The sequence below is a fragment of the Atheta coriaria genome, unplaced genomic scaffold, assembly GCF_025399875.1.
Source record: "Atheta coriaria isolate IRGN ID8LTWV9N9 unplaced genomic scaffold, Caltech_Dcor_3.1 hic_scaffold_39_pilon, whole genome shotgun sequence".
In the NCBI taxonomy this organism is placed as follows: domain Eukaryota; kingdom Metazoa; phylum Arthropoda; class Insecta; order Coleoptera; family Staphylinidae; genus Dalotia; species Dalotia coriaria.
Genome location: NW_027045481.1, coordinates 1 through 107607, shown reverse-complemented (window position 1 = coordinate 107607; position 107607 = coordinate 1). Strand labels below are relative to the sequence as shown.

The 107607-nt window shown below is 33.0% G+C and overlaps 11 protein-coding genes across 15 annotated transcripts; 5 read left to right on the top strand and 6 right to left on the bottom strand.

The window, feature by feature from the left end:
* Positions 1 to 4430: 4430 nt before the first annotated feature.
* On the top strand, positions 4431 to 11083 carry LOC135802563 (alpha-tocopherol transfer protein-like). Its single transcript, XM_065316152.1, has 5 exons — positions 4431 to 4580; positions 8761 to 8907; positions 9815 to 9974; positions 10033 to 10502; positions 10564 to 11083. The coding sequence occupies exons 2-5, from the start codon at positions 8769 to 8771 to the stop codon at positions 10713 to 10715; spliced, it is 921 nt and encodes a 306-aa protein (XP_065172224.1). The 5' UTR covers positions 4431 to 4580; positions 8761 to 8768; the 3' UTR covers positions 10716 to 11083.
* Positions 11084 to 18819: 7736 nt separating this feature from the next.
* On the top strand, positions 18820 to 31042 carry Gld (Glucose dehydrogenase). Its single transcript, XM_065316147.1, has 6 exons — positions 18820 to 19132; positions 28297 to 28963; positions 29022 to 29285; positions 29361 to 29591; positions 29655 to 29975; positions 30028 to 31042. The coding sequence occupies exons 2-6, from the start codon at positions 28297 to 28299 to the stop codon at positions 30426 to 30428; spliced, it is 1884 nt and encodes a 627-aa protein (XP_065172219.1). The 5' UTR covers positions 18820 to 19132; the 3' UTR covers positions 30429 to 31042.
* Positions 30651 to 32170, bottom strand: LOC135802560 (uncharacterized). The gene is made up of 3 exons (XM_065316148.1): positions 32004 to 32170; positions 31326 to 31541; positions 30651 to 31127 (listed from the first exon to the last, which is right to left on the bottom strand). The coding sequence occupies exons 1-3, from the start codon at positions 32043 to 32045 to the stop codon at positions 30804 to 30806; spliced, it is 582 nt and encodes a 193-aa protein (XP_065172220.1). The 5' UTR covers positions 32046 to 32170; the 3' UTR covers positions 30651 to 30803.
* A 2415-nt stretch (positions 32171 to 34585) lies between these two features.
* Positions 34586 to 37791, bottom strand: LOC135802558 (mucin-2-like). The gene is made up of 3 exons (XM_065316146.1): positions 37728 to 37791; positions 35026 to 37656; positions 34586 to 34941 (listed from the first exon to the last, which is right to left on the bottom strand). The coding sequence occupies exons 1-3, from the start codon at positions 37789 to 37791 to the stop codon at positions 34586 to 34588; spliced, it is 3051 nt and encodes a 1016-aa protein (XP_065172218.1).
* A 14-nt stretch (positions 37792 to 37805) lies between these two features.
* On the bottom strand, positions 37806 to 46294 carry LOC135802557 (mucin-2-like). The gene is made up of 4 exons (XM_065316145.1): positions 45606 to 46294; positions 44631 to 45501; positions 40525 to 42407; positions 37806 to 39379 (listed from the first exon to the last, which is right to left on the bottom strand). Exons 1-4 carry the CDS (start codon positions 46232 to 46234, stop codon positions 37885 to 37887), a joined length of 4878 nt encoding a protein of 1625 aa, XP_065172217.1. The 5' UTR covers positions 46235 to 46294; the 3' UTR covers positions 37806 to 37884.
* Positions 46295 to 51214: 4920 nt separating this feature from the next.
* Positions 51215 to 52491, bottom strand: Cp7Fa (Chorion protein a at 7F). Its single transcript, XM_065316153.1, has 2 exons — positions 52408 to 52491; positions 51215 to 52276 (listed from the first exon to the last, which is right to left on the bottom strand). The coding sequence occupies exons 1-2, from the start codon at positions 52456 to 52458 to the stop codon at positions 51215 to 51217; spliced, it is 1113 nt and encodes a 370-aa protein (XP_065172225.1). The 5' UTR covers positions 52459 to 52491.
* Positions 52492 to 53465: 974 nt separating this feature from the next.
* Zyx (lipoma-preferred partner zyxin) lies at positions 53466 to 56832 on the bottom strand. Of its 2 annotated transcripts, none has more exons than XM_065316143.1 (7): positions 56576 to 56832; positions 56348 to 56484; positions 55934 to 56291; positions 55290 to 55432; positions 54833 to 55231; positions 54421 to 54599; positions 53466 to 54366 (listed from the first exon to the last, which is right to left on the bottom strand). In XM_065316143.1, coding segments are annotated over exons 1-7 (1470 nt in total). In that variant the 5' UTR covers positions 56577 to 56832; the 3' UTR covers positions 53466 to 54113. The 2 variants fall into 2 exon arrangements, with proteins under 2 accessions (XP_065172215.1, XP_065172214.1); XM_065316142.1 differs by having other exon boundaries at positions 55290 to 55483; positions 56576 to 56831.
* A 750-nt stretch (positions 56833 to 57582) lies between these two features.
* LOC135802553 (CXXC-type zinc finger protein 1-like) lies at positions 57583 to 60201 on the top strand. 2 transcript variants are annotated; one of them, XM_065316141.1, is made up of 6 exons: positions 57583 to 57912; positions 58033 to 58084; positions 58165 to 58655; positions 58722 to 59487; positions 59613 to 59842; positions 59912 to 60201. In XM_065316141.1, exons 2-6 carry the CDS (start codon positions 58058 to 58060, stop codon positions 60126 to 60128), a joined length of 1731 nt encoding a protein of 576 aa, XP_065172213.1. In that variant the 5' UTR covers positions 57583 to 57912; positions 58033 to 58057; the 3' UTR covers positions 60129 to 60201. The 2 variants fall into 2 exon arrangements, with proteins under 2 accessions (XP_065172213.1, XP_065172212.1); XM_065316140.1 differs by lacking the exon at positions 57583 to 57912 and having other exon boundaries at positions 57919 to 58084.
* Positions 60202 to 60335: 134 nt separating this feature from the next.
* Positions 60336 to 63571, top strand: Nnp-1 (Ribosomal RNA processing protein 1 homolog Nnp-1). Its single transcript, XM_065316139.1, has 4 exons — positions 60336 to 60589; positions 60725 to 60804; positions 60864 to 61004; positions 61250 to 63571. Exons 1-4 carry the CDS (start codon positions 60421 to 60423, stop codon positions 63167 to 63169), a joined length of 2310 nt encoding a protein of 769 aa, XP_065172211.1. The 5' UTR covers positions 60336 to 60420; the 3' UTR covers positions 63170 to 63571.
* Positions 63442 to 78269, bottom strand: LOC135802556 (uncharacterized). Its single transcript, XM_065316144.1, has 7 exons — positions 77895 to 78269; positions 64872 to 65181; positions 64681 to 64807; positions 64477 to 64623; positions 64142 to 64412; positions 63886 to 64078; positions 63442 to 63828 (listed from the first exon to the last, which is right to left on the bottom strand). Exons 1-7 carry the CDS (start codon positions 77901 to 77903, stop codon positions 63590 to 63592), a joined length of 1296 nt encoding a protein of 431 aa, XP_065172216.1. The 5' UTR covers positions 77904 to 78269; the 3' UTR covers positions 63442 to 63589.
* A 5311-nt stretch (positions 78270 to 83580) lies between these two features.
* LOC135802562 (scavenger receptor class B member 1-like) lies at positions 83581 to 103622 on the top strand. Of its 3 annotated transcripts, none has more exons than XM_065316151.1 (9): positions 83581 to 83923; positions 98858 to 98949; positions 99068 to 99228; positions 99397 to 99541; positions 101342 to 101542; positions 101621 to 101845; positions 101908 to 102189; positions 102246 to 102371; positions 102439 to 103622. In XM_065316151.1, exons 1-9 carry the CDS (start codon positions 83854 to 83856, stop codon positions 102781 to 102783), a joined length of 1647 nt encoding a protein of 548 aa, XP_065172223.1. In that variant the 5' UTR covers positions 83581 to 83853; the 3' UTR covers positions 102784 to 103622. The 3 variants fall into 3 exon arrangements, with proteins under 3 accessions (XP_065172223.1, XP_065172222.1, XP_065172221.1); XM_065316150.1 differs by lacking the exon at positions 83581 to 83923 and adding an exon at positions 85098 to 85333; XM_065316149.1 differs by lacking the exon at positions 83581 to 83923 and adding an exon at positions 92564 to 93141.
* The last annotated feature ends 3985 nt before the right edge of the window (positions 103623 to 107607 follow it).

The following is a 107607-nucleotide window of genomic DNA, read 5'->3' as shown; positions in this document are numbered from 1 at the left end:
AGTCTGTATGTTGCACTAATGCTCAACTTAAGTAAGTTTCAGATTGTCGGAGATTGTCCGATCTTGATTGTGTCCGATTATTGCATTTGTTTGTTGCGTATTCACCTGTTCAAGAACGATGATTCATACATTTACTTGTTATAAATTTGTAATTTGCCAATTTGCCATAATGGCGAATGGCATCGTGAAGAAACGTGAATTACACGTGATAAAAAATGCATCTAAAGTTAAGCAATCCACTACTTACTCGTATATCTCTCGAAGTCGTGATATTAAATGGTAATTACTTTTTTCATTACATATTGCTTAAAACTTAAATTTTTTACGTTAAAAATTAACAACGTTTAAAGTAAAAGTTTTACCATTATTAAAGTTTTTAAGCTTATCTGGGCTATTAGTCTTTATTAACGTAATTACCTGTTTAATTGCCGATCAAATTTGTGGTTGTGTCCGAAATAAAAATCTTCCCATGCGACATTGATAACTTTGTTAATTTGATAGTTATTAGCGCTGAAGATGTGAGTGAGTGTGAGTTGATATTAGTGGAATCGATATTTAACTTAATTTCTAACTTCCCGTCACACACTCGCCGGCATTAAAAAAACAATTAATTATTTACGCTCAGTTCGCTTGGTAATAATTAACGATTCCAAGTCTACCGATTTGAATTCCCCACAGTTTTTTTATTTGATTGTACAAAACCGAAATGTAGGTATATATGTATTTCGAACATAAGAAAGTATAGAAGGACACTTACTTTTGTTGGTAATAAATTGTATTAAAAGTACATACGAGGGAATAAAAAAATAATTGAAAATTATTAGCAATTAACGCAGGACACATATTCTTCAAATTTTTCAAATCTTTGTAAAACGAACTAGAAGTTTATCAAACACTAAAATTCCAGTATAAATATATATTTAAACCATAAACATCTAAAATATTAAGTGAAAATCAGGTTAAACAACATTCTATATAAATATTTAATAAAAATTATTGTTTATTGATACAAATTAAGTAACAATTATTGTAATCATGGGCATCTTTTAATCAAGTTTCTGATATAACAAGTTGCCTAATGCAATATACAAAATGATTGAAAAGATATCTTTAAATAACAAACTTTATTTCTAACAATAAATAACACCTTCAATTATTTTTCAATTACAAAGCGCTAAACATAGAACGCAAAAATAATGAAAACGAGTTCGTGCACCTATTAAAAAGTAGAAAACACCGTTAATGAAAAATTGTGAAATTGTGAAACGCACCACGCGCAATCGAATCAGACTTTAATTTATAAGTTTAATGAATTTAATTCAATTGCGAGCACCGCCGAGTGCACTGTGTTACGAATCCGCTTCCGTAATTAATACAATAACGAATTAACACACTCGACCATTGGCGAAAGCATCAATACAAACGCAAGTACACTCTTGGCTAATTAGAGGTTTCACCGGCGCCGACATCGACCGTAATTATTTATTTTATATTTATCATTTGTTTATAATCACAATGCGACGCGACGTAACGGAACGCAACGATATTATCTCACCGTTGAGTTGCAGTTTAATGATGGATAACTCAAGAACAGTAATTAGTGCAATGTTTATATCTATTTATTTTTTGTTAAACGAATAGTGAAAAATTAAAAAAAAATCAAGTGTCAATCAATTCATCATGCGTGTAATTTAATAACAAATGAACTGATGAAATATCTATAGCAATATCTTTATTCATTTATTCATGAATTTCAAGTAAATTAAATTTCATTGGCAAAATGGTAAAAATAGGAATGCTGCGATGCGTAACTTTAGGATTCAATTCAGTCGTTAGATACATCGTTAAACAATTAAAATTCGACGCCATGCAAATGCACAATGCACGACTCACCACAAACTGCGAACATTTGTGCAATATTACTTAATGGTTTTTCATATGTCGAGTTGTTTTGTGTACTTCGAACGCGCAATATCTATCTGTGACATTAAAGTTGGCAAACTACAAGTATTGCATACAATACATCGATGTAATAAGTAAAAAGTGTAATTGTGTATTGAACAAAATGAAAAACAGAAAATTGCATTCGTTCTATTGTAGAAACTGAGTTAATTTATGAAAATCTTTTTAAATTACAAATTAAAAGCACTCAAAATTAAGCGATAAAGACACTATTAATCTTGTCAATTAATTTGTTTAATTTATAGCGAATTGGTTTACTTGTTTAATGAAATTTGCCAAAAAATTGTGTTTAAACTCGTAACTTCAAACCAATTGCCCGCCTAATTAAATTACCATTGCTACGTTCACAAAACCTGCAATTAGTGGATTAATCGTGTGTGCGTCTCATCCTCTCATCAACGCTTGCGGTACGATATTACGCGCTACAAATTAATTACCGCTACAATTTAACAAACGGGCAATGTCTACGCATACGAGTACAGGTAGTAACTTGTATTTTTTTACACTCAGCTGATTTATATACATATACCTTTGTTATTTTCTTCCATACAGGATGACATAATAATTTTTATACAATATAATAATTTTTCTAAAAAATAATTTATTTGATTAAATTGGTTAATTAATGTAATAATTTTGGTCAAACTCTTTTGAATTACAAGATGTTTTAATTCAATCATCCTGTATATAGTAATTATGTTGCAATTAATTATGTTGAGTTCCCAGAAATTTCGGAAATGCACTACACTTGAATTTGCTGCGTCGCTAGTTTCTTTTTTTATTTGCTTCAATTTTATTGTCACAATTAAACAATTTTGGAAAATTAATTAATCGTGACAAGCAAGTATAATTTACCAGTTACGAACAAGGCACATCACGAAAAACAATTTAGTTTCGGCGATCGTTAATCATACAAATACATATCACGAATAACATTTAGCTAGATATTAAACATAAATTTCGATCTACTTTAAGTATCAATTAAACGTAACAAATTTCATGCGTGTAGTGTTTATAAATTAATAAATATCTAAAGATATCTAAAATAGTAGATATTATAAATTCGGGTTGATTTATTAATTGTATTAATTATGAATATTAATGTCGCTTTAGTTTATTATAGTTTAGTTTATAAATTTATGTACGATTTAATTTGTTACAAAAAAAGAAAGTTTAATATTGTTGCGTTTAATTTGAACGTGTTGTTTATATTAATGCATCTACTGCTATTAGTGAAAATTTATAATTTAAAAAAATATGCATTATTAATTCGCCAGGTCGCCAGGTAAACAAAGTTATAGCAAAAGAATTGTATTTATATCCGTCTTTGAATACTTAATATTATTTTTTTAGTCACATCAGGTTTGACAAACACTTACATTGATTTGCAATGGTTTTAATAAAGTATCGTTTTCAGAACGATAACTTGTGAGGTATAGCTGCCGTAAAGTGTTTACTTTTTGCTTAGAATTAATATTTCCTCTATTTCCACGTTTAAGATTTTGTATTTTAAATTCCCGAAATTCTTTCGTACACTAGTGGCAAATATAAGGTTATAAATGTCTTGCCGCGCTGACACAAGAAGCGTCTGGTCTTATGCTGTACCGTGGGCAAATATGAGTAAAGTACTTTACTCACGGCTTGACCGTCCGTGGAAAACTGGCGATTTATAGATGGATGTAGAAAAACGCATTTATAACATGTTTTGAGCGAATTTTATACATTGGCATGCAAGCGATGCATGTTATAAATGCATGGTTTGCGTACGCACTCGAAATCACTTACGGCCAGACACACCGCGCCGCGCCGACACAAGCAGCAGCGCATGCCGCCCATAATATTGGTTTGACTGACGGCGCATGGCATTTCATATGGCTTCCTGCTGCACCGTAAGCAAATGCACATGGACAAGCTCCATCCCGTGACTAAAGCTCGTGCTTAAAGTACTTTAGACACGACATTGGCTGTCCGTGTTTAAAGTATCACTTTTTGTGTCACAAAACCGTGGAAAACTGGCGTTTTAAAGATCGAAGAATAGAAAATTACTTAAAAATTGAACAGATGTATCTGCACGCCAAAATAAACAAAAATAATTATCTTCTTCTTTAGTAATCCTTATAATAATTTAAGGCACAATATTAACCCTAATAAATTGTTTTATTAATGCCAAAGATTTCTTTTTTTATATTGCTAAACACCAATCTAGAGGTTTAATTGTATTTACTTGCATTAATTTTTTTATAAATGCTATGAATGTATAGATGTAACTCACGCATGTCCCAACTATACATGCGAATTGCATACGAGCAACCAATACCTTCACCGTCCTTTTCGCACACGTAAAAAACCTCAAGCTGCACGCTTCTCATGCTCTAGCAATTTTATTTGACGCCATGCATCGTCATCGAAAACTATCGTAGCGTAAACGGCCAACCGTATAAGACTTAAGTCGCCCGCGTTGAGCACGTCAGTTCGTCGGCGCGATTTCACCTGAGTCGTTCTTCCAATTTGGTGCGCTCTTCTGCTCTGTCGGCGTCTATCGGTGCGCGAATTCGCTCAAGTGTTTAATCCGACGCGTGGATTAACTTCGTAGTTACCAAAGAAAATAAGCTAATTGTGTGAGTATTACGTTTAAATCTTCCTAGCACTAAGATAATTTTATTTCTTAGTTCCTATGTGAATTGATATGCCTGAAGTCAAAAAGCATATATACGATCAGCACAATTATAATCTGGGATTTCGTGACTTAGGTCTTAATTGATTTACTTCCAGTTTGAGTATATCAGTGTCTAATTCACACGACATTTTTATATCACTCGAAGTTCAAGTTACAAGTTCAATTTCACATGACCATAACTCGCACTTGGTTTGTGGGAACTAGAGCGTTTTTTATGAGAACGGATTGAATATTAATTGGCTATTGCGCGATGTTAATTTGGGCGTTTATTTATAATATGAGAAGCGGTTAATGAGAGAAATATGAGAGAGAAATGCCCGGTAATAGATTGTTCCGCTTATAAATATCAATGTAAAAAATGACAATAAGACACATTTCTTTTCGCAAATATATTAATGCATAATTGTTTTGTTTACGCCATGATGAAATATTTGTTGCAAATGTACATTGCATTTGTTGGTATACAAAACAAATTTATATTTTTGCAAAATATAGCCATTAACGTTTCATACATAATAAAATATATTTCATAAAATATTTGAAGAAAGTTTTTAATGAGTAAAATTAAATTTAGTAAATTACAAATTAAAATCTAATTGTCTAAAATTAGAACAAAAATATGCGGAATAAATTAAATGTGATTTTATTTTAATAATAGTCATTAATAACATATAGTGCTTTAATTTGTATGTCAAATAAATTATTATCACTGAAATCTGTACACACGTCTGTACATATGATAACCTAAAACTTAATCATTTATTTATTATTATGAATTAGCTTTGAACTATTATAAACAGAAAAATGGCGTTTACTCCATAATTATTTGTTTGTCGTTCTTCAAGTTACGGAAACAATGTCTTAAATATTAATTACGAATATTTAAATTTTCTTAGTTAATGATACCTAATTTGTTTCTACTGTTAGCATATTCTTTTTGTTTGATATTTACCACAATTTTAAGCGTTTAATCTTTTTGAAACTTGCTATTACTGTGAATTCAAAAATGCGAAAATAATTTTTATATGGTTTTATAAACCATTGGGTGGTTATGAATTATTAAAGTGAATTCACAAAAGCGAGACACGTTATATATCCCATTAAAATTGCAAATGGTTTAGTTTCAAGCCGTAAAACCTAATTAAAGAAATTAATGATTCCAAAATTTCACGTTAAATTGTTTCAATTGTTAAATTAGCCATCAGCAGAACACGTTTTTACGCGCCGTGTGCAACCGTAATGAATTAATACAAAAATTTCAGCAAGGATAAAATAAACTAAATTAAACAAATACAAATATAATAAATCAAAAGAATAGTGTGGTGTAATAATTAGTGAATTACAAAAATAGAAATTTAGTTAGTGTGGATCGTAGAATTTTAAGTGCTCGACGTTTTGCACCGCGAGGCGTAGCTGAAGAGTGATTAAACGAATATTATTATTACGTTTCGTAATTAGAAAGTATACATAAACACTCGCACACATGCGTATATTCACATACTTATGAACAATAAATTACATTCTAACAGATTCTTGCGTATTCTTCCACATTATTTGTGCTGGTTGGATGAGCAGAACGTGACTTAAGGCCGCAAAAAATAGAATCAAATATTGTACAAAGAAAATTTAAGTTTCATAGAGTTTAACGTTTGTATTTTTGTAATATTTCATACCTACCTACGTAAGAAAGGAAAACCAAAACGAAATTAAAAAATCATTATGCGCAATTAGAAATGGCCGAAAGTCATTACAGAAAGTCATATTCCATACGCACATTTAACAGTTATAAGTATTTATAATAAGTTTCGTCCGAAATTCAAGACCGATACGCATCCGCATAATTACAGTCACGAATAACCGGCATAAACCCAGCAGTAATTGTAATGTGAACAAAAAAGTCTAAATAAATATCCACTCCAGTTGAAATTTTAAGTAGAAATTGGAGTGTAATTGCGATGTGGCGATGTGGATATTAGAGCGCGCTCGATGAGACGTGAAGCAAAGAGCTGTTAGTTGCTAGAAGACGGTTACGACACGCGCGAAAGAATGCACGAAAAAACCAAGTTGGATAACACACAACAGCCGGTGAAAACATGAATAAAACAAAACGAAAACGCAAAAAACAGCTCAAAACCGCGCGCAGGTCGGAGTGAAATAAAGAGACGAGCAAAGAGTCGAGGAGAACTTAAGATTTAGGAATTTGGAATAAATTTTCCGAAAGAGAGTTTGGTTGTTGCTTTTGTGAACTTTGAAATGTTTACGAAACTTCAACACAAGCAAATTTATCGTATTAAGAAAAGATTAAATTTCGTTTCTGTTGGCTTTGATTCCCTATTTCCAGATGGTAATCTGCCTAGTTTAATTTACGATTGAATCTGATAGCGAATATCTCACGCTGTGTTAATTATAACTCTCAAATTCAATGCACTCACAAAGAAGTAATTTTAATTTATAGTAGATTCAAAGCTTTAAAACAGCCAACGAACAGAAGGCAGATTAATTCTTGTTGTGAAAGAAATAATAAATGAATAACAAATCACAAATTGAATGTAAAATTAAATTTACATTTTACATTCTTCAAACTTTCATCCATGTTGATGTGAATTAATGCAAATTGAGCGAAACTAAAGCTGAAATTGAATTGAGTTAAAAAAAATCAGAATAAATAAGCATTAATAGATTTTTGGTGTTTGCACTTTAAATTTTCGTATTTCCAAACATTTGAATGAGCGAAAGAGCGGTTTGCGCATTGACCAAGTGAACCGCGCACGACAAAGTGAAAGTGAAAACCGACATTCACACACAATTTACAATTTACAGTTTAGCACACACTCGCACACATTCAACTCTTGACACAGAGCAGACTCAATTCAAACCTCAAGTATTTGAATACCAGTATGAGTTAGTGGCTGAGTGTGTTAGGATTTGTGCTTGCCAAGTGTTGTATGACGTACCACACAATTTGGCGCAATGTTTGCCTACTAAATTAACTTAGGTCACTAAAACTTAGATTATAAACTTAAATCTATATTAAATAAAACAAAAATAAATTAATATTTTATCAGATTATATGTAATAATTGTTTAGAATTTTAAATTTGTTTTAAAACATTAATATTGTATTGATATAAATTCCCAAATTATTATATGTTACCTTATATCTCCAATTGACAAAAAGAAAAGAAGTTAGCTTGTGTTTTCAGTTTTCTATTTTGATTTTGCAACCGAGCAATTCCACTTTAAGAAGTATGTCGCAATCAAACTGTTGCTTTTAACACGCAAATTATTTTTATTAAAGTCAAACTTGAACCAACCGAGCACAAAGCAAGCATGTTAGAAATTACCAGCAAAAAGTAAGTAACGGGCGAAAGAACTTTTACGAGTAAGAATGCTTGAACTACTTGAACGAATGCTGAGTGCGTTTGTTACACAAGTTGGAGCTCGGATTGCGCTGGTTTATTGCTTTCGTTATTGCAATACACCATTACCAATCAAAATTTCTATGAGTCATTGATATTATATAAACTTATTGTTAATTACATCCAAATCGCCAGACCTTAAATGTCACCAAATAGAATCGCTAACGTGAAAAACATAATTTACTACTGATGACGTTGACTTTTGCGAATAAGCGGTAAATGAGGAAGTAACACGTGTTTTTTTTGTGTGCCTCAATGCAAAATTGACGCAATGGTAAATAATTAGTGGACATTGATCGATCAATTTCTCACAAACCGCACAAACAACTACAAATTATCTTACGATGTAATTTATGATCTTATAGAAGATTCAATTGAATAATTATTAACCATTGTACGGCAATTTATGAGAGTCTGACCGAACTATCGGTTTCGGCCTAAAACAGGGTTTCACACCTGAACTAAAAACCGCTTTTTCCAGGAAGATCTGTGCGCATTTTTTAATTTTTATGCACCAAGGCCCAAGATTTTGTGAATTAAAATTAAGTCTTTTATTTTACAGCACTTAATAAATTCTAATTATGGCGACCTATTTATCTTTACCAAAAAATATTGCGTTTTATAAAAGTTTTGGTTTTTGACCGAAAAATTTAGAATTTATGTTTTAATTGTTGAATCTAACAATAAGTATTTCTTGTTCTAGGATTAATCATGACTTTGGTGCAACCTAATGCTGATATGCAGGTCCTCATCAGGAAGGAGCTCTGCGAGGATGTTAATACGCGGGACAGCGATCTTGCCCACATCAAGGAATGGTTGGCCAAACAACCTCATCTGCCTGATACTTGGGGTATTGTACAGTTTTTCAAATGAATAAATTATTCCGTACGACTCAATTACCTTTTAACGCCAACATTAAATATAAAACATATACTCGTATCCTTGCTCAATACTTGTGCCGCAACTAGTTCTTTTTACCTTAGAAACGTCAATATACTACTATTATTCATATTAGAGTACTTATTTATTTATTAAGTCAAAACAATAGACAAACAATCAATACTAAGCAAACTTGCTTCATTAGTTTCTCATTTCTATGCCATTATGAATGCGTTAGTGTGTGAGACTAAATAATTAAAGATGATGTGAATTTGAAACACATGTTTTCCATTCTCATTGTGTCACTTACTTCTATATTGCTTCGATTATACAGACGAACGATGTACAGTTAATGATTCAAGAAACGCTAAAAAATACTTTCACATTTGTACAAAGTTTATATCTGTTTCCTTCTATGGTGATCTACTAGCACTGAACTAATTAGTTAAAATGGTTATACTATTGCTTCAATGATGTGTTATTTGATTCGATCGCTTATGATTTAATTTTTTCATCTTTCCTTGAATTCACACGTTGGTCAAAGTCATGCTATGAATAAATAGTACCGGTTGTTAACGTGTACATCAATAATTCACTCATTTAATTTATCCAATAACACGCGCTTTGATCATTTTTGTTTTTGCATTTTTCTTGTTGATATCTTATTAGAATTGATTTTTTTACCTATTTCCAGGCGTTGTTAAACGCTAATAGTTTATAAAATGACTATTTTTTGCTGCTTTTACTGTTTTCACTTACAATTTGAAACGCGGCTACAAATTTCTACATTTTACTTTGTTCTTTTACTTGGCATTATTTATATGTATTAGGATCTTATTGATTGCTTCGGTAAATTTATACAAAATTATTTATTAAAGATGAGGACCGCATGATGACCTTTTTGCGAGGCTGCAAATTCTCGTTGGAGAAATGCAAAAAGAAGCTGGACATGTATTTCACCATGCGAACTGCCTGCCCAGAGCTGTTCACCAATCGCGACATCACCAGACCCGAACTTCAGGAGATCATCAAATACGTGTATGTAACATGCTTCTGTTTAAGAAAAATCTTCTAATTTTAAAATGTATTTTTTTAGAAACCTGCCTCCATTACCAGGTCTAACCTCAAATGGCCGTCGTGTGGTGGTATTGCGTGGCTTGGACAAAACCATCACTTCGCCATCGATTTTCGATGCGATGAAGATTGTTCTAATGATTGGTGATGTGCGTTTGGCGGCCGAGGAAACAGGCGTAGCCGGCGACGTTTATATTCTCGACGCAAGCATCATCACCCCGGCACATTTTGCCAAGATCACACCGGCGATTGCCAAGAAGTTCCTAGTTATTGTACAGGAAGCTTATCCCGTTAAACTAAAGGAGGTGCACGTGATCAATATCTCACCAATCATTGATACTATCATCAACTGGGCCAAACCGTTCCTCACCGAAAAGATCCGCAATCGTATCCATGTGCACTCTGACCTTGATTCACTGCACAAGATGGTACCAAAGGACATTCTTCCTGAAGAATACGGTGGTACTGCTGGACCTTGTCAAAAATTCCATGGTACGCATTTTTTTAAGTATGACAAATATTTTGGAACTAATATTTTGATTTCATTTTTAAGATGAGTGGATGAAGAAGTTGGAAGAAATGAATCCATGGTTCAAAGAGCAAGAAAGTATCAAGGCGGATGAATCGAAACGTCCTGGAAAGCCGACTAATTATGATGATCTATTTGGTTTGGACGGCAGTTTCAGACAGCTTGCCATCGACTGAGCTGCGTTCATGTCGTTTTTCTCTTCCACGGAAATCTAATCCGATTTGCACCCAATCATCACAAGCGTATTTGTTCACTTTCATCACAGATATTCACGTAATTACTCTTAAGTATACCGATTAATTTGCCACTAAGATTAATCACATCATTAGTTATCTATTATCTATTTTGTATTGTTTTCTTGTTACGCCTAAGCTTGTTTAGTCGTGCTTTAGAAGTTTCTAACAAGTTGTAAGGATCTTTGAAAACCACTTATCGCTACTATAGTATAGTTGTTTTTGTTTTGTTAAATTTTGTTTCTTACTTATCGAATTTTTAATATTGTCGAAATTTATACATAAAATTAATAAATGTTCTTATATTGAAACATTATGTTTTCGTTACTTAAATGTTTAAAGTTGGATACATTTCGTAAATCTACTATCCAATATTTATCAGGTAATATAGAATTCCTAACTCTTGAAATAGTACAATTTTTTTAAAGTCTGACCGAAGGCAGCTTGTTATTGATCCGCGGGTAATAGATATGTTCAAAGGGGGCAATTGGAAAAGCTCGTGGCTGATTGACAATGGCTGCGACAACTGGTTGAATTCTGCAAGCTAGAATATTCACCAGTATGCAGTTATATGCCAATTTAATTATTTTTGGTGCAACTTTTGCACGTATAACAAACTCATAGGTAGATAGATAGATACTTATAATCATCATTTAATATTTTCTCGTTCAAATATTGCTTTAAACAAAAATTTAGCTACCCGCTCCGGCTTTACACGACGTCATTCAGATAAGACTGAAATATGCTTTCTGCGCAGAAACAACAGTTTCACCGACTTTGCATTGTTCAATGTCGTATGCGCTTGCATCCTAGTCGATGAGTTCGCTTTGCGCGCGCCTTGGATCGTATGCTTTCTTTGTACCGCTTAATTTTCTTATTCGAAATCCATACGATTTGCCCTGTACATGATTTCTTATCATACTGCTTTTTAATTATCCTTGATGTATTTGTTGATTGAGTGTCCTATTGACTGGGTTATATTATTTATTTATTTTCGTTTCATTCGCAAACACGGAATGACATTGTTGAATAAATGGTGTCTTTATTGCTAGGAGCTGAGTATTACATCTACTTGGTTAATAATATGATACCGAAAATAGTGCAAAATCTAGACAGAGGACGAACAGTTTGAAAAACTGATAAATTCGAAGCTATTTTGCGTGCAATCTCTTTATTTACAGATGCATCGATAGAGGAAAAAAGAAAGAAAAAAAATCGATTTATTACAATCGATCAAAATTTGATAAAAAAGGACCAAATGAATTTTAAAATATCATTAATATTACACTGACAAATATGAAAGGCAATCACGAACTACCTGAACGATATTCTTACCTTAACTAGGGACCTGAATGATATACTAAACGGTTCAAATTAAAATTTTAAAGCAGACCTGACGTTGAAATTAACTAAATGTGAATATAAATTAAAGAAGAGGACTTATTAATTATCAACAGGTGGTTTGCGTTAAGCGAGGGTGCACCACGCAAGAAGACCGCCCTATTGTATTTCTCAATATACTTCGAAATCTATTTATTTAGAAATTTTGTATCCTCTATAAAGTCTATAAAATGGGAGTGCTCTTTTAATTAATATATAGGGATCATTGCTTTCCCCACGAATCTAGAGCAAAGATGTTTACAGACATTTGCCCATCAACTCTTGTAAGTCTCTTTTTGGATGAAAATTTATTATTACTTGCTATAATGACTCATAGATGCATTTTAAGTATGTGGATAAAAACAAACTTTAAAAAATTGACAAAATTATCACTAAACAGCAAATTTATAATATTTTACGCGTAAGTGCATAAATATTTGCCTAATATTAGGGCTTCACACAAAAGCGAGATTTATTTTCACTCTTCCGAGACGAAACGAGACGAGGCCTTTCCGAAAATATTATTAGCGATACCGATACTACATACAATACACCCCCGAGGGCGAGACGAGATTTATGATAATCTCGTTCACTCTCGTCTGGTATGCATCCTCCGAGCGCATATACCGTAATGTAGCTCAAATAGACGTAACATAAGTAAATATGGAGCAGAGATGTGCATTCAGATACAATCCTCGATGCACAATTCACTGACGCATAAATATTGGCTCAGAATTCACCTAAAATTCACTCCAGAAAATTGAAACTTCAAGCTATAGTGGGTGTGGTACGTAAGACAGCTTCAAGGGTTTTTACTGAACGACGAGTGTACTAATAATACTGACTTCTAATATATGGTAAATATAGAAAATCTGAAACTCGCAATTTAAGTTTAACACGAGATAAAGAAGAAGTGTTTCAGACTTGAAAACGGACAAAAATTAAGTACAAAATATAAAAATAATTATTTTCTTCTTGCCGGCAAAGTTTTCCTTTACCGTGCTTTCCGAGCATAAGTTAGATTTAAGTTAATTATATGAGGAGTCCCCATATTATTATCCTATCCAAATCCAAATGACAAGTGCGAATAAGGTAGTAAAACAGGAGCCAGCAAACGAGTTGACGTTCAAAAGAGTAAAATTAATTAGTACATAAGTAAAATTAAAGATTTCAAATAAACTCTAGTAAAGAAAAATTGTTTATTCATATGGAAATTTTTTTTCCAATTTGTACTTTACAATATCAAGTAATGTCTTCATAAAATGATTATTATGCTAGGTACATCCACATTGGTAATTACCACTTGGAATCAAATATCGATTAAGCCAAGTCAGTTCATCAAACACAAAAATGATCTAGAAATTGGGGTTAATTCGAAAAACAATTTGTTTTGAATATATAACCAGGTGTGCATTTAAAATGTATGCTATTTATTATTTAGTTATAAGCTTAAAACAACAATTAATAATTGAAACTGTGTCTATTTTAAAAAAGTGAAATTTTCTCAGTTAATTTTGTTGTTAATTAACAATATATTCAATTTGTTGTTCGTATGTGTAATGTAAGTTGCCTATATCAATTACAAGTTTTAATAGATTATTCTGCACGATTCCTAGTTTCCGTTCGAAAATATTTTAAATACTCGTTAGTTTACAAACTGGGTAAAATATGATATGTCGAGGTTGTACTGACATGTCAGTCAAGGTCCTTTCATCCATAACAGTTTTACTGCAGTACGAGTATTCGAGTACGTTACTAGGTTTTAACTTTCGAGCGTTGCACCGCATCAACACGTAACGAGGACATCATATTGAGTTGTGTTTATCTTCTTTACATATTAATTATTATTCCCAACAAGTCATAACACTTCATCCTCTCGTGTTATGACAATCTGCAGACATACAGATGCAAATCGTGCAATTAAAATTTAATTACAATCGTTTAAAGGTGAATTATCAAGTCAATTAGTCAAGACACATAACTTTTCATTCAATTTAAAACGATTTGCATCATACTGAGATAATAAAAACATTCAAATTATAAATAAATGCTAAAACAATTATTTATAATCATAAATCTAATATTTTTATAACTTTTGCAAAAGTTATTTTAAATTCCACTTTCTTCTTTCTAGTTACTTGCTACAATTACGTTTGTAATAAAAATAATAATAAATATATAAAAAAAAAACGGCAATTACGTAATGTCTGATCTGATTTCGAGTCAATCTTGATTTGGATCTGAATCTCGACGGTTAGCATTACAGCAAACAGAAATCCGCACGAATCGTAACATCCGCAATTTTATTCTCGGTTTACAATCCGAGACTTAACTGGAGAAGACGTGTAATTACTCGTTCAGTGCAGATCATATTTCACAACGTGCTTAAACCCAACCTACAAAAACTACGAATTAAAAATTAGAAATTTAAAAATTATATATCAAATACGACTATTAAATTTTTAGAACTATGTTGTTTTGCGCGTCTTATTTTAATTGCACTTAAATTTTTTTGCTACCAATTTATTTTAGCAATTTCCAGTGAAGAAAACTGGCAGCAAACGAAACGTAGATGTATGAATGTGAACATCTCAGTGATTATTATAATTTTAATAAATAAAAATCAAAAAAGAATAAAAACAGTAAAATTGTGAAAAATCTGAAGTTGTGATTACGTGATCAGCTAAATCTTATTCAAATTCAAATTAGTATTTCTGATTCATTTTATTTTTGAGCAACTTGAAACAAGAAAACATATAATAATATAATATCAACAATAAATTATACAACGTACGCGGGGAAACTGTAAACATGTGAACTTTAAATCCAAATTTTTACCTTGCCTTACTTCAATTTATACTTCAGTACTTTACTTTAGATTTTATTTCGTTACATTTTGCATTAGATTACATTCATGCGTTTGCATAATTCGTGCACCGTGCGCCGTTTACGTCTTCACTCTTTCTGCGCAATTGCATCAAACCGTCTACGTGTTGCTTATTATTATTTCTTACTTACTTAGTTGCTTGTACTTACACTACTTACGCGGACTAAAAGACTCGATGATTTGAGTCAGCTAGAAAATTCTTACATTAAATAAATTTGCAAATTCATTCTTTTCAACAGTAGTAGTTTGTTAAAATCAGTGCAATGTGAAGAATATCTTAAGTCAACTAACATCTTTAACCACAAGAAGAAAGAATAAGTAAAATTTCTAAACAGTTGTGAAATTGAGTGAACGCACATCAGTTGTTTTTATTTTTATTACTTTTTCTCAGATCATTGACTACTGAATAGAATCTTCGATCTTGGTGTGCAACTTTCTGCGTACTTCTAACGTTCAAAGAAATACATTTACGCTGACTTGCATCTTTGGATGTTTGGATAGTTGGTTCGCTGCATAGATGTGCATTTGTATCTATCATTGATTGCTTCATTGAGCATTACTGAATGTTTGACTGTTTGTCTACGCAACTGGATGCAACATCAGTACATTAAGTATTTGCTAATGTTTAATTTAATATAGTTTACTGGTTCATTGCATTCCATTTCGGTGCAATCTTAAGTGAAGTTAATTAATTGATAATTTCAGATTTTATGATTAATTAAATGCAGATTCTGTAATAACAATATTTTGGGAAATCATTTGTAGCAGAGAAAAATGAAAAGTTGTAGCAATGAAGTAACAGTACCTTTCGCATTGTTGATCATCTAATAACCAATAAAGCAATAAATTCTGTTGCCCTAATTTTTGAATTAAGACAGCATTGGCAAATATAATATATACTGCACTTAAAAATACCTTTCCCTTAAAATGGCATTACCGATTTAAAAATACAAACAAGTTAAAAATAAATATCTAATGCTACTCTGATAAATATTCAAATTTCTATTTCTGATCTTTCATATAAATTCTTAAAAATAAATGAGGCAAAATAATAAAATAACAAAACGAAACATGATACAAACAATAAAATAAGTAACAACACGATATTTGTAAAAATGAAAATAAAATAAAATTTCTAATTAAATTAAGACAAAACTGAATTGTAAACATGATAGGCGTAATTCTTTAAAATATTAATTTGTGGATGGAACAATTGTAAATTTGTAACCATTTGTTATGTAGAATTTGAGAAAAAAAAGTTTTGTTTCAGAATCAGTTAAGAAGACTATGGAAACTCTTAAATCTAGCGCTGAGAAACAGATGAACGGAAGTTACGAAATTTTTCCTACCTTAGAATTCCATTCTATCGAGTTAGAGGCTGCGTTTGTGCTAATGCAGTAACCTGCCAACTAAAACTTAAACAGCGAGTAAAAGCAGCAAGAGCAGAAAAGTTGTTCGTTGCTAAATTGTTTTTGCTCGTTAAACCTGTTAATCAGTTAGAAGCTAAAGTGTTACATATTTTATAGCAATTCCAGCCGTCACAATACTAAATATAATCCGAGCACCGTTTACTTTTATTTTAAAGTCATAACCACATCCATCATTAAGTATTATGGTCGATATCAATTTAAATTTATAAATGTATGACTGTTGTTACAAATAATAATTAAATAGACTTGGTAGTTTGGTATTAAAAATACACTAAACACGAACACAGGTAAAACACATAAAGATTGGCAAAAAAGTCAAAACATTACAAGTAGAATTTTAACACAACTAGCCCGACACCTTAAACTTTTAAAGAACAACTGTCTGAAAATTTGCGGTTGTCGCAATATCGCCCTACCATGACCATGAAATGTGCTGGTTCAGCTGAAACATTCTGGAGTGCTGGACGTTAATCTTATATAAATGAATTTTTTGTTTTCAGTATTCAGTACAACAAGCACATCGTTAAGGTAATATTAAAGTTTTATAGTGACATACCTTACAAGTGAAATGTGTGAAATAACTTGCCTACAATTAATTCAATAATACGAAAATACTAGAAGTGCAGCAAAAACCTATGCTGTTTATGATTCATTATTTGAGTGAAGTTTATTACGATTTATACCGTTTAAGTAATTTGATTACATTGTGCATGATCTCATTAAATATTCGTGTATGAACTTGTACTGTGCGTAAATTTGATTAGTTAACATTGTGCTACTATGTTATTACAGGTTAAGATAAAATAGAAAAAAAGTGACAACTGTATTTACCAAAATAGACGGCTAGATATTTTAGTGACCAACTAAACTTTGTTTACGTGGAATACCGGCTTCAATTTAATAATTTCATAAAGTTTATTACCTTTATTCATTTAGTTCGAAATTTCGAGATATGCATTGCATTTCTTCTTATTATAGGTTAGTGACCCTTCGTTTACCTACTTTTACTTAAACTATGAAGTATGCATTATGGGTACTATCCAAACTGCAAACTTTTCGAATTCGTTTGATTAAGTGCTGCTGGCCGAATTAATTAAGACAGACAAACTGATTAATGATGCAAAAATTTCATAAACCATGCTTTCTTACTTACAGTTTATATAATGAATACTTATAATTATAAATACATAAAAATTTGACCTTTAATTGTTTGACACTGATTATAATAGAGACGAGATAAGTCGAGACTGTCTGATTATGATTAACTGTTTATTGTTCTTCAAAAATAGTTTTGACCGACACTAAAATATTACATTCTTCTTTTATCGGTTAATGAAAATAGATACTGATATTCGAAAAAATTTTCTTCGGTGTTTTTAATACAATTTGGAGTCAAGACATTGTCATTAGTATTGTCAACGGACGCCATCTAGTTGACATAACGTAAATCAATTTACTTTCTCGCATTATATAAAGAATAATGAAAATAGTTTAAAATAAGTATTATAATAGTAACATAGTAAATGTCCAATAAAGGAGTAAGGACTATATAAATCAATGCACTCATTTCTAGCTCTGCAAATGTTATTGAATTGCTAGATATTGTTCGCTTCTAGCAAAGCTAGATTTTCGCTTGTAATTCTTCTCTGGGGATACTAAGTTGAATCGGTCGTAAACTAGTTATGTAATTACCAATTTATCCATCATACGGCCAATATAATCGAACGGCTGGGTACAATTTAAGCTAAAACTTACATATGTAGAGAACAGTAGCGCATTATTATTTTAATTATTTTATATAATAATATAAAATCACTATTGACTTTATACTGATTCATATTAGCATTTAAAATATTTTGCCTCTTAATAAGATTAACCCAATTTAAATGGTTTATCTTTCATATGTTAACAACATTAATTGGCAATTTAAAATTTCTGCAGTATTATTTTACTATCTATTATATCTATTATATTATTCAATATTGCATTATTAGTGTTTTATTAACCAGAATAGAAACTTAATATGTTTATACACGCTTTTCAAAAATAACTCGCATACAAAGTTTTAAATAATCAAACACAATATTTAATTACTTAAATAAATACTTACTAATAAGTATTCAAAGAATATATCGATTTACTGCAATTTTGCACAAAATATAAATGTTTTAGAATATGTTGATCAAAAATGGAAAAAGTGAGCGCGTCCGAAAGTAAAGTTTCTTAGTGTGTCGAGGACTCCTCCGCTGCCGAAGAAGTCGCACACCACAACTACCACACCGCCGCGCTGCACCACCTCCGAGTCCAATTCGCCGTCACCGTCGCATCGCGTTCCAACAACAAGTGGCGCGCAAAGAACTGAAGCGTACATTTCGGCCGAGAGTTAGAATCGCGCCGCACGCGAATCCAAATCTCATGCGAAACGAATTGCTAGTGCCAATTTCGAATTTTCTTTATATATTTCTTCAGTCAGTTAACGATTTCTTGATTAAGCCATCAACAAAATGTATTGCATTGATAAATTTAAAAGATGTGTGGCATAATGGACAACTGTTAAGTTATTTTTTGCGCAGTTAATCGTGATATTTAAAGTGCATTTTTATAGTGGACAATTTTAGTGAATTTAGTGTTTGGATCATCAAGTACCAAGACAAATTTACAAGGTATTTATTTTATTATTTTATTTTAATAATACATTTATAACATGTATTGTTTTATTGACTTGAGATAAGTATTAAAATTACTCTTTAAATATTTGAGGTAACTAATAAAACTATTTTTTTATTTCATAATACAAAATGTGTAATAAGTAAATTTTATACAATTCACGAACAAATTTACATACAATTACCTACACTATTTCTACTATAATATAAACATCAATTTTGAGTATTGACCATGGTAAATGAATACATAGTTAATCGTGCTGTTCCATTGATTTATCTGAATTGTTCACCATGCGAATACTGAGTGACTAACAACAAACCGCGTGAGCATAATAACTCGTTCGCTTTTTCGTTCGTTCGTTAGTATTATTCTATGCTTAAACTAATGAATGAAACTTTCGATTTCGGTTTCCGTTCTGCATTTAGTTACGTGTCGAGTTTTGTTTTATTTCGTTTCGAACTTGTTCTAATTTCATTATAGACCATACGTTTAATGAGATTGACAATAAAAAATGGTTCATGGCAGAATTTGAAACTATATCAAAGAATAAAAAGTGAAAGATTAAAGATATTTGAAACAAAAGTCAAAACGAGAATGACCTTCCTAATTTATGCTGTGTTTACTATTAATTTAAGGTAATTTTATGTTAATTATATTTAAATTTGATTAAATTACCCTAAATATATTTTAAATTTGTTTAAAGTTAAAAATTACGAAATTGTGGAAATTAGACATTTTTTATTGCGATTTTTAACATTGAATTATTTGTGTGTTTAATTTGCATTCTTTGTTGCGTGAAATTTGGCAAATTGCACTTTTTTTTACAATGATTAAACAAGAGTTACTATTGTTGCCACAAACGCTCTTTACATTACAATAAAATTGCAAACGCTTCAATAAATGTGTGTTTCACAATGTTGACACTGTTAAACGTTAACCAACGTGCAAATAGCCAAAAAGTGACAGACCGCATCGAGACTAGAATTAAAGCATAAAAAAATTAAATAAAAAGCAAAGATTTAATCGACGTGTTAAATCTAACATAGTTTCTGTCGATAATTTCCGGTCTATGAGAGAATGTTATTTAATATTACGAGGCAACTAATAATCATGACAGACGCCCACCAATGACTAATTAAAATTTGAAAAACGTACACAAATTTCTCTCATGATTTTAGCAATAGGAATTAAACCATTAAAACTGTAGTATATATTTTAGAGGTGGTCAAGTGACCTTTTATTGTTACTCAAGCAATATGTCAATATGTCGAATATTACTAATGTTACAGAAATTAGTCATATGCGAACAAAGTTAATGTTCTAGTATTACAAAAACTTTTGGGCTTGTCCCGTCATTAAAACACTTACATTTTGCACATTTGGACCAAGCGAAAGAGCAACTAATTTTGGAAATAAATTAGGAACATGAGAGAATATATTTCACATGATTTGGTTCGCCATTTCGTACTTTTTTATTTTGTTTTACATTTAATATTATTAGTGTTATAAATTAGAATATTATTAATGAACTATCAGAAAAATGAATTGTGAAGCAAAAGAGGTATATTGATTTGAAACTATGGTATCATACAGATGTGTTGTCAACATTTGGTTTATTAGAATGACTGGCTTGTGAAAGTAATACAAAATTAGTTAAATGTTTTAAAGAAACAGATGTTAAATTATCATATTCAATATTTTAACATGAGTGTAGGTAAATTTTGTGACAGCTGTTTGGGAATTAGATTAATCGATATTAATTTTTTGACTCTTCATTCAAAATTTAATGTTACAAACAGTTGACGTAGTGGAAGCATAATCAATTGTACACTTGAGTAACAGCTTTAGTCGGTTATACAACTATAATTATGATTGAGGTTCCATATTACACTTATTTTTATTTATAAGTTTAGTCGCAAAATTAATTTCTGAACGTTATCTGTTTTTCAGATAATATCCTGCATTCTGTTCATATTTTCTCAACATATGAGCCTTTGTTGGATTTCTACAAATATTTAAAATCCAAAATTTGTATCTACGTATATTGTTAAAGTTTTGAAGTTACTCAAATTCGTATGTGGTCTATGTGCATATTTTCTACACAATTAATACTAGATTAATGCTAGAAGTGTTATTTTAACATTTTATGTAATATACTCGTAGATACCTTTGATAGTGATAGCATATACTTTGTAGTACCTATTTTAATTGTAAAGAATATGAAACCACAACAAATCATTTAAGATTTGTGGTAAAACTATATAAACATGTTGTAACTTTATTTATTGATTTTAATATTCGATTCAGTCGTATACAACGTCAAAATTGCTTTTTGTTACATTCAAGTAATAAAATTGATCGATATTTTCAATAGCAAAAAAGTGTTGGTGTGGTTAATACGAGATACCAACAAATTACTTTTATGCACACATTAAAATACTAAAAATGTGAATATATTAATATAAATATTTTGAGTACAGATTATAATATATATTTTATCCAAATTATCGCAAAATTTATTGCATTACATTTTTAAATTAGAATAGAATAATTGGGTGCAAGAAAAAGCAATAACTGCAACTGTGTAACCTCGGTCTTAAAGCGCACGAAATAATCAACTAAATCCTCAGGCATACCAACAAAAAAAATAATTTATTGTTGACTAGAGGCTAGTTGTAAAATTTAACAATGGCAAGAATGAAGCAAATATAAATGAATTGTTGCAATTTTAATTTTTATTTTTTGTTATAATTGTGATCGAGATTTTTTTATGGTTCATTTTGTTTAAAGCAGTATTATTGAAACTTTGGCAAACTTTTTGCAACAGTAACTTTCTGTTTCATTTTTTTGTGCTTAAGTTTTCAGTTTTGCTTTTGAGTTCGTTCTGAATGCAACTCTTTGATATGAAATATTGCGAATTTAATACAAAACGTTTAAATGTAATAGTATTTGTAGATTGTCCATTTTTGAAACAACTACCAAAACACTTAATATATGAATTGCTTCTTTATAGAAATTGCTGGTGACAGATTTAAGAAATGTGAAAAGTGCAGTAATCGCAAATAAGAAATAATGTGTACATACTTTTTTAAATGTGTTTAAAGTGTCTGTTTTATTACAATAAAACATATTTTTTTCTGCAAAGCAAAACCAAGTAATTATAGTTGCAATAATTTGGTAATTTGTATTGCAAGGCTAGTTAAAATAATTAAATAATTGCAATAATTTTAACGACGGCATGCAATGCTAAGACATTATAACTAATTTGCGACGCTATTGAACGTACTGATTGCGCATATTGATATTGATATTAATGTGTACAGTATAATTAATTACTTTAATACAATTGAAACACAGCTATAATAATTACAAACAGTAAACACAGTCTGAGCAAAGTGTTAATAAATACAAAGTATTGTTTTCAACTATTTTTAGGCATTGTTTGTTGGTTTAATCTTCGGATTACTTTTTTCGGCCTATACAATTATTACTAGAGACCGACCGAAATTTCGGTTTCGGTTTCGGCCAGTTTCGGCCAAGAATTCGAGTATCGGCTTCAGTTTCGGTTTCGGCCAAAAATGGCCGAAACTTTCCGCCGTACCGAAGCTCACTTTTCGTGAATTGTCCTGCGTCCCTCGGCTAACTTCGCGACTAATGACGGTCGTTACTTGCCATCTTAGTTCGCTCATATTAATACTATATTAAGTATCATGACTAAAACGAGACTTTTACTCCCGAAATGGATTATGTATCTAAAAACGTGAAAACTGGCGATGTGTAGGTAAAAGTAGATAAATATGTTTGGTGTAAATTATCATTTTGGCCGAAACTGATTGCAGGGCCGAAATTCGGTTTGCCAAAATCCAGTTTCGGTCGGACTCTAATTATGACGAGATTCTAACAATCAATTTGGTTTTGCAAACCCACGCCATTCAAATCTAAAATACTTATCAGAGATTATTTAAAATAATAATTATTAAAAACTAAAATATTTTTCGGTATTATTCGGTAAACGCTAAAAATATCATGCCACAAACAACAAATAATTAGTAGTTAAATTAGGTAAGATTTTGAAATGTTGCAAGTATTGCAAATTTTATGCAAATAAAGGTTTTTGTGCCATATTACTATCAATTATAAAATAAATTTTCACTTTAATCCTTCTTTTCAAGTTATAGTTTTGCTTCTCCAAAGTCAAAAATTTTGCTTGACAGCGTCACACATTGGCAAACTTTTCAAATACCTAATTTGCACATTTTATCAGAACAATATACTAAACTAAATAAATATGTAGGACGATACTGCATAGATAAGGAAAAAGAACTAAAACGCATTTTAAAGTATTTGTCATATTTTCACATTATACAACGTATATTTTTCAAATTATACATAATTATTATTTTCTTTTCGTTTACTTGGAATTATCTTACATAATATTTACCTCAGTGAATAAAAAACATAATTAAAAATTGATGATTATTTTACGTGTGAATCCACAATGGGTTTTCATGATCATTTTAAAACCAGTCATAAATTATGATTTATATCTGTCTTTATAATTGTCATTAAAATTATTAAAAAACATAAATGGTTACATATGTTGCATTCTATCCAAAAATCTGTACAAATTTTCGGTTGCAGCACCAATTTTTTAAATATTTTTATGTTATATTATTAATTAAGAAACACCTCCATACCCTCACCGGATCCGAGTACATGTACTTACAATGTCCCAGTATACTTTAATAACTAAACTAATTTTAATAACCAATTAACATTTTAAAATTGCCTTATTGAACGATAAATCACATTTTGTATAAGATGGCAAGAAATTGCGTAATGCAAAATTATTTCCTTATAGCATTTCTAGCATTTTTACCGAATTGCGACTTTTCTTAACTAGTTCCATTTAGTGCCTAAGTTACTATATTTCAATTTTCTTTATATTTACTTAGTAGTGATTATTTCAGCCAATTTTGCTGTGAGTAACGATTCGGAATGTATGGTAAAGATTAAATATATTATAATTTTAACTACTTTAAGAAATCGCCGCCGGAATAATTCATAATGAATATTTCTATTGCGTTTTACAGTTCGTGCCTAATGGCAAAATTAGCTGTCGGCGGCTTGTGATTTCCATTTGATAAATATTTGCGCCAACAATTTGCTTAAAATATCAACATCATCAAATGTTTTATAAGTTCCTTAATGCTTAAATAACCCACCATAACATAACTTTAATTTTTGAATTAATTTCATTCCCTTAAATAGAATATTGTGCATTAGTGAATATCAATCTTTTGTCTTCATATTGTTACAATGGATTCGAATGAAATATTTCATTGTTGAATTAAATATACACATATGTATCCTGAAGTGATAGTTGGAACCGTATACAATAATTACAATTAATAGTCAAGAATTCAGGCCAAAAATAAAAAGTTTTTGTTTTTGTCTTGCGGCGCACGCTTAAAAATCAAGAATGAAGAAAACCGGCGACATTTTTTCGTATTGCATGACGATTGTAGATGGTAGATTGTACAATAATGACGATCTAAGCGTGCGTTTGCAATTGTTCGTGCTTATCGCACGCGTTTTTAATTTATTTACGCTTCGCAATCGCAATCAGCACTGTCTGCTACTGTCAGCGCCTAACAACATTCATTTAAACTACAGCGGTTTAAACGCAACTAATGTCACGCCAGCACTAAATTCTCCATCTTCTACTTTATTGCTATTACAAATTCTAGGTTTTACTTTTTTTGTCTTTTAATCATAACTATGCTATTAAGGTTAGTTTTTTCGTAGCTAACTTGACTCGAAACCAAGCATTTGTTATTATACCTACTCATAATAGCATATTCATTTTTTACATAACATTCGGTCGGCAACAAAGCTTTATTTTGTCGGGCAAATACTCTAAGTCTTTTCTTAGACCTATACATTTAACTGTTTCATTATAGAAGATATCAATAAATCTAGCAGCAAAATCGCAACATTAATATTTTCAAAATTTACATGTTTAATTGGAATTCATACAAGTAATTTATCAGAAAAGTGCAAAAATAAAATTATTTTTTAAATTAATGTTTGACATACCTACGTTCAATAGTTTACTGAACTGAAATTATTAATATCTTCGCCTAAGCCCATAAAATTGAACGTTTTTATAATCGTTTTCTCTTGCCAATAGATCGATTCAACTGAAACTTTCAGACGTGATTTGACATCAATTCAATGTCGTGAATAAATTGAATAAAATCTTGAAAGCGAATCGATGATTTATGAATTAAATATATTTTACTTATAGGAACATTAAAATGAAAAGGAAACTTCATTTATGTCGTTAAACACAACTTGCAACAATATATTATTAAGGTCCTTAAAAAGGTTTAAATAAACGTACACATCTTGCAAGATGCTACTAAGTCAGGGTTAAGTCAAATAATTGTTTATATTGTGATATTTATAAGCAGAATTAGTTTAGTTACTGCCTTTGCTAACCTCTCACAAACGTAATCATGATTTGCGGTCGTAACATTGCATGCTATTGTCGATTGTGACCATATTGTGGCACAAAGAGCGCGGCGCAAAACGAAAGAAACGAAAGGAGAAAGTGTGAATCGCGAGTGCGACCCGTCTTGATGAACGGGATCTATGCAGTCACAAAGGTAGACATCGCTTCATTTGCATGCCTTACTATGTGCAACATTTGCATCTTTTTGCTTTTTGTGTTATTGTAAACTATTGAAAATATAGATAATAATCATTTGTTGGTTAGACTTAATATGTTAAGAATGTTGAAATGTTTAGAAGCTTCACTCTCGTTTTAATTCAAGCATTCCAATCTTTAGAAGTTTAGAATACAGATGGCTGCTTAATAATTCCAGTCAAGAGTAACACATTCATTACTGCATTTATACAAAAATGCAATCGCCTATTATAATAAATAATAATAAAAACCAAACGTTTCACTTATAGTGCGAAACAAAAAGTGCCCATAAGTTTTTTGTTTTTGTTTTTTTTTTTAATTTACGAAGGGAAAAACATATTTTATTACAAAAAGACAATTAATTAATTATGTCCAATCAATTTATACACTAATATATAACATTCAATATCTCAATATAATTAAATTATCTAATAATCTTTATTAAATGATTCGCATATATTTTTTCTACCTACTTCCTGTTTTATGGATTTAGGAAGACTAGTGAAAAGTAAACCGAATCCAGTTTGACAACACTGCAATTACTAGTTTTATTTTAAGTCGTAATGTCCTAATGTCTATTCGATTTTAGCATTTTGGTCTTTTAGTATTTCCTCAATCGGATTAATCACCTCAATCTGTCATAGTATAAGAATTATCGATTATATAATCACCGTTTTGTTTCTCCTTCTTGCTTATTTGATGTCTATCCTTTCTTCTGGATGAAAGTTGAAGCACACTTGAAACATTTTGTACAAACTTGAATAGTTTAAATCACTTGAATCGGTTGTAAAAGTTGTAAAAAGTTGTAAAGTAAAGTCATGAACTCAGGATACGATTATATATTATCTAATACTCTCTTACGATGTAATGATATTTACCTATGTTGGTGTAGGTAATAAATATGTAAATGAATAATTTCTTTAGCGCTGGTCAGTGTTGCACGCTCCAGTGAGTCTCTCGCGCTTGACCTTTGCCACGCACAATTGAACGCGACGCATTTCGTTCGACGTGTGTTGCACACACACTGATATAAATGTATTAAATACTATTACACCTGAACTACCTACTAATTGTAAAATCCTAAACGCCAAATAGAAATATATTGCTTACTCGGCGGTATTTACATTGGCTTCACTTAAATATAGTCTAGGCATCCAAATTAAATGTGCCTCAAATTAAAAGTTTAACACATACTCATCAAATGTTTATAGAACTGGCTTACTAAATCCGTGAATGCTATTTTAGGACTTTTTTACTTCAATATGTTGTAATGACCATGGAAACAAAATTAAATCAAAGCAGCATGTTGTGGTGCCCAGACTATATCACGTGTAATTACTGATTGTTGCAGCATTGGCGTTAAGTTGCACAACTCGATCGAATTGTACTTGCGATGCATAATTCGAATGCACACACCGCATTGTTACACATAATTAATCGTATACAAACAACAAACAAGAGAACAATTGGCGGTATACGCATCATGTCGTGCAAAAATAGAAAGTATGTGACATTAAAATTTTGGCGATATTACCACGGTTTTGTAAACAATACATAAAATCAGTGAAAACAGGCGGAATTTCGGTAATTAACGAACTTACTAAATAACTGAAAATAATGTATATCTATAGATTAAGTAAAATAATTTTATTGCATATTATATTTACTGCAAAATAAAATCGATCTAATTATGTTGTATGCCAAAATTATTGAACAGAGTAAACAACAAAAAACCATAATAGATTGGTTTATTTGTGATGTATTTTGCAGCTAAAAATCGAAAACCGCCAATTCTTTTGTCCCCGACAAATTGCGTAATTATTCCATTATGTTTAAAATTAAATTTGAAACAAATTCGTATCGAAAATAGACAATTACGATTTATATATTACAAAGACCAAAAAGCGCAAAATTTGCTTCAATTTTCAATTAACTGCGCAAAATACAATCAAAGCGTGATCCAGGCTAATCTGAGCCGAAGAATAAGATTGCTCGCAATTTAGGTTTGTACTCGGATTGCGGTCGGAACATGAGAACCGACGAGATCGAAATGTAAAAACGCAGGAACGTAATAAATCAAATGCGTTAAACGCGAAGAGCGCACGAGTTCGCGCTAGGCGCACGAAAGTGAAAGCGATAAAAACCAGAACGAAACCGTGACTGGTTATAATGGAACAACGGCACGGTCGCGGGTTTGACGTTTGTGTTAGTTGGTCAGATGTCGAATGTGTCACAGACAGCAAACAATTTATTTACACTAAAATTTATTGTTGGATTTATTTTGAGCATATGGATTTAAAATGATATTTGTAGGCATGAGTAGAGTCGCTGATATTGACATTTATGATAGATATTGGTGGTTGTTTGTAGATCATAGCACAATTTCCTTATAAATAAACAACCTGAATTTCTGAATTTCATTATACAAATTTAAAACTATATTTTTAGATGTCGTGTAATTGTCCAGTGACCCAACAAGGTCCTACCCTCGCATCAACTTGCGGCGGCGCCCCCTTCATGCTCTTCATGGGTCTACTTGAAGTATTCTTGCGCTCACAGTGTGACCTGGAAGACCCATGCGGCCGTCCAGATCCTACGCCACTGCTTCCTGAATACGATTTCATAGTCGTAGGCGGCGGGTCCGCCGGTGCGGTGGTAGCAAGTCGCTTGTCTGAAATCCCTGAATGGAATGTACTCCTTGTAGAAGCTGGTCATGACGAACCAACAGGTGCGCAAGTACCATCTATGTTCTTAAATTTTATTGGTTCTGAAATCGATTGGGGTTTTCAAACGGAACCCGAAACTGGTGCGTGTATGAATGAAAACGAGCAGAGGTGCTACTGGCCCCGTGGAAAGGTGCTTGGAGGTACGTCTGTAATGAACGGAATGATGTACATCAGAGGCTCTAGAGCTGATTTTGATGGATGGGCACAAATGGGTAACGATGGGTGGAGTTATTCGGAAGTGTTGCCGTACTTCTTGAAAAGTGAGGACAACAAGCAGATGGATCTGGTCGACAGGGGGTATCACGGAGTTGGTGGGTTATTAACTATCTCCCAGTTTCCGTACCATCCACCGCTGTCGAAAGCTATTTTGAAAGCTGGCGAGGAACTTGGTAAAAATTATAAAAATTCGCATAATGTAACTTTTGTTAAAATTTGTATATTGTTTAGGTTATAAAACAAGAGATTTGAATGGAGTCTCCCATACCGGATTTTCTATTGCTCAGACCACCAATCGCAACGGGTCTAGAATGAGCACGGCACGTGCTTTTCTAAGACCTTTCAAAGGGCGGCGTAACCTTCACATCTTGCTCAACTCTACTGTGGCCCGTGTTCTCATCAATACTACGACTAAGACCGCCTATGGCGTTGAAGTTTTGAACAACGGCATTAAGCAAGTTATTTATGCTAGCAAAGAAGTTGTTGTGAGTGGTGGTAAGTTTAAAATCTCATAAATTTAAATCAAATAAGAAATGGTTTTGTAGGTGCTTTCAATATTTTATTTTCTAGGTGCTGTAAATTCCCCTCAAATTCTATTACTTTCTGGAGTTGGTCCAAAAGAAGATTTACAAAAAGTTAATGTTCAAACTGTTCATGATCTTCCTGGTGTAGGCAAAAATCTACATAATCATGTGGCGTACTTTTTAAACTTCAACATCAATGATACCAATTCTACCCCTCTAAACTGGGCCACAGCCATGGAATACCTACTTTTCAGAGATGGTCTCATGAGTGGTACAGGTATGATTTTCGAACGTTTTATATAATTTTTGTAAAACTACATTTATTTAATTTGCTTTAAAGGTATTTCTGAGGTTACCGGTTTGGTCCACTCTAAATTCTCAAATCCTGAAGAGGATGATCCAGATCTGCAGTTCTTTTTCGGCGGTTTCCTTGCCAATTGCGCCAAAACTGGCCAGGTTGGAGAACGTGTTGACAACAATTCTCGGTCCGTTCAAATGATTCCAACTGTCATTCATCCCAAAAGCAGAGGGTATCTTACTCTCAAGGACAATGACCCCCTCACGCCACCTAGAATATTTGCAAAGTATCTAGACGATCCAGAAGATACTAAAGTTCTAGTCGAAGGAATCAAATTTGGAATCAAACTGTCTGAAACAGAAGGTAAGTGATTTTTGAATATCTGCGCAAAGCGTACTTAATTTTGTTTTTGTAGCTCTTAAACGTTATGGTTTCAAAGTAGACCGTACTCCCGTCAAGGGCTGCAGTAAGTACGCCTTTGGTGGTGATCGTTATTGGCGATGCGCCGTGAAACACGACACCGCTCCGGAGAACCACCAAGCAGGTTCGTGTAAAATGGGTCCCGCCACCGACCCTATGGCGGTGGTAAATGCACAACTGCAAGTACACGGTGTGGATAGATTGCGGGTGATTGACGCATCCATTATGCCTCGCGTAACTTCGGGCAATACAAACGCGCCCACTATCATGATCGCCGAGAAAGGTAGCGATATGATCAAGCAGAGATGGTTAACACCGCAAGGCGGGTACTATTACAATGGAGGCGTACCCATTAATAGGGTTAGTCGACATTGGAACAGTTTTGGAAACTGGTAGATCAAAAATTAATGTTTTTGTTTAAAATTGAACAGAATTTAGAAATTGTATAAATTTAAAGTTAATGTTGAAATTTTTCTACGTTCAGAGCTTAACATAAATAGATAAGTAAATAAGGTTTATTTATTGTATTAACTTTTTATACACACTCTGTATCTTTTATATATTGAATATTACTAGTTAATAAACAAATCTAAAAAACCTAATGAAATAAAAAAAAGATTTCTTTTACTATAACTAATTTATTATCATTCTCTTTACTCCGTAGTCGCGTTCACAAATGCTTCACTTATCTAATAATAATTTTGCACAAACTTTGCGTATAGAATAACGCTGATTGCTTATTTACGTTGGTAAATAAATTTTAAAGAAGGTTTAATGCTTGTGTGTCTTCTCGTGATCCTCTACAATGGTCTTCACCTGCGATTCTACCTTCTTGCCGATTTCAATGAACTGGTTCAGGAAGTCCTCGGAGAATTTCTTGATGTCATTCTGAGCGTCCTTGACCTTGGGATCCTTCACCAATTGGTTGACCTGATCCGCAGCATCCTTGAAAGCTTTGTTGAAGTTGGCCTTCATCTCATCAGCCTTGTTCTTCACATCAGGAGAAAGGTTCTTGTTAAGATCAGCGGCGGTCTCAGCAAGCTTGGTCTCAATCTTCTTGAAGGTGTCCTTGACTTCGCCTTCATGAGCGGAACCCTTAAAAATGATTAAGAATTTAGAAAAATTGGAAATTAGTAGATGAGAAAAGTGCACAGTTTTAGAACATATATTTATAAAAATGTATAAGTAAGTACTATAAAGGTTACAAGAAGACTATAATGGTTGGGTATCAGATGTGCGAGTAGTGATTTAACGCGTTTTGACCGCTTCAGTGGTATTCATCACTTCACTTACTTCGGCTTTAACTTTGGTAATGAAGCTCTGGAGACTTTCAAGGAACTTGTTGGTGTTTTCGTTGATGGTGTCGCCAACCTTCTTGGTGTCCAGGTCAGAGATTCCAAGGTTGTCAGTCACCTGTTTGGCGAGCTTCTGGGCGTTATCAGCCAACTCCTGGAGAGAGTCTTTGCCAGCAGGGGCATCAGGACGTGCCTTGGGCTTGGCCAGGCATCCCTTAAGAACAAAAAATAAAGTTAGATTATTTCGTGTTTATTACTATCAGTCGTAATATTAATTAGTAATCATTTCATTGTTTATAAATGAAGTACAGTTCAAGGTTGTTATGGGTATGCTTTCGTTAAGTCCAGTTATTATTGTACGCGCATAGTTAAGTTATCGGCGCATCCGTTTAACTCCGCTTTGCTCAGCATGCACGATTTGCCTAACCTTTAGCCTTGACTGAACGTTATGTCTTTACTAATCAGTTCGATAAGAAATTCGCAACAAGTGTTGCATAAGGACCTACTAAATATTGCGATACAAACTTTAAAAATTTATCTGACTTATAGCACAATATAATTGAAGAAAATGAAAATATTTAAATAACTCTTATCAAGAGATATTTGGAAATATTTAAAAAATTAAATATGAAATTGAAAAAAATTATGTAATAAATATAAAAAGGTAAAAACTTACTTGGATGACGAAGAGAACAGTAATTGCGACCAAGAATTTCATGATTGATGGATTTTCAAAAAGAGTGCTGACGACGAGAAGGCAGACGAAGTGCAACTGTCGATCAGGGAGCGAGCGAGCGTTATTTATACCCCCAGCGTTAGGAACGCGCCCTTTAGACTCGATCTCAGTCAGTCAATCTTTCCAGAGCGTTTGCGCGCACGACTCAGCCAAAAGCAGCCGCTAGAGTTATCAGCATCTTTGTTCCTTACTTAACAAGGTCTTGTTTACGTTCACACATCGCATCACATCACATCCCATCAGAACGAAGTTAACAACATTTGATAAGATTAATAACAAATATTTAAACATTTAAATTAATAATGATGAGTTAGTATTAATTAAGAACTCACAAAAAAAGAACTTGACTATACCATGTCTAGAGTTCTAGTTCTTTTCCACGATTGTTTTATGAATCACTTGATAAACTTGCTTTTGATAATATGTGACTTAGTTTTATTAATCTTGAATTAATCAGTTTGTGCGTGGTTTGTTGCGTGGTTGATGTCGATTTGGCGAATGAATAATAATTGGCAATAAAGATGACAATTGATAATTATCGTTGACAATTGTACAATTTGTTTGTAGAATTGTTAACTGCTGATTAAGCAGAAATATTTCAATTGAAGTTGAAATAAAATTATCAGCTTAAAAATGACAAATCGTATAAATGTTTTAAAGTTTATAAAATATGCTGACAAATATATATTATTGATTTTAAGTTTATTGTAACTAATTTACAACTAGATTTTTATCATTGAGTCAATATTTAAGTTAACACATTTCAAAATGTAAACAGCTACCTAAACATATTACATATGAAAGTTTTTCAGTGCTCATCATATTTGTCGAATTCAACATTGACACTGCACTATCAGCAAGAAAAAAGTTCCTGTCAACAATTTAAAAAATAACACTTACTTACTATCGATATGTATCAGAAAAAAACTTAAATAAATCGTGGAAAATTTTTCCATGTTTTTTATTATAATCTGTATGAAAAAAAACGTGATGTCTCACAAAAACGTGGGTTTTAGTTGGGTTCTATTCATCCTCACGTTCTTTTATACGCTTGATTGATTATTGAAGATTTTACCTGCACCTGAAAGTATTTCTAGGTAGAAAATGGAAGGTATCAGTAGGAACTTTATTTTAGACGTTTCATAAATGCTTAGTTACTTTTTTTCTCAGTAGGTATGCACATCGTACAAAATCCCAGTATTAAACTTAGGTAGAGGCTGGTTTGGGGTTGTAAAAAAGACCCGTTTTAACTTCTTTGTTTACAAACAACAACTGTTTACCACCTGATATTTCAGGTAGAAACCTTTCAGCGGTTTTAAAAATGTTTTTTTTTTTTTGATAATTCAATTTTTCAGTTTACATGTAAGAGTTAATAAATTTGAACGCCTTTATTTAAAATAAGTTAATTTTGATAGCTGTTTATTTACTATTAAACAATTTTTAATATATTATCAGCTTGCATCCTGGTCAAACACGATCTCGATCGTTCCCAGAATTGTATCTAAATATTATATATGTCGTTTGTTATAATATGTAACACATTTGTTTACAGATGACGGTCGGCGATTATCTCATTGACATGCAAATTGTTATTCACATGTTGCGACGGCAGCATCGATTTTTAGTCAAAACAATCACCGCACTGACTAGATCAAAGTTCACAAGATTTATGATTTGCAAATTCTTAAATAAATCCGAATTCTCAGTTGACGTAAAAAATCTCTGATATGATAATAAGTCAAACATATAATAATATTACTTTTCATGTACCATATACACCATTGATCTACAAATTATTAATTTGCATAAAATCGGAATGGGTTTAATCATTGTAATTATTACAGTCACAGTTACACAGTTCAATTACACATCAATACCAAATTACATTGTGCTACTAAGGTGTTATGTACAAAATTATAAGAATCATGTGATATATTATTTTACTAATGAATAAACTTTGAACATGAGTTGATATGTTTAACATATTTATTGGCACTGAAATACGATATTGCAATATCTGCAAATGCATGTATAAAACTTGTTTAAACTCTTGTTAAAATTATAATAGGAATAGAGTTGCACCAAATATCATTATCAATTCTTACAAAACCCGAAGCAGGATAAGAGAGTTTCTCAAACTTTATAGATCGCGCCTCGGTACAAGACTTTTAAATTTTACGCGACCCACCTTATGAAAAAAACATTTATTTTATTTTTAATAAAAATAATGTTATTTGTTAATCAACCCAGCTGAATTTTTTTGCGACCCAGTGTCGGGTCACGACCCACATTTTGGGAAACGCTGGTATAGAACATGTTCATACAAATAATTAATTTTATTTTAATGCAATAAATATTATCATATTTTATTATTTAATATACAGTCCAATAAATTAATAAATTTAGTTTTCGTCACAAAAATTTCCTATTATAAGAACATGAGCAATTGTATTAAGTAGTGCTAAAACAAATGACTCAATTTTTCTATTAAACACACATTCCCTGTATTTGCGTCTTTAAAATTAATAGGTCATTTCACCACGATATGGCGCACAATAAGGGCATTTCCTTCCGTTGGGATAACCTTCCCCGTGTGGGCAACCACATGATTCAGTACCATATGTATTGTCGGCCACTGGTTGCATTGATGCAGCTATAGATGGAATTGATGGGATGTTCTCTTCTCTATCATTAATGTAAATAACTCTTCGTGAATATGGCAGTGGTGTTTCAACATGAGCGTGGTCAGAAATATGTGTTATTGTTGAATGCGGAGACCGTGCTGGGGGCAGATCAACCGGCAAGCGAACGCATGAGGAACAGCCACACTTATAGCCATATGAATTATAAGTCGGAAGTGGTACCGGAGCCAATGATGCTAAAATGTAATAAGAAATAATACAATTATTGTGCCAGAAAGTGGTTTGGAATTGAATAAATTAGTAGTTTAATATTTCCTTACCATGATATTGTTCATGTTGAGATACACATTGTGGACAGCAGCAATAAACAGAATGAGGCGATACTGATGGAGAGGTTCCGGTTTTGTAAACGTTCATATCGTCAACATCAAAGTTGAACCGTTTACCTGCGCATGATGAACAACTTGAACAACTACCCTGTCTGTTCCGTGCTCCACGAATTATTTTTTCAACTTCTTCAGAAGAATCCATTTCAACAGCATCGACTTTTGTTTCTTTCATTATTTCAGAGCTTTGTTGCTTTTCATGTTGATTCTTTGATTCGGGACATTCTTCAGAAGACACGTATCCATGATCAGGTTGAACTTCGCTCGAACAATCTGATTTAGTAGTTGTAGAAGGTTTCGTTGGGCGTGTGGGCCTTGTTCGTTTTGTTGGATCAGTGGGAATTGTTGGCCTCGTTGGTCGTGTTGGTTTAGTTGGAATGGATGGAGTCGTTGACCTCGTTGGTTTGGTAGGTCGCGTTGGACGTGTTGCTTTAGTGGGACGGCTAGTGGGTTTTGTAGTTGGACCGGTGGTGCCATCACAGTCATCATCTTCAGGGAGTTCCCAAATTGGTGATTTCCTCGCGTACCAATCGGATTCTTTAAATTCCTCGCGGCTGCACTTTGTAGCTTTACGATTTTTTTGAGATGTATGAACTTCTTCATCGGACCTTCGATCTCCCGAATAATTCACTTCAGCTGAAGCTAAATGATGCGCTAAAATTCTCTTTTGACATGAATGGCATAATGCACTAAACCTTTCATGTGGTTTCTTTTGACCATCTCGAATCAAATCTTTGCATCCCTGACACAATACTGGCCGTCCTCTGCAGTCACGCTTTTCTTTCCCATCTTTCTCCTTGCGATCTTGTTTATCACGACGGCTTGTAGCTCTATCTATTATCCCTTGCGGATCTTTGATATCTTCTTTGCTCGTTTCATAAATTAAAACATGATATGGATCACAATCTTTACAATCCTCTTCATTGCTGTGTTCAACAGCGCCGGAGTCGTCAAAATGTTTGTGACTGTGCGTATGCTTTTCTTTGGAATCGTGCACTATAATATGATACGGATCACATTCAGCTGATTTGCTTTCTTGGGAAACTTCGCATGATTCCCCAGCCCCTGGGGTTGCCGTTGTTGAGGTAGAATCCGGTAAATTGGTGTGTTCAGACACTTCTTCGCAAGAAACAAACTCTTCAGGTGTTGTAGATTCGGTACCAACTTCTGTTGTGGTTGGTAGACTTGTTGGCGTAGTTGGCTTTGTGGGCCTGGTTGGTTTTGTTCTTGTAACTGGAGCATTAGTTGAAGATGTGGTGGATGCATCACATTCTTCTTCGTCACTTCCTCCTATGACAGGGGCATTTGTTTGTTCCGAAACGTCTTCACAAGAAACAAAATCATCAACAGTTGTAGGTTTGGTAGGTTCCGTTGGCTTTGTTGGTGTAGTAGGATGTGTACCTTTAGTGGGTCTTGTTGGTTTAGTTCTTGTAACTGGTGCATTAGTTGAAGATGTGGTGAATGCATCACATTCTTCTTCATCACTCCCTCCTACATCAGGGCCATTCGTATGTTCCGACACGTCTTCACAAGAAACAAAATCATCAACTGATGTAGGCTTGGTAGGTTCCGTTGGCTTTGTTGTTCTTGTAGGATGAGTGGGCTTCGTTGGTTTGGTTGGATTAGTTCTTGTAACTGGAGCATTAGTTGAAGATGTGGTGGATGCATCACATTCTTCTTCGTCACTCCCTCCTATGACAGGGGCATTTGTTTGTTCCGAAACGTCTTCACAAGAAATAAAATCATCAACTGTTGTAGGCTTGGTAGGTTCCGTTGGCTTTGTTGATCTTGTAGGATGAGTGGGCTTAGTTGGTTTGGTCGGTTTAGTTCTTGTAACTGGAGCATTAGTTGAAGATGTGGTGGATGCATCACATTCTTCTTCATCACTGCCTCCTACATCAGGACCATTCGTATGTTCCGACACGTCTTCACAAGAAACAAAATCATCAACTGTGGTAGGTTCCGTGGGCTTTGTTGGTTTTGTAGAATGAGTGGGCTTAGTTGGTCTTGTAGGATGAGTGGGCCTAGTTGGTTTGGTCGGTTTAGTTCTTGTAACTGGCGCATTAGTTGAAGATGTGGTGGATGCATCACAATCTTCTTCATCACTCCCTCCTACATCAGGACCATTCGTATATTCCGACACGTCTTCACAAGAAACAAAATCATCAACTGTTGTAGGTTTGGTAGGTTCTGTTGGCTTTGTTGGTTTTGTAGGATGAGTGGGCTTAGTTGGTCTTGTAGGATGAGTGGGCTTAGTTGGTTTGGTCGGTTTAGTTCTTGTAACTGGCGCATTAGTTGAAGATGTGGTGGATGCATCACATTCTTCTTCATCACTGCCTCCTACATCAGGACCATTCGTATGTTCCGACACGTCTTCACAAGAAACAAAATCATCAACTGTGGTAGGTTCCGTTGGCTTTGTTGGTCTTGTAGGATGAGTGGGCTTCGTTGGTTTGGTTGGTTTAGTTCTTGTAACTGGAGCATTAGTTGAAGATGTGGTGGATACATCACATTCTTCTTCATCACTCCCTCCTACATCAGGACCATTCGTATGTTCCGACACGTCTTCACAAGAAACAAATTCATCAACTGTGGTAGGTTCCGTTGGCTTTGTTGGTCTTGTAGGATGAGTGGGCTTCGTTGGTTTGGTCGGTTTAGTTCGTGTAACTGGAGCATTAGTTGAAGATGTGGTGGATGCATCACATTCTTCTTCGTCACTCCCTCCTATGACAGGAGCATTTGTGAGTTCAGAAACGTCCTCACATGAAACAAAATCATCAGATGTTGTAGATTCTACACAAACTTCTGTTGTAGTAGTTGAGGACATAGTGGTAGACGTAGTTGTAGTTTGTGTGGTACTATCTTCATCACAAGCTTCTGTCGTTTTACGGTGGTAGTTGTTGTGGTAGGCGTAGTTGTAGTTGGTGTGGTACTATCTTCATCACATGCTTCTGTCGGTTTTAGGGTTGTAGTTGTTGTCGTAGAAGTAGTGGTAGGAGTAGGTTCAGTTTGCGTGGTACTATCGTCATCACAAGCTTCTGTCGTTTTTGCGGTTGTAGTTGTTGTCGTAGAAGTAGTGGTAGTAGTTCCAGTTGGCGTGGTACTATCTTCATCACACGCTTCTGTCGTTTTTACAGTCGTAGTGGTTGTGGTAGGAGTAGTTTCAGTTGGTGTGGTACTATCTTCATCACATGCTTCTGTCGTTTTTAGAGTTGTAGTTGTTGTCGTAGAAGTAGTGGTAGGAGTAGTTCCAGTTGGCGTGGTACTATCGTCATCACAAGCTTCTGTCGTTTTTGCGGTTGTAGTTGTTGTCGTAGAAGTAGTGGTAGGAGTAGTTCCAGTTGGCGTGGTACTATCTTCATCACACGCTTCTGTCGTTTTTACAGTCGTAGTGGTTGTGTTAGGAGTAGTTGGGGTGGTACTATCTTCATCACACGCTTCGGTCGTTTTTACAGTTGTAGTGGTTGTGGTAGGAGTAGTTTCAGTTGGTGTGGTACTATCTTCATCACATGCTTCTGTCGTTTTTAGAGTTGTAGTTGTTGTCGTAGAAGTAGTGGTAGGAGTAGTTCCAGTTGGCGTGGTACTATCGTCATCACAAGCTTCTGTCGTTTTTGCGGTTGTAGTTGTTGTCGTAGAAGTAGTGGTAGGAGTAGTTGGGGTGGTACTATCTTCATCACAAGCTTCGGTTGTTTTTATGGTTGTAGTCGTTGTCGTAGAAGTAGTGGTAGTTGGTGTGGTACTATCTTCATCACACGCTTCTGTCGTTTTTACAGTCGCAGTAGTTGTTGTAGGAGTAGTTTCAGTTGGTGTGGTACTATCTTCATCACATGCTTCGGTCGTTTTTACGGTTGTAGTTGTTGTCGTAGAAGTAGTGGTACGAGTAGTTGGGGTAGTACTATCTTCATCACATGCTTCTGTCGTTTTTAGAGTTGTAGTTGTTGTCGTAGAAGTAGTGGTAGGAGTAGTTCCAGTTGGCGTGGTACTATCGTCATCACAAGCTTCTGTCGTTTTTGCGGTTGTAGTTGTTGTCGTAGAAGTAGTGGTAGGAGTAGTTGGGGTGGTACTATCTTCATCACAAGCTTCGGTTGTTTTTATGGTTGTAGTCGTTGTCGTAGAAGTAGTGGTAGTTGGTGTGGTACTATCTTCATCACACGCTTCTGTCGTTTTTACAGTCGTAGTGGTTGTTGTAGGAGAAGTTTCAGTTGGTGTGGTACTATCTTCATCACATGCTTCTGTCGTTTTTACGGTTGTAGTTGTTGTCGTAGAAGTATTTGTAGTTGGTATAGAACTATCTTCATCACATGGTTCAGTCGTTTTTACAGTCGTAGTTGTTGTGGTTGGAGTACTTTCAGTTGGTGTAGTACTATCTTCATCACATGCTTCTGTCGTTTTTACAGTCGTAGTTGTTGTGGTTGGCTTACTTTCAGTTGGTGTGGTACTATCTTCATCACACGCTTCGGTCGTCTTTACGGTTGTAGTTGTTGTCGTAGAAGTAGTGGTTGGAGTAGTTGTAGTTGGTGTGGTTCTATCGTCATCACAAGCTTCTGTCGTTTTTGTGGTTGTAGTTGTTGTCTTAGAAGTAGTGGTAGGAGTAGTTGGGGTGGTACTATCATCATCACAAGCTTCTGTCGTTTTCGGGGTTGTAGAAGTAGTGGTAGGAGTACTTATAGTCGGAGTGGTGCTATCGTCATCACAAGCTTCCGTCGTTTTTACGGTTGTAGTTGTTGTAGAAGTAGTGGTAGTTGTAGTTGGTGTAGTACTATCATCTTCACATGCTTCTGTCGTTTTTACGGTTGTAGTTGTTGTGATGGAAGTAGTAGTAGGAGTAGTTGGGGTGGTGCTATCGTCAATACAAGCTTCTGTCGTTTTCACGGTTGTAGTTGTTGTAGAAGTAGTGGTAGGAATAGTTGTAGTTGGGGTGGTGCTATCGTCATCACAAGCTTCGGTCGTTTTGCGGTTGTAGTTGTTGTAGAAGTAGTGGTAGTTGCAGTTGGTGTGGTACTATCTTCATCACAGGCTTCTGTCGTTTTTACAGTCGTAGTGGTTGTGGTAGGAGAAGTTTCAGTTGGGGTGGTACTATCTTCATCACATGCTTCAGTCGTTTTCACGGTTGAAGTTGTTGTAGAAGTAGGGGTAGTTGTAGTTGGTGTGGTGCTATCGTCATCACATGTTTCTGTCGTTTTCACAGTCGTAGTGGTTGTGGTAGAAGTAGTTTCAGTTGGTGTGGTACTATCGTCATCACATGCTTCTGTAGTTTTTACAGTAGTAGTGGTTGTGGTAGGAGTAGTTTCAGTTGGTGTGGTACTATCTTCATCACATGCTTCGGTCGTTTTTAGGGTGGTAGTTGTTGTGGTTGAAGTAGTGGTAGGAGTGGTTGGGGTGGTGCTATCGTCATCACAAGCTTCCGTTGTTTTTATGGTTGTAGTTGTTGACGTAGAAGTAGTGGTAGTTGGTGTGGTACTATCTTCATCACATGTTTCTGTCGTTTTTACAGTCGTAGTGGTTGTGGTAGGAGTAGTTGCAGTTGGTGTGGTACTGTCTTCATCACATGCTTCTGTCGTATTCATGGTTGTGGTTGTTGTGGTTGAAGTTGTAGTTGGGGTGGTGCTATCGTCATCACAAGCTTCTGTCGTTTTTACAGTTGTAGTTGTTGTAGAAGTTGTGGTAGTTGTAGTTGGTGTAGTACTATCTTCATCACATGCTTCTGTCGTTTTCACCGTCGTAGTTGTTGTGGTAGGAGTAGTACTATCTTCATCACATGCTTCTGTCGTTTTTAAAGTCGTAGTTGTAGTTGTAGACGCAGTTGTAGTTGGTGTGGTACTATTTTCATCACAAGCCTCTGTCGTTTTTACGGTTGTAGATGTTATGATAGTAGTAGTGGTTGGAGTAGTTTCAGTAGGTGTAGTACTATCTTCATCACATGCTTCGGTCGTAGTCGTTGTAGAGGAAGTAGTAGTAGGCGTAGTTGTAGGTGGTGTGGTACTATCCTCTTCAGAAAGATCACATGAATCAGTAGTTGTTGTAGTACTTTTAGTTTCACAATCAGTAGTAGATTCTGTAACACATTCAGTTGTAGGTAGCGTTGATGGTGAAGTGTCACATTCTGGAGTTGTTGATTCCCATGTAGTAGTCGTAGTCTCGGTTGTAGTAGAATCTGTTGGAATAGGAGTAGGACTTGTTTTCACACACATTGTGGTAAATTCAGTTGATGATGAAGAACTGAAAACAGTTGAAGGTTCAGTACAAGTCCCCGTGTGATGATGATGGTGGTGGTGGCAAGATTCATGAGGATAATGCCCGTGACCAATACCATGGCCGCAACCATCTACCAGTCCAGTACTATCAGAGCAGCTATCTGTGCTTGGTTGATCTGTACATGTACCACCAGTGCCATCAGTACCTCCGCTGCATGGAGATTTTGTAGTTGGTACAACCGTATGATCGTGAATAATAGGAGTACTGCTTGACCAATTTGAAAGTGTACTTGTATCACACTCTTGTGTAGTAGTGGTCTCAGAGGCAGTAGGTTCTGTACATGGAGGAGTTGTGGGTGACGTAGCGGGTGTAGTCCTCAGTGTAGTAGTTTTAGGCTTTTTGGTTCTCTTTGTCTTTTTTGGTCGCTTAGTTGTAGTTGTAGTTGTTGTCGTGGAGCTATGCCATGGATTGTGTGCACCAACTTCTTCAGAATTATCCTCAAACTCAGAATCAGATATATCAGATGCATCTTCATTTGAATCAATGTCTCCATGGTCATGATGCTTGGGTTTACGACCACCACGTTTATTTGTTTCGTCATTACCATTACAATCTTTTCCATTAGGATTATACGGTTTCATTGGAAACAAAAACGAATGATACCCTCCGTGATAATGTCCGTAATTAGACTTTGGCCATTGGCACGGATAGTACAGGGGATGAGGTTGGTGAACATTGCCAACCCCATGATATGCTGGTGCATCATGACCACCAAGGTTTCCTGGTGCCGATATGTGTGGTACAGCACCACCCAAAGGTGGTAAATTGGGGAATACAGGGAGAGTTGGCATAGAGTGCTTGCTTTTGTAGTACGGCGAATGCGCGTGTTTGCTCTGGTCAATATGCAACATTACGTTAGCGGTCGCCATAGCTTGTGGTTGCTTGATGTTAGACGTATCATCGATGTTCGTATTGGTACCACACGATGCTTCTGGGGACTCATCTTGGTCCATTTTAAAGTTGGAGCGTTCTAAAATCTCATACTCATCATATTTAGAATTTGAATTAGGCGAGTAGAAAACTCGACGGAAGTCATCATAAGTTGATGCACATTGTACACACTAAAACAAGTTGGTTTTAATAGAAATATATATTTAAAAAAACGATAAATTGTTTCCTATAAAACTTTCATATGACTTACATGAATAATTACAAGTGCACACAAAAACCTCCAAGTTGTTAACGTTGCCATGGCAACTGATCCTTAGGAACTCAATTTATTTATTTCCGATTTTTCAGTCTTTAAGCTTCTTATGACTTTTATTAATTGTAAAAAATTAAAAGTAACAAACGCCACCCACCACACGTGCTCGGAAGGCAACGAGCACAGTGAATTTAATTAACGGTTCGTAAAATACTTATAACTTTTGATACCTTGAATATACCAATACATTGTTTTGATAACAAACACTTTACCATAATAATAATTACACTTACAAACCACTTGCACTTGCGTTAGGCATGGCAATAAAAACATGTTATTAAGAAATGATCAAAACTACATCCACTGAAATAATTAACACATTCGCTTAAATAAAACAATTCGTTACATATGTTGAGCTTGATGTAGTTGCTAGCTGGCGCTTTTACTGACGTAATCGAAACTGCCATCCTCCGCATTTTTGTTATTGTGTTTTAACGGATTATTATGATAAATAATAATGTAATTGTTTAATTTGATATATTATTTCACAGGTTAGATATTTTATTTACATCTACTACTGACGCTGCGACTGCTAAACCCAACGCATTACTACATTAAGTCAACTCAAATTCATAAATATGCCTAACTTGCAAATTGTTAAACTGCCTAAATGCATTTTTTCAATGTCACACATTATAACAACGCATGTTAAGTTACACGCATAATTAAAATCATGTCGGCCACAGTAAAAATATCTGCAATCTTCTTTTTTATAGAATGTTTTTGATACATTTTATTTAAAACAAAATACAATTTCTTTCTACGGCACTCTTTTACTGCTTGCTTAATTGTCAGAATGGTAATTATCTGCTAATATTATCAATTGTTAGGTTGCATTAGACACTGGCCCCTAATTAATTATTATGTTTGCAATATTTTCAATTATGTCACTTTTTTTATCGCGTAGTGAAATATTTGAAGTGTTAAACATGCTTCGTCAGTAAATGATATGGTTGTGTGTTTTTCTATATTAAAGGATATTTTGTTACTGCTTTTGTATTAAGTTTGTAGGGCACTATATAGGTGGCTTGTGTTTTTGCGTTTTATAAATAGTAGTTACATCCAAACATAAAGTAGTAATGTCTTTGTAGATTACAATTTACATATTTATGTAGATTTACAAATTACGGTAACGTGTCTACACTAGCTGTAGTGAACTTTTTATGGCGTCATCATGATGCCTTCTGGTCCCCGTCCTTCAGTTATCTCTGTCTTCGCAGTCTCCCGTGTTAAGACTTCTATCCGCCATTATTCTTCTGATCCCATTCATCCAGGTTGGTTTTGGTCTACCACGTTTTTCGCTTTGTGTTGGAATTCAGTTTTTTATCGCTTTTGGTAGGTGCTCCTTTCCAATCCTTTCCAAACGGTGTACCATTCTTGTTGTTTCCTGGTTATTTCTTGCAGGACGAGTTTATCTCGAATATCTGCTTAGACGTCCATTATTTCGGGTATGTTGGTTAAGTCTTCTAATCCTGATTAGCCATCTAATCTTTGTCAGAAGTCCATTTCTAGTATCATGAGTTGTTCGATTTTTTTATTTAATTGTCAGGTTTCATTTTCGTACAGGAATTAATAAGAATATATTGGAATTGTGGATTAAAATAATGAATTCTCTATAAATTTTTTTTTTTTCGTTATTCAATGTATTTATTCTTTAAAGTTCACAAATATCACGATCTTCCTGACACATTTTAATTGCATTTTTTACGGTTGATTAAAATTAATTGATGTTTCAATTGCGCATTTTCTGCTTCTCTATTCCGTGCTTGAAAATTGATTCAATATCTGAAACAGAAAATAAATTTTGAATTATATCCCAAATATCAAATAGTATCAGTCAACTAAAGCAGAAAATGCATCCCGTAATAACGCAATTTAAACGTTAGTTCACTTATATTTCTACTCATTTAAAAAGAGTTAATAAATTATTTGAAAATGGTACAAATGTATACAAAGTAAAATATAAAACATAACAAATTAATATAAAATAAAAACAGATGTAAAATTTTGAAGTTCGGAAATTCGGTAAGAGCTTTCAAGGTTCCTTCATAATTTCTGCAAGTTTCTTTGTTTTTTTAACCCAAGCTTTTCTTTTATCTGCAATGTCTTTAACAAATTCGTCCATCTTAATTTTTATGTTCTTTTCCCAGTCTAAATTTGGTTTTAAGTTATTCAATTCTAGTGGTTTTAATGTAATTGGTTTTGCCATCTTAAGTATATCAAACGTTTCCAAAGAATTATCTTCTTTTGATTCGAATTTTTCAATTTCTTCACTTTTTTCTTCTTCTAAAGACACAACTGTTTCCTTTTCTCCTTTCTTCATTAGCAAATCATCATTTTCCAAAATGTGTCTTTCTAAATCCCATAAATTTTTTAACTCTTTCCTATAAGTCTGTTTGAGTTTTACCATAGAGATAATTTCTCTGGTTAGTTTCACCTGCTGCCACTTGTAATGTGCGTTTTCTTTAATCATCCTCGCAATATTGTGCACTTCGTCTCTGTCATCGTGCTCCATTTCAACAGATGCATCCAATTCCAAAAGCTTTCTTAATTTTTCTAAAAATATCATGTTGTGTTCTACTTGGGTGTCTCTTATTCCTTTAAGGCGATTCTCCAATTCAAACTTATTAGTTTTTTCTAAGAACTTAATTCTTTCTAGTTGTTTAATATATGTGTCTTCATTCTGTTGATTAAACTTTGAACCCAACCGTATTTTATCGTTGAGGTCTTCATGGACTCGAGAAAAAATCATCTGAAGTTTATACAATTCCACCAAAAACTTGATCAAATCAGATCTGTTGTAGGCATCTCCATCTTGAGAACTCAATAGCCTGAGATTTTTCTTCAATAGCGACGCACGGAATTTTTCTAGTTCCTTGATGTAGTTAAGAATGTTCATCTTGGCCGAAACTATTTGACCTTTATCCCCAGTCAAATGTTTGCGCCAATCACTTATCAATGTATTTTTTAAATATTGAAGTTTTACTAGATCTTCGTAGAATGTTAGTTCTTTATCAATATCAGTATGTAAAAGATTTTGAAGCCGTCCTAGAACATTGGATATTTCTTGTTTGATGATGTCGAGGTTTTTTTCAGGGTGGAGATCTGCAAAATCTTCATGTTTCTTTTGGATACAGAATGAACAGCGCCCAATATTGGATCTGTTCTTATTTTTGGGCCAGAAGATTTTTTCTTTAAATGAGTTGTTTTGGTTTTGTGTGTGTTTTTCTTTACAGCGTCATACAATTTTGGAATTTGGTTAAAATGATCCTCAAAGATAACTTCGGCTGACTGATGGGTTGATGGATAATGTTGTTGTTCTTCCATCAGGTGTCCCCACCTTTCATTGATAAGATCTTTGATATCTCCACTAAGATCCACTTCAAATATATCTCTTTTTCTTCTTGTTTTACCATTCGGTTTCTCAGGTTTGTCAGTCAAACTAGTAGTATCAACTTTGGCTAGATACATTTTGACATCTTCCGCCTCTTTGGCATCCATCGTAAAATTTTCAATTACTAAAGCTATGTTTTTCAATTTAGTATCTGATTTGTGATTAAATAAAATAAAATCTACAGAACCATCTTGGTTGATTGTGCACTTTACCACTTCAAAGTCCTGTAAGGATTTCGAATAGGATGAACTCCTCTTCATTCGATGACCAAGCTGATCCATACTTGACATCAAACAGTTTGTAAAGACATAAAAAGATCTTTTGAATTTTTTTCCAAAATCGGTAAAGTATTTTCCTGACGTACGAATGACAGTTGGTACGCTCTGAATAACAGGCTCGAAATGCTTGTTAAAGTTGTGAAATTTTGCCAACATTGAAATTGGAGCATTGACGAAAAACAATAAAGGAATTTGAGGCAAAAGTTGATCAATATGAAGCGTGTCTAAAAGAAGAGTGGATGCTTTGGGAACTGACACAATTTCATGTTCGGGGTGGTCCACAGTGTCCAAGGTGTCTTCAGAACTAAGGTCTTCATAGGATTCATCATGGCCATTTGATATTTCATTGTCCTCTTCAAATGAGAAGGTGAGATCATCCAAAGATCTTTTATGCCTTTTAGTCGAAATAGTGCTAACTGATGCTGCATCTTCAGCTTTTGAAGGTGCAGTATCCATGGTAAACCGGTTAAAGGCAAACCGCTGGGGGTCAAGAAAGGGCAGCAATGTTCTTTTAGCCCTTTTACCCTTTATCTTAGACTCGGCAAAATTAGAAGCAGACCTTTTAGCTCGTTGCAAAATTTCAGAACAACTTCTCAATGATTTTATAGGAGGAGGACTAAAATTTATTTTTCCTAACCCTACACTAAAATTACCGATGTTCATATACTTAGGTTCTTCTGCTTTGTGCTGTTGTAAACTATTTAAACCCAGAAAGAACAACCTCCTCATCCTACCTTGAAAAGTATCTTCAAAAAAGATATCTTTGATATTTCTATTGATATTATCTTCGATTTCTTGTTTTGTTAGTTCCCGGTAACCATCATGATATCGTGAATCAATTTTCGGTACATTGCAACGATTTGAATGAAATTTTAACATATTAAACTTTTTATTGTACCTTCCACAAGAGCATTTCTTCACTGGATATTCGTAAAGGTAGTCCTCGTCTTCGACGTTGGAGAGAGCTTCAAATACTGGTCCGCGGGAAGGTACGGTTGGTGATGGTTCCCGGCAAGATGGTGCTGGCATGACAACACGGTCTGGTTGTGCAATTAGTCCAACAAGACACTTGTTGCAACGTTTCTGCTCTACTGGTACTTGAACTTGGTAATCGTAGGAGTAAAGTGGTACTTGGACGGTCTTCTTGACGATTCTCAATGGCATGCATTTGTAGGTACTGTCACGAAGGGTCACAGGTTTCACCGGTTTCACAATGGGTTGCTCAATAGAGTACGGAATTTGCTAAATAAAAATACAAATAATTAACTAACTAATTATTTAACTATTGCGGACTAAGAAAGTAAAACTGTGATTAAGTTTTTTTTTTTAATAAAATCAACCAGTCTGTAAAAATATTTAAGTTGTACTTACACGATTGCATGAGCAGGTGGATCCTCTATAGATCACTTGGACAGGAGATGATGGCGGCGATGCAACGTACAAATTTTTACTGCACTGTAAAATAAAAATGCATTAAATTACATTGAAGCGCATTCAATACCTTAACGTTAAGTTAACTTACTTTTAGACATCCACAATCAGCAGAAACAGCAGCAATTGCCATTAAGGCGACAAAAGCAACAACAAACACTTTCATTTTCACTTTTTATTTTTCTATTTTAAAAGATTTTTTTTTCTTTGACTTTTATCTACGTCGACGAACAGCAATATCGCACAAACGTAAATAATGTGGCGTTTGAAAATGTTGCACTCGTTTATATATCGATTAATTAACCCGCGTCAAATACCAACTGCGTTGACAACAATTGCGCAGCTATTACAATTTGCAGTTTGTTAATCGAAGGTGTACATTTGTTAAATTTTGTTTGTATAATAATAATTAATTACATAAGGTATGCGCAACTAATGTAATAATTACAGCAATTTGTTTTTTGTTATTTACGATTTACTTATTACATCCATAGTACCACATACTTATGAACAATTTGTAGAGAAGTAATTTTATTTAAATTGATAACAAATTTTGTCTTTTTGTCGTTTAACTAAATGTATCTTATACAAATTGACATCCATTGAAAATACGAAAAATGTTTTAAATGAATAACGCTCCTAAGACAGAAAATTAATTGGTCTTTAGCAAAGTATATTTGCCAACGTTATGCATTCTATATTTCCGCAGAAATATGAAAATTATTGGCGGAAATGCCAATTATATTGAAATCAATCAAAACAAACATGCATGAAACTTAAAAACCATTTCATCAAACTAAGGAAATAAGCGTTGGATACGCTTATTAAATACAAATATACTACTATATAGATGCATCTAATGAAAAATTAGTTTTCATTGTTCTTCCTCCCAAGCTTGTCAGCTGTTTCTGTCATCGTTAAACAGTGAACTTTTGGTGATAAAGTCCAATATTTTTGCATAAACTTTCTGCGGTTGCGGTTACCAAATTAAATCTATTAACTAGACTTTTTGGTCGTCAATAGTGCAAAATTTTAAAAGATAGATGTACTCTTAACAACTGCAGTAACCTCTAATAAGTTTTTTTAGTAAGATTAAGTTCCCATTTAGAGTAAAATTTATACCAAAATATCCAATGCACACTATTTGCAAATATATTACTACTAAATATTTTATTGCTTTGCCTGTAACTATATTAAGTACTGCATGTTTGAGAACCTCATAATTTGGACAAAAAAATCAATCCTTGCTGTGCGTGCGTCTAAATTGTGTTATTATTATTATTGAAGCATGAATTACGAGTTGTACAAATTTGAAATTTTAATAAATCTGTTTTTTGACAATATAAAAAGCTTACTAATTAATAGTAAAAATTATTATTATTATTATTGATGTATGAGTTATACAATAGAAATTTGCAAACCTAGAGTTTTCAAAATTTTGCATACTTGCAGTTGTCTGCTCCTTTTAGTAATATAGGTACGTGTACACATTTATTTATACAATCCGACGCCATTGCTTATCATGTACTACACAATTTGCCGTGTAACAATGTCCAATTTCAAGTTAGTCATGCTTATGTTGATAAATGTTGTAACGAGTGTTTTGTAAATTGCGCATGCTTTTGTAAACTGGCGCACTTACGCCCAGTGTTTACAATTCATTCACAATGTTTTACTCCAAGCTAAACATAACTCGAGCGAAACGCCCACTGCAATGGAAAGTAACTCAAGTTCAAGAGTACGCATTCAAGGAATGCTTAATATTTACGCTTACATTTACAAGCTGTAAAGTACACAATTAATTAAATTTTTGTACTTCCACCTTTAAAGCGCTATTATTTAAATCTTGAAATGTAAGGATATAAATGATCCACAGTTTTGAGATTCAAAAAATGGTACTTTAAACACGGACGACCAAGGACGTGATTAAAGTATTGTCGGCACGGCGCGACATGGCCCGGCGCGCGGCATATTTATATCCTTTCATTTCTCAGTACTGTATGACCGAATTTCGAAGATTTAAAATACAAAAGTTCAAGTACAAAAACTGAAACGTGGAAAAAGAGTGAAACTAGATAATAAGTAGTAATGTAAGCATCACGTGGCTAAACGTGACAAGAACTCCTGCTTAGCCACATCTTCTTCTTTGGTGGAAAAATTGGCCGAAACTTTCGGCAGTATCGAAACTCAGTGTTCGTGAATTTTATTCTAGTATTATTTTAAAGTGACACACGATAGTGGTTTGAGGGAATCCTCAATCAAGCATATGTTCAAAAAATTCCCAAAAGCAAAAATTTCAATCAATCTTCAATTACTTCACTTTATTGCTTAATACTGTTGTAAATAATTTTTATGCATTTTAAATCGTTAAATCTTGAATCTTAAATTAAACATATTTTATGTAAATTACAGTTTCGGTTTCGGCCGAAACTGAGGCCAGAGTCGAAATTTCGGTTTCCGTTTCGGCTAAAAAACAGTTTCGGTCGGACCCTAATATTAACCTGTTTTCCATCCAGAATTGGCTGGGAAATGCTTTTGGTCATATTCTTAAACTTGTAAAATATATTGGGCCGCATTATTTATAATTATAACAAATAAGTATAATGTACAATTTACTGCTTGCTTCAAGATCTATATTGAATATATAAAAATTCAATCCCCTTCGTTTTCAACAAGGATGCAGAAATATCCTTTAATTGTTTGGGGTCAGGTCTTATAGTTTCTAACCACAAGCATTGATGAATCGACAATTGTTTCGCCGGTGAGGGCATCGCCAGGACAGTCCTGATCAACAAACTCAGTGCAAATAGTTAAAAATGTTGCACAATATTATCACCACAACCCAAGTATTCTTAAGTATTTTGAAGTCTATTCCTTTTTCTCGCACCATCCTCGGATCACTGTGTTTGGACCACCCTGTGATGATTCCAATAATAATACGGGTTTTGCAGCTGTCCTGAAGTTTAATTGTCCCTACGCCATCTTATTCCTCCCACTACAGGTATTGTGGCTTTTGGGCGTTTATTTAATTTCCTCTGCATATTCTTTGAAAAGCAATTGTACGTAAATTGTACAAATTTTAGTGTTACATAGAGTGTGTCATTATAACGAATGCCTATAGAAATTGAATAAACACTGCAAATAAAAGGTGGAAATATTTGGTTTTACTATTAATACGATTGATGAAATTTAAAAATGATTAAATATGTAATATGGTAATAATGCACTTTATATAATTTGGACAAATATATTTTTGTGAATTCAAACATTTTTCTCAATGAGATAATCAGACTTTTACAATGTTTTTTTATCTACTCATTTGCAGTTTTCCAAAAATCAATTTTAATACCAACTGAAACTAAAATTATAAATATAATTTTGTTGAATTTACATAACATAAAAATGGCTACCATTTGAAATTAATATCACAGATTCTTTTAAGTAAATTAAATGTTTTACAATTTTGTATCAAATTTCTTCAAATTTTTGAATGTACTGGAAGTGAAAGTGATTCCTTGAATTTATTTTTGCTTGATGTTGCAAAAGCATAACTAATTAGATTTAATAGTATACTCTGCTGTGAGCGCATTTGTTGCAGTTGCTGTTGCTGCTGGACGACGAGGACGAGGAAGAAGTAGAGTATTTGAAGTATGGGCGGTAGTCTTCGGCGGACTCACCACAATCTGCTGGAACTCCAGGGCCTGTGGAGTAGGTCTCGACTTGTGGGGTGTTCTTAAAGATTACATTGCCTGGCCTATATCCGTCATTGCACTTAGTGATGGGTTCCTCAACTGGAGTAGGGTTGACCTCAACAACACCCATGATCTGTCTGAATGGAGTCTTCTTTACGTTAGCGATTCCAAATCCAACATCCTTGTACCTCAAGCTCTTGATTCCATGAGCGCCCGTGTTAGCGGCTTCCTGTTCGAAATCATCAACCTCCAAGGCTTCAATTTCGGCCAAAGCTTCATCATCAGGATTGCTTACACGTCCGCAGCCGATCTTTTTCAATTCAACAATTTGTCCATTGCAGGCATGCAGACCTTGTTCGTTGATTTCTTCAACCTTTGCACGCTCATCAACAACATCGACGGGGAGTTTGCGGAAACCGTATGCCAGACGGCCTTCGGATACACCACAAGCGCGGTTTTGTTCTTTGTAGGCAAGAGCAAGGGAAACAGGGTCAACGGCGGCGGCGGTTGGGCCGGTTTCCTCAACGACGTAGGCGGTGTTGTAGTCACCAGCAACAGAAGAACCAGAGTTTGAGCCAGATCCTACATAGATAGCCCCACCACAACCAGAAGATGATTGCGAGTTGGAGTTCGAAGATGAGCTTGAAGAAGAAGAGCTTGATGATGACGAGCAAGCGCAGACCGGGCGCGGTACGATGGCAGGTATAACAATTGATTGTTTGCAAGAACACAGGTCACCCAAAGGTTTGAAAGGGTTTGAGACACCGCCGCCGATGGTTTGGCACACTACACGTGGTTTAGAGTAGGTCTCAACATTGATCTTCGGCAGCTGAGCTGGGCGAATCACTAACGGACTGCATTTACCCGAAGAAGATGTCGAGCAGAGGTCTTTGCCTTCACCGAAAGGTCCACATAAACATGCGGATTTGGCCTAAACACAAAAATTAATATTTATTATTTATGTTGCATCGAGAAAGGTTTTAACAAAAAGTTAAAAATTATTTTAATATATGATTTTTTATTTTAATAAAAAAATTGTCAATTAAAATTTTGGCGACTTACCTGGTGGGCAATGGCCAATAAAGCAAAGGCAAAGACGATCTTCGGATTCATGCTGCCGAACGATGAGAGAACCACGCAGTGAATTGATTTTCCAGTCTACACCGCCGGGGTTTTATACCAGCCTTCTTGCTAGGCATAACGCAACGTCGAATACATCATATTTCGGCGCTTAGATACAACAATTAACGCAAACACTTAACAAAAACAAATCCGTTTCATTTATGCGACATTGTACATGTGCAATTCTTAACCGGGCAAGTTCGTAGTTTACGATTTACGAATTGCGACGACATCGGAACGTGCATAGCGTAACTAGAAACGTAACAACATTCAATGGTAGTGAAGTTATTTAATAATATAATAACATTATAATTAAACAAGATACCACATCATAATAATAAAATTTATCAAAGTTGGCAATCGGATGTATTTATTGCAAGCCATTGAGTAATTGGTACTTAATAGTTCTGGACTTCATGAGTTCAGGTTTAGTTCTTTAATTGGACAGGTGGACAGACAGGATAACGAATAGAGAAATACTTAACAGAATGCAAACGGAAAAAGGGGTTCTAATATCTCTAAACACCAGAAAGCTATAATATCTTGGTCATAATATGAGGCACAATAGCAGATACCAGATATTGCATAACATTTTTCAAAGTAAGATACATGGAAATGGAAGCATATGAAGAGGGAATGTCTTGGCTCAACAACTTAAGAGTATGGTTCTCAAGGTTCCCGGACATTTGCCCATAAGACGATCGCTCACACGACAACTGCTCACAAGACAACTGCCCACAGTCATAACTGCGCACACGGACACACCCGAATTATTTAGAACATCAGTACATAAAATAAAGTTAGCTTTGACGATTGCAAACATTCGGACTGGGTAGGAAAACAAAAAGAAAGACCGAAAGTTGAAAGTATCTTTGTTTCTCGAGTATGTGTTTACATATTGATCACCATGAAAATGGGTACCAAAGTTTCGTGCTAAGTATAAACCCATTGGGCTCGCATTCTATTTTTAATCTCGGAAATAGTTAAAGAAAAGGCAATTTTGCATCGCACCAAGTGTAAATCGTTTATTCAAAATTCACATAAGATATAACAATAATACTTAATAAAAACGTAATCAAAATCAATAAAATACAAAATAGAATAGAAAAAATCACATAATATATTGGCACATCCAGATTCATAGCTTCAATTACGTAAATATGTATAAAAACAGGGATTGTTTTAGTTTTATTCTATTTCCTGCTCTACCTTTTTTGCCAAACTTTCTGCGCTAGAACACTTGACATTTTACTACAGCATTATTCATTTTAGATATATTTAGACACCATTTATGCACTGATAGTTGCATTCGCACTAGTTTTATTTAACTTTGCATTTACAAGTTTAAATATGAATTGCAAGTGTATGCTTAGTTGACGAATAATAGTTTTGAGCGAACTGACATTGTTATCATATCAGAGTCAGCTATTTCGTTTCATTACCATGTTATTAATATATTAATAATTGTGTGCACTAGTACGCTAAGAAATTTGCGTTTCGACTGATTGGAATGTAACTATTACATTTGGTAATGATTATCATTTATAATTTAAATTACGAATAGAAGAAGCAAGAAACTTTCTAGGCTTTGTAAAAAAGTAAACTTTACAAATTAAAACATAACTGGAATTGCTGACAGTAACGACTTACAATTCGGTAGTCATGTGATTAGTTAGCTGTTGAACACGTTTGGCGTTACAGGACTTGCACAACACGTGATCGTCGAGCGGATAACAGCCGCGGCCTTCCGACTCGCTGGAAAGAACAAGACCACAGTCTTCGCACTTGTAGCAGTTTATATGAAAACTACGGTCCAATGCCACGACGCGAACTGTTTCATCTCGATTTGGCTCCGGCATTATTGGCAACTTACAAACGCAACATCTTGGCGCAAATTTCCTACAAAAAATTATTAATATTGGAAAAAATCGGTTGTTTTACTTGTTTACTCACTTGTGAAAATCTTCGATGCAGTGTATCTGGTTGGTGGCATCGACTGTGAAGGGTATTCCGTCCAAACTTTTACCGCAAATTACGCATTTGAAACACATGGGGTGGTAGGGTTTCCCAGTGGCACGGAGAATCCTATCGAGGATTGGTTTCGTACAGACGCAGCACTTTTCTAGGGTATTCTACAAAAACACCAACAGAATAATAAATTAACTACAGATTGGTTACGACTAGATAAAGTGTGTCAATTTGCAATTCGTTGTTACCACGTATAGTGACACACACCTATTTATCTACACCTTTATGTTTGATCTCCAATAAATTATTTTCAGCTGATGTATTAAATTATTCCCATACTAACAAACGGGGGTATTTATATGAATAACTACTACATAACTACAACACTTGTACTTACTAAATAGTCATCTTCACAGTATGGCTTCCCATCCATGCAGTAAAATGGTTTTCCTTGTAAGTTTATAGCGCAATGATGACAGGCAAAGCAAGCAGTATGCCAGATCTGATCCATTGCAGTGCAGCCACTGCTGACGCCCACAACGCTCTCCTTGCACTTGGCGCACACGCCAAAGCAATCACCATTTTCGACCTCGTTGTCCATGCCCTGTACCAGAAGGTCGGTGAGCGTGTCCACCACCTGCTCATTGCCGCCTGCGCGACTTGCAGACTGACTGGGGCCCGACATTGTACTGCCACCGCTCACGTAAGGCGCATACAGAGAATAATTGCTACGCGAGGACATCTGGCTCGGCGGACGTGGATTAATCGGTTCATAAATCGACTCATATGTCGATGACTACAACAAATTCAATCATAAATTTGCAACCATAACACTTTTTAAATGCACTGCTTACTTGCGATCCCATATAATTATTATAATCCCCCGGCCCAGGTTCTGTCGCGCGTCTTAACTCGCTGTAACTAGAGCTGACTGGAGACGGCGGCGGTGGCAACTCGTCCGGCGGGGGTGGAAAATTCGTATTTACTGTAAATGGCACTGAAAGGGGTGGTAACATTGGTACAGGTGGAGGTGGAGGTGGCAAATCATCTACAAAACATTCAAACGAAAAGAAAATAAATCATAACCATCCAAAGCCAAAGCAACAGATAATAACAAAAATTAAAAAAAATCAGATCCAAGCCATTAAAATGTCACTATATGCAAACAGAACTACAATATTCCAAAGTAATGGTATTGGAACACTCAATTAATATCATATGAAAGACCCATATTTGAAAGTCTTTCAAGCTTCCCTCTGCAAGCAAGTCTATTAGAGGCTACTGACTTTGTAAGAGTCAGCTGCCAAGTTTCACTGAGTGTCTTTGTTCAAATTACATTAGAGATTTACATTAAGTGGGTAAGAAGTGAAGATAAATTGATTTAAGTAACTCAAGTGTTTCCAAAAAATGAAATATGTGTGAATAAAATGTATAAGAATGTATAACTAAGATTAGAACAATTAATAGTTACAAACCATTTTAAAACAATTCCACTTACCTCCATTAGCATAAACTGCATTATTTGGAACATTACTGTAGACAGTATTCCCTATATTCCCAGGTTGTGGATGCATAAGATTACTATATATCAGCCCATCAGCATTCCTCTGAACATTACTATAAGTATTCTCTGGTGGTTTAGTATATCCTTGAGGTGTATATATATAGCTATTTGGCTGTGGTGATGCTCTTGGTAGATTGGCATACATATTTTGTGAGGCTGAGTTAGCAGAACCTGGTGGTGGGCCAGAAGGTGGCAGGTTGGAGTACATCTGTGCTTGCTGGGGCACAGCAGTTTGCAATCTGGATGCATATAATGGCTCAGTTTGCTTTTTTAAAGAATATGATTGTGGTACCTTAAAATATCAGGGTTATGCATACACGGTTTTTTCGTTTTTAATAATAAACTTACTAATGGTTGTTGTTTTTTCGGTTTTGGTGGTACAGCAGGTCCGATCTTTTTGTTGGCCCCCATAGAATTCTTCAGCTCGCCGTTTGCGATGAGCTGAAGCTCGGCGAGCTGTTTATCCAGCTCATTTAAATCCATCACTTAAATTTAAAGGTTCACTTAATTAATTATATATTACAACAAAACAATGAAAAACAGTTGTAGTTCGGTAGTTATGAAGAGGTTATTCACTTTTTTTGAGCTGTATGGACTTCGTTCCGATTACTGCTTTGTTTGCCGAATTCACAATTATGTTGTTAGTTAATTTACGTGCTTGAGAATGACTGGAATTCTAGATGTACAACGCCCAAAACCTTCCGTGAGACTATTATTAAACGCTTATCAGAACCACTCAACTCAAGTAAACTTTCCAGTTTTCGACTGATAAGTAGATCCGTGTGCATTCGAGCACTCGGCGCGTTGGTTAGTCAGCGGCATCCGCGAATGAGTCAAAATTGGAAGGGCGGTGGCGGGGGAGTAAAGATGTTGGTGGGCAAAAAAGTGGAAACACGGAACGCACCTGAATGAGTGACAAGAAATACATAACAAGAAGTATTGCGTTGAATCACGCGTTCAATGAATGAAATCTTTGTAATATTTGACTAAAACTGTGCAAGCACATAGGTGGGAGTAACAATATGCAATTTTACGTGTGTATATATCAACATCATTAAGGTAGCTGCTGATAATGATTCAAATATTCATTGATTATTTATTGATTAACACACGTAAGACGGTTCTTTGTTGTCAGCTACGTGACGTTGGACTTGCGTAAACATGAGTCATGTCTGAAATGTTTGCTGAGTAGTGAGTATATTATAAACTCACGTATGTTATTCATAATATCATATGATGATTCAACTCTTAAATATTTTTTGTTGTAAGCTAATTTGTTGTATTACACATCTTAGAAGACTTCTTCAAATTAACTTAAAACTTAGAATAGTTGAGAAGCTTATTGCCTAGGAAGAATTTGATATTAAGTTGCCCCGGCAACGGCAAATTCATGGCATAATCAGTGGCACAGAATCAGACACGCCGTTCAATTTAAAATATGACAAATAATCAGGCGTAAATAAATATGATAAATACAAAACCAATAATTGCATTGCTGCCGGCGACGATTGCTGTTATCACATGAGGTTAAAATACTTTTCATTCGTAAATCGCATGCAGTAAGATGTCAGGGTTAATAGTTTTGCTTTCGAAACATAAGTAACTTCAAAAGCACCGACAAGTGTAGTCCACCAATGTTGCATAAATACAAGTATCGTTGGGAATTAGCACGAGGCACTTCTGACCGTCCTGATAACATTTAAGTCATAATCCATGTTGTTGACTACAGCATTACTAAAATTGCAAGCGTGTAATTTCATAAATCTTCAATTTCTATATGAATATATTTGAAAATGTAGAAGATGGAAAAGTTACAAAACTTTTAGACACTCGGTATATTGAATTTGTTTTCAACAGTATTGCCAACTCATATTGCTGACATAAAGGTCCCCTGGCTGTTCGGCGCGTTCGGCGTAAGTAATCAAAACAAAAGTGGTTGATGTTTGGTTGTCGGACGTTTTTCACGTAAAATTTGAATATTTGTTAAAACCTATCATATAAAGCATCTGCTGAAAAATTCGATTTATTTATAGAGTTTCCAGATCATTTATTGTGAAAATGTCGCGTAGAGAACGAGATAAATCGGTACGTATTATTACAATGATTTAACCTCAAAAAGAAGTCTGTTTTGGCGTTATTTTAAATTTAAATTTGCATGTGTTTAGAGGGAAGAAATTGCCAAGCAGTTTCTTCTTCCGGAACGACAATCAAAAATTGACACACTTATGAAGCAAGATGGACAAGCGTATTGCATCTGCCGATCATCTGATTCTTCCCGTTTCATGATAGCATGTGATGCCTGTGAGGAATGGTACCATGGAGATTGCATCAATATATCTGAGAAGGAGGCAAAGCTTATCCGGCAATATTTTTGTATGCGGTGCACTGAAGAAGATAATTCTTTAAAAACTCGATGGAGAGCAAAGAAGGACGAAACGATTAAACCGGCAGAAGGTATAGAGGATCCAAAGTCCAAAAAGCGTAAAGAACGGAATGAGCAAAAGGTTGATAAAAAGTTAAAGAAGTGCGGGGATTGCATGGGATGTCTGCGTACCGTAGATTGCGGGAAATGCGATGTATGCATCAAGCAAAGTAAAAGGCACAGTGGGAAGCACAAGGAGAGATGTAAACAAAGGATTTGCATCAATTATGGGGGGTACGTAATAATTCAATTTACATTCATATTACACATTTTAATCACATGATTTTGTATTAATTTTAGTATTCAAGAAAGTCGCAGTAGAAGAAAACGTCGCGACTCCAGCTCGGATCGTGAAGTATCGTCTACCGCTCACCTGCAGACTGCCGAAGCTCGTCAGTGCTACGGACCCGAGTGTGTCAATAAAGCCCGTCAAGGATCAAAATATTGTTCGGACGTTTGCGGCACACGCTTGGCTACAAACCGTATTTATCAAGTGCTTCCACAGCGGATTCAAGAATGGGCCCTGTCCCCTTGCGTGGCTGAGGATATCAACATCAAAGCGCTTGAATCTGTTCGCAAAAATCAACTTGAAGTTAAAAAAATTCTACAAGAACTTGATAAGCGACATAATGAACTTGACGCAATTGTCGAACGAGCGAGACACGCCGTTATAGATCCAAATGCTGAAGGTGATGCTGAAGACGAGACGGAAATGTCAATGTACTGCATTACGTGCGGTCATGAAATTCATAGTCGGACTGCAATTAAACACATGGAGAAGTGCTTCAATAAGTACGAGTCTCAGTCGAGTTTTGGAAGTATTTACAAGACGCGTATTGAGGGCAACGTGATGTTTTGCGACTTCTTCAATCCGGTGAATAGCACCTATTGTAAAAGACTAAGAGTGTTGTGTCCTGAGCACTGCAAGGATCCGAAAATCGGAGATGATGAGGTGTGCGGTTGCCCATTGGTAACGAATGTTTTCGATGCTACGGGGGATTTTTGCAGGGCACCGAAGAAGTCTTGTTTGAAGCATTATGTTTGGGAAAAATTGCGCAGGGCAGAGGTGTGTTACTTTCTATCGATAAAACTTAGTCTTATGCTTATGCTTATTAAGTTTGTGTGGATTGCAATTAATAAGGCATTCAACATACATTAACAGTATTGCAAATATGTATTTTAATTTTTCAGATTGACTTGGAAAGAGTTAGGCAGTGGTTGAAACTCGATGAATTGTTAGAAAAAGAGCGACAAATTCGTCAAACAATGACAAACCGAGCTGGAGTATTGGCGCTCATGTTGCATTCAACATATAATCACCAAGTGATGGAGGAAATCACCAAAGCTTCTCAGCAAGATCAACAAGTTTTACAGAAAGAGCTTGCCAAACGTTTTCGAAAGCAGCAACCTAAACCGCAAGTGTAAGTCCTCAAATTTTATCTTTTGTTTTTTATACTGAAATATAAATTATAACTATTATTCTTAATTAGGATTCGTATTTATCGCATTGGAAGACGTCCGTACCCTGCTCCAAGACCTAACTATTCTGCTCCAAGGCCCACTTATTTTGCTCCAAGACCATCTTTTCCAGTTCATAGACCTTCATACCCTCCTCCAAGACAAATACTGCCTATATACCATCCTCAACTTGTTCGTGCGATTCCATTCGTTCCCCGAACAAGAAATGCTCCATATCTGATGAGATGATTTTGATGTTATTCACGGACATATTGTATTGTTATCTATGCATAATAATTTAGTTACTTTGGCCATACGTGAAGTTACGTTGGCAATATCTAGTGACTTTTCTTATGTAGTAACTTACAGTGGCTTAAGTTTTTAGGTTGGCCATTCATTGTTATACTAGGAACTTTTTATTTGCCGGGTGGCAGCACATTTAATTTTTGACGTTTATGGTGGGCAAAGTACACACACGTGCAGTTTCACGCATCGTGCGCCAAGTGTTTGCGTGCGTGCGATAGAAGGCAAAATAGCTAACATGCAACTTACAAAGAAACACCATAAAGGCAAAACGACGAAAGAGGTAGTTGCCACCGCACAGGACATCAAATATGCTCGTTTCTTAGCGGGTAATGATAAAGTGATTCGCGATAAAGCTATTAAGAGTTTAAAGAAGTGGTTTGAGCAACGATGCAGGTCCCAGATTCGTAAGTAACCTAAAAATTCAATTTTCAAAAACGTTTTTAAGCAGTTAAATGCATACTGCAGGGTTGGGATTGCTTGGTAGTAGTAATTTTGTTTTTATTGATTTGTATATGATGATTTTCAATTGATTGTTTTAGCATTCAGTGATTCAGACTTGATGTTAGTATGGAAGGGGTTGTTCTATTCCATGTGGATGTCAGATAAACCACTCATACAGGTAGCAGTTTACAAATAAACTCCCAATTATATAATAAAAATGTTAATTAATTTTTGTAGGAAGAATGTGCTGACAGGATTGCATCTCTAATTCACAGCCTTGACACATCAACAGGCTTTTTATTCTTCAAAGCAGGAATGAAAACACTTGCTAATGAATGGTTTGGAATTGATCAATGGAGAAGTGATAAATTTCAAATGGTAAATATGTGTATTTTATTAAGGGCGGTTTTTTTGCATCCGAAAAACGACGTTTTTGTATTGCTTTTAAAATTATACAAGTGTTTAAAAGCAACTCTGTTATAACACAGCAAATTTATTTTTCTTTAATAATAAATTTGCAACGATTTAAATATTAATGTTGGGAGGTAGTGCTGTAGGTGATCATTGTTTGCAAATATTTTACTCATTATATATGTCGTTAATTTATTTTACTTTATTTTCAGTTCGTGCGTCGTCTGCTTCGTCAAGCATTTGTTCTTTTGAGAAACAATAACTTTGAATTAAAGTTGATCAAACTCTTTGCGTCTTCGCTTGACGAGTCGATCTTAAATTCGGAAAGAAGCGTGCCGTTAAGCCTAATGATGCATTTCTGTGATATCTATATGCCAGAGTTGGCCAAGATGAGTGAGGGCCAACTCAATCCCAACATTATGAACGAATTTCTTCAACCATTTGTGAAGGCACTTTCTAACTGCAATGATATACGGATAGTAAATGCAATCAGTGATGGCGTATTTCGGTATTTGATGAAGCAATCAAATGCTGCAATGGAACATGAAGAAAAATTTGAAGCGTGGAAGAAGCTCGGATTTCCCGGCGGAAATATTGATGCTATGCAGAGGGCAGGCAGTGATGAAGAGGATGCCGATAGCAATATGGAAAGTAATGACGACGATGATAATGATGACGAAGACGATTCTGGTAAGGACGAAGATGACCATGATGATGAATCGGAAGAAGAGGAATTAACTGGTTTGGATCCGCGTGCTGGACGTGTCAATGTTGTTCTTCCTCAATTGAGTTTCAGTTGTAAAAATATCAATTCATTAATGAATGAGTACAAGTTCAAAGCTTCAAATACTAAGGCAAGATCAGCTATTAAAAAGCTTATTCATGAATTCTCTATGCTCTCGGGTGGTGAATACCCTCTTGGAATTAAAAAAGTTGATCTATATGAAGACGATGGTTCCACAAACATCAAGAAAATGGCTAATAAGCTAGTTAAATTTGAAAATCAACTTTATGGACGCAATAAAGCGAAAAAAGCAAAGAAGAGAAATATTACAGATTGTGATGGTGATGATGATGATCTTGGAGATCAAGAAGTTCCAGTTATGAAGAAACCTAAATTAGACAAACAATCAATCAATCAAACACTACAAGTGAAAAAGCAAAAGAAAAATGAGAAAATTAAAAAATCAACATTGACTGAAAAAGTCTCGAAAAAAAGTTTAAACGGAATTGGTACACAAACAACTGACTCCAAACAATCATTTAAATCTTCTGGTATTAGAGGTGCACTAGATGGATCATCAAAGCTACAAGAGGCAAAAATGAAGTTGAAAGTAGCAATGAGAGAAAGAAAACTACTTAAGCAGAGCATTAAGCAGAAAAAAGCTGCAATAAAACGCTCGGAGTCTCACGAAGCTCATCAGAAGCAATTAGAATCAGATGACTTGTTTGTTAGGAATTCAGGAACTTGGTTTGTGACCGAACCTGAGAGTGAGAGTGATTATGAACTGGACTCGCCGCAAAAAACAAACGGTATGATGACGAATGGTACAAGTCCTAAAAATACTGAAGTTTCTCCCAAACGAAGAAATTCTTTTGTTGAATCAAGTCCCAAAAAGTCCCCGAAATCTCCTAAACCAGAAACTGCCATTTCAACGCAATCAAGTACAAAACAAAAAATGACTTCAACTCCATTGAAAATTTCCCCACCAACAACAAATAAACTATTTGCGGCATCTGATTGGGATACTGATTTACAAGATGGTGAAGTGGAGCTTTTCGTTCCTAGTAAGAAATATATTGCGAAGAGGAAGTCTATGGGTGCTCCAGCCGATTTAGTTGATAAGTCGTTTTCGATTATCAAGGGAAAGGACAGGAGGAAATCGGCGGATGCCCAAATAATGCTAAGAAATTCATCTGTAAATACTCCGAAGAGTAACAAGAAGGTGAAAATTGATTTGCGTCTGAATCAATCACAAGAAGTACATGAACATCATGCACAGATTAAGTCTTCACCTGGTATTCCCTTTGATGCCAGCAAGAAGCCGACGAAGCCCGTGATCAAGGCGAACGCGATGCCGAGTCCGATAAATCCATTTTACAATCGAAGGCGGATGGGACTGCAGTTTTAATTTAATTTCTGTAATGTAATCAGCTGTGTTACGTTGATTACATTTATCACGGAGCATGGTGAGTGGTTGAAGAAAATGTACAACTCACTCGTGAATTGAAATGTTTCCAATTATTATGAGTCTTGCGAGTTTCCTGTCATATTTGAATGATTGTGACTTTGTTACATTTAAAATTTTAAATGTTATTTGATGCTAATAATGTCTTGAATATAATTGATTAAATTGAAAAAACAGTTTAACTGGTATTTGTGGGTTTACAATCGTCGAATATCTTATATCTTAATTAGATTTTGTTTATTGGTAAATTACATTTCTAAATATCTTTGATCTTTATGACTAGTGCACATTTATAGAGATATATTAGTTTTGATAAATAACAATAATACAATAGTTCATAAATTATTGATGATGTTAAAATAATTATGCTCGGTTATTGACTATGATTGTTAAAAGCAAGGATGCTATTTGTGTGACATCAAAGAATCCTCCTGAGGATATGGACCAGGCGGAGTTATTGTTTTTGTTATACTTTAGGCCTTGTTGGTTGGGCTCATCTACCTCGTTGCTAAGTTGGTTGCCTGCCGCAGGATACCATGTTTCTGTTCCATGATGTGTTGCGAAAATTGTTGGTTGTTCTGGACTTGCGGTTGTTTCCATTACTAAATTAATATTAAAACAATCAGTTAGACTATGGTTAGTGATAATATTCAAATTACCATTAGGTTTGTGTACATTCCAAGATGAAGTCGTCCATTCAGGGCGTGGTGATGAAGGAGTAGGCGGCGTCTGACTCGGGCTGTATGGTTGCACAGTATTGCTACCAACCGAACCACTGCCTTCTGACCAGCTACTGGAACGACCATAACTTGCTGGACGTGTACGTGATCCAAGAATTTGCGTGGAAGAATCCTGAAACGGTATTAAAACATATTAATCTACTCCATATTTAACGAATTTCCAATTTAAACCTACTGTTTGATACGTGTTTGTATTTTCTGGAAAACTGCTAGCCGAAGAAGATGGCATCCACGAGACCGGCCGGGACCCTTGTTGAGGTTGCACCTGTTTGGGCGTGGCAATCCGTGGAGGCGGTACTTCTTTTCCAGAGATGATGTTGTTCTCTTGTTGATTGCTCACTGTACTCCAAGGGTACACCTCGCTGGGTGCAGTTGATTTAGGAGCAGAGCGGTCGGGGAATATTGACATATCAGAATTTACCGTCGTACAGTCTCCAGAATTGGGTCTATGAAACATCAATTAATAATAAAACATTGACACTCATTATCAAAGTATTAATAGATAATTACATGTAATTAAAACATTGTTCTTGAAGAAAACTCAATGCCTTTTCCAATATTTGCGCGGAGAAAACTGCTGCTGGACCATCTTGAGCTCCTCGGTCGCAAAGATTACGAGTTTCTCGGTATACGCATTGCTTAAATCTGTCATGAGAACTAATAACATTTTATTATAAATACGAATATTGTGTTTTAAAATATTTCTAAAATTACCAGCAAAGAGTGGCTTTAGAGATAATCTCTCCTTGAGCCACTTGATCTACCAAGAGACTATAATGGGGTCCACATCTATTCTTATCGATGATTGTTCCTTTAATGCATGGCGCATATTGCAGATATTCTAAAGGAAACAAAAAAGGTCTCATAAAATCAAAATTTCAAAATGGTGTTATTAATGTAAATACCTTTTTGATATTGTGGTTGCATACACATCTGATGAACGCTCTCAATGGGATTTTCCACGGCTTTGTTGAACTGTCTTCTTTGTTGATCAGTAAAGCAACGCTCTGTATAACTCTTGAGACAATCAACAAATTGATTCCATGTGCGGCATACCAGATCAATGTCGTCCATATTGTCAGGGAAGACGAGGTGTGCTTCTCGTACCAAAGGATCAGCAATTTGGACACATCTATCGTATTCTAATTTGGAGCATTCTTGTTGTTGCAGACTTCCGCCAATGGAAAGCCAGACGATACATAAAACTTGAATTATCTGCAAAAAATGTAATTTTATACTTTTGTATAAAGGAAACAAAAGCTGTTATTGTATTATCTTATGATGTCATTTTTTGCGATGTATAGGATCTTAATGATCTATGAAGTTTTAATTATAGTTCATGAAAGCAAATATGCTTCAATTGACGCCCAATACAAGCAAAATTACGTGTGTAGGTGTAAGAAGTGTATGATTTGATGAATAGTCTTGCATAATCCAGTTTGCGCTGTATTCTTTGCTCTTTGTGCGCTTATTCATCACAAAACAATAAAAAAGTTAGAAAATGTATTTTTTAGTTGTTGCTGTTGGTTATTTGTGCGTCTGTTGCGTTTTTATTTTTATTTTGCTCATTGTTGTTTGCTGTGGTTTTTGTTGAGTGAGGTAGCAAACAAAAGGCGATCGGAGGTGATGCGTCGCGGCTGGGTGCCGGCCGGCCGGAAACAACATGGCGGCCGCTGGCGCGCGCAAACCGAGTGAAAGCCATTTCCGGCAGATCGTCACAGTACACTCTGAACGACCGTCATCAGAACTGATTGTTAATCGTGAAATAATTTACTTAATTACATATCTCTTGCCATCTATTCCGCATTATTACTTTTAAGTTAGTGTAAAGCAACAATAATATTTTTTCTACTTCCACCTTTAAAGCGCCAGTTTTTCTACGGGTTTTAGACACAAAAAAGTACTTTATATACGGACGACCAAAAGCGCGAGTAAAATACATTATCTACGAGCATTAACTACGGGGCAGAGCTTGAAAGTAGCAGGCACTGCTGCTACTCGTGTCGGCGCGACACGGCATTTATAATCTTACACTGGCAGTAGAAAAAATAGCGTTGTTAAACACTCGAATAATTAAACGCTTGCTACGTTCGGTCATACGAAGTCTCGTGAATAATCCCGTTTAGCCATTTGATATTTAATATACTATTTCAATATACCTATGTATAAATTGTTTAGTCATAAAACCTTTCAAATTGATTTTAGTATCTATAAAATGTCGGCCATAATATGGAATCGCTTACTTGAAGTTTAGAATCTAATTATCTGAAAAAATTTTCAACTCTCGGTAAACTTATATTAATTATTTGTAGAGGTAAAAGACACTTTCCTGAAGTTCAACGTACGTGTATATTGCTTTACGTGTTAATCATGAAACTTAATTTTGCGTCCGTAAGTATTCTTAGGAAGTCCCTATAATCGTTAACACGTAGGGCAACGCTTTTACATTTTTTTTATAGTATCACGATGAAAATAGTCCTGCCAAAACTATTTGCTATTAATAAAGGTGAGTAGTAGGTATATGGTATCTGGGGGTGAATCACATTGCTGCAAATTTAATGAGATGCACGAATCGAACGTTTTGTACATTCAGTTCCACCGTTTCATTCTTACTTATTGTCGTACTGACAATATGAACATTACGAATTAATACCTCAATATTTACGATAAAATTTCTTTTATTAATGAAATTTTACTATAATAAAAATGTGAAAAGAGTGATTTTTAATTTTTAAAGACATCATTGTAAACTAATTTTTAATTTATTCCGTCATCCAAAAACAATCTGCAGGTCCCCCTTGTGTTTCTTTTTTGTGACTTTTTATTTAGTTACTTATATTTTATTATATGTAAAGATTAAGAGTGGAGAGTGCAAGTACTTTAAGACCTTTGTGGTTGGTGGTTTTCCGCAGGACTTTTCCTTCTCCATGTCTGCTGAATAGTGGGTCGATAAGGTAACGGCCGGCCTCATTCTCCACCAACAATTACTTATATTACTGCTGCTCACACAAAGATATACTGAGCGTTTCAATCAAATAAGTAAAATAATTATAATTAGCCATATATTATTTATAAGCAGTTGATCCATTATATTCTTAGATAATACTCCCATTTATTGAATGAATTTTGGTATTGCATGTTATGTTTGTAACACTTTGTAGATCTATAGGATTTTCTGCATTGCACGATAGCCTCCCACCGCAAACGTAGGTGCATAATTATAATTCACTTCGACTTTTCCATATTAACCGCAAAGTTTAAGAAATACTCATAACTGCGGTTTTTTTAACAGTTTTCTACTAGAAGGGGTGAAAAATAAAAGTGATACCTTGACTCGTTCAGTCAACGATAACACACATACAAAGTGTGTACCTATACTTAAACTTCACGAAAAAGTACACTTAATGTAAACTGAATTAGAAAATAATACGAAATGCTTGCGCCCAAAAATATTATTATCATACCAAATGTAAATTACTAATGCCGTTATTTCTCGAAAAAGTTTTGCAATTTGGTGATAAGATCGACAGACATCATCAACAACGAGAAAATCAGGAAGCTAAACAAAGTGGAACGACAAACTGATTGCAATCGCACTACATATCAGAGCCTGCCATAACGCCGATAAAATTACATAACATTAAGGAAGTAAAAAAAGCAACAATTACAATTCCATAAGTACTAATACGAGGTTATTGAAGTTCACCGCAGTTATAGGTAACAATTCGACTAATTTTGTTGTCAATTATAATTACCCTACAAAAATATTCATTATGGTTTCGATATTGTATATTCAAGATAAAAAATATGATAGACTGATAGTCAACTTCATGTTTAAAGTGAAGTTCAAAAGCGGTATTCCATCAGCGAATTTACTAAATTATATAAATATTGAGGACTTTTACGCAATAACACGTAAAAATATAAGAAAGTTCAACATATTTTAGAAGTAAAGTTTTTACTACGATAGAAATTTTTTAATGCTTAATGTTTAGATTAAGAAGTTATAGCATTAAACATCGAAGAAAGAAGCATGAGATTACAATTTTACGTCACGTCATGCGATGATTACCATCTATGTACCCAGACGGCTTGGTTGGGGACTTAAAGCGATAAGACAAAATTAAAACACAAAAGAATGGTGAAGTATGAGTGTTAGAAATATTCGTGCGGAACAAAGAAATTCGAAAAGAAAGCAACGACAGGAAGAAAATAAAAAGTATGAATTGTGACGAGTGACTAAGAAGTAAAAGGATCGGAAGTGGAAAACAGGAAAAAAGCAGTTAATCATATTATGACCTGGGGATATTAAAGATTGAGAGTTTGGACGTCATCATATACCTAATTAAGTGTTTCTATGACGCTCTTAGAATTGAATAAATTAGTATTTTTTGGTTACTATAGCTTTTTTCAGTACTAAACTCTGCAAATATTGCAAAAATCCTTATAAAAATTGCTCAGTTTAGTTTAGCTTACATTAACTGTATGAAGTGAGATTTATAATTGTTTATTCTAAGCATATAACATATAAGTTCTAAGCTAACATAAAAGTTATTTTTTATTTTTAAAAAGACAGTGTAAGTGTGTTTAAACAATTTTTGTTCATCATCAATGTTCGACGTTTTGTTTCGCTTAAACAGTTGGGATTGATTTGCAATCGTAAAGTTTAAATGTTTTTTTTTACTATGCACTATAAGGTCGCAAAAAAATTAAATTAATAAAATAATAAATAAATCAGTGACACTTTTCCGAACATGTTTGTTTTTTAAAGGTTTTGTTTTAAGTTGCGATAACAAAGAATACCTTCACGTTCCTGTATCATGACCCAATAAAGTTTATCATTTATTTGCTGCCCTACTAAAATAAAACTTAATTTACTAGTAATTTATAATACTTTTCAGTCGACAATTTAATAACCTGTGCCCTATTTACAATCATGCAAACTTTCGAAACAAGAAAATTGCAATAAAAACTAGACTATTAATTTCATATTCTAAGAAAAACCATTTCTTTTATTTTAGTATCACGTACAACAAAACATTACTTGACTAATTCTAAAAAATTGAAGTAATGATATTCTTTTGTTTTGCGAAAAGCATTATAATTTGGCGATGAATGCTGAGTGAGGGAATGAGTGAGTGGTGACCTTAATGAATATTCAACCGGCATTACATTGGCGATTCTAGTTTATATTTTTAGTGGTTGCAAGTTACGACCATCAATTCTTGGTTTCGCCCAAGGGGACAACTTCAAGGAAAACCTTAAATCTTTACCTCGAAGCATCGTAAATTTTCTTCGCGAATTTTCTATTTGCTTCGCTTGGTCAAAGCAAAAAAAAAATTGCAAGTGGAAACGACCATGAGTGTTGCTGGTACTATACAAACATGGCATAACTAAACCAGGTTAAATGTTAAATGTCCACCACAAGTCCAGAAATGTGTGTGCAAGTTTGTGTACCGATCTATAATGCTGAGTTCTGATTCACCAATTTGCATATTACGCTAGTACATGCAGTGTGTTTTTACTTTGGGCGCTTGTGTTGGGCTTTTGGTGGTGGGTTTTGCGTTCGTGCCTAGAGGGCTATTAGGCTGTGATTTTAATCAGATAGCGCCAGGTCGAATCGTGTCGTGTCGGCCTACAGGAAGTTGTAAAAACGGACCGCCTATACCCATAGCAACCACTACTTCTTTTTGTGCTGGTTTTAAATAAAGTAGATTTTAAATTTAAATTTAAATACAAATAAATTATATGCGCGTATGCAAATCAAAGACAAAATAAAGACCTACTCTTAATAGTTTTAACTCATATTATTTGCAGTTTCAAATGGTACATCAAGCCTAACGGAATTTTTGGTAAAAAGTTGCAAAATGTGACTGAGAACTCATATCGTTTATATTGACAACTATAACTAATTATAATTGTATCTAGTCATGATTTAAATGCCTTTGAGAAAATAAAATAAACATTGACCCAAAATTGTGAGTAAACGATACATTTGAATTATTTAGCGCCTAAATATTCGTCATATAATTTGTTCATCGCGCAAGTTGGTATGGCGTACAGATGGTCGCTCGAGAGAATGCACCATCGCATTTTCTGAAGCAAAGGTTTTGACGTCAAATTTACCTAAAACCCATTATGAGAATCAATATGTGAATTATGCTTCTTAGCCCAGTCATTTGGTAGTTTTGCCTAGAAAATAGTGCGTGATTGTTGAAAATTGGTATTCATATAGATTTCGAGGTGCTCTTTACGAATTTAAACTTTGCCACCTCGTATCTTGTTCGCTCGCGCCACCATCTTTGATAAATGGTGTCAAAAAACAGTTTTTTGACCATATCTCCTTTCCGACTCATTTTACGATAAATATATCTATATAATAAATTAAACTAGAGAAAATTTCCTATAATTTATGTAAGTACATTTTTCTTGTAAAATTAATAGTTTTAACGTACGGGCGCCGCAAAGTCTACTTCAACATTCGTTTTTGTCAAAAACTCATTTCCATACCACCATGAGGTAGAGTACGTGGCGCGTTTGTTTTATTATCGTGGTATTCCCAGTAGGCCTAATCCACACGCACTATTACAAAATTTAATGGATTATCTTCCGATTCGCTCTTCGCGATGGACCAGGTGTTGTGCGTTAATTGTTTTCAGGACCGATCGAAATATCACAGGTAAAATTTTCTGCCATACTATCCGCGATGGAATTATCGTTTTCAATGCAATCTTGGTTCTAGAGTTCATCGCACGTGTTCTCAAAAACGGTAATCGTATCTTCCTCTTCATCGCTATCTTGTGATGGAACTTGCGAATTATCACAGGTACCACTGCAATTTGTACAGATAACGGAGCACATCAATCCAGCCTTTCTGCAGCCGCAGGCTTTCTGACATCCCTTTTTGCATTTGCAAGATATTAGTTTTAACAATGTTTCGGGAGCTGGGGGCTCAAGTGTGGTGACAGGAATTAGCCCATTCTTGCTTCTTTTCCATCCCCATTGTTCTGCATTTAGTTCATTCCTATACTACTACTTAACTTGGTGATAAGTGAACGAATGTTGTCGGGCTGCGGCTTCAGTCGGTGGTAGCGATGCAATATTAAATTTATTTTTAAATGCTGATTTTGTGAAACTGGCATATCTATAGATGTGTGAAGACATATTTTGCAAAGTTTTCACATCACTGTAACTGTATAATTTAAGAAGGAAGAATTCGCCAGTTGCAGCAATGAATGATCTATGTACTACCAGCCTTTGGGTTTTTAAATATCTGGATAACTTCGTTTAAATCTGGATTTTTGCGGAGTACATTAATACACTTTAATTTTCCTTGATGAAAAAGTGCCGATGTTGTATCACAGCCACTAAAAGCGTGTAAGAATAATTTGTGATCTGCCGCTGTTTGATCGATGATGCTTTTGGTTGAATAGATTTGTTGCAAAATTTTTCCTTTTTCTGGTTTTAGCAAATATATGTTTGAACACATTGGTAGCGCCGTTAAAAGAATAAGAAGATCTTACATCTTCGCCGATAACAAGCACGAATTGTGGTACTGTGCATTAGCTGCGACCAAATCATAAAGACGCTCGAGGCATTCAACAATCGCTCTACCCCAATCATCATTACGTGCTCTAGAACGTTCTGAAATAGTGTTTTTCATCGATAATTTATGTACGCTATACACAATATTTCGACCACTCAAATGCGTCCGTTTTTATTTCGCTATAAATTCTGCTGTTATTTCAGCAGCGTACAAAAAACAAACGCGCAAGTAGACTTTGCGGCGCCCGTACGTTAAAACTATTAATTTTACAAGAAAAAGGTACTTACATAAATTATAGGAAATTTTCCTTAGTTTAATTTATTATATAGATATATTTATCGTAAAATGAGTCGGAAAGGAGATATGGTCAAAAAACTGTTTTTTGACACCATTTATCCAAAATGGTGGCGCGAGCGAACAAGATACGAGGTGGCAAAGTTTAAATTCTTGAAGAGCACCTCGAAATCTATATGAATACCAATTTTCAACAGTCCCGCATTATTTTCCTAGCAACCACGTTTTTTAGCACCAAATGTCTGTACTATCTGCCTAAAAAATATTTACGATTGACGTCGTATCTTGTTAACAGTACTATTAATTTCTGCATTCAATCCATTAAATAATTGTATTAATAAATTTTTTGCTGTTTCGTATAATATATAATCTTAGATAAATTTAATTAAATTGACATCAAGTAGGTATTAATATTTTATTGTATAGCGGTGACTTTTTTCAACCAAAAAAATTACTCGCCCGTTCTTGTTTTAACAGCTGTTGAAATATCATGTACGACGAATTTGTGGTTGAAATAGTGGGTGCGGAGTGGTTGAAAATTAAATATTAATTAAGGTCAAACTGAAACGGTACTTTACTGTACATTTACCCTGAGTTCGTCTGCGGTTAATTTGCGTCAAACAAACGATCAACACCAACATTCTAACACAAGTATATTATAGTTTTGATTATAGAGAAGATTATCAACAATAAAAAATGTAAAACATTATTAAGTTATGGCTCATTTCCCATAGATTTTTATGATTAGCTGTTTACATACTTTTTGCTACTACATGATAAATTATGCAGCAAGTATCATTTGTCTTCAATTAATATTTACTAAATGGATGTTGCATTAATTTACATAGTTTTATTGAACAATCTCATAAAGAACAAATAGTGTACAATTTAAATGCATGTTATTATTTATGCATTGCAATTCATTACATGCATTTTATCATGTATTTGCAATTTTATGGCATGCTGTGCAGTATTTCTAACAAATGCAGCAGTATTACGTAGGTATAGAAAACGGAAACGACTAGAAAGCAACTTAAAAACAAGCAGTTTTGGAGAATACAAATGAAAAATGCAAAGAGTGAAAAACACATACATCTATACTCATCATATAATAAAATAGCTGCCCAATGGAAATGAACATTTCCATGCTGATGCGGTTACAATAAAAAAGCAATAAGTACAATGCAATTTTACCGTTAGTTTGATATGTTCATAAAGATTGCTTTGATGTTATGATAATTTAATTGTGACTGATGATTCAATTAACTGTTTACTGTGGTTTTGTACTTTCAGCTTTTTATCATGAATAATTATCTACTAGTTTTCAATGAGTAGGTATAAAGCAGTGGATAGGCATGAACAATACAAATATTTAAATGTGTCCATGTGTTCATCTAAATTAATTTAGTCTTCATTTAATGCTATCAATTGGAAGTCGAAAAAAATGCCTGGATATGACTTGCTGCCCATTGCATTGTTTCTTCAAATATTAAGTAAATATTTCTAACGAGAGGTTTTTGGATGTAATAAAAAAATATAACAAAAAAGTAGTCATTGCCACTCAGCAAAACAAAAACATATGTGCTTCAATCAGTTTAAATTTACTTTTATCGATGGGAAGTGTACGTTGAATCCACATTTACTAAATGCAATTGTAAATGAATACATATACCAGGCAAATGCGAAAATTTCCAGTTTACATTGATTATTTTTGCGAATTTTTGTTCAAAAATATATATTTTATTCTAAGACTGGAGAAGGGGTTGGCATCATCCAATTTTGTAGAGTACCAGAATGAATAACTAAATAACTACCACTGTAATTACGATTATCAGTAATCAGCAATCTTGGTATGCATATTCGACATGGCAACATACGTCACGAAGTGGTTTACACTTGACACCAAAAGCGGTAAAGACTATTTCATAATTCAAAATTTGTTCAATGAACATAAAATGTGTAAACTCTAACTCCAACATTCACCCACATGCAACATTCTGCCTTCTATTTTCTTGGCACACAGCTAGTAATTTATTCATGTAGTCGTGTGAATCTGTTTGGTTGGGTTTGGTTACTCTACTATTGCGGTGACAATCAAACGACCAGGAAGCAAAAATGCCACGAACTGAAAGACTGAAAGATCCTATCAATGCGTCACGTAAGCATACGTGTGTCATTATGTCATTTCATATGTATTAGTACCTTTGTCTATCCATTGTGTACATTCGTACATTTGTGTATTTGTGAAATAATAATTGGCAAATGAGTTTGAGTGTTATTCAACCTTTTGTCGACTGGTCAATGAACACATGAACAGATGAAAAATTCATGAACTCGTTTGGCTTCACAATGAAGTTTGATAGAGTAGAGTATATAAATATAGATTATTAGGTGGGGCATTGAAATTATTTTTGATTTAACTCCAGTTTAATCCGATTTTTATGTTGCGCGATAATTAGGGTCAAGTTTGATGCGTGTGTCCTGTACTCGTATACTGATTGATATCTCTATTATTCTATGTGGTAGACTAAATGACATTGAAATCTTGTACGTAATGAATTACTTTACACACTGAATCAAATTAAGTTTTTGTTGAACAAACCGTGATACATATGTGCAACAAGTGAAAAATTAAGTGGGGGGAGGGTTGAGATACGTGTATAGTAAATATCAATGAATTAGTACACATGATAAACAACGATGTAAAATATAGAAATACCCTGAAATAAAAAAGAACAAAATTTCAAAAATCAAATAAAATAGTTAGTTATTTATATTTTAAGAGGGTGATTTGAAGGGTGTTTAAAGTATAATCTGATGCACCGGGTGCATCAAGATACACGAATCCAAGCAACTGAAGTTTGAGTTTTGTAGTAATTTTTTAATAAAATGCATAAATTTGTTTTAAATAAAGCTGAAATATCATATCGAATATTAAATGCACAGCATGGCAGCATATCCTGCACACAGAGCTATTAATTCCTTATCCATTACTTATTCGTATGCGCATAGTTTTAAGGATGCAAAACAAAAAACTGCTATTTCGAGAGACGTGGCTAATTTGTACTCATTCTAATATACACATACGATAACATAAATTATCATACGAACAATTGCAGCATAGAAGGACACAGAGAGCAAAAAATTAAAGTTGTGCTTTATAAGAGAAAAATACAAAATTTAATACTGATTGCAACATTTGCACGTACATTTGCGAATGAATCATACATCATCAGAACATCAGTAAAGTACGTCATATTCATGTGTATCAGGCGTATCATACGTATCATATTTCACGTCTCAACAACTTGGTTTCCATGAGAGCTGACGGCAGACAACAGAAAAGAAAAATTACTAAAGCATGACAGGCACAATAACACCCAGACATACATAATCTGCTTAGAAACAAAAGAAAACAAAAGTGTAATGTATTCCTAAACATATGAGTTTTTCAACTTTTTGAATGCAAGTTTCTTTATGCGTAATGCTCGAATTGCAAGAATTTTAATGATTTTGTTATTATGAAATTATTGTATTATTAATGTGATTGTCATTGTTTTCTCTTCTTGTTACAATTTTGTAATCTTGTGTTAGTTTTAATTATATTGTAATGATGAAATAAAGAAATTTGTAAATAATCACTCATAGGAAGTTGAACTAATCTAATATTTATTTAATCATCGTTTGAATAAATAAAAGAATGTGTACTACCATATGAATTTTACTTGATGTAAAAAATTGTTTTAATTCTGTTTTCCGTTTAATGAAATATGGACAACTATTTAAATTATATGCCTAGACGAGGAAGAAACAATTATGAAATTCTTAGATAAGTAAATATATTATGTATATAGTATTATCTCTAATTTTAAATCTGCAGACAATGCACATTCTGTTAACATTTTAAAAGTGCGTATTTTAGTTGCATTGGAATAAAAACTTATAGAAGTTTTAAACAATTTAGCAAATTACTAACAAATGTACAACTTAGAATTCATTATTCTGATAACATCTCACATGTTAATTCTTAGTGTAGTTAGTAATTTGTGTTGTTGCACAATAAAAAAAGTCCTTGATTTTGTTTTTCCAAGTTTAGTTATCTTTATAATTAAGTACATTGAATGTTTTGATTTAATTACAATTCGTACTGTGAGCACAAAGTCAATTCATTTGTAATCAATGCAACAAATCTAAATGTTGAATTGAATTGAATGAATTTAAAAAAATCGACAAAGAAAACCGAGAAAATATTTAAATCTTCAAAAATACCTAAATCATACTACAACCGTAGTACGTAGGTTGTAGGATAAAAATGTGATATATGAGTAGTGCATAGAAATATGATGGTAACATAAACAGACATATTTTCACTAAGTGCACAATGTGCACTTGAACCTCACAAATTGTAATTCTAAAAAGTATGATAATTCTGTATGTATTTAAACTGTTTTTGAATTGAACATACTAGTTCATATTTTTATATTGTTTGGAGAAATAAATTTCTTTCAAGACTACTTTGGCCGTGTGGTCGTTATGCATCTTAAGCTATTAGAGCCTGTTTTCTTTCACTCAAATTTGTCTGGAAAACTATATACACATTCCCTTTGAGTGGTTGCAAGCCGGTCTCAAAGATAAAGTGATCTTCTGTCACGACAACCAACGGCCGAGATTTGAACCGCGGATATTCTGTGTGGTAAGAAACCACCGAATGAAACGGCAGCTATGTTCGTATATTAGTGAAGTATATCTAAGCAATTTCCTATTTTATTTCCAATCTCAGCAATAGCTGCAGCTATTCCTAGCTATTGCTAGGAAAAGTACAAGATTTGCACTATGAAATTGCACGTGCAAATTTGTAATTAACGTAGAAAGTAAAATCCAAAACAGGCTTTTATGCGATAAGGGTAAACACTAAGATTTAAAAATTTAATTTCATTAATACACTTTGCTTCGTTCAAATAAACTTGCTATATAAATTATATGACGTAGTGTTTTAAAAACACATATTAAATGTTGTTATAAAATAAACTAGAAAGTGAAATCGACAACAAAATTGTGTCCTGCCGAGAATGTACTAACAAGCTCTACTAATTAAGTAAAATTAACACAAACATAAAATGTAATACATTTCATGCTCACGTCTGACATCATATACCTACATGATATTGCATTTAGGTAATTACAAATTGCGTTACAATTACCGAATGAATAGTTTTTCTTAGTTCCACCTTTAAAACGGCAGTTTTTCCAGGGATTTGAAATACAAAAAGTGGTACTTTAAATACGGCCAAGGCAGGGACTAAAGTACTTTAATCAGGAGTTTAAGACATGGCGCATTCGCCTGCGCATTTGCTTACGGTGCAGCACAAGATCACATGAAATGTCATGAAATACCAACGTGAAAATAATGTGGAAGTTGCAAAATAGGGTAAGCATCACGTGGCTAAACGTTGTTGAACACTCGATAGAATAAACTTTCGCTACGGTCGCTCTTAATCAATCTCGTGACAAAAACTCCCTTTTAACCACTTCAAACTTAATATACTATTTAATGTTTCTCTTGCAATACCTAATTGCAAGTGTATACATGTATTTTAAATGAGGTCCACATATAAATATGGAAAATTACTTTAAAAAAAGTAAAAATAAATAATAAAGCAGATTGTCGTTTTTTTTTCAAAGTTGTAATTATCATAGAATATATTTGTTTCATTTTCTTTACATTTGAAAAAAAAATCGGAAAAAGATTAAATTTTAACACAATTTTTTCTGACTAAAGATGGATTAGTAATTTTATTTTTCTGATTAAATGAGATTTAATGTTACGCGTGAAGCAATACATTCACAACACTTTCAACATGACAGCAATATTTGAAACTAATACACTTACGCTTTAATTTAAAATATGTATGGCAATTCTTTATAATTTTTGTTAATTTGAAAACAAACAGACAAAAATTTAAATAGGCACATGGAAGATTTAATTGATAAAGTAAAATCAGCTTCCCCCAGACTTGCTCACATTTGACAGTTTTATTTTATGCCCGCGCTAAACACTAAATAATAATAATGCATATTATTTACTTACATGTTTCATCGTGATGTTTCTTTAAAGTTGATAAAGCTTTAAATAAAAACTTGTTTATCTTCTTATTGCACTTTGATTAAATAAAAAATCCAAAAATGATTAGTTGTCCTCTGTGATGAACCAAATTTCAAAGTGAACATGCAACAATTTAATCATTTTTACTCAAAATTTTAACGTCGTTATTTAACTTAAAATAACTGATAAACTGTTGTATTATTGTTGATTTGTTGATAATATATGTTATTTTCAAATATTTCCGAAATCACGTTGTTTCATCGTTAAGTCAGAGAGCCCGAAGCGTTCGTCACACCGTTCGTACGAGTAATAAAACGACGTTGAGGTGAGCGCAGGTTAGCGCAGGTGAGTGCAGGTGACTACAGCTGAATATTGTTTGAATGGTAACGAGGCGAAAGGCGGTAAAGCACCAACGCACAAAAGCAGCAAAGCGAGACGCGACGCAATGTGACGCTTCTGCAGGGTATGGTTTACTATTTCTGTTTCTACTTTTCTAATACCTCCCCCAATCTAATCGAATCTATTTGCATGCGAGTGGCATTCTTTATTTCTTTTCATCGACGAATTTGTAACTGATGGGCATTTCACTTAGAGTTTGACGCTATTACATCGAATACATTTATACGCAAACAAGTTAACGTTTAAATGTATAAATTTGTAGACAAAAATATAAGATAATAGCTCCATCAAGAAAACATGATAATTTTTTATAAGATGTAATTTTTATGTGTATGATACATTTACATTAAAAAACTTTATTTCACGTTTATGCGTTTTGTACAGATATTTCATCAATGGAAAAAAATTTATTTATCAATATGCTTAGCATATCTCTTTTTATTTTTAGGAGATTGTACTATATATCACTAAAATATGTAGGTAGTAAATTTAATGAATGACTATGCATGTATAGTACTTACTTGCCTCTATTATGCTTATGCACTTTGAATAGTTTCCCCCTTTCTTACTCTTTTATTAAGAAAACTATAAAGTATTTAAATCAACCCCTGAACATACATGAACAGTGTGTGTGTATTGTCACGGCATGCCAGACGTCTTATATTGGTAAGAATAAGTAGAGAAGCGCGTAACGATTTTTTGCCACCTCATGCCGGAAAATATGTATGTGAGGTGTGTATATTAAATAGATGAAGCAAGAAAAATTATTCGTTGTTTTTTATTTATTCTACAAAATAAAATGTATGTACTTGATGAAACTAAAGTTGGATGAAAAGTTAATGTACTCGTATTTCTATATCATGTACAAATAAATTAAATAAATAAATTATTTGAAATAACAATAGTTTTACAATAGCGTAAAAATTAATACTTATAAATTAAAGGAAACGATAAAAAGGGCTGATGAAACCTGCCGCATTGTATGTAAAAATATAGTTAGATATGTATTTACTAATACTACATATAATGCTTTTATTTGTGTGAAGAAAACCTCAAATATTATGTCATAATAGTAATAAAAACGCGATAAGTTTATTATTTTCCTGTTAAAATCATTTTATTAAATAAATCAATTTATTTGATGGTGCTGATTACTGATTGAAATGTATTTACCAAATTACACAAACAACTAGTGTCCTCTTTGAGAGACAGACTAATTTAATAGTATTGGTTATTACAGTAGTCTACTTATTTAAATTATTATAGTATCTTTTTCCAATATGTCTTCACAGATGGCGCTTGTATTTAATGTTATTATCTATATTTCCTTTGTCAATATATATTTATATTTGTTGCAAATATCTTCTTAAGATTTTAAATGCAAATTTGTTTTATTCGTTTTTGTCAACTGCATTATATACGCTCTATTGATCAATAATTTTGCATATTGTATCTAGTTTATAGCCGATTTGTGTCGGTTTTCTTTAATGAATAAAAAACAAATAAATGTTTCTAGTTTTATCTTATTTGGAAGCTTTTATTCTATCCACAAGAAGGGTAAGACTTAAAGTTTAAAGAAATGTGATCGGCATTTATCAAACTTATAAGGTTGTATATATGTATATGGTGTAGTTTTGAAATTTTACCAATGATTCTTCAATTATTAAGTAATAACAGAACGTAATTTTATAATTATATTCTACGCAATAGCATTAGCATTTCCAAAACATGCCAATAAATAATTGATTTACTGAGTTGTTAAGGATAAAATAATTTATCTTGAAGTAAATACATTTGCATGAGCATTTAAATAAATAAAGCAGCAAATCATTTACTGCGGTTTTCCATCACGACGCTACTGGCAGACTAGGTTGGCGATGTTGGCGCGACGAGGAAGTGTGTCATTCGTTTATTTTTGCACACTTTTTATAATGCGTCTGTTTGTGAGTACGGCGACGACTATAATAATTTCATCTGGAAATTAAATTGCTAAATTACAGCGCGAACACGTCGCTCGTTGTAGTATGTTAATTTTATTAAGTGACCAACGACCAAACGGCCAACTACCAACCGCACTACAGCTCATCGCAATTATGCCAACTACAGAACAAATATCTATATGTGAAAATAAAAGTAAATAACTTCAATAAACAAAATATACTGAAAAAGTTAAAATAATTGAGTTCAATTAAATTGAAATAATTATAATTAAATAGTTTTAACAGTTTGATTGAGGAAGCATGTGAAATTATATGCATATAGGTAGTATTTATGACAATTTTATAACGTCACAATAAAGGTCATAAACAATTTTTATTTGTACTCTGCTTAAAAGTAGGTATTTAGTTAACAGCGATAAAAATATACTTACTTATTCACAGTTCCAAACATTTTCTTTTAGTAGGAGATATTCATGATGTCTTTGTCTTTAAAAGACATTGTTTGCATACAAATTGTCTTCAAAACAGATACATAATTGAATGTTGACTTGCATTGGATGTATAGCATTACCTTGATAAAGAAAATAGTAATACTCGTAAAACAAACCGCACGCTCACCAAATAAGAACAGAATCTCGCCGTTGAAGTGCGTTGTAATGAATCTATATCTATATTGTCGTTATTATTGTATTATAGTTGTGTAGGTTAAGTAAGGTTAAATTTTAAAATGGTTTCGGTACATTTTTTTAGCATTCAAATATTATGTGCATCTAAGAGAAGCCCTCTTATAACTTTTTGAGCTTTCTAGGATTCAGCGTAAATATTTTCATAAAGTTGTTTTTAATGTAAACAATTATTGTACTTTTAAAAGATGACTAATTAAATTAAACTTAGGAATAAAACATTCAGACTTGATTTCAGGTTTAATTAAAACTTTAGTTGCGTCAGTGCGTTTGCGTCTGTATAAAATTGAAAATTAAAATTTTAATTTTGCATCATGCACGGTATGATTATATATGTTTGTTAGTGATGTACCTATTGCATGTAATAATCGCCAGCAATTAATTAACTTACGCGTAGGTTTGTGGTATCAAACGCGGATCACTCTGTTTAGGGAAGTTTTAACTACTGTCAACCAATATGTTAAATAACAAAAATATGTTGTACACACCGGTAAATGCATATTGATTTTTAATTTTCAAGATTAATTTTGCCAGAGTGGTATTTCATAGGCCACCAATTGAAGGGTACAAATTGTTTGTTGCTTAGTCAAGTTGTATAAATTATTTTATTGATAAGGAATTTGTGACAAGCTATTGCTTAAATAACTAACACTATAACGACTTTGCCATTGCTTGACACATGAATCTGTGTTAGATTTTGTTTTCAATAATAAAAAGATAGAAGGCGACATCATTTAGCTTAACCCAAAACAACAATTATTTATTATTATTAAGCAATTTGATTGTGTGACAAAGACTAGAGAAATCGTTTAATCTTGCAATACTTTACTTTTTCTAGTTACCGAGTTCGTAAAATTTCGAAAAAGAACAATATAATTACAACATGTGCATGAAATCATGGAGCTACTTTGGTATTATCACTTTATGTTATTCACTTAGCTGCAGACATTTGTAGTATTTTAAATCAAATAACAGCAATTTAAATGTTTGAAATATCCATAAATTAGTAAATGTTACTATTTAGCAATTGCGAGCAAATCAAATGCTAAAGGAAAAGCAAAAGTTTACAACAAAATGACCGAAAGTTTAAAACTGATATTTTATTATATGGACAAGGAAAAATTTATTTTTTCCAAATTTGTATTTTGCATTCGCAGGAATAATAGGTAATGTGTCTTTATGCTACTAGTGTATAATAACTGATCGTAATAATGGTTATTATTTTTAGGTTACGGAACAAACTTCATTTGAAATATAATATAAGTAGTAAATAATTTTTAATTCCTCTTAAAAACAAACTCCCGGTTGCAACCCTAAGTATACATACCTGCGTTGATTTTTAATCAAAATAGGGCTTGTATATTGTAACGCACATTTCATGGCCTTGTTTCATACACTGTAATAAAATAATTGCACCTACAATTGGATGTTGTCAATTTGACATCTCTATTTGGTTGTTTGTTATTTGCACCCTGTAGTTGCTCTTCTTCGTCAACTTTTCCACAAAACCAATATTTAAATTTATTGAATTCTTATATTCAATTGCAATAAAATTGCAGCAATAGCCTCAACAATAACAAATAATAAATCATAGTTGTTATTTGTGATAGACAGAGTTGAATGAAGTTCATTACCATTGTTGCAACAATCATGCACTTGTTATGACTTTCTCAAAGCGAACCGATCCCATTAATCACGTAATTCGAGCTTATAAATGTGCTTCTACATATTACTAAATAAATTATAAATGTTTAGCGTTCACTTTAGTGTAAACTGTTGGTAGAAATCTCCATTATGCAACTCTAAAAGGATGTGCTCGAGGTCATTACTGAAAAAAGGCGTTTCATATGATAAAAATATATTAATATTTATATTTGATAAGGAAATAAATTGCGTTTTATTTTTTTGAATTTGTTACTGCAGATACTATAGATGGGCATCGATTGAATCTGCATCTGGGTTTTTTGTTTTTATATTTTCTATGTTGCATATACTTTACATTATTTGTTCAAAATGGGAGTCATGATTGTTTAACAGCCGAATGTTGTCCGTTTCAGCATGGAATGTTCCTTCATCATTTTTAAAATTTTATTAAATTGTTTTATTGCATGTTATTGTATATTGTTTCAAAAAAAACAAGTTTAGACTAATATGTTGCTCCACAAGTTCAGGAACACTGTTTTTAATCATTAAAGGTAGAATCACAAACACATTGTTTTACGGTCTACGTGCTTTCATTGCATTCATATTTTCATTTTAGGTACAACATTCCTTTTTAGATTTTAAATAAGCATACGCTTTGAATGGAAAGAAGAATTTTATAAACTCATTCGCTCTGTTTCATTTATTTTCTTTACTAACTACATAACTTAAATGCCGCCAATATGTCATTATATATTTCAATAAATATTAAAAATAATTACAAAAACACGATTCGTCAATTCATCAATAATTTTCGAATTCAACGTCAAAGTTGATAAGACGGGCAAATGAAATAAATAAAAAAGCAACATGTTTCAACACTAAACAGTTTCATGCAACAATATTAATTGACCCTAGAAATTAAACAACATGAATTTAATTGTACCGATTTCGTCATTTATCGCACTGTGCAAGTCACAGTATCGCATCGAAGCGCACAGCTTAATCTCATTTTCTCATGCATCATTCGTCTTTAGAACATTCGGACATTCGAACGTGAATTAATCACATCAATTCTGAAACTAATTGAATAAGCGAATGGAACTTAAGCAAGTTTAATTAATATGCTATAAATTGTGAGAGTCAATTTGACTGTGATTTGTGAAAAGTTATAATTCTTCGGTATGACAATTATAAAATTCAGTTGTCTGCACATTTACTGCATTGGTTAATGCCACATATAGTTGTATATATCAACACATAAGAAACAAATCAAGAAAAATGTTGCTGTTTAATGGAATTCTCCACAATTTTCTCCATGTGTATGTTAAGGGACTGGCCATTGTTTTAAGTGAGTATTAATCTTATTCTCTTCATGATTTAATGAATTATAATCAAACGAACATGTTGAAATATTCCATTGATTTATTTCTGAAGTAATAAAATTTTACGCGGAAAGCATAAAATCAAAGATGATGGAATAATTACAAGAAAACGATGGTGTTGAATAATTGTTACCAATTTAAATAATTTTCTGTGCAGAATGCTTCAATGTTTTTGTTTTTATAATTTTCGTCATCAAATTACTTTGCCATTAAACCAATTATTATCACAATTACAATTATGCGTTATGTGCATCAGATTTTAATTGTCAATCATTTTCCGTGTTTCGCTTTAATTCGCATCGAATGATTTTTTTGTTCGATTATCGTCATCATCACAACATGCACATTTTATTCTATTTCAAAGAATACTTTTGAACGACACATAGAAACGAAGATTTTTATGAAGAAGTTTGGAGGTGGAACCTCCACAAAGGGAATTTGGTTGTTCTATCGTATTTTTTATACGGATCTTTTATATTGGAACATTCTAAGATGTTAGGCGTTGGTATTTATGATGTTTACTATATTTGCGAGAATGAATTTTTAGTAAACTTAATCACATAAGCTTTAGTATTGCTATATTGATTGAATAAAATATTGGTACCTAAATTGATATACTTGTTTTTACAATTTGGTATTACGAATAGAATTGAATTACATACTTTTCCATAAAAAAATATTTAGGAAAATTGCTAATACTAACCTTGAACTGTCTTAAATTTTACATGTGTATTAATTTAGCGTCTGGGCGTTTTAGATAATGATATAATAACGCATTAATAAACAATTAAGTTGATACCCGATACCATAATGCATTAATTGACATCAATTTTGTCGAATTTTGAACGTCGTAATATCGCGTTTTTTTGTTAAATTGCTTTTGAAAAAATTATCAAAATTAACGGAGTAATTAAACAACATGTTACCACGGCGGTTTTTTGCTCTTAACTTTCTGACAACTGTGACAAGTAGTAAAAGTGCAATTGCGGACATAAAACGAAAAGTTACAAAATGCACTGACCGCCCGACAATTCAACAACTTTAAAATTATTAGTTATAATTTTACGTGATGGGGGGAAAATTAATTAATGTAAATTGTAATATCGCGTGGCGTGAAATTTTAAAATGTGAAGCTGTATAATCATTGCTGCAGGTGCAATCAAATCAAAACGTTGTGACGGTTGTTGATCGCAAAAGAGGACACGTGCGAAATGTTTTAATGTGGGTATTTTAACCTGTCAGTTTTGTAAATGTAAATTAGTTGTTTCTGTGATTGTTCTGAACCTGGAAGATTTGATTGATCATGTTGTTCCTGTACGTATATGCTGTAAGGATCTATGGATTTTTGATGCACAGGATGATTCTATCGGATCGATGTAAGTAAAGAAAGCATTTCTTCTCGGATAATTTAAATAAATTGCCAAGTCTTCAACATCGATTTATTTTGTTTTGTCAATTATTATTATTAAAATAATTCTTACATCAAAATGTAAAATATAAAATAAAATATAAAATGTAAATAATAATAACTTTTATTAATAAATTCTAAACTAGGCAAAATGTCGATGTTAGGTATTAAAATTTTGTTTGTATTAAAATTTTTGGAAGTTTTTTTGTGTATTTCATAGTTTTGAACATGAATATTCATTTAAGGTCAAATTGAGTCGTATGTTGATGACGTAAAATTCTTTCCATTGACGTCACTAAAAAACTGGATTTTTTTAATCTTCGGGCAAATTAAACGCAGTAAAGGCTATAATGGTGAATGCAACTGGGCATTAAATTTTGCCAAATGCCTTTATATATTTCTTAATTTGGCTGCAACATATTTTTGTTAAAGCCTGAATCATCAGCACGGAAGAAGAACTTTCAAGTTCAAGTTCAACTTTTGGGCATTAAACATGCAAGAGAAACGTTTCAATTTCTTATATTAAAATATTTTAAAATAAATTATTTTTGAAATAATTTAAAATATTTAAGCAAAAGTAACTGATGAAAGTACTTTATGATTAATTGCCTTATTGGCCGGATCAAGTTTATCAAACAATCCTAGTTTCTAGATCGAGGTTTCTGACTTGTTATTATTATCATAATTGGTAGATCTTGCTTAATTTACAATACTCAAATGAATCTTCTGTTATTTAGTTACATTTCTTAATAAAAAGTTGTAATTATTAACAAATTCTTGAATTATCTAAGCCATGGAGCAGACTTGCCCCAATTTCGCAGTTAAACAAACAAAACATGACCTAAATAATATTGCACGATCACTGTATTTAAATAATCGACACTGTAAAGTTTACTTCTAGATAAATTTCGTATTGTGTAACAGACTTTCAGTCATATTTTCAACATTGAACTTATCATTTTTTGCTAGGCGGAATTTTGTCAATGATAAACTTTTTTGCAACATAACATTATTGCCTCCCTAATACCTTAAGTCTGAATAAGTTTAGAATGAATGGTTTTGTCAAAAAGGAAATAAGAAAATTTTAATTAAAATAATTCGATTATTTATAATTATCACCGAATACTGAATCAATCATGTAAAATTTGAGAAAATCATTCAACATGTTTTGAAATTTTCGTGATAGACTGATTTAATTTGATCATTTATTAAATTTGCTTCATATTAAATTCTGACGAATCAAATCATGTATAAAGACTGACTGAGAAATTCATAGAAACTGTTTATCTCGTTATTTGACCTTAGGCCTTTGACGTTTATTTTCATCATTTAATTTTGTACCATATTTAAAATTGGCTGAATATAAAAAGGACAAAAACAAAAAACTTGTTTTTTAAGTTATTTGTTTTTCATAAAACATTTGAAATATTCTGAGTCAAAGCCAAGTATTTCCTGGGTTTTTTATTCCCACTTAATTGTTGTATTTTTTCTATTACTTTTTAAACAGAAGACTAACATTGTCATCATTTGAGAGTGCAATACGGTAGGTTTTGACTAACACTTATGTGCGTTTATTAATTCTGTGGTCATTGGTTGGGAGAGTAGACCACAGTAAACATTATACATAATAATATCTTATAAAACAATTTAGTTGACTCAATGTAGAGTGCGTGTATTCCACTACATGTACATGTTTACACGTTCTGAATATTTATAATTCATATATGGGAAACTTCAACTTATAGCGGCAAAACACTTGATAAACTAAACTATTATCTTGAAAGAATCACGTATACAAGGAAAACAGTGAGAATATTTTGCGATTACTAGCGATCGTGTGGATGTATAAATTTTGCCTTTTCATGAGGTTTTCTTCTTATAAAAATTTCTGGATTTGGTAATACATTACAAAAGTTTGAGTATTTTCAAGTTATATTACTCTGGAAACTCGAAAATAATCATGGCTACAAATATCGAAATTTGTATAAAATAATATGTACAAAAAGAAAATAGTATACCATTTAATTTTATTTAAATTGAAGCAACCGTGTGAAGACGGGGAGGACATGAACAGAAAAAGCAGTGTTTTATGAGTTTTAAAAATATTCACAGAAAAATGCGGTTTTAAGTTTGCTGGGTAAGTTAGTATAGCAATAGAAATCAAAATAATTCAATATAAACTCAAAAGTATTCTTTTTCTGTTGTTTGTGGTCAAGAATCGCAAGGTTTAATAGTATGCGTCTGCATCACTCATAAATGCAAGAGACAAAACATCCACTTTTTTTATCTTGAAATCAAAAGTTCTTTGACTGCAAACTTAATTTTAACATTTCTGCATATTTGTATCTTTGTATATCCCGACCTTTCATCGGATCATTTGATCTTGTCTCAAGTTTCTCGACTCTTGCAAATTTTTTGTTTTTAATTTAGTAAGTTTATGATGGGGCGACAACGCAAAACATCTTTTATAAGAGGCTGCTTTTATTTTAGAAATTTATCATTTAAATTACTAATACAAAACAAATTGATAAACTTTGAAAACATCACAATTTGAGACTTGTAAAGAATAAAAGGTAGCTGTCAAACCTCACTGAAGTTAAAAAGAAAAGCTAAACAAATTTAAAAAAATATATTCATTTAAATGATTTATATAATTATATAAACGTTTTTAATTTGGTTTGGGTTTAGCTTAAGATGTTTTTGATTAATGATAACTTAATTTATTCAAAACTAAATTGACGAGGACATCTTGAAATTTGAGTTATTGCCAGAGTGATATATTAATATTAAAATTCAAATAAAACCTAACCAAACAAGTGTAAATAATAACAATAAAATCACGTGTATTTTGTAATAGATCAAAATAGTGTTAACCGAAGCAAATATTGACTCAATGATGGTTTCAAAGTACACAGATTTAGCGGAATTTACGGATAAATTTGAATTTCCCAATAAAGAATGTGTGAATGCAATAAATGTTTCAATCACCTTGAACTTACCTGCTGACAATAAATAACATAAATAAACGGAACTTTTAAATTTAAAATACACGACTATTTAAAATTTATTTTTATATGTAAATCAATAAGCTTTCGTGTTGCCAGGCAAATTTTCATCTTGATTTGATTAAATTATAGAATTTAATACTTATTATTATAGTAATTTATGGATATACGCGTTATCTAGCAAATTAAGTAAAAATAAATCATATATTTACATATGTATCTGTTATAGGGTTTGTAGAAATTTATTTTTAACACGTATTTTACCTATTGATTAATCAGCAAAAAATGATGTTATTTTTGAAATGCACTCAATAATAAATAGTTTTTATAGTAAATTAATTGCTCAATAGATTAGAAAATAAATTAATGCTAACGCGATTGAAAACATCAGAACAGAATATAATTATCGGCATCAAATATTTATCATATAAAAAAGTTAATAATTTGAGTAACTTTTCAACATTTTGTCTAGACTTAAAGAATAGAATTTAAAATATGAAAAAAAAAACAATATTATTATATCACGATATGAAATTATGACTCTTATATTTTATTATTTGTTATTTATTTTTGATTGATTCGAATGTGTAAAAAAACATAAAAATAACTCACATAAATCTTTCGTAAACAGTGATTTCTGCCTATTAAGTTGAACTTGAAATTTAATTTTAAACTAAATTTACAACTACTACAACTGGTTTCTCTGATATGTTAAGAATGTTGATTCATATTTATGCTAAAATTGCGTGTTAAGAAATCGAATATCTTTCACACTATGTTTTTTTCTTGCTCTCCGGAAGTTGGAAGTACAAAAAATGTAGGAAGTACTGGCAGCATGTTCGCACTTGTCAAAAACAGTCAAAATATAATTAAGTATCAATACTCTTCGGACCTACATAAAACCTGCCACAATATAATTTGACATACAAAAAAATCTAGTAACTATTTATGCAAATTTTCTAACATTAAAACTTAATAAAAATTATCAATAGCTAAAATCTTTAAATCAATATGTGCCTTAATTTATATTAAAAAAATTACATCTATGATGAAGTAACATGATTTTAATGATAAAAAGAATCAAACAAAATACATGATAATTATAGAAATTAGTGTTTTAACATTAAAAGATAATATTACTATAGGTAAAACCCGTAAAATCAAAAATCGAAATGTCAACAATCTTGTTTGTACTTGACAATCAATTTTAAATTAACACTGTTCAAAAACTTGCTGGTGAATAAATCATTATTAATTCATGGAGGCCTCGGGCGCTTTTTTTACATGTTTTTTTTTCTACGTTGTATTGCATGGAATTCAACTGCACCAAACAGTCAAGCACATAATCACCAAAACACTTCCTTCCACATTTTTTCCGTCATCTCTGCTTTTCCTTCCTTCCTATTGATAATTACCGATATAAGGTCATAAATGATATTGGTTATCCTAAACTAAATTAATGACTTGCTAATTTTTATAAATGCAATTTTAAATGTATTAAAGCAAGACATTAGACCAATGAAGATTGGTAAAATGTATAATTAATTGAATATGTTATTAAAATTTAAAAATATAATCGTTGCATGGTATAGACGTAAAGGTCACTTTTTACCTCACAAACCTCACGAGCCTCAACAAATCGATTTGGAAAGTTTCCTGCGACTTTTAAACCTTTTTAAACACTACGTTAGTTGACGAGTTGCACAATTACTATTATAATAAACCTGCAACATTTCAGTATGCTTTCATTATGTTTGGTTACCGATGTGAACATGCAGTTGTTGCTGATTTAAATTTACTATTTTTATTACATGTTTGTGATTCTGTATGACGAATACGCGTATGCGTTTACGATCTAAGTAACAAATTACGTCGTTTATGCAAACGCATAATTTCATTAATTAAATGCTACACGAAAACAGACCGTGACTGTGATTTGCTCTTAGTTGACGCAAATCGAATCTTTTTTCCTTTTTCTTTTCAAATGATTTCCATTCAACTTTTTCTGTGGTTTAAATTTAAACATTCAATTAATTATACATTAAGTAGATAGTTAAATTCTGCATATAAAGATGTTTATTGTACGCCTTGTTTATTTCAGCACGACACGACTGTAGTGTTTTTCGATTTGCGCAAACAAGAAAGAGTAAATAGACAAAATGCTAAACAATATAATTAAAGAATATGACAAAGACCTTAAAGTAATTTTAAAATATCGAAAAGATGGGAACGAAATGTTACGAAATATTGGTTTAATTATTGAATCAAATTAAAAATTAAATTATATAGCTGCTAAAGATGATAGCTTGCACAATTATGAAAAATATGCACGTGTTAACTATAAACAATTTATTCTATTTAAAAACAAGTCAAAAATAAGTGAGTTACAACCAAATGTAAATAGACTTGCAATTGTTATCCAATTTGCGTCAAATGTTCTCGTATGTTGCAAATACTACTGTAAATGCGTGTGGTCATTGCAACCGCGACGTAAATATTTTCTAGTAAACAATAGGTAGATAACTTATAATACCTACACGAGTTAACTGTAGTAGACAAACAACAATTGAAAATGAAAAGCTGCCATTTTACTTAGTTTTTATTTACCTTGAGCGGTGCCCAGCATAAAAGATGATCTAACGCTTGCAAATTCCAGCTATCTATATCTGATTTAAAAATTATTTTGATTGACATATATAATTTACTTGTTATTATGGTTTTACATGCGTTTTTAATAATAGTTAAATTTAAAAAAAAAACTTCAAATTTAAAGTATGATCAATACACGTTTGCGTTTAAATAACAATGCGTTAAGAAGTGTTAAAAACTTTATTTAACATATCAAAAATCAAAAATTTTCTTTTAAATAATTATCCTTACGTAATATGAACTCTGTAGTTTGTTTTGCAACTATGATTTTATTTGTTCAGTAGATAGAAGAAAATAGGTTTTCATTACGCATTTTATTATGGGATTCAAAAATTGGTAGCAATCAGTGGTTCAATTACTATTAAACTTTATGTAATACTATTATAATACTATGGTTAAAAAATATACTGGTCAAAAGTTATTTTTGTGTTTATCAAAACTTCGACCTAAAAATACATTGTATTAAAATTTTGCAATCTATAATTGATTCCTCAAAGTTATTTATTAAAACGGATCAAAATAAATAATGTTTACATTAAGTTATTTTGCGGGATATGGTAATAAGACCAATACAATAATTTTAAAGTTTAGATTTTGTTGTTTGCTCTTCAGAAACGTTACGTATTGAAACTCATTGCAAAGATACCTCACAAAATATCTCTTTTATTTCAAAACTTGTTCATTTATAGTCATAAAGTGATTTTGAAATCAATCTGGGCCTTTTTACGAGGTATAATTAGAGTTTATCAAAGGTACAGAGAAATTTTACGCTTTGATTTAATTTAAAGAGCATAATAACGGAGCTGTGCGTTTTGTTTGCTTAAATATAAATAAACAAAACAATTTGAAGTTAAAATATTTGTACCGATCAAAACTATACTTATCATTTGCATAATAATTTGTTAAACATACTCTTTATACCTGTATGTAGGTAATTTTTTTTAGTTTACATATTAACTAAGTATTGTATTGCCCATAAAAATTGACGTAATTCCCCAAATAATCGTATTTTTTTCCGGTCAGTTTTCGTATTATCTTTGTTCATTGTACACACTTAAATAGTTTTGGGGAATTCAGGGTCAATGTGAATACTAATAAGTAACTAAGAGCTATTCATTTGAGTCAGAGGTGTGTGACTGAAACATTCTCAAAAAAACTGCAATCTCATGTTGACTTCTCAATTTTGTTCTCGAATGTTTTTTATTCAGCACTACACTTACACTGCAAACAAAACCAAATTTAAAATAAGACAACAGTATGAATTAATGCTTATCTAAAAAAAATCTATTGAAAAATAATGTGATACGAAGTATTTTCTACGTGAAAACAGTAGCATGTAATTTTCAAGACATGTACAGTAACACTTATCCATTGACGTGCGTGATGATTCTCTACTTCGGTAGCGTACTATCTCAGTAAGTTGGTATAGTCACTTTTCCTCACCTCGTCTTACCTTCTCACATGAACCTACCTGTAGCTTAGCTACTTTGTCAGACGAACAGGTATGGAGGTAGGCAATCGCGATATAGTCCTGTGACTTCGCCACGCTCCGGATCAGTCGACTTCGCGTCTCGACGGTGAAAAGTCTTCACTTTCCACTTATCATATTGGGAAAGAGTATAAAACGATATCAGATACAATTTTAAAATTATCGGTAATATTTCGTGATCGATTTTTTGTGTTTAAATTCAAGTTCTTTTTGTGACACTTTTAAATTGTTGAATATTGAGTAAAATTAATTTGATTTTAATGAGGGGCAGGTACGTCCGTAATTAATTTGTGGTCCTAATGATTTTAAAACGACGCATTGCCTTGCCAACGTGACTAAACTATCGGAAGCTCATTCTTTGACTTAAAGCACAGCTTGTAAGTTTAGTGTTAGTTGAAGTCAAAAGCGCGCATCTTGTGAATGGTGAAGATTGTAGTGATTGTGGGATTGAATTAATTTGGTAATAAAAAAAAGACAAAATGCGTTTAGTGCCAGATTTAAATCGCTTCTTGGGGCGCACTTACTCGGTGGTGAGCACCAATAATTTCGCCGAGCAGCAAGCTCATCAAGCAAGGGACAAAGTACAGGAACTGCACCAGAAGCATTGGAGGAGGTTGAAACATTTTTCCCGCAGTAAGTTAAATATCTAAATGTGAAAGTGAAGAATGTCAAATGTTTTTGTCTTGTTCAGTGTGTATTGACTTAAGTCGATGTAATAAAAATGAAATTGAACCTGGCCTAATTTTGGCTAAGGCAGTACTGGTATACCACTAGCATGGCATAATACGAGTATTTCGTATTTCATCCAATATTTACTTTGTGTTTCGTATTGACATCGCCATTCGAAAATCGTTGAACTTCCAATATTCGACACTGCGTCATAGGTGTGTGATTGTCATTGCCAACCACTGTTTCACTAACTGTTTATCCGGCTAATGATGGTACTAATACATTTGTGGAATTTACGCATGCGTAGCATACTCAACGATTGGTACATAGTAAATATCGAATAAACCCAATTTTCAACTATTCTTCAAAATTGTAAAAACCAATATTAATTGAGTTATCTTTTATTTACACTTTAAGTATACATGCTATGTTCAGTGTTTTCTTGTTTCCGTATTTTCGCCATGGAATATTAAATTGAATTCAATGCCATTTGCATTGCATTAAAAAACGAATTAAAACGCACAAGAGCTTAATTCTGCAAATCTGCACTCCTAAATACTATATAAGGTGCAAACTGCAATTTAAATCGTTATCAGACCTAATTTAAATAAGTTCTTTTGAACATGACGCATTACTTTAAATACACAAAAAAACAAGTTTTAAACTTAAGTTTAAATTTTACAAAAATATAAATTATTGCTAATTGTTTAATTCTATTAAATATTTAATAAATATTTAATAAATATTTAATATTTTATTTACATCTATGATCTATGCATAAATTGGTATCAACAATCGCTTTATGATCAATTGTGATGTAAGAAATTCACGAAAATAGCACTCGGAAAAGTGTGCGCCAACGATGTGGTAACACCATGCAACATCTCCCAAATGAACAATTAGCAATAATTAACTATTCACAGAGATACATCTTAAACTGCCCAATTTGTTATGATTTTACATCAATATTTACCATTTGTGTTAATACTTTATATACACAACTTGGAGATGAAGATGACACTTAGAATGTAGTATTTTCACAAAACGGAAAATAAATTATACCCTAGCATTATATAATCAAATAAGCAACGTAAGTTCTACAGAAAATTAAAACCCACAACAGTAAACATTTTATGTATGAATTGCACAAAACTTAATCATATGTATTTTAATAAAAATTTATGCCTACTTTTCATATTTACAATAATCTTTTAGTTATAAACAACGTAAAGGAAAAATATAAAACCAGTTTTACCAATACTTTTGGTAATATCGGATTAATTTTTGACAAACTAATAAACAACCATCTTTAAATTTTTGGTATTTCGGTACAAGTTAAAATAGGAAACAAATTATGTTCGATGTAGTTTCAGATTAAATACATTTTTATGTGTTTACCATTTGAATTTCCTTCATTATATATTATAGGTATGATTTTATTTATAGTTTATAACTTGAAATATGAGAAATTATCTGCGTATAATAAAATAAATTAAAAATAAACTGTTTATTTGTTAAACGTTGAATTAAAAAACAGAAAAAATGTAATTATAAAACGCGCGACGTTCGCGCAAAACTGATTTACAAATTATCAAAGAAAATAATATGAAATTATACGCAAAATATGAAATTAAATTGTGAGACAAAATGCAAAAAATTGACGCACGACAGTGAGACTGTTATTAAGTCAGATCGTAGGTGACAATTAAAAAGCGATTAAATTGTTTGCGAATAATGAGCACGCGACAAATTCTCAGCACGATGAAACGCACAAAATTGATTTAATTGATATTAAAATGTCTGTTTTAAAATTAAGAATTATATTCAAATAAATACATTGTAACAGTACAGTTTAAATATTTTGTATGACATGTTTCATTGCGTATTAATATTGAGCGAGGAAAGTCAAGCGAGGAAGTTGCATTTCTTCTCCTCCAATCTTTCTCTAATCGCTTGATTGCAATAATAATACAGCGCTTGAGAAAATTCCTGTCTTTTCTCGTGCGCTGCGTTCTTAACTTACAACTGCAAACGTCTATACTCCCAATTGCGTAATCATTCAACAGCCGCGTGGTTTGCTTCTCGCTTCGCTTTCACTCGTTTCGGATTCATTTCTCGGTCGGCTCTATTCGGGCGATCAGGGCAAACAACTAACAGTATTTTGATTGCACTTTTTATATTTATTTGTACTTCTTAAAAATTAAGTTGATTTAAAAGTTTAATTATTTTAATTAATTCAAATTTACTTTGTACGATACTTGTAGGGAAATTATATTTTCATGGGATTATTTTTAGATATAGTAGTATTAATAAAATTCCACTTTAAAAAATATTGCAGTTGGGTGGAATTTTTTTGTGGCAGTGGAAAAATTTGAAACGATTAAAGAACAAATTGTATACTAAGTGGAAATTCCATAAATTGAGTATTATCATTAATTAATTACATTTATATTAATTTTATCTAACAAATTTATAAGGTAGACAGGGTCAAAATAATAAACAATACTTTGACTTAAGCTAATGCTTATTTTTTATATTTCTTATTTATATTTAAGTGTGCATGGGCAAAAGCAGCAAAAGTGATCAGACGGACCTTACATCTTACATCACTATCACGTAGAGTAATAGAATAGTGAGATGTACGTTGACCAAGTGACATACATTTGGCCAGGTAATGCAATAAAACGAATGAAACTGTCGACGACCGTTTAGGAAACGCGGAAATCACTGTAGCGCACCGTCATTCAAAGATTCGTGCATTCCGTCCACCATTACGGTAGTTCGTCTCGTATGTAACGCGCATGCGGTAATTTCGCACGTGCCGCGCATCTAAAACGGCTGTAAAAGAATTAATCAACTTAACAAACTTATACTATAGTATTATTAGAAACAAAAAAAAATTGTAAATGGTTAGCCCTAATGGAGATTTTCGTTCTGTTTACATTAAATAGGAGTGGAATATTTCTCACTTAAATTAGTAGTTACAATTTTAATTTCTACCGTATCAAATGTAGGTATTGTATTTATTCATACATAACAAAGTGGTAACTTTAAAGCCACTCGTTACGGTGGTTTATATGGTTAATTGTTATGCACACGTGCTCGCGTAGGTACAATTAAAACCTTAACAGCATAGATAAAAACTAAGTCGATTGATTTAGCTTTGTAAGAAGTCATATAAATAAAAATATTGTTGAATAACAGTTGGATAACATCTGTTTTGATGAAAAATAAACACAAGTAGGAAGATATTATTGCAGTAACTTATCAGTATTAACCTGTGTCTGATTTACGAGTAAAACACAGAAAAGGTACATAATGTATATCATGTTGTTCGCGTAAAATATACGTTTGTAAATAACTACCGAGTAACCGTAATTAACGTAACGATTGTTTAATGTCGCCATCTAAAATTGTGTTGACCAGAATTATCACCACATATAAAGATATAAATGATTGGACGTTTGTAACTCTCACTAAGTCTCAAAACCTACTGGAGTATCTATGAATTTGAAATATTTGTTGAAATCTAGGGAAATTACAATTGTGAGGAAACTTTAAAAAATTATAAAAATACAAACAAACAAAACTACTAAAACAAATACTAAAATAATAAAAACAATGATTTTTTGTTAACCCAACAATCATAATTCGTAAAATCAATTTTAGTTGTAAAATTATCATTTAGATAATATTTCGATGATAAAAATAAATTAATATAAAAATATAAGATAAAAAAAACAGTCGTCGTATAATATTCCCAGAGTTGAGAGGTAAAATATGTTTGTTGACACATAATAAACAAGAAAATGCAATAAAATAGTTATTATTCAGTCGGCAGACGCAATTAACAACTTTTCATTAAAAATTTAGACAGAGAGGCGGCAAAAGAGAGAACTTACTTAATATATAAAATAATACATGTAATTTTAAATTAGAATAATAACAATTGAATCATTAATTGGCCTAATGGATTAAACCTACATATTACTAACTCGTATATGTAATAGTATAACTTATGTTTATTCAATAGGAAAGCAATAATTTGTGCTACAACATATTTTATAATATCATAATAATTGTTCATACGTACTAAAACTAATGCCCAAAGTTGTGTAGCATATTGATTTATGAATATCACACCTATTTTAAAATAACAACTTAACAACTTTAATAAAGATGTAAATCAACTTTAAGTACAACCATCCAATCAATAAAATGGTAATAAAACTAGTTATTACTAACTAAAAATTGTAAGTTTAAGTTGACAAAAACAACTTAATTTTTAAATTAGTATGCAAAGTACTACAAAAAAATTGATTTAGTGTAGACTAATTATTGCACTAAATTATTAGTGTTAACGATGTAATTCAAAAATTATCACTTAAATAGTTTATGGAATGTGCAATTTTTGGTGACAAATCGATGCAAAAACGTTAAACCTGTTTTCGGCTTCATAATGCAATCCCAATTTATTTAAGACAATACATTCTTAATGTAAATTTTATTCCAATCAATTAATGCAATAAACCTCAATAACAACTTGAGGTAGACAAAACGTGAAACTGTGGAACATTTTAATGTCTATTGGCTGTTTTTATACTTTGTATTAAAACACAACAATTAAGTTGTCTATTGCAGCAATTTGAATATTTTACTTTATTCCAACAATTATATTAAAAAAAAGAAAAGAGGAAAATAATATGATAATAATTGTGTTCACTGGATTACTGGAAAGAAATCGACATTTACTGTAATAGATAAATTCATGTAATACAACTGATAAATGTTTACTTACATAACTTCTACAATGACATTCAATAGACGAAAGTTAAAGGTTTATTTTCCTTACTTTTCTCGCCTGCGATTATCAAATCAATTATTACAAATTGATGTTTTAAATTGAATGCTTATGTTCGTTGATGATGGTGGTTCCCTTCACTAAACTTAAAAGTGATGAAGAAATTGAAACAGCATGCAGAAAACGATGCTGTCAAACTGCTGACAGATGTTGAACGTGCAGTTTTCATTGAATTTCATCATTTGCACTTGCTGCACTTATGTGCAATGGAAACATATTTTCGTGCGTTACTATATATTTCAACAAGTATTAAAAACAAGTAATTAGCTAAGAAAGACCTTGATTTTTTAAGAAGCCCAGAGTTCTTAAAATTAATGTTTTAAGATCATTATGATGGCAATTTAAATAAATGTTGAGCATAATTTGTTTTAAACCTGTTGTTCCTAGTTGTTTTTAAGTGACTTTTTTGCAAATTTATTTTATTATATAATATAGCACTTTTGAGTTCCTCTTAAATTAATTATCAATAATCATATTTGACATTTAATGTCCTTAAAAAAATTAAACACTTTAAATTGAAGATTTTTCACATTCTGCAGTAAAATTGCGTTGAAATTATACACTATGCCCAATAAAAGTAGCACGGCAGGCGATAATAATACTCGTATCGCTCGATTCAATGATCACCAACCACGTAACTTTAAAAAAGCAAGTTTAAGTCAAAAATGTTATCGTAAATCGAATTGTTCACACGACAGATGGGTCAACCACTCTTAAATACATTCTTTTGGTACATTTTTGTCTCTATATTCATTCAGTCTGAAGGTTACTGCATGTATTTTGCAGATGTTTATAAAATTTTTGTTGTCTTTTTTTCAGGCTATTCCATTCTTGCTATCCTCGGTGTGATATTCCTCTCAGGTGGTTTTTTCATGCTCGCAACAGACCCGTACAACTTTTTTTTCAACCAAGTAAGAAATAGTTGAAATTAATGTTAATGCTAATTAGATTATGATTATCACTTGTGTCTCTGAATTTCGATTTTATAGAGTTATAAGGGTAACTTATTATAAATTCTGAAATTTGCAGAGAATATTATTTGTACCAGGCGGAGAAATATTCGAATTGTGGCGAGCACCGCCCGTAGATTTATATCTAAGGGTGTGGGTGTTCAACATAACCAATCATGAAGAATTCCTTGCCGGAAACGAAAAGATGAAAGTCGTCGAAGTTGGACCTTATGTTTATCGGTAAGAAAGCGTATAAACATTTTTGTAGCCCAACCTGAGCCCCTATTCAATTTTAACCACCTAGATATCTCTAGCTTTCTTTTATTGTTTATATTTAAGATTCATTTTAGTAATTTTAAATTTGAAATAAAAGTATCAAGTACCAATTCAAATTTGTTTACATTTCAGTGAACTAATGACACATGAAAACGTGACTTTCAATGAAAATGGAACAGTGTCCGCAAATCCGCGTCACATTTTGGAGTTTGTGCCCGAACAGTCCGTCAGCGATCACGAAACCGATCGGCTAATATTGCCCAATATTGCACTATTGGTAAGTCACTTAAAAAAAAATTATCCTAAAAACTATGGGTACCAGAATAAACATGTATATATCATTATATATATAAAAAAAAACGCGTGTAATTTATTGGTTAAACAAGTTGTTGAGTTATGTCTTGTTTTCGTGATGTAATTCACGGCCATTCATTCAATTCAAGTTCATTCATAACTTACTCAACGCGAATGTGAAATGTAAACTCCTATTGGTATTGTCGCTAAAAGTGAACCAAAAAAATGCTGTTAGATATTTTATTTAGAAATGTATTGTAAATCCATTCTATTTTTCTATTTTTTGATTACACAAACTAACGACTATTCTTATTTTGCCCAAGTTAATGATGTGCAGGTTGTGTTAAGTTGACATATGTTGAGCAAAAGTAAAACAAACTCGGCAAAGTGGAAGAGTGAAAGTTACATCATTCGTGTCGAAGTAACTTCAATGCAAGTTAAGTCAAAGGTGCACACGAAGTCAACCGGCCACGCGCATATTAATTATTATTCTATATACAGAGTGTTTCGAAAAATAAATCAACTTGAATTAAACTAAACATGGATAAATATTCATTAAATAATAATTAATTATGTTACATAACTTAATTTAATTTTAAAACTTGCGTTGTCTAAAATTTTATATTGCAAAATTTTCATTAATATTTTCCCTATTACACACGAGTAATTACATACGCTTCAAATTTACTTGAGTCGCCTCGCTAAATGACTTAAGCAATCTGAGTTGAAGCCGAGAATTAGGTTAGGTCAGCTCTCGGTTTAAATCGAATTAGTCGGGGCGGTTTTTTGAGCTGGATCGACCGATTAAAGCGCGATTAGGAAAGTCGCAATTAATCGCAACGCAAAATGTCAAAATATCTGAAAGTGACTTGAGTCATATGGCTTAAAACATACAATCATTTTGCACTTTTCTTCGCTCAATCTGCTTAATTACAAGATTTCACTTAAAGCAACGATTTGTTTCAAAATGAATTTGAAATGAAAATGAAAATGGATTTGTTCTGATCAATTACTAATTTTTTAAGAAATTTGGGTAATAAAGTGGCGTAATGTAGTAGTCGTATTTTTTGATAGTGACAATTCATTTATAAAGTTTATAATGCCAAGTTGGTTCATATTGCATTTAAATGTAAAATGTCATTGCGTTCCGTGTGGATCAATGCACAATTGGATTTATGATCTTGTGTCACGCAGTTACTGTACAGGGCGTTAATTTATTTAAAACAAACTGCAATAAACTTCTTAATTTTTTTTGTAATATTGATAATTAATAGTTTTTAGTAATTCCGATAAGAATTTTAATTTGCATTTACAACTAAAGATAACCTTTGGTATTATTTTAACATTAAATAGAAAAATAAACTTAACGCAATCTGTGTTATGTACCGTCAATTGTTTTCACAATTTTTTAAAATTATTACGTTGAATTATTCAGACCATAACATCAGACGTTCCAAGTAATCAGCAAAAAACCTCAACGCAATAATCATGTTATCATGTACGTATGAGTATGTGTATGGTATGGTGTGAGTTTAATTGGACACATTCAGACGGTTCGTACGTGCGCAATGAACTTTGAGCGGCTACGAAATTCAGAAATACTTTCTAATTAAATAGGAAGCCAAAGCGCAAATAATGTAATCAAACACAAAACTTACAGATTACAATAAAACTAAAGTAAATGTGCAGTTGTTTGATGAATATTCATTTGTAATGTACATAAATGAATTAATATTCAAACAAAACGAAAATATATTTATTAATTGTATTAAATGTATTTCAGAGCATAGCAGATGTCGTATCAACTGGATCGTACTTAACAAAATTGGGATTGAATCTACTAATTCGTCAAACAAAAACGCAACCGTTGGTCGAGATGAGCCCGAAAGAATTTATGTTTGGTTATTCGAGCACACTCATGACTTTAGGGAACAAATTATTGCCCCACTGGATAAATTTTGAAAAACTTGGTCTAATTGATCGGGTAAGCTTACAACCCTTAACTTAACAAACCTTAAGAAATACAATGACTTGCCTAAAATGAAAATTTAATTGTTTGTAGATGTACAACTTTGAAGGCGATTATGAAACTGTATACACGGGAGCAAATGATATCAACGCTGCTGGATTAATTGAAACGTACAACGGAGCGCCGCAAATGCCTCAGTGGGAAGGACGATGTGGTAATATTGCTAACTCTTCTGATGGCACCAAATTCCGCAGCAATATTCAACCCAATGAGACGCAAAAGTTCTTTAGAAAGAGCGTGTGTCGTCCTCAAACACTTGTAAGATGAATAAATTGATAAAGGCATAAAATATACAATAATATTTTCTTTTCTATATTTAGATGATGACCAATCACACAATTCAATCGGGTTTGGAAGCATTCGTCTACAAATTCCCAGCGAATGCAATGGATAATGGTATTGTTGATTCCGAAAATGCTTGTTTCTGTAGAACCAAGCAATGTCTGCGTCGTGGATTATTGGATGTCCGACAGTGCTACTACGGTTTCCCTATAGCGCTTAGCTACCCACACTTTTTAGACTCTGATGATAGTTTGCGGAACGAGGTGGAGGGATACACTCCGGATCGAAGAGCGCATGAGACTTATTTTGTGGTGCAACCGGTAAGCCGAAAGTTTAACATTGTACCAACAAAACAATTATAGTATTCTTTTCATAGAAATCGGGGTTACCTCTGGAAGTAGCAGTACGTTTCCAAATTAACATGTCTTTGGGGAAAATTGGAAATGTGGCCAATGTAAGACAATTTGAAGATATGGTTATTCCGTTATTGTGGACCGAAATTGTATGTATCGACATATTTCTTTTTATTATAGCTTTTTTTAATTAAATTTTTGTGACTATATTTTTAGAGAATGTACCATTTGCCAGACGACTTGGTATGGAAGTTCTTTACTTATTTGAATATCCTTCCGCATTTGGTGGCGAGCATCACCTACGCGCTCATCATCGGCGGTATTTTGGGGCTTACTGTATGGACCTGTAAATACTGTAAACGAACACGACCATCGCAAGGCGTTTCTTGGCTGGACGGCGATGACTATGAAACGCCGCGTATGGATAAAAAGTTTGCGGACTACCGTCCAACAAAGCGTTCTAGTATGTCTCCAAAAGAGCTGGAAGTATACTACAACAGCCTGGTTGCACCAAACGACCAGGACCTTGAACCAAACGAGTACAACGAAATGATTGTCTGAAGCCCTAAATCGCCATTTTTGAAATTTGAAAGGCAGTGCACAAAGTGTAAATACAAATCGAGGGCGGCCATTTTAAACTCATATCATCAGTTAAATTTAGATTTGCATCCGCCATTAAACTACTCAAATTAGTTTATGCATTATAATATAATGCCCGCTACTCGACAGTCCTAGCTAGTGATAATAGATAGTCTCAATTATTTTAGGATGAGTCGTTAAATCTAGGTATTTAGATAACCTAGGCAGTCGATATTACACCACTGCACAGCGAGTGGTTGGCTGTCTGATCTTTTGGTTACCTAGTAAAAACGTGTGACGGCTGTTAATACGGTAGATTTTAATTAAAATTAGGTTAGTTTATAGGTTAAGTTAGGTTTAAAATCGACGTTGCCAAATATTCTAATTATTTAAAATGTCGTGTGTGCGCAGAATGACTCAGGACATGATGTCGATGGAATCTGCATCAGTATTCGGATTTTTTGACATTCCAGATAATATAACCCTATCAGAAAGGAAGTAAAACAAAAACTGAACATAATTTAGTTTTAAAAATTATGTAATTACTGGACGTCCAAAAAGATATACTTTTGATTGCATGGCAGTTTGTGGAGTTTTTTGGATTCATTCGGCTTATTTATTTATTTATGTCAATACGTAAATCTCAACGCGCCTCTCTATTTGTAATATTTGTAATATTGTAATGCGACCCGACCAAGGTAATTGAAGTCGGATCGAGGTGATTAATATTGACCATTCGTACTGTACGATAATTCTTACCAATTGCTCAATTTTTTTGTAATGTATTTATAATAAACGATTAAAATAAAATATAACAAGATTGCATTAATTTATTGTAACAGGTTTTGATAATTTTCGGTTGTCGTGGGACATCTTTCATTTTCAAATGTGTTGCAAAATGCTATAGTTGCGTGAAATAAAAAGTTCGGAATTCCAAAACTGAACCAGATTTTTTGTTTGATTTTAGTGTGTTGGGCACAATTTTTAAAACGAAGTTCTAAGTTTGCGGCTTAGAGCCGAGGGAACTGACAGAAAGCGATAAGCGATAAGCAAGTGTTATGTTTCATTTTTGACTTACACTTTGTAGTACAATAATATGGATGTTTATTCGTGGGAGCATCGATGTTTCAAAAGCGCACTAAAGCACATTTGGCAGACACTGTGTGCAATTCCGTAAAAATATAAACAAAAAAGGAAGATAACTAAATTGATACGAAATAAATTTAAAAATAACTTCCAGCACAACCCTCGCATTAAATATAATTTGTTATTTTATACTATAGATTACTTTTGTTTTATTTTTTATAATGAGTCCACTCTAGTTCACTGTATCTCTTTCGAGTTCAACAACAAAACATACTCTTTTCTCATCATTTCCGCTATTCATTCAAGGTGTGTGTAGGTTTACAGAATGATATTTATTTTTAATTTATAGGGGGCAGAATAAATTTTGTAATAGTTTGATTATGTCACACTCTTTATATTTTTGCGCCGTTGTTGCATCAGTGAATGGATGGATTCTGTGTAGCACCGAAGCGTAAGAATTTTGTCGATTGCAAGCAAGTTGCGGTCTTGAGCGCCTCTAAGCGGTCGTTTGAAAACTACGCTAGGGCTCAATCTAAAACGCTGTTTAGTCGAGCCTAGAGCCTACAAAACATGATAACCGCATGTTGTGATGCATGTGAAACAGATTAAGGCTACTATACTCGAAGTGTCCTGCACTGCAAAATTAAATGCAATCGCGTCCGACCAAACTCACCGGAAGCATTGGACGCGGTTGCGTAGTATCTATCCAATAGTAATAATGAGTAGGAAAATTCTTCTTGTACTTACAAGTAAAAGTTGTTAAAACTTGTTATGATAGTTATAGATAATAGAATAGTTGGGGTTGAGATAAAAAAACTCATTGACCGCTCTCTGCTGCTTTGCTTTGCGTTTTTTTATACGAAAGAGAAGATCAAGTTCATGGAAGAGGATAGATCAGTACGTCGTATACCGTAATTGTATTCCAATAAACATTGCAAGAATTTTCTAAAACCGTGCCAGTTATTCTACTACCTGATTTTGCTTCAACTGAACTTGTGCATAACATATCTGCAAAAATTATAATGATGGTGTTAAGAAATATAATATGAATCGCCGCGATGAGCAATACAAGTATAACACCGATAAAAACATAAAATATAAATTGTATACACATCTGTGCTGTATATTTTGTGCTTCGTTTCCAATTATACTTAAAATTAGTAGAATTTAAAAATACATGTTTTTAAAGCCACCCAACTCTTTTTGTTATTTTTATTACATCAACAGTGAGAATATTTGATTAGATATTGACTGCTACTAATATCAGCTGCGCATCAAACTTTTTGATCACCAGTAGAGACGATTGCAGTATACGAGTCTGGCAGTCTCGTAATGTTTGTTTCCCCATAAGATGACATTGGTTATTATTTTTTAATTCTATTTTTTGACAGCCACGCAAGTATTTTTGTAATTCTTTTTACCACATAATACATAATTAATTGTTTTGTCGAGTGGTAGAAATATCAACTGCGTCAATAGCTCAAAGTAGTCAAAAATTTGACGGGATTTAGCATACTTTCTCCGCTTTTTATAATACTAATTATTTATATAACATTTCTAATTTTTGCCCGCGACTTCGTCCCGGTAGTGTTTAATAAAAATGTAATTCGTTTATACTGTCTTTTTCTAGAGATACTATGTATCGATTCTATCAATAAGATTCGCAATTTTATTTTTAAGCAACCTATAATATAAAAATGAATTGCAAAATCCGTTGGTAAGCGCATAACTCAACAACGCCAAGACCAATTTGGCTAATTCTTTATTTTAAATATTTGTTAAAATCCAAGGATGGTTTTTACGGCAAGAAAAATATATTTGTATTGTAATTGCCGGGATAGGGTTTTCCCGCAGCCATAAGGACAGAAAATGCAGAAATCACCGCCTGAAAAAATTGACAATACTACGAAAATAATTATCTGTATTTATTGCTGCGGAAAAAATATCTGTAGGCAAACACGCCTGCACGTCCTTTTTGTACAGTTCTAGTATTAACAATACAAAATAAATAAACATTTAAAATAATTGTATTTGCCATATGTATTAATACGAAAATACGAGAATACATTCTTATTTTGTACTTATGATATTGGCACCGGATGTGTGAGCGGATGCATACCAGATAAGTCGACCAAAATAATACTGTAGATTGTGTATTCAATGTTAAAAATGAGTAATAAACGACTTAGCATCACACAACATAAATAAATAATTTATTTAATACTTTTTCTATTTCTTTTTCTAAGAATTAAAATTAAAAATTAATAATAAACTAAAGAATAAAACATTAGAACTGATTAGTGTACCTAATGCGTAGTATAATTTAATACTTTCAAGAGGGCATGTGAATCATATTATTATCAAAAGTTAATAGCTTAACAATAGTTTAATAAATAAAAATATATAAATCTATTTCCTGAATAGATACATAAAAAATTGCAATTTCTGAAAACTGAAATTACAGTATATGAATAAGTGTGTGACCGGAAGTTCCCCCAAACCGCCCAATAAGTGACCGCAGCTATAAAATCACACTCCACTGATAAGAAGTCACATTTCATAAGTTAATTTTATTCAGTGCAGTGTAAAAATCAGTGAAACCATCATACATATTAACCACTTAGTCACCAACTTTTGAGCAGTGCGGCTTTTCAAAGGGCATCTAGACTAGTTTGTAAGTCAGCTGCCTATTGAAAAACTACTTTGCTCAAGTTGATTCAACAATAATATTCAGCAAGTTCACATAAATTTAAAACTTACTACATCTAAAATAATGTGATTGAGGCAAACAGTTGCATATTTTAGAAAATCTACAATGCGACGAAAAACTTTTGGGCGCTACGGCTTTTCAAAGGGCATCTAGACTAGTTTATAAGTTAGCTGCCAGTTGAAAATCGTATTGCCAAAGTTTACACAACGTATACAATAAAGATTAGGAACAACGCCAAATATATGGTAAATATCAATACAAACACCTTCATTCGATTGGATTTTAACGTTTAATAAAAGTAAAGATACTCTGCAATTATTCATTAAAAATCAATGAACGTTGAAGGATACTATTATATTTGTGGACTTATAAATTTTCCAACATTTTCATTACAAATAAATTCATAAATTCATATTAATTTATTTATAGAAGTGTCTACTATTGTCATAATATTATCATAATTTCTAATTAATTGTTCACAAATTTAAAGCAACTTGGTAACAGAAGTTGATATATATTTCGGGATTTGTGTGAATCACAATGCCACGTATTCTGCACGTATTCTAATCTTTTACATTTATACGACTACGTAATGTGTCAGTCATTTTTTTTTTCAGATTATATCCGAATAAGTTACATATTGGAAAATGATCGCGTGAATCCATAACCCAAATGTTTAAAATTTTGTTTCAATTGATAACAAGGTAAGAGGGTGTACAAACGTTCGATCATAGAAAATGCTAAATGCTGAAATAAATATGAGTCTGTCAAGGTGGCTATGCAAAAATGCGAAAATTCCTTAAGAATTGACACGATAAGATAAAATAGTATCACGTTTTATGTTTTACTATTTTTAAAATTGGAGAAATTAACTTAGATTCGGCAAAGTAGCGCATAAAATATTAATAGATAATGTATATATTATATTTAAAAATCGCAAAGCGTACTAAGAGCAAAATATTGAAAAATAACTGTCATGTTGTATCGATATTCCCCTTTATAAGCAAATC

Bases quoted from the DNA above. Each gene is read 5' to 3' on its own strand.
- LOC135802563 (XM_065316152.1), top strand. From the start codon at position 8,769: ATGACTTTGGTGCAACCTAATGCTGATATGCAGGTCCTCATCAGGAAG. The intron at 8,908-9,814 runs GTATTGTACAGT...TATTTATTAAAG, and splicing joins TCATCTGCCTGATACTTGGG to ATGAGGACCGCATGATGACC. The intron at 9,975-10,032 runs GTATGTAACATG...GTATTTTTTTAG, and splicing joins CAGGAGATCATCAAATACGT to AAACCTGCCTCCATTACCAG.
- Gld (XM_065316147.1), top strand. From the start codon at position 28,297: ATGTCGTGTAATTGTCCAGTGACCCAACAAGGTCCTACCCTCGCATCA. The intron at 28,964-29,021 runs GTAAAAATTATA...TATATTGTTTAG, and splicing joins GAAAGCTGGCGAGGAACTTG to GTTATAAAACAAGAGATTTG. The intron at 29,976-30,027 runs GTAAGTGATTTT...TTGTTTTTGTAG, and splicing joins CAAACTGTCTGAAACAGAAG to CTCTTAAACGTTATGGTTTC.
- LOC135802560 (XM_065316148.1), bottom strand. From the start codon at position 32,045: ATGAAATTCTTGGTCGCAATTACTGTTCTCTTCGTCATCCAA. The intron at 31,542-32,003 runs GTAAGTTTTTAC...TTTGTTCTTAAG, and splicing joins CTGTTCTCTTCGTCATCCAA to GGATGCCTGGCCAAGCCCAA. The intron at 31,128-31,325 runs GTAAGTGAAGTG...ATCATTTTTAAG, and splicing joins TTACCAAAGTTAAAGCCGAA to GGTTCCGCTCATGAAGGCGA.
- LOC135802558 (XM_065316146.1), bottom strand. From the start codon at position 37,791: ATGCATCCACCACATCTTCAACTAATGCTCCAGTTACACGAACTAAAC. The intron at 37,657-37,727 runs GCCCACTCATCC...TTTCTTGTGAAG, and splicing joins AAACCGACCAAACCAACGAA to ACGTGTCGGAACATACGAAT. The intron at 34,942-35,025 runs GTAAGGAAATAT...ATTACATTTTAG, and splicing joins TCAACATGAACAATATCATG to CATCATTGGCTCCGGTACCA.
- LOC135802557 (XM_065316145.1), bottom strand. From the start codon at position 46,234: ATGTCAAGTATGGATCAGCTTGGTCATCGAATGAAGAGGAGTTCATCC. The intron at 45,502-45,605 runs GTTCTAGGACGG...TACATTGATAAG, and splicing joins TCAAACAAGAAATATCCAAT to TGATTGGCGCAAACATTTGA. The intron at 39,380-40,524 runs GTCAACAACTAC...TGATGAAGATAG, and splicing joins CCAACTACCACTACTTCTAC to TTCTATACCAACTACAAATA.
- Cp7Fa (XM_065316153.1), bottom strand. From the start codon at position 52,458: ATGAATCCGAAGATCGTCTTTGCCTTTGCTTTATTGGCCATTGCCCAC. The intron at 52,277-52,407 runs GTAAGTCGCCAA...TTTTGTGTTTAG, and splicing joins TATTGGCCATTGCCCACCAG to GCCAAATCCGCATGTTTATG.
- Zyx (XM_065316142.1), bottom strand. The intron at 55,232-55,289 runs GTAAGCAGTGCA...AATTTGTTGTAG, and splicing joins ATAATTATATGGGATCGCAA to TCATCGACATATGAGTCGAT. The intron at 54,367-54,420 runs GTGAGTAAACAA...AATTTTTTGTAG, and splicing joins TGCATCGAAGATTTTCACAA to GAAATTTGCGCCAAGATGTT.
- LOC135802553 (XM_065316141.1), top strand. From the start codon at position 58,058: ATGTCGCGTAGAGAACGAGATAAATCG. The intron at 58,085-58,164 runs GTACGTATTATT...GCATGTGTTTAG, and splicing joins GTAGAGAACGAGATAAATCG to AGGGAAGAAATTGCCAAGCA. The intron at 58,656-58,721 runs GTACGTAATAAT...TATTAATTTTAG, and splicing joins ATTTGCATCAATTATGGGGG to TATTCAAGAAAGTCGCAGTA.
- Nnp-1 (XM_065316139.1), top strand. From the start codon at position 60,421: ATGCAACTTACAAAGAAACACCATAAAGGCAAAACGACGAAAGAGGTA. The intron at 60,590-60,724 runs GTAAGTAACCTA...TGATTGTTTTAG, and splicing joins ACGATGCAGGTCCCAGATTC to CATTCAGTGATTCAGACTTG. The intron at 61,005-61,249 runs GTAAATATGTGT...CTTTATTTTCAG, and splicing joins GAAGTGATAAATTTCAAATG to TTCGTGCGTCGTCTGCTTCG.
- LOC135802556 (XM_065316144.1), bottom strand. The intron at 64,808-64,871 runs GTATTTACATTA...TGTTTCCTTTAG, and splicing joins GCAACCACAATATCAAAAAG to AATATCTGCAATATGCGCCA. The intron at 64,079-64,141 runs GTAGGTTTAAAT...ATACCGTTTCAG, and splicing joins ATACAAACACGTATCAAACA to GATTCTTCCACGCAAATTCT.
- LOC135802562 (XM_065316149.1), top strand. From the start codon at position 92,988: ATGCGTTTAGTGCCAGATTTAAATCGCTTCTTGGGGCGCACTTACTCG. The intron at 93,142-98,857 runs GTAAGTTAAATA...TCTTTTTTTCAG, and splicing joins GTTGAAACATTTTTCCCGCA to GCTATTCCATTCTTGCTATC. The intron at 101,846-101,907 runs GTAAGATGAATA...TTCTATATTTAG, and splicing joins TGTGTCGTCCTCAAACACTT to ATGATGACCAATCACACAAT.